Source organism: Perca fluviatilis, chromosome 12, assembly GCF_010015445.1.
Source record: "Perca fluviatilis chromosome 12, GENO_Pfluv_1.0, whole genome shotgun sequence".
Lineage (NCBI taxonomy): Eukaryota > Metazoa > Chordata > Actinopteri > Perciformes > Percidae > Perca > Perca fluviatilis.
The window spans coordinates 32808174-32950308 of record NC_053123.1 but is presented as its reverse complement, the minus strand read 5'-3'; the positions used below and the strand labels follow the sequence as shown (position 1 = coordinate 32950308).

At 42.3% G+C, this 142135-nt stretch overlaps 3 protein-coding genes across 5 annotated transcripts; 2 read left to right on the top strand and 1 right to left on the bottom strand.

Annotated features, from left to right (window-relative positions):
- Positions 1-8068: 8068 nt before the first annotated feature.
- On the bottom strand, positions 8069-8504 carry lrch1 (leucine-rich repeats and calponin homology (CH) domain containing 1; the record flags this gene model as incomplete). Its single annotated transcript, XM_039818478.1, is given in 1 exon segment — positions 8069-8504. A coding segment is annotated over 1 exon segment (223 nt), but the record flags the coding sequence as incomplete, so codon positions are not given.
- Positions 8505-20456: 11952 nt separating this feature from the next.
- On the top strand, positions 20457-70043 carry rubcnl (rubicon like autophagy enhancer). Of its 3 annotated transcripts, none has more exons than XM_039818883.1 (17): positions 20457-20561; positions 40839-40950; positions 45607-45961; positions 54317-54543; positions 55109-55206; positions 56756-57062; positions 59851-59896; positions 60001-60106; positions 61077-61213; positions 61793-61857; positions 61998-62037; positions 62992-63069; positions 63628-63748; positions 66295-66356; positions 68237-68390; positions 68729-68819; positions 69614-70043. In XM_039818883.1, exons 1-17 carry the CDS (start codon positions 20490-20492, stop codon positions 69715-69717), a joined length of 2175 nt encoding a protein of 724 aa, XP_039674817.1. In that variant the 5' UTR covers positions 20457-20489; the 3' UTR covers positions 69718-70043. The 3 variants fall into 3 exon arrangements, with proteins under 3 accessions (XP_039674817.1, XP_039674819.1, XP_039674818.1); XM_039818884.1 differs by lacking the exon at positions 20457-20561 and adding an exon at positions 34175-34381; XM_039818885.1 differs by lacking the exons at positions 68729-68819; positions 69614-70043 and having other exon boundaries at positions 68176-68384.
- A 33003-nt stretch (positions 70044-103046) lies between these two features.
- LOC120569393 (trace amine-associated receptor 1-like) lies at positions 103047-105674 on the top strand (the record flags this gene model as incomplete). Its single annotated transcript, XM_039817268.1, has 4 exons — positions 103047-103217; positions 103574-103695; positions 104990-105122; positions 105411-105674. Coding segments are annotated over exons 1-4 (690 nt in total), but the record flags the coding sequence as incomplete, so codon positions are not given.
- Between the last annotated feature and the right edge of the window lie 36461 nt (positions 105675-142135).

Below are 142135 nucleotides of genomic sequence, written 5' to 3'. Positions count from 1 at the left end.
TTTGTTGGAACCACAGTGTGTGAAAACAACACACACACACACACACACACACACACACACACACACACACACACACACACACAACACACACACACACACACACACACACACAGGTTTCAGAGCTGAATCCACCCCGCTTGTACTTTAAAGTATCAACTTTATAAAACATGCCAAAGTAATAAAAGTAATAAATGAGATAAGAACAACTTTATTGTCGGTTACATGTTGCTGCGGCTGCATGTAGACTCTGGGAAATGTTGACGTTACTTTTGTGATATTCACTGCTGTAGTGTGGAATCAACACGCACAACACATACACACACACAACACACACACAGGGTCAGTGTGTCAGACGCACCAAATGCATGCAACGTAACTTTGAAAATGCAAACAGAAATACAACGCAGTGTTTTACTTTTAGTAAAACTAGGTCTGTGTGTGTGTGTGTGTGTTGTGTGTGTGTGTGTGTGTGTGTGTGTGTGTGTATGTGTGTGTGTGTGTGTGTGTGTGTGTGTTCATCCACTATGAGTCAGCGCGGAGTCAGTCTGTTCTTTCTCATCTAATTTCATTTTCACGGGGCTGATCACAGCTCTCCGTGTGACCAGAGGCAGCATCCATCTCCGGCTACACACGCGACGGTTTGGCTTCCATCGGACCGGCACGTTGACGACCGGATGAATAAAGATGATGTCGTCGTTACTTAACGAAAAGCTTCACCTCTAACCAACGGTTAATATATATACGTCTGTTTGGTAATGAGTTCAGAACAACAGAAGTACTGAACACAGTGTTTCCTCTATGTTGATTAGAGGAAACACTGTTAAACGCTCAGTTTAACAACTAGTAGAACTATTCAGAGGTTATTGGACCATTCAGTTTAACAACAAGTAGAACTATTCAGAGGTTATTGGACCCGGTCCAGTTTAACAACAAGTAGAACTATTCAGGAGGTTATTGGGCCCGCCAGTTTAACAACAAGTAGAACTATTCAGAGGTTATTGGACCCGCCCGTTTAACAACTAGTAGAACTATTCAGAGGTTATTTGGACCCGGCCAGTTAACAACTAGTAGAACTATTCAGAGGTTATTGGACCTGTCCAGTTAACAACTATAGACTACAGAGGTTATGGCCATTACACTAGAGACTATTCAGAGGTTATGGCCGCATTTAACATAGTAGACTACAGAGGTTATGGCCCACTTTAACAACAACAACAGAAGTACTGAACACAGTGTTCCCATGTTGATAGAGGACTGTTACGCGACCTAGTAGACTATTCAGAGGTTATTGGACCCACAGTTTAACAACAAGTAGAACTATTCAGAGGTTATTGGACCCGTCCAGTTTAACAACAAGTAGAACTATTCAGAGGTTTTGGGCCCGTCCAGTTTACAGAGACTATTCAGAGGTTATTGGACCGTCAGTTAAACAGTAGACTATTCAGAGGTTATTGGACGCCCAGTTTAACAACTAGTAGAACTATTCAGAGGTTATGGACCTGTCCAGTTTAACAACAGTAGAACTATTCAGAGGTTATTGGGCCCGGCCCAGTTTAACAACTAGTAGAACTATTCAGAGGTTATTGGGCGTCCAGTTTAACAACTAGTAGAACTATTCAGAGGTTATTGGGCCCGTCCACTTTAACAACTAGTAGAACTATTCAGAGGTTATTGGACCAGTCCACTTTAACAACAAGTAGAACTATTCAGAGGTTATTGGGCCCGTCCAGTTTAACAACAAGTAGAACTATTCAGAGGTTATTGGGCCCGTCCAGTTTAACAACTAGTAGAACTATTCAGAGGTTATTGGACCAGTCCACTTTAACAACAAGTAGAACTATTCAGAGGTTTTTGGACCCGTCCAGTTTAACAATAAGTAGAACTATTCAGAGGTTATTGGACCCGTCCACTTTAACAACAAGTAGAACTATTCAGAGGTTACTGGGCCCGTCCAGTTTAACAACAAGTAGAACTATTCAGAGGTTATTGGACCAGTCCAGTTTAACAACAAGTAGAACTATTCAGAGGTTATTGGACCCGTCCAGTTTAACAACCAGTAGAACTATTCAGAGGTTATTGGACCCGTCCACTTTAACAACAAGTAGAACTATTCAGAGGTTATTGGGCCCGTCCAGTTTAACAACCAGTAGAACTATTCAGAGGTTATTGGACCCGTCCACTTTAACAACAAGTAGAACTATTCAGAGGTTATTGGGCCCGTCCAGTTTAACAACTAGTAGAACTATTCAGAGGTTATTGGACCTGTCCACTTTAACAACAAGTAGAACTATTCAGAGGTTATTGGGCCCGCCCAGTTTAACAACAAGTAGAACTATTCAGAGGATATTGACCCGGCCCAGTTTAACAACAAGTAGAACTATTCAGAAGTTATTGGACCCGCCCAGTTTACAACAAGTAGAACTATTCAGAGGTGGGCCCGCCCAGTTTAACAACAAGTAGAACTATTCAGAGGTTATTGGGCCCGTCCAGTTTAACAACAAGTAGAACTATTCAGAGTTATTGGACCCATCTAGTTTAACAACAAGTAGAACTATTCAGAGGTTATTGGGCCCGTCCAGTTTAACAACAAGTAGAACTATTCAGAGGTTATTGGGCCCGTCCACTTTAACAACAAGTAGAACTATTCAGAGGTTATTGGGCCCGTCCAGTTTAACAACTAGTAGAACTATTCAGAGGTTATTGGACCCGTCCAGTTTAACAACAAGTAGAACTATTCAGAGGTTATTGGGCCCCTCAGTTTAACAACAAGTAGAACTATTCAGAGGTTATTGGACCCGTCCAGTTTAACAACAAGTAGAACTATTCAGAGGTTATTGGGCCCGTCCAGTTTAACAACTATTAGAACTATTCAGAGGTTATTGGACCCGTCCAGTTTAACAACAAGTAGAACTATTTAGAGGTTATTGGACCCGTCCAGTTTAACAACAAGTAGAACTATTCAGAGGTTATTGGACCCGTCCAGTTTAACAACAAGTAGAACTATTTAGAGGTTATTGGACCCGTCCAGTTTAACAACAAGTAGAACTATTCAGAGGTTATTGGACCCGTCCAGTTTAACAACAAGTAGAACTATTCAGAGGTTATTGGGCCCGTCCACTTTAACAACAAGTAGAACTATTCAGAGGTTATGTCGGCCGTCCAGTTTAACAACAAGTAGAACTATTCAGAGGTTATTGGACCCGCCCAGTTTAACAACAAGTAGAACTATTCAGGAGGTTATTGGACCCGGCCCAGTTTAACAAACAAGTAGAACTATTCAGAGGTTATTGGGCCCGTCCAGTTTAACAACTGGTAGAACTATTCAGAGGTTATTGGGCCCGTCCAGTTTAACAACAAGTAGAACTATTTAGAGGTTATTGGACCCGTCCAGTTTAACAACAAGTAGAACTATTTAGAGGTTATTGGACCCGTCCAGTTTAACAACAAGTAGAACTATTCAGAGGTTATTGGACCCGTCCAGTTTAACAACAAGTAGAACTATTCAGAGGTTATTGGGCCCGTCCACTTTAACAACAAGTAGAACTATTCAGAGGTTATTGGGCCCGTCCACTTTAACAACAAGTAGAACTATTCAGAGGTTATTGGACCCGTCCAGTTTAACAACAAGTAGAACTATTCAGAGGTTATTGGACCCGTCCAGTTTAACAACAAGTAGAACTATTCAGAGGTTATTAGCCCGGCCCAGTTTAACAACTGGTAGAACTATTCAGAGGTTATTGGGCCCGTCCAGTTTAACAACAAGTAGAACTATTCAGAGGTTATTGGGCCTGTCCAGTTTAACAACAAGTAGAACTATTCAGAGGTTATTGGGCCTGTCCAGTTTAACAACAAGTAGAACTATTCAGAGGTTATTGGACCCGTCCAGTTTAACAACAAATAACCTCTGAATAGTTCTACTTGTTGTTAAACTGGACGGGTCCAATAACCTCTGAATAGTTCTACTTGTTCTTAAATTGCAATGTGAGCGGTGCATTATGTCAGCAGGATCATTTAAAAGGCAACCGCGACTAAATTTTTTGTACAGCCCTATCTCTGATACCGAGCTGGTAGTAGAGTACCTGACCGTTGTGTTTAAAGAAATGCAAACAACCCAGAGTGGGTTTTTTTTCCCCCTCCTATCCCCCAGAATGCATCTGTGGTGTAGCCAGACCCTTACCCCGCAGCGCTGTGGAGAATAGAGCCGGCAATGCGAGACCAGTTTGTATTTTATAAAAACCTAACCGCCCTCGGGGCAGCCCAATTCTGCATCGCTGCATGTTTTTAATTCAGAGAGCGGCTACGTTGATGATGTCATGCACAGCTGCAGACGAGTTCGGGCAAAAAGCTCCCGCTGCTCATTCAGACCTGAGCTGGTGAAGATGCACCCCTGGGACTGTCTGGAGATGGAAATATATGCACCTGCCAACGTGCGGAAGAAGGAAAGGCTTTCGGAGAGGAAACAGTAGGTAGATAATTTGCCGTCAGCTCCACAAGAAGCTCTGCGATCTCATAATTAGAGTAAATATCTCTAGGGCTGCTCCCTCTTAGTCGATTAGTTGACTAATCGGTCGTTTTGGTCTTAGTTAACTTAGATCTCTTTGGGTCCATTAGTAATGTTTTATGCTTTTTTCATGCTTAATAGGGGTGGGAATCACCAGAGGCCTCACGATACGATATCATCCCGATACTTATGTCACGATACGATACTATTGCGATTTTAAACATATTGCAATATTCTGCGATATATTACCTTTTTTTCCAACTTCAGATTTTTCCCAATTTAAAATGATGTCCCAAAAGGACATTCTGTTTTATCTAAAAAGATACATTTCTCTGTTTATTCATCTTACTTCAATTGTATTGCTGCAAAATGTGATTGTCAAGCAGACAGACTGACCAGCACATATGTCATAAAAGATCGATACTTGGCGTCTGTGTATCGATACAGTATTGCCACGAAAAATATCACGATACTACGCTGTATCGATTTTTTCCCCCCACCCCTAATGCTTAATGACTTATTTCCAAGAAACGTACGAGCACATCTCTGGTAAACACAAGAATTAAAGAGGTGCTTTTTGCATGACTCTTTGCGGAGAAACTCAGATTTACAGATCTGTCGATTAAATCAACTAATCGATTAGTCGGTACGATTGAATGAGTGTTATTTGACTAAGTTTCTTCAATCGAGCACAGCCCTAGATGTTTCACATTTGACTGACAATCCGAACAGTGACAGTCAATTTAGAAACACGTTCTTGTCTTAACTTAACGCTTAAAGACCAAAACATAGCGGTGTAAATTTAGCCTAAAAATAGTAAATACCAGTACTAGTACTTTGATGTGGCCTACCACATCGCCAAAAGTTCAGTGGGTAGAGCAGGCGCGCACATACTGAGGAGGTTTGTGCCTCGACGCAGAGGTCAAGGGTTCGAATCCGACCTGCATGTCTTCCCCCTCTCTCTCCTAGGGATCGACCGATATGGATTTTTTTAGCGCCGATGACCGATAACGGACTGCGGATTTTCTAGAGCCGATATTTGGAGCCCGATGCTGCTTTTTGCTCTCCTCAGTTTACATCATCAAAATGTACAACCCTGCCACGCTGGATGTGTTTTTAGAATCGGCTCTGCCATTTCTTTAAAAAGAATTACCAAAAACACAGATCAGTGTCACTTCTGCAATCATCTTACATTCATATATCACCCAAATTATGTGTGCAGTGTGCATCACATGGATGGGTTCAGCGTCTCCAGCAGCACAGAGCTGCCTGTCTGGACGCCTGTCTGTAAATAACACCGGGAAATAAACTATCGCCCAACGCAGCAGCCGGCCGATAAAAATCGGTCCATTACTACTCTCTCCCCTCTCTCGCCTAGCTGTCCTATCAATATAATATCAAATATATCAAATAAAAGGCGGAAAAGCCTAAAAAATTATCTTGAAAAATAAAAAAATCCAGTGTGTGGGGCGTTACGATTGACCAGATACCTTCGCATCATGCACGCCACTGAGCAAGGCAACACTGAGGTACGATGCGGGATGAAACAGAAACTTAACAGAAAGAGCATGTGTGTGTGTGTGTGTGTGTGTGTGTGTGTGTGTGTGTGTGTGTGTGTGTGTGTGTGTGTGTGTGTGTGTGTCTGTGTGTGTGTGTTCTGGACAAAAGTGTTCAGTGTCAACAGGTTGAATCCAAAGCCAAGTCAAACCTGATCCAGCGTTGTCTGCTTGATTATAATGTTATCATAATCCCATTTATTTTAGTCTATTTTGTAATCAAGATTATTTAACACGATTCCTCATTGACTTTTGGAAAGCGGTTGCATTTATTGAAGTTAGAAAAGCAGTCAAAACAGGTGAACAACAGTGAAAACACCTTGAACTGTGACATTTTCCTTCATACTTTCCCAATTACCCTTATAAAATATATATATTCAATTCTTCTAAACTGTGCATATTCGAGATAATGCTCGTTGCCAGTCAATATGGCTCAGTGTTGGAAATAAAGCAGCACACACTGAGTGTGTGTGTCGTCTCCGTGCCTGTTTACAACTCTAACCGGATTAAATAGGAAGTGGTGGGGAATTCCACTCAACGCTCAGATCCGACAAGAATATTCCAAGGATGACTTTCTTATCAACAACACCCTAATTCTTGGAACATTTCATATACACAAATCTAAAATGTATGAAAGTGAAACCCTCTCTGCCACGAATTTGTTTCGTAATGCTGTGAAACTCTTTAATATTAATTAAGAATATGAATTACACAAAAAAAAAAAAAACAGCTAGGGCATACATGCAGTTTAGTGTCCCAAAATTCCCCATGCAATGTCCTTAACTAATTATGAACCTGCTAAACCACCTCTGTTACCCTAAGCCTAACCCTAACCTGTCTCAAATAAGACCCTCATCATTTGGGACACACAGTTTTTGGAAAATAATTTGGGACACTAAACTGCACGTAAGCCAAAAACTAGCTTTATTTTTCTTGTATGTTTTTTTTTTTTTTTTTTAAATCTTATTTATATTATTTGGTTTTATACTTTGCACTTTACTGATCTTTTTTTTTTTCAGTCCCTCCAGAAAAACGCGATTATGCGATCGCATAATTCAACGTATAATCAGACAAAGTCCACATATTTATGTGGGGCGCATTTTTCCAAATACGCCGCACTTTGGCCGCATCAATTGCCGATTTCTGAGCAAAATATGCGGGGCTTGCATGATTTCATAATCCCCGCATTTTGGTTGCAAGTTGCAAGTTGAAAAATGGTGCGTTTACTTCACACAAGAGCAGGTTGCTATGGGAACGTTATGAAGTGACGTAATTACGCGATGTGAACATCAAGCAGGGTGTCGGGGGAAAAAAAAAAAAAAAAATCACAGTTTTTGCAAGTTCCAGCAATTTTTGAAAGTTCGCGCAATTTCATCGCATGAAATTGCATGAATATCCCGCATATTCCATCGCATTTTTTAAGAAACTGTGCCGCATAATCACAAAAAACCTCCAACAGCATTTTTCTGTTAAGAATTTTAAGCCATACTTTTTAAAATATATTTTTAAACGCCAATAATACTCAAATGAAGGAGTCACATCCAGGTTGAGCAAAAGTTGGGGATGCATTTTATCTCATTCAACATTCTAGGCCAACTCCAGCCTACGACCCTGTCAACACCGCCAGGGTCACGGGTTCGATTCCCACTGTTGCCTCAATGAGTAAAGACGCTCTTCTGATTGATTGATTGATTGATTGATTTAAAACGATTAACCGAAACGCCAGCTCACAGCTGTAAACGTAAACATTCTAAAAATGACATCATCTGACAGGAAGCTAACAAGGGGACCATGCTGTTGCCTAGCAATGGAATTCCATTGAAAAGGTATATATATAGCCTACTAGCTATGCCATTTTATTTCTATGGTCTATACATAAAGTCCAACGGTCAGTGAGGGAAACAACGCTGCTGTAACACGTTACGGAGAGTCGTTACCGGCCAGCACCGGTGTGTTATGTGTTGTGTGTGTTTTTTTTAACCCAGGGAAAGATGCCAGAAGAGCTGCGTACCTGCTTCCACCGTGTCCGCCAGGTCGTGGTTGGCGGCTGTCCGGGGAAACTCCTTCAGTTTGCGGGAGCTGAGGTTGAGTGCGCCGCTGGCCGCCGCCTCCTCCAGCGCCCGCTCCAACCCCCGGTTGGGAGGCAGGTTAGCGCCGCCGATGTGAGTCTGCGACTGGGAGGAACTGAGCTGGGAAAGAGCAGGGCGAACCGACTCCGGTCCCAACGTCGCCATAGTGTTCCCCCTCTCCGCTGTTCTCCGGGTGTGTGTGTGTGTCGGTTATATCCGAGACAGAGACAGAGAGAGAGCGTGCAGAGCTAGCTAACGTTCAGGTAAACAGCGGGACACCGACTTCTTCAGGCCTGCTGTAGCGTGCCGTGCCGTGCCGCGAGTTCAGTTTCCTCCTCGTTTGTCGCCGCCGCGTCCGCCTCCCTGTCTGCGCGGTACGTGAAGCGTCACGGATCACACAGCGGTGCGATATCCGTTCGTAACTTTCAAAATAAAACATCTTCCAGTGGGGAGCGTGCCTATGTTCCAACATTTCTGAGATTTTTTTTCAGAATTAGGCCCTATGTTCCCACAGTTCCCACATTTAATTTTTTTTTTTTTAAATTAGCCCCTATGTTCCCACATTTCTAAGAATTATTTCCAAAATTAGGCCCTATGTTCCCACATTTACTTTTTCATGAATTTGTATCAGATGTTATCCCCCTTTCTCCTAATTTGGTAGCCAATTACACCCAACCTAACCTAACCCTAAAAGTGCTTCTAAAAAATCTTGTGGGAGGATAGGGCTTAAATTGAAGGGAAATGTAGGAGCACAAGACCTAATTTTGAAAATGTCCTAGAAATGTGGGAACATATGCCCTCATTTTAAGAAAAATCTTAGAAATGTGGGACCATAGGGCTGTGGGAACATAGGGCTGTGGGACCATAGGGCTGTGGGACCATTGGGCTGTGGGAACATAGGGCTGTGGGAACATAGTGCTGTGGGAACATAGTGCTGTGGGACCATAGGGCTGTGGGAACATAGGGCTGTGGGAACATAGGGCTGTGGGAACATAGGGCTGTGGGAACATAGGGCTGTGGGACCATAGTGCTGTGGGACCATAGGGCTGTGGGAACATAGGACTGTGGGAACATAGGGCTGTGGGACCATAGTGCTGTGGGACCATAGGGCTGTGGGAACATTGAGCTGTGGGACCATAGGGCTGTGGGAACATTGAGCTGTGGGACCATAGGGCTGTGGGACCATTGGGCTGTGGGACCATAGGGCTGTGGGACCATAGGGCTGTGGGAACATAGGACTGTGGGAACATAGGACTGTGGGAACATAGGGCTGTGGGAACATAGGACTGTGGGAACATAGGGCTGTGGGACCATAGGGCTGTGGGACCATAGGGCTGTGGGACCATTGAGCTGTGGGAACATAGGGCTGTGGGACCATAGGGCTGTGGGAACATAGGGCTGTGGGAACATTGAGCTGTGGGAACATAGGGCTGTGGGACCATAGGGCTGTGGGAACATAGGGCTGTGGGACCATTGAGCTGTGGGGAAAGTACTGCGGGGACCATAGGGCTGTGGGAACATAGGGCTGTGGGAACATAGGGCTGTGGGACCATAGGGCTGTGGGAACATAGGGCTGTGGGAACATTGAGCTGTGGGAACATAGGGCTGTGGGAACATTGAGCTGTGGGACCATAGGGCTGTGGGACCATAGGGCTGTGGGACCATAGGGCTGTGGGAACATTGAGCTGTGGGAACATTGAGCTGTGGGAACATAGGGCTGTGGGACCATTGAGCTGTGGGAACATTGGAGCTGTGGGACCATAGGGCTGTGGGACCATAGGGCTGTGGGACCATTGGGCTGTGGGACCATTGGGCTGTGGGACCATAGGGCTGTGGGACCATTGGGCTGTGGGACCATTGGGCTGTGGGACCATAGGGCTGTGGGACCATAGGGCTGTGGGACCATTGGGCTGTGGGAACATTGGGCTGTGGGACCATTGGGCTGTGGGAACATAGGGCTGTGGGAACATAGGGCTGTGGGACCATAGGGCTGTGGGACCATAGTGCCAACTAAGTTGTTTAATCTTTACCATCACAAACTGAACTCTATGTGATGAACATTATAATTAAGAAACATGCTTTGTTTTGACATTTAGGTTATTTAGTAATTACAATAAAGAAGTATACAGACTTGTATATTTATGAGTATATTTACATGCAGAGTTTCACCTCTCACATGACAAAGAAAAATCTCTGAAATAGCTAGAAAGACTATAGCCATGTTAACTTGTTTTTAAGTAATAAAATTACAGGTTATCTCTCATATATGCACAATAACAAAGCTGCCATGCCGTGTAATGCACGTTATGAACACTGTGTGTATCATCTGCCGATGTTGTAATGGATTTACAGTTCAACAAAATAAACAAATATATGACAAACAGGTATGTTATACTCTTGCAACCCTCGCTGGCACCATGATGATAGAAAACTGTCTGTGAATAACAATAATAGAGCTGTAAATTCAGCTTAATAATCCTGACATTTATCAGACAAATGCTGCAGATGTGTGTGTGGATGTACAGCATGACACGTTTTTCATATTTGAGTCTTATTACAGTCAAATGTCAGACATATACTCGCAAAAATAAATACAAGTTAGAAATAAAAAAAAAATTTAAAAGAATTAATCATTTGGGATTTTTTTTCAACGCGTTAAAGTATGGCTGTTTCTAATGGTCCATTCATTCCATTAACATGACTTCTTTACATGTTTTATTTTGAAGTCAGGCCGTCTACGTTTCCGGTTTCACTCTGCATTTCTTGGACTTGACGCATAGCCCTCACTGCGGCTGCGCACTGGACCGCGTATAGCTGTGAAACAGCGACATCTGCTGCACAGAACCACCGCATGCTGCTGTTGGAAGAGAAAGTTTGACAGAAGCTTTTAACACAAATCGTGGTCCCTGTCAAGTATTAAGATCCTTTAAGTACTAATACCACACTGTAAAAACTAACCATTAACTAACCACTAACTAAAGTAACTAGTAACTAAAGCTGGAACAGATGAATGTAGCGGAGTAACTAAAGTAACTAGTAACTAAAGCTGGAACAGATGCATGTAGCAGAGTAACTAAAGTAACTAGTAACTAAATCTGTAACAGATGAATGTAGAGGAGTAACTAAAGTAACTAGTAACTAAAGCTGGAACAGATGAATGTAGAGGAGTAACTAAAGTAACTAGTAACTAAAGCTGGAACAGATGAATGTAGCGGAGTAACTAAAGTAACTAGTAACTAAAGCTGGAACAGATGAATGTAGCGGAGTAACTAAAGTAACTAGTAACTAAAGCTGGAACAGATGAATGTAGCGGAGTAACTAAAGTAACTAGTAACTAAAGCTGGAACAGATGAATGTAGCGGAGTAACTAAAGTAACTAGTAACTAAAGCTGGAACAGGTGAATGTAGCGGAGTAACTAAAGTAACTAGTAACTAAAGCTGGAACAGGTGAATGTAGCGGAGTAACTAAAGTAACTAGTAACTAAAGCTGGAACAGATGAATGTAGCGGAGTAACTAAAGTAACTAGTAACTAAAGCTGGAACAGATGAATGTAGCGGAGTAACTAAAGTAACTAGTAACAAAGCTGTAACAGATGAATGTGCGGAGTAACTAAAGTAACTAGTAACTAAAGCTGTAACAGATGAATGTAGCGGAGTAACTAAAGTAACTAGTAACTAAAGCTGTAACAGATGAATGTAGCGGAGTAACTAAAGTAACTAGTAACTAAAGCTGTAACAGTTGAATGTAGCGGAGTAACTAAAGTAACTAGTAACCAAAGCTGGAACAGATGAATGTTGCGGAGTAACTAAAGTAACTAGTAACCAAAGCTGGAACAGATGAATGTAGCGGAGTAACTAAAGTAACTAGTAACTAAAGCTGTAACAGATGAATGGTAGAGTAACTAAAGTAACTAGTAACCAAAGCTGTAAAGTAGAATGTGAAGGGAGTAACTAAAGTAACTAGTAACTAAAGCTGGAACAGATGAATGTAGCGGAGTAACTCAAAGTAACTAGTAACTAAAGCTGGAACAGATGAATGTCGGAGTAACTAAAGTAACTAGTAACTAAAGCTGGAACAGATGAATGTAGCGGAGTAACTAAAGTAACTAGTAACTCAAAGCTGGAACAGATGAATGTAATGGAGTAACTAAAGTAACTAGTAACTAAAGCTGGAACAGATGAATGTAGCGAGTAACTAAAGTAACTAGTAACTAAAGCTGGAACAGATGAATGTAGCGAGTAACTAAAGTAACTAGTAACTAAAGCTGGAACAGGTGATTGTGTAGCGAGTAACTAAAGTAACTAGTAACTAAAGCTGGAACAGATGAATGTAGCGGAGTAACTAAAGTAACTAGTAACTAAAGCTGGAACAGGTGAATGTAGCGGAGTAACTAAAGTAACTAGTAACTAAAGCTGGAACAGATGAATGTAGTGCAGTAACTAAAGTAACTAGTAACTAAAGCTGGAACAGATGAATGTAGCGGAGTAACTAAAGTAACTAGTAACTAAAGCTGGAACAGATGAATGTAGAGGAGTAACTAAAGTAACTAGTAACTAAAGCTGGAACAGATGAATGTAGCGGAGTAACTAAAGTAACTAGTAACTAAAGCTGGAACAGATGAATGTAGGGGAGTAACTAAAGTAACTAGTAACTAAAGCTGGAACAGATGAATGTAGCGGAGTAACTAAAGTAACTAGTAACTAAAGCTGGAACAGATGAATGTAGCGGAGTAACTAAAGTAACTAGTAACCAAAGCTGGAACAGGTGAATGTAGCGAGTAACTAAAGTAACTAGTAACCTAAAGCTGGAACAGATGAATGTACGGAGTAACTAAAGTAACTAGTAACTAAAGCTGGAACAGATGAATGTAGCGGAGTAACTAAAGTAACTAGTAACTAAAGCTGTAACAGATGAATGTAGCGGAGTAACTAAAGTAACTAGTAACTAAAGCTGGAACAGATGAATGTAGTGGAGTAACTAAAGTAACTAGTAACTAAAGCTGGAACAGGTGAATGTAGTGGAGTAACTAAAGTAACTAGTAACTAAAGCTGGAACAGATGAATGTAGCGGAGTAACTAAAGTAACTAGTAACTAAAGCTGGAACAGATGAATGTAGCGGAGTAACTAAAGTAACTAGTAACTAAAGCTGTAACAGATGAATGTAGCGGAGTAACTAAAGTAACTAGTAACTAAAGCTGGAACAGATGAATGTAGCGGAGTAACTAAAGTAACTAGTAACCAAAGCTGGAACAGATGAATGTAGTGGAGTAACCAAAGTAACTAGTAACTAAAGCTGGAACAGGTGAATGTAGCGGAGTAACTAAAGTAACTAGTAACTAAAGCTGGAACAGATGAATGTAGCGGAGTAACTAAAGTAACTAGTAACTAAAGCTGGAACAGGTGAATGTAGCGGAGTAACTAAAGTAACTAGTAACTAAAGCTGGAACAGATGAATGTAGCGGAGTAACTAAAGTAACTAGTAACTAAAGCTGGAACAGATGAATGTAGCGGAGTAACTAAAGTAACTAGTAACTAAAGCTGGAACAGATGAATGTAGTCGAGTAGAAGTAGAAAGTGGTATGAAAAGAAAAGACTACAAGTAAAGTACAAGTACCTCAACATTTGGTACTTAAAGTACAGTACTGGAGTAAATGTACTTAGTTACATTCCACCACTGGGGTCCCATAAAATGGCCCGAATATTTAGGGCTACATCAATCTGTTTGTAGACTCATAGCCGAAATTAAGAATATCTTTTAAGAATATAAGAATATCCAGAGAATAAGAAATAAAACTATATTATAGAAATAAGAATATCCAGACAGCTAGCTAGCCCCGCCCCCACGATGATTGTGATTGGTTTAAAGAAATGCCAATAAACCAGAGCAGGTTGTTCTCCCATCCAGGAAATGCTGAGTGGACTAGACAGACCCTCCTCCGCAGCGCTGTGGAGGACGGTGTGGCAATGCGAGACTACGTTATAGCGGTAAGAAGCTTTTTGTCGCTTGTCCCGATATATATATATATTTTTTTTTAACATTTCTTCTTTTTTTAACCAGCTTTTTGAAGCTTTTTCCATCATTTTTGTCACTTTTCCGGAGTTCTTTGTCGATTTTTCCCTGCGCTTTCGAACGTTTTTCATGTTGTTTTTTCCCGACATTTTTGTCACTTCTTTTCTTCAAATGTTATAAAACTGAATAAAACACCCACATTCGATGAAAGCAGTGAACCGATCATTAATTTGACCGGTGAATAGCGTCGTACGGAACCATCCACGTTATTATTTTTGAACAATTTGGTCAAAAGAAAACCCACATTTCTGATATTATACAGATTTTGAAAACAAATGGGTCAAATTTGACCCGAGGACACCAGGAGGGGTAACAATGTCTTTATTGATTATTGTTAACTTTCAATATAACTTCTATTATATCCCCCTCCCCGCTCCCTAAACCAACTCATTAATACATATGCATCCACTTATTAAGGGTCCAACAGTACCTTATATTCCAAAAATGAACGTTGATTTCCAGACGGACACTTGACCTTTACATTAAAAGTAAACAGAGCAGGAGCTTCTTAGGGCCAAGGTGTGTTCTCGACATCTTCCAGTGTGTAACATAACAAAAAACAAACATTTAATACATTTAAAGGAGCTGTAGGTAGGACTGGGAAGATCCAGGACATCAACAACTTCTCAGTCCCTCCCCTCCTTTCCGCTAAACTCCCAACACAGTCTCCTACTAACATCTGTTATACATTTTTTCGGTGATATATACACTTCTTTACTTTCTTATTTAACAGTTAACAGTAGATGAGAAGTGTGGCGTTGTAATTCCTTTCAGTTAAAGTGTGGCTTCACAGCTTCGCCTGTTGATTGAGGAAGAACAGAAAGTAAAGTCAACCATTTCCCAGAGTCTACATGCAGCTGCCGCAACAGACAAAGTTGTTCTTATCTCATTTATTACTTTATTACATTGGCATGTTTAATAAAGTTGATACAAGCGGGGTGGATTCAGCTCTGAAAGCAGAGAGAGGATCTGCTTTGTGTTGACGGTGTGTGTGTGTGTGTGTGTGTGTGTGTGTGTGTGTGTGTGTGTGTGTGTGTGTGTGTGTGTGTGTGTGTGTGTGTGTGTGTGTGTGTGTGTGTGTGTGTGTGTCTGTGTTTGTGATAAAGCTTGACTGGGGAGCGGGAGTGCTGAGTCAACCGATTACATAACAAGCTTGAATCAGCAAATTCACACTGTGTGTGTGTGTGTGTGTGTGTGTGTGTGTGTGTGTGTGTGTGTGTGTGTGTGTGTGTGTGTGTGTATGTGTGTGTGTGTGTGAATGTGTGTGTGGGTGGACACAGGATTGTATTTGTAGACTTATGAGGCCCTTTATTGATTTATTTATTCTAAAAGTAACCCAAAACAATATCTTAACACTTAAACAGCCTGTTGAAAATGCCAAAACTGGACACAATTTTCCCCAAAAAATGTTTTAAATTTTCTCAAAAGGTCTTTTTCATTTCATTTTCCAAAAATATCCTTACTTTCTAAAAATGTCCTCACTTTCAATTTTTTTTTCCTTTAATTTACAATTTTTTTTTTCTAATTTTCAAAAATGTCCTAATTTTCACAAATTCAAATAATTCTCAAAAATAAATCCCAAATCTCCAAATAAAAACCTTCCTGAGAATTACCTGTTAATGAGGATGAGTGGAGGTTATTATTATATTATATTTTTTATTATGGGCATTTCTGCCTTTATTAGAGAGGAAAGTTGAGATATGAAAGGGGAGAGAGAGGGAGAGGAAGACATGTAGGAAAACCGTCACAGGTCGGACTTGAACCTTGAACCCTAAACCTCTGCATATGCTCTACCAACTCAGCTAACCGGCCACAGTGGAGGTTATTTTCCAGCGATATTTGATTGATTTAATCTTCAAATGAAACAATAGGAAAACAAATGGACTACAAAATCGTCTTCTTTCAACTATGAACTCATTAATGCATATGCATCCACTTATTAAGGGTCCAACAGTACCTTATATTCCAAAAATGAACGTTGATTTCCAGACGGACACTTGACCTTTACATTAAAAGCAAACAGAGCAGGAGCTTCTTAGGGCCAAGGTGTGTTCTCGACATCTTCCAGTGTGTAACATAACAAAAAACAAACATTTAATACATTTAAAGGTGCTGTAGGTAGGATTGGGAAGATCCAGGACATCAACAACTTCTCAGTCCCTCCCCTCCTTTCCGCTAAAGCCCAAAACAGTCTCCTAAGCCCCTCCCCCCACAAGGGAGAATGAATGCGTGTGCATGAGCAGTGATTGACACACAGTTAGACACTCCCCCTGGCCCTGATTGGTGCATCTGAACAGTTAGACACCTCCCCTGGCCCTGATTGGTGCATCTAAACAGTTAGACACCTCCCCTGGCCCTCATTGGTGCATCTGAACAGTTAGACACCTCCCCTGGCCCTGATTGGTGCATCTAAACAGTTAGACACTGCCCCCTGGCCCTGATTGGTGCATCTAAACAGTTAGACACCTCCACCTGGCCCTGATTGGTGCATCTGAACAGTTAGACACCTCCACCTGGCCCTGATTGGTGCATCTGAACAGTTAGACACCTCCCCTGGCCCTGATTGGTGCATCTGAACAGTTAGTTACTGCCCCCTGGACCTGATTGGTGCATCTAGTGGTAGTTTTATGACTTAAGACTTACCTACTGCACCTTTAACCCTTGTGTCGTCTCCCCGTTAACCATGAACTTGTTGTCTTTCGGGCTCATGATTGAAATTGAACTTTTTTGGGGCGCTTTTCTCGACATTTTTGGCCCTTTTTTCAATGCTTTTTACGCTTTTTAAGTGTCACTTTTTTTTAAAGTTTTTTTTAAATTCATGGTCAATAAACCTTAATTTATACCAAATTTTTTTTAAGTTAAAAAAAAGCAGAAATTGGGGTGACCTCTAGCTCACCCAGTGAAAGCGTGCGCCCTCTCTCCCTATGAGGCCTTTGCAGCGGCCCGGGTTCGAATCCGACCTGCTGCCCTTTGCTGCGTGTCATCCCCCATCTCTCTCTCCCACCTTTCCTGTCTCTCACTCTGAAATGAAGGGAAAAAAAGCCCCAACATTTAACAAAAAAAAACAAATAAATAAGCAGAAATTATGAATTATTTTGACTATTAGGTAAGACCAGAGGATGTGGAGTGGATCACAGACACGGTTTTGAAACCATTTAAATTTTTTTTTGTAAATGCTATGAAATTGAATAAAACACCCAAAATTGAATGTAAATAATCATAATTTTTTTTTTTAAATGTTGTATGGGTTCTATACAACATACAGCCATGTTATTTTTGGGCAATTTGGTTCAAAGAAACCCATATTTCTGATATTAAAAACCTTGAAAACGGGTCAAATTTGACAACACAAGGGTTAATTAAACGGAGATGACTTATAGTTCTTTCGTTTAGCAGATGTTTCCAATGGAAGGCAGTAATGAGTCAGGTATCCTGTCGGTGTTTCCTCTCCGACTGATTGAGCGTGAGCTGCTTCTACGTCTTTCCCTCCTGTAAACACGAGGACACCCTGCGATACTTTGACTTCCTCTTTCTTCTCCAGCTGCTGACGTGACAGCCGGCGTGCAGTCTTTATGGACACATTCATATCTCTGCTGCTGCTGCTGCTGCTGCTGCTACACTGAGGAAGATGCACCATTATAACATCATGTCTATGAAATACACACCACGTCACTGTTCTCCATTTTAATCTCTTTTATTTCTTTTTTTACACTCATTCATAATTTCTAGTATGTTTCTTGTATTGTCTGTATGTGTGTGAGTATCTGTGTATGTCTCTATGTCTCTGTATGTGTGTGAGTATGTGTGTATGTCTCTGTGACTTGCTGCTTCAACAGAGTCATTTCCCAGTTTGGGATTAATAAAATCTGCCTGCCTGTCTGTCTCTCTGTCTGCCTGCCTGCCTGCCTTTCTTTCTGTCTGTCTGTCTGTCTGTCTGTCTGTCTGTCTGTCTGTCTCTCTGCCTGCCTGCCTGCCTGCCTGCCTTTCTGTCTGTCTCTCTGTCTCTCTGCCTGCCTTTCTGTCTCTCTGTCTGTCTGCCTGCCTGCCTTTCTGTCTGTCTCTCTGTCTCTCTGCCTGCCGGCCTTTCTGTCTCTCTGTCTGCCTGCCTGCCTGCCTGCCTGCCTTTCTGTCTGTCTGTCTCTCTGCCTGCCTGCCTGCCTGCCTGCCTGCCTGCCTGCCTTTCTGTCTGTCTCTCTGTCTGCCTGCCTGCCTGCCTGCCTTTCTGTCTGTCTGTCTCTCTGTCTGCCTGCCTGCCTTTCTGTCTGTCTCTCTGTCTGTCTGTCTGCCTGCCTTTCTGACTGTCTCTCTGTCTGTCTGCCTGCCTGCTTGCTTGCCTGCCTGCCTGCCTGTCTGTCTGCCTGCCTGCCTGCCTGCCTGCCTGCCTGCCTGCCTTTCTGTCTGTCTCTCTGTCTCTCTGCCTGCCTGCCTTTCTGTCTCTCTGTCTGACTGCCTGCCTGCCTGCCTGCCTGCCTGCCTGCCTGCCTGCCTGCCTGCCTGTCTGCCTTTCTGTCTGTCTCTCTGTCTGCCTGCCTGCCTGCCTGCCTGCCTTTCTGTCTGTCTGTCTCTCTGTCTGCCTGCCTGCCTTTCTGTCTGTCTCTCTGTCTGTCTGCCTGCCTTTCTGACTGTCTCTCTGTCTGTCTGCCTGCCTGCCTGCTTGCTTGCCTGCCTGCCTGTCTGCCTGCCTGCCTGCCTGCCTGCCTGCCTTTCTGTCTGTCTCTCTGTCTCTCTGCCTGCCTGCCTTTCTGTCTCTCTGTCTGCCTGCCTGCCTGCCTGCCTGCCTGCCTGCCTGCCTGCCTTTCTGTCTGTCTCTCTGTCTCTCTGCCTGCCTGCCTTTCTGTCTCTCTGTCTGACTGCCTGCCTCCCTGCCTGCTTGCCTGCCTGCCTGCCTGCCTTTCTTTCTGTCTCTCTGTCTGCCTGCCTGCCTGCCTGCCTGCCTGCCTTTCTGTCTGTCTCTCTGCCTGCCTGCCTGCCTTTCTGTCTGTCTCTCTGTCTGCCTGCCTGTCTGTCTGTCTCTCTGTCTGCCTGCCTGCCTGTCTGTCTGTCTACCATCCATCCATTTACTCTGAGTCTTCAATCAGCACTGGTGCACCACAGGGATGTGTCCTCTCCCCCCTGCTCTTCTCCCTCTACACAAATGACTGCACCTCCAAACCCCCCGGTCACCTCACAATATCCAACAGCCCAGTGGGGCTCCATCATGTCCCAGGACCTGAAGTGGGAGTCCAACACCAACGCCCTCTTTAAAAAGACTCAGCGGAGGATGTACTTCCCAGGGCAGCTGCGGAAACAAGGCCTACCACAAGAGCTGCTGGCCATCTTGTGTGCGTGCGTGCGTGTGTGCGTGTGTGCGTGCGTGTGTGCGTGTGTGCGTGTGTGTGCGTGTCAAATTCCTTGTGCATGTAGGTATACTTGGCCAATAAAACTGATTCTGATTACGTACATGTGTGTCTGTGTTTGTCTGTGCATGTGTGTGTGTGTGTGTGTGCGTGCGTGCGTGTGTGTGTCTGTGCGCGCGGTAAGGCGTGTGTCGTATGCGGGTATGCGCATGTGTGTGTGCGGCGTGTAGGTGTGGCGTAAATTCCTTGTGCATGTAGGTATACTTGGCCCCATAAAACTGATTCTGATTCTGATGCGTACATGTTGCTGTGTGTCTGTGTGTGTCTGTGTGTTTGTGTGTGTGTGTGTGTGTGTGTGTGTGTGTGTGTGTGTGTGTGTGTGTGTGTGTGTGTGTGCGTCAAATTCCTTGTGCATGTAGGTATACTTGGCCAATAAAACTGATTCTGATTCTGATTACGTACATGTGTGTCTGTGTGTGTCTGTGCATGTCTGTGCATGTGTGTGTGTCCTTGCGTGTCTGTGTGTGTGTGTGTGCTTGTGTGTGTGTGTGTGTGTGTGTGGTGCGTGTGCGTGTGTGTGTGTGCGTGTGTGTGTGTGCGTCAAATTCATTGCGCATGTAGGTATACTTGGCCAATAAAACTGATTCTGATTACGTACAAAGCACTTCTGCAAAAGTCACTTTTCCCTACAGGAAGTAATATTTTAAGAGTTACATTACAGATTTCAAACATAAAAGCATGCTGCAGAATTAACAAACTGCCTGTCATCAAAAATGCCAATGTTCCTCATTTCCACTTAGAACATTTATTATACTTTACCATGTCGTGCAGTGTATACCGAGACCTTCCTGGCCTCTGTTTTTTTTTTTAACAACACTGCTGCTCAACCACAGAAAGTACACTCTTAAATACAGGAAGTGTTGATAACCACCCGCCTCTCTTCCTTTCTCTGCTGGATGAAGGGCTCATTTCAGTCCCCTTTCGGCCTCCGACGGGTAGCAGCTTCAGTTCAGCCGTTCCCTAAAATGGTGAGTTGCTCGCTTTGTTGTTTGTGGGTTTTCGAAGACGCTGTGACTCGTTTGCGTTCTGGTCTGGCGTTGCTCGGTTCCTCCGGTCCGATGAACTTTTGCTTTTTCAGTGAAATATAGGAAACACCTTGGTGGCGCTTGGAGACGTTATCGCTCACAATCAGAGTCTACTTCTGCACTCACGCAAGTAGTAAAGAGTGAGTCAGCCTCTTGAAATCAGACTAATACGTTCATATTAACGTTACAACAATTTCACTTTTTTTTTTAAAACACTCCTATGAAACTAAATACTACAAAAAACAACTCCTCAGCCTTTAAAACTCTTCAGTATTTTTTCCAGTTTGTATTTGGACATTTTAATTCATTGTGCTGTTTGGTGTTACTACATGCTTTTCCCAGATTTCTGTATCAGCGTTAACATTAATATTAGTGCTGTCAAACGATTAAAATATTTAATCGCGATTAATCGCATTAATGTCATAGTTAACTCACAATTAATCGCACGTTTTTATCTATTCTAAATGCCCCTTGATTTCTTTTTGTCCCATTATTTTTTCTCATTTTAATGCTCTTATCAACATGGAGAAGTGGATCGGCTTGCTTTGTGTTTTTGTCGCCTGGCTTTGACGAGGGGGGGGGAATTGCCATCAGCTGTGTTCTCGGCCATCAGCTGTGTGGTTGGCCATCAGCTGTGTGGTTGGCCATTAGCTGTGTGGTTGGCCATTAGCTGTGTGGTTGGCCATTAGCTGTGTGGTTGGCCATTAGCTGTGTGGTTGGCCATTAGCTGTGTGGTTGGCCATTAGCTGTGTGGTTGGCCATTAGCTGTGTGGTTGGCCATTAGCTGTGTGGTTGGCCATTAGCTGTGTGGTTGGCCATTAGCTGTGTGGTTGGCCATTAGCTGTGTGGTTGGCCATCAGCTGTGTGGTTGGCCATTAGCTGTGTGGTTCGGCCATCAGCTGTGTGGTTGGCCATTAGCTGTGTGGTTGGCCATTAGCTGTGTGGTTGGCCATCAGCTGTGTGGTTAGCCATCAGCTGTGTGGTTGGCCATCAGCTGTGTGGTTGGCCATCAGCTGTGTGGTTGGCCATCAGCTGTGTGGTTAGCCATCAGCTGTGTGGTTGGCCATCAGCTGTGTTCTCGGCCATCAGCTGTGTGGTTGGCCATCAGCTGTGCGCTCGGCCATCAGCTGTGCGCTCGGCCATCAGCTGTGAGCTCGGCCATTAGCTGTGCGCTCGGCCATCAGCTGTGAGCTCGGCCATTAGCTGTGAGCTCGGCCATTAGCTGTGAGCTCGGCCATTAGCTGTGAGCTCGGCCATTAGCTGTGAGCTCGGCCATCAGGTGGTATTTCAGACTGGACGTGCTGTGATGATCGCTCAGTTCACAACCACCAAACACACACATCACTTTGGTCTCGTCAATGGAACCATTTGGCAACTTTTTAAAAGTAACGTTAGCCTGCTAATACTTTTGGCGGGTTAAAAAAAAAAAAAATAACCTTTTTTTTTTTTTCTTTTTATTAAAAGGTTTGAAAAAAATTTTTTTTTTTTTTATTAACTGTAAAAAAAAAAAAAATACTAGTTGTTGCAACAGCATGTGCAAAAAACTACAAAAGTTTGCTAGGCCAAAAAGATCGTTCATCTCTCGCTAAAAAAATTGACGCCGTTAAAATGGGTTTGCGTCAACGCCATTAATAACGCGTTTAACTGACAGCGCTAGTTATTATTATATAGTTTTTTCTGTCTTCTCTCACAATCTGAGACCCTTTATTCTAAAATTCATGTATGACAATTTTTAAGGGATATTTTGTTGCTGTTTCTAAGGGGCGGAGCGGAGGAATCTTTTAGGGTTTTAAGATAACTTCAACTACTGTATGTGTCATTCCCAACTTCAAAAATGTCGAAAAAAAAGAAAAAAGTCAGAACTTCTTTAAGCTCCCAAAACACTCCGTGGCCGAGAAAAGTGGTTGGAGCGCAAATTATGCAAATGGAAATGTAGAAAAACAAAGATACAACTCACGATCTATGGACAATTTCTGTTAAAACATACAGTCATACAACTGTTACAGATGTTTTTTCCGATTGCTAAACGACAATGGGAACAACTGGAGTCATGTGCAAAACTCAAACTACAGTCTGCACTACCAACAGTCACCTGAGCTAAACAGTTCACATCACCTGCAAAACTCATTCACAGCAACACAACTCTTAACACACATCTCAAAACAGGCTCAGTGCAGCCAGACACTATGCACAAGCCTCACTGAGATAACACACACACACACACACACACACACACACAGACACACACACACACACACACAGACACACAGAACACGCTGAGGGTAAAAACACTAGCGTCAAACACCAATACACAAATTACAAACTTTCTCATCTTTACAGTTTGAACAGTTTCAGTGACTTGACACTACTCAACAGTTCCTTTAAGGAAAAGATATAGATTTTATAATATACCAATTTTTACGTGAGGTAAACAAGAAGGAATGAAAATCAGCAGTTTGCTTCAATATAGTATTTTGTCTCTAGTAATGTATGGAATTACTGGGGAAAAAGACTAAAGGTACATAACAGTACCAAAGAATAGTGTGACTAATCCTGCCTCTCTCCAGCATCATGTGGCAAGTTCTCTTCATCACATTGGATGTCTTCATCATCTCTAAATACTAATGAATGTGGTGTTTCTATTGCTTTTGCTAAAATTGCAATCAGCAGTGTTTGATAGGCACCAGACTGAAATCTTTTCTGTTATGAATGTGTGGTTAACAGTTGTGACAGCAGTGTGTTAGCATCTGAACAAAGTGCTGTAGATCTACAGTGTTGTGCACGTTGTGGTTAAAGTCATGGGATAAGTGTGTAGAGTTTTGAGTGTGTTCAAGCAATGAAAAAGAGTTTGGTCCACACGAACTGCTGTGCAGACTGTGGTTAGAGTTCTGCACATGTGGCTTCAGTTGTGCCCACTGTCGTTTAGCAATCGGAAAAAAACACTGTAGTACACAGATCTTCCTCGGGGTGTACCCTGCCTATGTTATGGAACTTCAAAATGAGTAACATCAGACATCTGTCTCTCTTCAGGTGGCAGGAGTGAAAATGAGTCGTCTTTTGTCTCTGGTTTTAGAACGATGAAGACAGTTGGAGAAAAATTAGACACGCACACACACACACACACACACACACACACACACACACACACACACACACACACACACACACACACACACACACACACACACACACACACACACACACACACACACACACACACACACACACACACACACACACACACACACACACAGGATGTCGCCTCTCCTTTCCTTAGCAGCTATCATGTTTCCCAACAATGATGTAGGCCTTTTATTATCAAATGGCTTGAGAAGCATGGCCCTGGTTCTCCTAGTGTCTGTGTGTGTGTATGTGTGTATGTTGATAATGTATGTGGTATGTGTCAATGATGATGATGATATCAATAATCGATGATATTGATATTCAATGATGATGATGATGATGATAATGATAATAATCTGATGATGATGATGTGTAATATGTGATTATGTGTGTGTTATGTGTGTTTGTGTGTGTGATGGTGATATGTGTGATGATGATGATGATTGTATGTGTGATGTGTGTATTGATGATGATGATGATGATGATGATGTCATTGGTATTGGTGTCTGTGTGTCTATGTGATGATGATATGTATGTGTCTGTGTGTGTTGTTGATAGATTGATGGTAAATGTTGTTGATGATGATGATGTCTGATATTTTGATGATGTGTTGTTGTCTGTCTGTGGTGATATTGATGATGGTGATATTTGTGTGTATGATATTGATATGTGTTATGTGTGTGTGTTGATGATGATGATATTTGTATGTGATGATGATTTGATGATGATATTTGGTATTAGTGTGTGTGATGATGATGATGTGATGATGATGATGTGTGTGTGGTATTGATATGTGATATTGATGATGATGTTGATGATGATGATATTTGGTTTGTGTGTGTGATGATGATGTGATGATATTGTCTGTGATATTTGTGTTTATTGATGTGTGATATGTGATGTGTGTGATGGTGTGTATGTGTGTATGTGTATGTATTTATCTGTGTGTAATGTGTGTGTCTGCGTGTATATGGCGTGTCTGTTGTGTGTATGTGTATATGTGTATGTTTATGTGTCTGTGTGTGTGTGTGTGGTGTGTGTCTGTGTCTTTGTGTGTTTTGTGTCTGTGTGTGGTATGTGTCTGTCTGTCTGTGTCTGTGTCTGTGTCTGTGTGTGTTTGTGTGGCTGTGTGTCTGTGTGTGTGTGTGCGGTGTCTGTGTGTGTGTGTGTATCTGTGTGTGTATGTGTCTGTCTGCGTGGGTGTGTGTGTGTCTGTCTGTGTGTGTGTGTCTGTGTGTGTGTGTGTGTCTGTGTGTGTATGTGTGTGTCTGTCTGTCTGTCTGTGTGTGTGTGTGTGTCTGTGTGTGTATGTGTGTGTCTGTCTGTCTGTCTGTGTGTATGTGTCTGTCTGCGTGGGTGTGTGTGTGTCTGTGTGTGTCTGTCTGTCTGTCTGTGTCTGTGTGTGTGTGTGTGTGTGTATGTGTGTGTGTGTGTGTGTGTGTCTGTGTGTGTATATGTGTGTGTGTGTGTGTCTGTGTGTGTATGTGTGTGTCTGTCTGTCTGTCTGTGTGTGTGTGTGTGTGTGTGTGTGTGTGTGTCTGTGTGTGTATGTGTCTGTCTGTCTGTCTGTCTGTGTGTGCGTGCATCCAGAGTGAGTCTGTCTGTTCTCCCAGGTTTGTCTGGCTCCGCCCCTGATTGAGAGGACGTAGAGGGCGAAGGTCCAGTGAACGATAATAAAAGGATTACATCAAATATTGGCAAAGGATTAGCTGGATGACAAAGGAAAAGGCAGTCAGGCAGTGACGAGTTGGGGGAGGTCCATGTTTTGGGTTTTTATTGATTTGTGTAGCTAATCTCACTGTAATCCATCCAATAGTTGATCTGTTGATTGATTTCCTCTGCTGTTATTTTTGTCAGATTGTTTGAAGGTTGGTTGAGCCTTCATCTCTACTGTTGAACTAGTCTACGCTAGGCTAGTTAACGCTTTTTTACAAACCTATTGTGACACTTTTTTGGGGATTTTTTAAGTGCCCAAATTACGAAGAAAAATCACTTTTTCTGGTGATTTGGGGAGTTATTTTGTGTCTCTGGTGCTTCCACACACATACAGACTTTGATAAAGTCCATCCATGGTGTTCTGAGTGAGATCTGGTGTCTGAATGTGTCCTGCCTTCAGTCTCCTGGTGAGCTGGTCAACATCTGCACGGCTTTCTAGCGTGCTAGCGCTAGCGTGCTAGCTCGTTCTCAATAGCAAAGCACCGCTAGAACACACACTAGTTCACCATAACCTACCAGAAGAACTACTTCCATGTGCTCCCTGGTTTAGAAGAAGTCTCCCAGCTGATCCTGATCCTTGGAACTGACTGAAGTCGGAGAAACAGCCTTTCTTTTACTGTCTCTGGAGCTAGCTGACATGAGCTACGATCTGAGCTACTGAGCATGTGCGAGTGCGATCAAAGATAGTACAGAAGAAGAAAAGAGGTCTCACTCTGTAGCTAAAACAGAGAGCTGAACACAGGGTGAAAAGAGGAGCTGCAGCAATGTGCAGTACAACAAAAACATGGTGTTTTTTAAACCATTAAACCATGTAAACCTATTCTGGTACAACCTTAAAATACAATTATGAACCTGAAAATGAGCAGAATATGGACGCTTTAAAGTTGAGAATGACACATAGCTGAAGTTATCTTAAAGGAAAATTCCGGGGCAAAAGCTAGCTTTCAGCGCTAGTATTCGGGGCACAGGGAAAGTAAAAATAAATCTCTATTTTGTACCACTAAAAAGGCTCAAAATATCACCAAACTTCAACAGTAGCATAATGAGGGTCCCTACATGTTAACTGAAGCATTGAGAACTTTGTAAGTGTGCAGACAGTTTATTACAGTTTTTTTCGATCGCTAAACGACAGTGGGCACAACTGGAGTCACATGTGCAAAACTCTAACTACAGTCTGCACTACCTACAGTCACCTGAGCTAAACAGTTCACATCACCTGCACAACTCATTCAAAGCAACACAACTCTTAACACACGTCTCAAACAGTATGCACAGGTAACACACACACACACACACACACACACACACACACACACACACACACACACACACTGTAACTCAGAACACACTGAGGGTAAAAACACTAGCATCAAACACCAATACAGAAATTACAAACTTTCTCATCTTTACAGTTTGAACGATTAGAGTGACTTGACACTACTCAACAGTTTATTTAAGGAACAAATATAGATTGTATAGCATACCAATTTTTACATAAGGTAAACAAGAAGGAATGAAAATCAGCAGTTTTCTTCAATAAAGTATTTTGTCTCTAGTAATTTATGGAATTACTGGGGGGAAAAAACTAAAGGTACATAACAGTAACAAAGAATAGTGTGACTAATCCTGCCTCTCTCCAGCATCATGTGGCAAGTTCATCACATTGGATGTCTTCATCATCTCTAAATACAAATGAATGTGGTGTTTCTATTGCTTTCACCTCCATTACTTTCTGAAAAACAGTAAGAACACAGTGTTACTATTGTAAAGATATAGTGTTTTTCACTTTTTTTTATAGCTGTGTACATAACCTCAGACATCTTACCTGGACATGTTGGTATCTTTGCTCTTTTACCCGTTTCAGTACAGTGTATGATTGTTTCATTCTTATTTGGTGTTTGTATACAAAAAAGACTTTCTGAGCTTTCTCTGTATAAATACCATATATGTTCACTAATTAGTCTAAAACAAGACACCTGCTTAGGCTTTCAGCTAAAATTGCAATCAGCAGTGTTTGATAGGCACCAGACTGAAATCTATTCTGTTTTGAATGTGTGGTTAACAGTTTTGACAGCAGTGTGTTAGCATTTGAACAAAGTGCTGTAGATCTACAGTGTTGTGCACGTTGTGGTTAAAGTCATGGGATAAGTGTGTAGAGTTTTGAAAACTGTGTTCAAGCAATGAAAAACGAACTAGACTTTGGTCCACATGAACTGCTGCTGTGCAGACTGGAGTTAGAGTTTTGCACATGTGACTCCAGTTGTGCCCACTGTCGTTTAGCAATCGAAACAAACTGTAAAAAGATAGTTTAGAAAGACCGTTACATATATATATATACATGTATATATATATACAGGCAGCCGCTCTCTTGGGAGCTACTAACCAAATTGTCAAAAAAAAGAACGTGGATGGTTCCCTGCAACGCTCTTTACAAGTAAATAAATGATCAATTCACTACTTTCATTGAATTTGGGCGTTTTATTCAATTTTATAGCATTTGAAAACCAATTGGTAAAGGAACGTTGAAAAAAGCATCAAAAAATGTCGAAAAAGGTTACAAAAACAATGTTAAAAAGTGACAAAAATTTTGGGAAAAGCGGACCAAAACGTTGAAAAGTAAGTTTTTGTTAGAAATTTCGACCCAGATAAACAAAAAGTTGCATGGTCGACGGGAAGACAACACAAGGGTTAAAGGTCCCATTGCATGAAAATGTCACTTTATGAGTTTTTTTAACATTAATATGCGTTCCCCCAGCCTGCCTATGGCCCACCAGTGGCTAGAAATGGTGATAGGTGTAAACCGAGCCCTGGGTATCCTGCTCTGCCTTTGAGAAAATGAAAGCTCAGATGGACCAATCAGGAATCTTCTCCTTATGAGGTCATAAGGAGCAAGGTTACCTCCCCTTTCTCTGCTTTGCCCGCCCAGAGAATTTGGCCCCCCCATGAGAGAGAGAGACATCATGGCTTTCAAGCGAGCAAAGTGGCAGTTGGTCAAGGCGCACACCCCCACCATCCACCTTGCCCCCCTGTCTCCTCCTCAATAGCTACAGACACAGAAATGGCACATCCTAAAGAAAGCTCATTGTGGGACTGGCTCTAGTGGCACCAAGGCTGAATTTCGGGAAAGAGACTTCAGATACAGTATTAGGGGACCACTAAGGTCTATATAAAAGAGACTTCAGATACAGTATTAGGGGACCACTAAGGTCTATATAAAAGAGACTTCAGATACAGTATTAGAGGACCACTAAGGTCTATATAAAAGAGACTTCAGATACAGTATTAGGGGACCACTAAGGTCTATATAAAAGAGACTTCAGATACAGTATTAGAGGACCACTAAGGTCTATATAAAAGAGACTTCAGATACAGTATTAGGGGACCACTAAGGTCTATATAAAAGAGACTTCAGATACAGTATTAGGGGACCACTAAGGTCTATATAAAAGAGACTTCAGATACAGTATTAGAGGACCACTAAGGTCTATATAAAAGAGACTTCAGATACAGTATTAGGGGACCACTAAGGTCTATATAAAGAGACTCCAGATCCAGTATTAGGGGACCACTAAGGTCTATATAAAGAGACTCCAGATCCAGTATTAGGGGACCACTAAGGTCTATATAAAGAGACTTCAGATACAGTATTAGGGGACCACTAAGGTCTATATAAAAGAGACTTCAGATACAGTATTAGGGGACCACTAAGGTCTATATAAAGAGACTCCAGATACAGTATTAGGGGACCACTAAGGTCTATATAAAGAGACTCCAGATACAGTATTAGGGGACCACTAAGGTCTATATAAAAGAGACTTCAGATACAGTATTAGGGGACCACTAAGGTCTATATAAAGAGACTCAGATACAGTATTGGGGACCACTAAGGTCTATATAAAAGAGACTTCAGATACAGTATTAGGGGACCACTAAGGTCTATATAAAAGAGACTTCAGATACAGTATTAGGGGGCCACTAAGGCCTATATAAAAGAGACTTCAGATACAGTATTAGGGGACCACTAAGGTCTATATAAAAGAGACTTCAGATACAGTATTAGGGGACCACTAAGGTCTATATAAAAGAGACTTCAGATACAGTATTAGGGGACCACTAAGGTCTATATAAAAGAGACTTCAGATACAGTATTAGGGGACCACTAAGGTCTATATAAAAGAGACTTCAGATACAGTATTAGGGGACCACTAAGGTCTATATAAAAGAGACTCCAGATACAGTATTAGGGGACCACTAAGGTCTATATAAAAGAGACTCCAGATACAGTATTAGGGGACCACTAAGGTCTATATAAAAGAGACTTCAGATACAGTATTAGGGGACCACTAAGGTCTATATAAAGAGACTCCAGATACAGTATTAGGGGACCACTAAGGTCTATATAAAAGAGACTTCAGATACAGTATTAGGGGACCAGTAAGGTCTATATAAAAGAGACTTCAGATACAGTATTAGGGACCACTAAGGCCTATATAAAAGAGACTTCAGATACAGTATTAGGGACCACTAAGGTCTATATAAAAGAGACTTCAGATACAGTATTAGGGGACCACTAAGGTCTATATAAAAGAGACTTCAGATACAGTATTAGGGACCACTAAGGTCTATATAAAAGAGACTTCAGATACAGTATTAAGGGACCACTAAGGTCTATATAAAAGAGACTTCAGATACAGTATTAGGGACCACTAAGGTCTATATAAAAGAGACTTCAGATACAGTATTAGGGGACCACTAAGGTCTATATAAAAGAGACTTCAGATCCAGTATTAGGGACCACTAAGGTCTATATAAAAGCATCCAAAGAGCACCATGTCATGGGACCTTTAATATAAACGTATTAGTCTCATTTCAAGAGACTGACTCACTCTAAACTTCCTGTGTGAGTGCAGAAGTAGACTCTGATTGTGAGCGATAACGTCTCCAAGCACCAAGGTGTTCCTCAGAACACCGCAGAGTCCCCCCTCCTCCGCAGAGCTGCGGAGGAAGGTCTGGCAAAAGCGAGACTATACTGTTTAACTGACCCAGAGTGGTTGGAACTCTACTTTATGATGTGAAACCAGCTGATGTTTGGGATACTGCGAGTGCACCGTTAAGGGAAATACCAGAGCCAGAACTGGTGCACGCTGGAGTACACACGGACAGGATGCTTGTCGTCTGTTAATGTTTTCCCCTCACACTTCTGTGAGCTGAGATAAGCTCTCCTAGAGTTCAGACTTCTTCTCACAATATCCAACAGGACAGCTCTACGGTGAGTGTTTTAGAAGAAGTTTGACCGTGACATTTTAAAGAGCGCAGCCTGAAATCAGCAGGCAGCTGTCAGCTGTTCCAGGGTTGAGGTTAAAAAACCAAAAAGCAGAAGTTTCCAATCGGGGGCCCCGTCGGCTCTGGAACAACCTGTCGGGTGTCACACCAGTGGTGTAATCTAATATATTGTAGTGGGTATACTGTACTGTATATACATATATATATATATATATATACACAGTACAGGCCAAAAGTTTGGACACACCTTCTCATTCAATGTGTTTCCTTTTTATTGTCATGACTATTTACATTGTAGATTCTCACTGAAGGCATCAAAACTATGAATGAACACATATGGAATTATGTACTTAACAAAAAGTGTGAAATAACTGAAAACATGTCTTATATTTTAGATTCTTCAAAGTAGCCACCCTTTGCTTTTTTGATAACTCTGCAAACCCTTGGTGTTCTCTCAATGAGCTTCATGAGGTAGTCACCTGAAATTGGTTTTACCTTCACAGGTGTGCTTTGTCAGGGTTAATTAGTGAATTATTTACCTTATTAATAAAAGAAGCAAAGGGTGGCTACTTTAAAGAATCTAAAATATAAGACATGTTTTCAGTTATTTCACACTTTTTGTTAAGTACATAATTCCATATGTGTTCATTCATAGTTTTGATGCCTTCAGTGAGAAATCTAAATGTAAATAGCATAAAAAAGAACACATTGAATGAGAAGGTGTGTCCAAACTTTTGGCCTGTACTGTATATATATATATATATATATATATATATATATATATATAGCCAGAATCTACCTTTCATATCATAGTGGGGGGTCTGGGTGTCCTCCCCAGGGAAGTTTTGAGCATCAACGACTTCATTTCCTGTATCTGATACACTTTTATGCACCAATTTATGGTGTAGATACCTTTATTTAGGGTACGTGAAGAAGAGAAACACAGATGACAATACAAAATATATCCAAAATATAATGGAAAGTATGTCGTTGTATGTCTTTGGGCATTTTTAAGAGGGTATATGGAAATCCTGGAGCTTTCTTAGCGGGTATACCGCGTGAACCAGTGTTTTTCAACCTTTTTTGAGCCACGGCACAAATTTTTTTTTTTTTAATGTATCCATCGCTGTTGCAGGCTTGCAAAATTAGGAATCCCACTATGGCCACACCAAGACGCGCCCTACAAAGCAGCTCGATTGGTCGGGGTTAGGCATTTCACCTCGAGTGGTTAAGGTTAGGGTTATGGGATTGGTCAGGGGATAGGACCTGAACATGTAAGCATGGACGCCTGGCCAGTAGTAGTAGTAGTAAACGACAAAGGCGAAAGAGCGACAAAAGGCGCAAAAAGCGATAAGGCAGCGAAAAAGGTGACAAAAGCGATAAAAGCAAAGCGAAAAAGCGTCAAAAGGCGCGAAAGGTGACAAAAACGAGCGAAAGAGGCGATAAAAGGCAGCAAAAGGCAGCGAAAAAGGCGATAAAAAGGCAGCGAAAAAAGGCAACAAAAAAGGCGATAAAAAGGCAGCGAAAAAGGCGATGAGGCAGCGAAAAAAGGCAACAAAAGGGCGATAAAAAGCAAGCGAAAAAAGGCGATAAAAAGCAAGCGAAAAAGGCGACAAAAGGCAGCGAGAACTCAACTCAACTCAACTCAACTTTATTTATAAAGCACTTTCACAACCACAAGTGGAACCAAAGTGCTGTACATAACGTATAAAAACATAAAAGCCAAAACAATACAAACAAAACAAACAACTTACAAAGCATTATCAAATGCTAAGGAAAACAAGTGAGTTTTAAGAGCACTCTGAAAAACCCCCAGAGAAGGACAGGTTTTACAGACAGAGGAAGGTCATTCCAGAGCCTAGGAGCTGCAACAGAGAAAGCCCGATCACCTTAACACTTTAACGCGTTCGTGGAACTACAAGAAGTGACTGATCATTTGATCGGAGAGATCTGCTGGATTGACATTGGCTGATTAATTCCTTAACATACTCAGGGGCTAAACCATGCAGGGACTTAAAAACATACAAAAGCGCTTTGTAATGGATTCTGTATCGTATGGGTAACCAATGTAGTTTCATTAAAACCGGAGTAATGTGTTCTCTCTTCTTAGTACCAGTTAAAAGTCTGGCAGCTGAGTTCTGAACGAGCTGCAAACGGGACAGAGAAGCCTGACTCACACCCAGATACAACACATTACAGTAATCCAAACGTGATGACACAAGGCAGCGAGAAAGGTGACAAAAAACGAGCGAAAAGGGCGATAAAAAGGCAGCGAAAAAAGGCAACAAAAAGGGCGATAAAAAGGCAGCGAAAAAGGCGATAAGGCAGAGAAAAAGGTGACAAAAAGACGATAAAAAGCGAGCGAAAAAGGCAGCGAGAAAGGTGACAAAAAACGAGCGAAAAGGGCGATAAAAGGCAGGCGAAAAGGCAAGCGAAAAAGGCGAAGCGAAAAGGCGAGCGAAAGGCGAAGCGAAAGGCAATAAAAAGGCGAAGCGAAAAGGCGATAAAGGCGGCGAAGTGACGAGAAAAAAGCGAAAAAGGCGACAAAAAGACAACAAAAGGCAGCGAAAAAGGCGATAAGGCAGCGAAAAAGGTGACAAAAAGGCGATAAAAAGCGAGTGAAAAAGGCGACAAAAGGCAGCGAGAAAGGTGACAAAAAACGAGCGAAAAGGGCGATAAAAAGGCAGCGAAAAAAGGCAGCGAAAAAGGCGATAAAAAAGGCATTGAAAAAGGCAACAAAAAAGGCAGCGAAAAAGGCGATAAGGCAGCGAAAAAGGCAACAAAAAGGGCGATAAAAAGCGAGCGAAAAAGACGACAAAAAGACGACAAAAGGCAGCGAAAAAGGCGATAAGGCAGCGAAAAAGGTGACAAAAAGGCGATAAAAAGCGAGCGAAAAAGGCGACAAAAGGCAGCGAGAAAGGCAACAAAAAACGAGCGAAAAGGGCGATAAAAAGGCAGCGAAAAAGGCAGCGAAAAAGGCAGCGAAAAAGGGCGATAAAAAGCGAGCGAAAAAGGTGACAAAAAGCAGCAAAAAAAGTGACATAAATGTGGCTAGCGGCTCTCTAAATTAACATTATCAAACTTGGTTTGTTGTTTAGTCCCCAAAAACCCCTCTGTTTATGTCCAGTATACCAGGATGTACATGAGATATTCTGGTTTGGGCGTGTCAGTTTAAACAGAGATTAGTTCTTCTACTGGAGATAAAAACACACTTGGTGCACAGAGATCACTTTTGGCTCAAAAACTTAAAGCTTAAAAACCAAAACGTAGCGATGTAAATGTAGCCCGTTGTCCATAGCTACTCCCCGTCTGATCTGGGTTTGTGGCGCTCAGTGTAGATGAGGCCAGTTATCTCGAGACTTTGGACTTTGGACTTTTTAAAGAGCCTTTATACTGTTTTCTGATGCTGATCGGATGCTATGAACGTGCAGCGCGGACTGATTACACTTCCTGCACACGTCTACAAACTGAAAAAAGGACGACAAGCGAGTTTTGGAAGTTATTATCGGAACTGATCGACCGCCTGAAGATATCGTTTAGTTTGGGAATTTGTGTCGCTGCTCTTCTGTGCACACGGGCAGTGGTGTAATGTAACTAAAGTACATTTACTCCAGTACTGTACTTTCAGTCCAGATGTTGAGGTACTTTGTACTTTACTTGAGTCTTTTTCTTTTCATGTCACTTTCTACTTCTACTCCGCTACATTCATCTGTTCCAGCTTTAGTTACTAGTTACTTTAGTTACTAGTTACTTTAGTTACTAGTTACTTTAGTTACTCCGCTACATTCATCTGTTCCAGCTTTAGTTACTAGTTACTTTAGTTACTCCGCTACATTCATCTGTTCCAGCTTTAGTTACTAGTTACTTTAGTTACTCCGCTACATTCATCTGTTCCAGCTTTAGTTACTAGTTACTTTAGTTACTCCGCTACATTCATCTGTTCCAGCTTTAGTTACTAGTTACTTTAGTTACTCCGCTACATTCATCTGTTCCAGCTTTAGTTACTAGTTACTTTAGTTACTCCGCTACATTCATCTGTTCCAGCTTTAGTTACTAGTTACTTTAGTTACTCCGCTACATTCATCTGTTACAGCTTTAGTTACTAGTTACTTTAGTTACTCCGCTACATTCATCTGTTACAGCTTTAGTTACTAGTTACTTTAGTTACTAGTTACTTTAGTTACTCCGCTACATTCATCTGTTCCAGCTTTAGTTACTAGTTACTTTAGTTACTCCGCTACATTCATCTGTTCCAGCTTTAGTTACTAGTAACTTTGTTACTTTCCGCTACATTCATCTGTTCCAGCTTTAGTTACTAGTTACTTTAGTTACTCCGCTACATTCATCTGTTACAGCTTTAGTTACTAGTTACTTTAGTTACTCCGCTACATTCATCTGTTACAGCTTTAGTTACTAGTTACTTTAGTTACTAGTTACTTTAGTTACTCCGCTACATTCATCTGTTCCAGCTTTAGTTACTAGTTACTTTAGTTACTCCGCTACATTCATCTGTTCCAGCTTTAGTTACTAGTTACTTTAGTTACTCCGCTACATTCATCTGTTACAGCTTTAGTTACTAGTTACTTTAGTTACTCCGCTACATTCATCTGTTACAGCTTTAGTTACTAGTTACTTTAGTTACTCCTCTACATTCATCTGTTCCAGGTTTAGTTACTAGTTACTTTAGTTACTCCGCTACATTCATCTGTTCCAGCATTAGTTACTAGTTACTTTAGTTACTCCGCTACATTCATCTGTTCCAGCTTTAGTTACTAGTTACTTTAGTTACTCCGCTACATTCATCTGTTCCAGCTTTAGTTACTAGTTACTTTAGTTACTCCGCTACATTCATCTGTTCCAGCTTTAGTTAATAGTTACTTTAGTTACTAGTTACTTTAGTTACTCCGCTACATTCATCTGTTACAGCTTTAGTTACTAGTTACTTTAGTTACTAGTTACTTTAGTTACTCCGCTACATTCATCTGTTCCAGCTTTAGTTACTAGTTACTTTAGTTACTAGTTACTTTAGTTACTCCGCTACATTCATCTGTTCCAGCTTTAGTTACTAGTTACTTTAGTTACTCCGCTACATTCATCTGTTCCAGCTTTAGTTACTAGTTACTTTAGTTACTCCGCTACATTCATCTGTTACAGCTTTAGTTACTAGTTACTTTAGTTACTCCTCTACATTCATCTGTTCCAGCTTTAGTTACTAGTTACTTTAGTTACTCCGCTACATTCATCTGTTCCAGCTTTAGTTACTGGTTACTTTAGTTACTCCGCTACATTCATCTGTTCCAGCTTTAGTTACTAGTTACTTTAGTTACTCCACTACATTCATCTGTTACAGCTTTAGTTACTTTAGTTACTCCGCTACATTCATCTGTTCCAGCTTTAGTTACTAGTTACTTTAGTTACTCCGCTACATTCATCTGTTACAGCTTTAGTTACTAGTTACTTTAGTTACTCCGCTACATTCATCTGTTACAGCTTTAGTTACTAGTTACTTTAGTTACTCCGCTACATTCATCTGTTCCAGCTTTAGTTACTAGTAACTTTAGTTACTCCGCTACATTCATCTGTTACAGCTTTAGTTACTAGTTACTTTAGTTACTCCGCTACATTCATCTGTTACAGCTTTAGTTACTAGTTACTTTAGTTACTCCTCTACATTCATCTGTTCCAGGTTTAGTTACTAGTTACTTTAGTTACTCCGCTACATTCATCTGTTCCAGCATTAGTTACTAGTTACTTTAGTTACTCCGCTACATTCATCTGTTCCAGCTTTAGTTACTAGTTACTTTAGTTACTCGCTACATTCATCTGTTCCAGCTTTAGTTACTAGTTACTTTATTTTCTCCGCTACATTCATCTGTTCCAGCTTTAGTTAATAGTTACTTTAGTTACTAGTTACTTTAGTTACTCCCTTACATTCATCTGTTACAGCTTTAGTTACTAGTTACTTTAGTTACTAGTTACTTTAGATTACTCGCTACATTCATCTGTTCCAGCTTTAGTTACTAGTTACTTTAGTTACTAGTTACTTTAGTTACTCATTACATTCATCTGTTCCAGCTTTAGTTACTAGTTACTTTGGATTGCATCGTTCATTCCATCTCCTTCATTCAATTCCACTCAATTCCTATTCCACTCTTCCATTCCCATCTATTTCCCTTCTCAATTCCATTCCTCCTCATTCCATTCCACTTCGTTATTCCATCCCATTCCATCTATTCCTCCATTCCATTCCCTTTCAGTTCACTCTTCGTTATCCATTCCATTCCTTTTCTTTCTCCCTTCCATTCCATCTATTCCTTTTCTTCCTTTCTCCTTCATTCATCTATTCCGTTGATTCTCCTCCATTCCTCTCTTCCTTTCGTTCTTACTCCTTCCCATTATTTTCGTTGGTCCAAATTATCCATTCATTTTTCCTTTCATTACTCCTTCCTTCCATCTATTCCATCTTCCGTTATGTTCGTTACTCCATTCCATTCCCTTTGGATTCTGTTCCTCCATTCATTCATCTATTTCTTCTAGTTCCTCCTTCATTCCTCTGGATTCCTTTCAGATTCGTTCGTTGCATTGTTGGGGGCTCCTTCCATTCATCTGTTCCATTTCGTTCATTCCATCTCTTTCCTTTGGGTTGTGTCTCCACTCCTTCCATTCATTTTTTGGATTCCTCCTTCGTTGGTCCTTCCATTCATTTTCCTAGTTGGTTCTTCCGTTCGGGGAGTCCATCATTTCCGGGCTTGGATTCTCCTTCCCTGTCATGTGGAGATTCATTCCTTTCATCTATTCCGTGGGTCCTTCTCCATTCATTCCAGCTGCTTCGTTGGTCCTCCATTCATCCATTCCCCTGTCGTTCCATTCCGTTCTGTTCTGGATTCCTGGTCCTCCATTCTTTTCCTTTTCTTTCGTCTTCATCGTTTCCAGTTCCGTTCCTTCCGGTGCCTCCTTCCATTCTGTTCGTTGTTCCTCCGCTTGGTTGTGTTATCCATTCCTTCGTTCTCCTTCTTTTGGGTCCTCCGTTATCCATTCCCTGTTCCATTTGGATTTGGTCCTCCATTCCTGTTGTGGATTCTCCATTCACATTTTGGTCCTCCATTCCATTTGGGTCCTGCGTTCTTTTGGTTCTGGGTTCGGTCCATTCTGTTGGCCTTCCTCCGTTCCATCTGTTCCGGGTTCGGTCCCTCTTCCATTCATCCTTCCGTGATTCTCCTTCCATTCATCCGTTCCTGTGGATTCTGGGTCCTCCTTCCGTTCATCATTCCAGCTATTCATCTTTTCCGGTCCATACGTTCATCAGTTCCTTGCTCGCTCCTTCCATCCGTTGTCCGTCCATTCATCTGTCTGTTTGGTTCCTCGTCCATTCCTTTCCTGGATTCTGGTCCTTCCATTTATGGATTCTCCTTCATCCTGTTCCATTTGGATCCCTCCTTAGTCCATTATTCCTTCGTTTGTTCTGGTCCCTCCACCATTATTTTGGTTTCTCCTTCCATCCCTGGGATTCCATTGTGTGGCGGACTGGTTCTCCTTCTCTTCTTGTTCTCCTTCCATTCATCCATTTCCTTTGCGTTGGTTACTCCACTTCCATCTATTCCTTTCGTGCGTTCGTTATCCATTCCATCTATTTCCGTTATCCATTCCATCTATTCCACTTTCAGATCAGGTTCCATTCATCTATTTCCTTCGTTAGATTTTCCCCATTCCCTTCATATTCCTCGGTTTGTTTTCAGTTCGTCCACACTTTCCTGGGATTGTCTCCATTCATTCTGATTCCGGTCCTCCATCCTGTGGTCCTTCTTCATCTATTTTGGTTCGGTCCATTTGTCCACTTTGCTTCTCCTTCCTTCCTCCATTTTTGCGTCCCATTCACTTCCTTCAGTTGGATCCGGTTTGATCCTTCCATTCTTCGTTCCTCCATTCCGTGCACTGTCCATCCGTTCCTCATTCCTCCTGGTCCTGGTCCTTCCACTCCTTCCTCCACTATTTGGATTCTGGTCCCCCACCATCCTTGTTTCCACTACTCCATCTGTTCCGCTGGTTCCTGGTGGTCCTCCACCTTCCTTCGACACTCCAAGACATCCCTCCCCCTTCCCATTCTCCCCATTTCCCGTTCGTTCCACTTCCATCTGCTTCCTACCACCATCCACATCGGCCCCCACCTCCTGGCCTACATGGTCCCCGTTACCCACTCCCTTCTTATTCATCATTCCGCGTTGGATGGGTCCTCCATCATTCCTTGTGTTGTCCACTGGATTACTCCCACTCCTGACTCCTTCCCACTGTTAGCTTTGGATACTAGCCACCACTCATCGCCATTCCTCCATCTTCCCTTTTCTCTTTCCCTCCCCCTTCCACTCTATCCCCTCTGTTGGTTATTTCGATCCCACTACCTCCTCCCCCCATGTTATTAGTTTCCACACTAATAATCTTACCTCTTTCCTTATCCCTGTCCATCACTATTCCTTTGGTTAGGCTTTGGTTACTCCTCCCTCATCCCCTCCTATTCTTTTAGTTGCTTCCCCTACCACTTTTAGTTGTTACTTCATCTCCCTCCATTTTTAGTTCGTTCGTTGCTCCATCCATCATCTTTTCTTCTTTTAGTTATGGATTTTTCACTTTGTCACTGTTGCCTTTTGGATTATCCTACTCATCATCCATTTGGATTTACTAGTTGGGCTTAGTTTCACACTGCATTGTCCTCCTTCCTGTTCCTTTGGACTTTCGTTCCCCACATCTGTTCCTTTGGATTACTTGTTCTTGGAGTTCTGGTCCTTCTCCATCCTCCATGACTAGTTATCTTCATTCGTTTCCTACATTGATTCACGCTCATTATTGGATACTATCTTTGGTTCTCCCTCCTGTTGATTCCTCTACCTGTTACTGTCCATCTTTGGTCCGTTATCCGCACATTCCATCCGATGTGATTCCCAACTTTGTTCTAGTTCATTTGTTGCTTTAGCTCCATTTCATCTGTTACAGCTTTAGTTACTAGTTACTTTAGTTACTAGTTACTTTACTTACTAGTTACTTTACTTACTCCGCTACGTTCATCTGTTCCAGCTTTAGTTACTAGTTACTTTAGTGACTCCGCTACATTCATCTGTTACAGCTTTAGTTACTAGTTACTTTAGTTACTCCGCTACATTCATCTGTTCCAGCTTTAGTTACTAGTTACTTTAGTTACTCCTCTACATTCACCTGTTCCAGCTTTAGTTACTAGTTACTTTAGTTACTCCGCCATATCTATCTGTTACAGCTTTAGTTACTAGTTACTTTAGTTACTCCGCTACATTCATCTGTTCCAGCTTTAGATACTAGTTACTTTAGTTACTCCGCCACATTCATCTGTTACAGCTTTAGTTACTAGTTACTTTAGTTACTCCGCTACATTCACCTGTTCCAGCTTTAGTTACTAATTACTTTAGTTACTCCGCTACATTCATCTGTTCCAGCTTTAGTTACTAGTTACTTTAGTTACTCCGCTACATTCATCTGTTCCAGCTTTAGTTACTAGTTACTTTAGTTACTAGTTACTTTAGTTACTCCGCTACATTCATCTGTTCCAGCTTTAGTTACTAGTTACTTTAGTTACTCCGCTACATTCACCTGTTCCAGCTTTAGTTACTAGTTACTTTAGTTACCTGCCACCTACATTCCTGTTCCAGCTTTAGTTACTAGTTACTTTAGTTACTCCGCTACATTCATCTGTTACAGCTTTAGTTACTAGTTACTTTAGTTACTCCTCTACATTCATCTGTTCCAGCTTTAGTTACTAGTTACTTTAGTTACTAGTTACTTTAGTTACTAGTTACATGTAGTTTATAAAATATGATGTTTGATTCTAAAGTAAACTAGCCGACAATATAACGGACTCCAAGTCACACTGAGATGTCCACTTTCTACAACAGGAGGATTCTTCTTTACTTTTAATACTTTAACTACATTTCCCTGATGATTCTTACAGACTTTTACTGAAGTAACATTTACAATGCAGGACTTTTACTCGTTTACTTGTAACAGAGTATGTTTCCAGTGTACTATTAGTACTGCGACTGAAGTGAAGGATCTGAATACTTTCTTCCACCCCTGCAGATGGGAAGCTGCGAGGGCCTGTCCTCCTCTCTGCACAGACCCAGATACGTCAGCTGGTGCGTGGACTCGGCAGAGTCCCCCACACCTGAAGCTACGCCTCTGACAGCAGCGGGTAATACCTCTAAACTCCCATTTTGTAAAAGGGAAGATTTCCATGCCTTTTTAAAAAAAATCATAAAGCAGGCAGAGGTTATATATAAATATTGTGAAAGTATTAAAATGCAGAGACATGCACACAGCCTGTATTTAGAAACATAATGTGATTCACAAATAAATGTAAAGGTATCCATGGCATGAAAATGTCACTTTATGAGGTTTTTTTTAACATTAATATTTTGTCAAAAAAAAACAGGAACGTGGATGGTTCCCTGCAACGCTCTTTACAAGTAAAATAAATGATCAGTTCACTACTTTCATTGAATTTGGGCGTTTTATTCAATTTTATAGCATTTGAAAACCAATTGGTAAAAGAACGTTGATAAAAAGCTTAGAAAACGCCAGGAAAAAAAGTTTTAAAAAAGCATCAAAAACGTCGAAAAAGGTTAAAAAAAACAATGTAAAAAGTTACAAAAATGTCGGGAAAAGCGACAAATGTAGAAAAAGATGACCAAGACGGTGAAAACTAAGTTTTTGTTAGAAATTTCGACCCAGAAAAACAAAAAGTTGCATGGTCGACAGGAAGACAACACAAGGGTTAAAGGTCCCATGGCATGAAAATGTCATTTTATGAGGTTTTTTAACATTAATATGCGTTCCCCCAGCCTGCCTATGGTCCCCCAGTGGCTAGAAATGGTGATAGGTGTAAACCGAGCCCTGGGTATCCTGCTCTGCCTTTGAGAAAATGAAAGCTCAGATGGACCAATCAGGAATCTTCTCCTTATGAGGTCATAAGGGGCAAGGTTACCTCCTTTTCTCTGCTTTGCCCGCCTCAGAGAATTTGGCCCACCCATGAGAGAGAGCATAGACATCCGGGTTTCTCAGACGCAGCAAAGTGGCAGTTGGTCAAGGCCACACCCCCACCCTCCACCTCCCCACATCTCTCCTCCTAAATAGCATTTAAAGCTACAGACAGTGTTATGGGAGGCTAGAGGAAAATGCAGACCCAAAATGCAGAGGGCGGAAAACTGAGGATAGTTTTGATGTGAAGATTTATTTCCAACACAAAAATCCAGGGAATAAACCAACAGGAATCCAAAATAGTGAAAACACAAGAAACAACAGAAGGAGTAAAAACTGAGGTAGTCTAAAATGCACAAAGGAAAAGCACAAAGGAATACAGACAAATACAAACTCACTTCACATGGCTCGGGAGAGGCGAGTTCAGCTAAAAGAGAGCAGAGTCAGCAATATGACATCAACAGAGGACTTTCCTAAGAAGGAGGTCCTAAGACTCAAAAGTATCCAATGGCATTCTTAAGCAGCATGTCCTGAAAACGGTTTATTGGAGGATTTCTTTTGGGAGAAAGTCTCTTTTGGCAGATATAAGGCGACACCAGACAAAGGAGATCTTCAGTAAGCTATCCGGGACTTACTCAGGTTTTACATCTGATTCTGACTCTTGTGGATTTTGGGGATTTTTGTCATACTTTGAAGAGAAACGAGAAAAGTATTTGAAAAAGGGCAGTTGGTGTTAGCCTTGGCCTCGGATCCATAATTTAATACAACAGGGGGCCTCCAAATTATTGTAAGAATTAAAAAGTCTTGACATGAATCCAACATATTTGGGGCAAATATACTGTAAATCCCTACTGCTTACTGGTCTGTAGGTAAGGTAGTCACTAAGGGCCATCCACACACACAGTTCATCCTAATGATTCACTGGGCCACATGTACAGTACAGGCCAAAAGTTTGGAGACACCTTCTCATTCAATGTGTTTCCTTTTTATTTTCACGACTATTTACATTGTAGATTCTCACTGAAGGCATCAAAACTATGAATGAACACATATGGAATTATGTACTTAACAAAAAAGTGTGAAATAACTGAAAACATGTCTTATATTTTAGATTCTTCAAAGTAGCCACCCTTTGCTTTTTTATTAATAAGGGAAATAATTCCACTAATGAACCCTGACAAAGCACACCTGTGAAGGTAAAACCATTTCAGGTGACTACCTCATGAAGCTCATTGAGAGAACACCAAGGGTTTGCAGAGTTATCAAAAAAAAGCAAAGGGTGGCTACTTTGAAGAATCTAAAATTTAAGACATGTTTTCAGTTATTTCACACGTTTTTGTTAAGTACATAATTCCACATGTGTTCATTCATAGTTTTGATGCCTTCAGTGAGAATCTACAATGTCAATAGTCATGAAAATAAAGAAACACATTGAATGAGAAGGTGTGTCCAAACTTTTGGCCTGTACTGTATGTGTAACAAACATGATTTATAAAAATCATGCCAACAATCATTAGGCTATTGTGATACCTCATTATTCTGTGCCAAAAAAGTATGTATAAAGGCTTCAGGCCGCCCTATAACATAAGATATAAGATATACTTTATTGTCCCCGAAGGGAAATTTGTTTTGGACTCTGTCCGTTCAGCAGCTTTACTAAGACAACACGAAATACAGAAAATAAGCATTTCTCAACACATAGCTACTCTCACGCAACACAAAACATGCTCTAATATACATTAGACAGGTACCTAGATAGTAAGCACATTAACTTCTCCTTTCAGTGGCAGTTTTTAATTGAACAAAATGACACAATGCGCTGACATCATGCACAACCCCAATAGCCTAAGTATTGCACAAATGACACATTTCCACATAACCTATGCAGTACACAATGCCATATTGAACAATCCAACAGCCCGTGTATTGCAACACTAACATATTACTACACGTTACTACACGTTATTGTCTGTCCTTCCAGTTTTTTTGTGATTGTTGCGGGGCAAAAATCCTTGATTACGCGGCACGTTTTCTTAAAAAATGCGATGGGATATGCTATATATGATATTTATGCAGTTTTATGCGATGAAATTGCGGGAACTTGCAAAAACTTTTGATGAAAAAGAGAATAAAAAGTGACATTTTTTCAACTTTCTGCTAAGATATATTATGGGACTTTTTTTGCAACGAAAATGCAGGAGTTATGAAATGGCAATTTATGCGGCGAAAGTGCAGCGTATTTGATAAAATGCGCCCCCCCGCATAAATATGCGGACTTTGGCTGATTATGCGTTGAATTATGCGATCGCATAATCACGTTTTTCTGGAGGGACTGCATTGTAGGCCCGGTTTAATATGCAACTTCATTTTATAGAGTATATGTAGTAGATTTCACAGCATTTGAAAAAAATATTGATAGAAGTTAAAAAAAGGTTAAAAAAAAAAAAGCAGAAAGAAATCGACAAAGACATCGGAAAAAAGTGACAAAATCGTTGGGGAAAAAGCCACAAAAGTGTCGAAAAAGATGACCAAAATGTTGAAAAAAAAGAATTTGCATGGTCGACGGGAAGGGTTAACCGTTACAGTTTTTCACGATCGCTATGACAATTTTTTTTCAATACTTTTAACAACTCTCCTAAACTCTTAAGGCACCAACACACCTACAACACACATTTGCAAAACAGTTAATTTCATGCTCCAAATCACACTTTGTAAACTAAACTCCAACATACAAATATATCCCCTGCATTTTATACATGCATTTATTGAGAAACAGCTGATTGAGGTTATGCAAATAGATCGATCACAGCTGATTCCCTTCTAGGAAACACACTCAGGTGTTGAGGTTCTTTCAATCGCATGATCATATGGTAGTACATACAGTTAGAGAGGACCTATTTAAAGTGCCCATATTATGAAAAAATCCCTTTTTCTGGGATTTGGGGTGTTCTTTTGTGTCTCTGGTGCTTCCACACACATACAAACTTTGAAAAAAATCCATCCATGCTGTTCTGAGTGAGATAGGGTTTCTGAATGTGTCCTGCCTTCAGTCTCCTGGTGAGCTGTTCAAAATCGGCTCGGACTGTGACGTCACAGTCCGAAATGAGCTGGCTAACCACAACCGTTAGCTCGTTAGCATGCTAACCGTTAGCATTAGCATGCTAACGCTAACGCTAACGCTAATGCTAACGCTAGCATGCTACGTCGTTCTCAATAGCAAAGCACTGCTACAACACACACTAGTTCACCATAATCTACAAAAGAACTACTTCCATGTGCTCCCTGGTTTAGAAGTCTCCCAGCTAATCCTGCCTTGTAACTGACCAAAGTTGGAGAAACAGCCTTTCTTTTACTGTCTCTAGAGTTAGCTAGCTGACATGATCTACATCTGAACTACTGAGCATGTGCGAGTGCAATCAAAGATAGTACAGAAGAAGAAAAGAGGTCTCACTCTGTAGCTAAAACAGAAACCAGGTGAAAAGAGGATCTGCAGCAGTGAGAGAGAGCTGTGCAGTACAACAACAATATGGTGTTTTTTGAAAATTAAACCATGTAAACCTATTCTGGTACAACCTTAAAATACAGTTATGAACCTGAAAATTAGCATAATATGGGCACTTTAAGCAATATACTGTACATGAACACAGAAAGAGTATATAGAGTATATGTAGTAGAGGGTCCCTGCTCCGTCTCTATTTCAGTGAAAGGGTCCTTGGCTTAAAACATGCTGAAGACCCCTGCCTTAAACTTTAACAACAGCATGCTTACTGTAAATGAACCGTAGTTTACTGGCGAAAGAAGATGCCAGTATATTACGGTAAATTTACGGTGAAAAGATTTACAGTGTGTGTTTTCTTGCTCTCCGCTCCAGAGGAATCTTCACGCCGAGACCATCAGCCAGCTGGTTCAGGACCGGTCCCGCGTCTCCTTGAGTCCCCACCAGATACCAGCGGAGGAGAACCAAGCGTGACCCTTCCCCATCGACGCTCACAGAGGACACGTCCGCGCTCCCGGCGCTCCCGGATCAAGCCTCGCCGCGGCTCTGCTCTGCACGACGACGTTCACAAAGCCTCCAAAAGTCACGCTGAGGGTGATGGCGAGGACTCGTGTCTTCTGCATCCAGAGAGCAGAAGCTTCCTGCTTCCCAGAAGCAGTCCGGTCATCTCCAGACGCCACAGGCCCGTTTCCTGGCACGACCTGCGCACCGACACCACTGACCCACCAAGGTAACTATAATAATAATAATAATAATAATAATAAATTGAATTTATATAGCGCTTTTCATGGACTCAAACTATACACTTGAGCTGTGTTTGAAACCCTTTACACTTTTTAGAAACGAAAACTCCGTTCCATTCAGTTTTCGCGGTGACTTCTGCTTCTTCTTCTCCTCCGGGAAAACCTTACGCGTTGCTTAGTGGGTAAACGGAGTAAAATGTAGGGCACGTCGTATCATTGACATATATATTAATGGACCAATAGACCCCGTTGCTCTGGACGGAGACCAGTGAAGGATATTAGAAGCACTTTTCCGGTGATCTCTTGCTTTACTGAGCAGCCTCCAACTGACAGAGACAACGTAAATGTGACGTGAGCAACCTGTCTGAAAGTGTGAAGTCTTCTGGTAGCTGTGCCGAGAGAAATCTCAATCATTCCCAATCTTACAGAGACGGAGAGCGTAGGTATATGTAAGGAGATAACATGGGCACAGGCTAATTACTGATCACTAACATGCTAGTTAACATTAGTCATTAAACCTAAACAGCTAACGTAAGTCGAAACTGCCTGTGAGCTTCTCCTGTACTATACGGTAATTCCTCTACTGTGCGACAGTAAGTCTCGTGGTTATGACACAATTGTTAGCGTATTTTTACAAAAACGCCTGCTACGGAGCCATAACGTGAGGTACAAGGTAATGGAGCCTTTTATACATTGTCGTGTTTCTTTAGAAATAAACAACGGACAAATAGAGTCTTTAAACGCTTCAGATGTAAAGTTATTCGCAGTCAAGTGACGTAAAAAAAAAATGGCGGTCAGTGGAATGCTAACAAGAGGTGATACCTTTGTAGCAACAAAATGGCGCCATCGGAGGTTCGCGTTCAGAAGCGAAGCTTACCCCCTTGCGTCGTATGTACGGTCAAATTAGCTGGGCATTGTGGGTATTTTGTAGGGGACTACAGTATATAGTGTGTCGGTACATGATCTGTTCTGCCTGCAAGATCCGTTCGTGCATGCGCTGTTGTACGAGGAGTCACGACACTGCGCGATCTGTTTCCACGCTTCCGGTCGACAGCCAAGCTAACGTTAGTTTAGCTAACAGCTAATTCGGCTAACCGCTAGCTGAGACAGCATGTAATAACTTTAAAAGACCCTCAAAATAAAACTTGAAAATAAACGTTAACATATATAACAGCTGTTACGTCAGCTCTACTTTACTTGTGCTCATTTAAAATACAATCACTCAACACTTGTCTTTATTGTTATTACTGTAAAGTCTTAATGTAGCCGTATAGCCTGCTTCTCCCATTAAGTTTAACTTAATGTTATTTTAGACTGAATCTAGCTGTCAGCTAGCGGTTAGCCGAATTAGCTGTTAGCTAAACTAACGTTAGCTTCCCGGTGGAGGCTAGCCATAGGCTAGCGTGGAACAGATCGTGCAGGTCGTATCCTCGGTAACACAGGATTATCTTGCGCATGTGCAGAACGGATCGTGCAGGCAGAACGGATCGGGTACCGACAGGGGGAATGAAATTAACCGTGGAGAGTTGGAACACCTCTACAAAATGGCGAACCCACTATATAGTGCACTATTTCCGTGATCGGGAACGGTTTCCAACACAGCTCATGTCACCACACCAAAAATCTAGTAGTCGATACCGATACTACCACAAGTACACCACCAAAATTTGACCCGTTTTCAAAAAGTTTCTATATCAAAAAATATGGGTTTCTTTTAAACAAACTGTCAAAAAAATAACGTGCATGGTTCCCTAAAACACTCTTCGCAAGTACAATAAAGGATCAGTTCACTACTTTCATTGAATTTGGGAGTTTTATTAGATTTCACAGCATTTGAAAAAATACACCTACAACACACAATTTGCAAAACAATTAATTTCATGCTCCAAATCACACTTTGTAAACTAAACTCCAACATACAAATATATCCCCTGCATTTTATGCATGCATTTATTGAGAAACAGCTGATTGAGGTTATGCAAATAGATCGATCACAGCTGATTCCCTTCTAGGAAACACACTCAGGTGTTGAGGTTCTTTCAATCGCATGATCATATGGTAGTACATACAGTTAGAGAGGACCTATTTAAACAATATGCTGTAGATGAACACAGAAAATAAGAACAATGCTTTTTTTCATAAACCGTACATTCTATAAAGCTACTCTGAGATGGGTCATTCAATTTTTTGTATTGAATCTCGGCAGAAAAAGAAACAAATCGGTGGCCGGGTTGGATCAGTGGGTAGAGCAGGCGCACATATACTTGGAGGTTTATGCCTCAATGCAGAGGTCCAGGGTTCAAATCTGACTTACAGTATGACGATTTCCTGCATGTTGTCCCCCTCTCTCAACGAGCTGTCCTGTCAAATAAAAGGTGGAAAAGCCCAAAAAATAATCTTTAAAAAAAAAAGTACTAAAAACAAAACAAAAATGTAAAGGTTTCAACAGAAACTGCAGTGCAAAACACAATCTATGATCAATACAATCACTTCTGTCTGTTGTTATAAGGGCAGAGCTGACACATAAAATAATGCAGTTACTGTAATTCCATGGGATGTTAGCGTTTTGTATGACATTGTTCTATGATTGACTAAATGTTCCTGTTGGGAGAGAACATGTGTTAGTGTTTTGGAAGAATTATTTGATTTTGAGACATGTTTGCATTGTTTTGGTAGACATTGTGTATTGTGTTAGTGAATTATTGTATTTTGAAAATCGGTGTTGGGAGTTTAGTCTGATTTAGAGCATGAAATGAACTGTTTTGGCTAATTGTGGTGTTGTAGGTGTTGTTGGGCGTTAAGAGTTTAGGAGAGTTGTTAAAAATATTGGAAAAAAAAATTGTCAAGCGTGTGTGAAAAACTGTAAAACTATGTCCACCCAAAAAAACAACAAAAAAACAAAACAGTGAGCTGATGTGTCAGAGGTTATTTAAAATATACCATCAATTGTTCCACTGACAGTAATGGACCAGAACCACATAAATACTTAATTTAACACTTTTAAATTTAAAAAGGTAATAAACAAAAGGCCGACAATGTCAGTCTGTGCTTCGCACACAATTTCCAAGTCCATGTGACATAGTCTGTTCAATAAGCAGGTCACGAGAGGGCGGACGATTCTGTCGTGGGTAGCCTCCCCCTTATACCAATTGCGCGTTGCGATACCCACACTGGAGGCACTGGGGAGAAATAAGGACAGCTCTTAGTCAAGCATAACACACAAGGACAGTTCTTTTCCACAGCTCGAGAGGGGTAGCTAGAGGACTTTCCTTTACTCCTCTGTAACGCGGCGTTGAATCCATCATTCAGGTGGCTGCATCCCTCCTGCTGCCCGGCCTCTGTCAACGTCCTCGATCTGCACTCCCACTCGTTCGTTTGCACTTCCTTCCGTTACGTCCGGCTGTCGATGCTCCAGCCCGTAGCCTATGCTCATCTCATCTCATCTCAGTCTGTTTCTGCTACGTGTTCCTGCCTCCTCGTCCGTGTTCCTTCCACTTGTGGGCATGCTGCGCTGTCCTGTCCCCCCCCTCAGTGGTGGGGGGTGGCGCGGACTATCCCTCGCTGTCTGACCGTCTTCCCCTTCTTCCTGGTTTCTGTTCCGCTGTCGATCACACGTCTCACTGCATCACATCCTTCTGCGCGACCATAGAGCGTCAGCACAGATCCCAGCCGGTTTCTATCCTATCTGCCACCAGTCCCACGCCACCTGCGGCCAACATTTTACCACTCCTGCCCTTGCTGCTCGCTTCCTCCCTCTTTCACTGCTCTCCCCGCGTCTTCTCCGTTGTCTCTTTTCACTGCCCCCGGGTCTCTGCCACACCTGTCTGCCATCAGTTCATCATCAGTTTTTCCGCACCTGTCTTTACTCAGCCCATCAGTCCAGGCCGTTGCGGCGCAAAGTCAAAGGGAGGGGCGCCGGTCTCGCCATAGTGGTATGTGTACATAAATATACATCAACCCCACCATAACAAACAGTTCACATTCATAATGAGCCGAGCATGCAGCGCAGTAGATTATAAAAACAGGGAGCGCGCCAACAGGATTAAATTAAACATTCAAACACTAAAATCCTTAAAAACCACACATGCAATTACTTAAAAAACCACACCGGCAAGGCAATTCACATGCAACAATAAAATCAATGGTACACAGGGGTTATTATATATTAAGATTCTTCACCTTTGGCATTTACTAAACCCAACAAAACAAAATGTAAAGGTTTCAACAGAAACTGCAGTGCAAAACACAATCTATGATCAATACAATCACTTCTGTCTGTTGTTATAAGGGCAGAGCTGACACATAAAATAATGCAGTTACTGTAATTCCATGGGATGTTAGCGTTTTGTATGACATTGTTCTATGATTGACTAAATGTTCCTGTTGGGAGAGAACATGTGTTAGTGTTTTGGAAGAATTATTTGATTTTGAGACATGTTTGCATTGTTTTGGTAGACATTGTGTATTGTGTTAGTGAATTATTGTATTTTGAAAATCGGTGTTGGGAGTTTAGTCTGATTTAGAGCATGAAATGAACTGTTTTGCCAATCGTGTGTTGTAGGTGTGTTGGTGCGTTAAGAGTTTAGGAGAGTTGTTAAAAGTATTGAAAAAAATTGTCATAGCGATCGTGAAAAACTGTAACGTTAACCCTTGTGTTGTCTTCCCGTCGACCATGCAATTTGTTTTTGTTTTTTCAACATTTTGGTCATCTTTTTCGAAAGTTGTTAAAAGTATTGAAAGAATTGTCATAGCGATTGGAAAAAACTGTAGTTTCTTTTGCTGCAGAAATTCAATACAAAAAAATGAATGACCCATCTCAGAGTAGCTTTATAGAATGTACGGTTTATGAAAAAAAAGGAGACTCCTCTTCCTCTCCCTCGTGAAGGCATTGTTCTTATTTTCTGTGTTCATGTACAGTATATTGTTTAAATAGATCCTCTCTAACTGTATGTACTACCATATGACCATGCGATTGAAAGAACCTCAACACCTGAGTGTGTTTCCTAGAAGGGAATCAGCTGTGATTGATCTATTTGCATAACCTCAATCAGCTGTTTCTCAATAAATGCATGTATAAAATACAGGGGATATATTTGTGTTTAAACATACAATATGATCAGCTGTTCGCTTTGACTTTAGCCTATAAGTTAGGTTTAGAACATGATGTTATCTGTTCTGACATACAGTGTGGAAGCATTTGTAAATTTGGCAGTAAAGATCCATTGTTTTGGTCTTGGTGGAGCTTGTTTGTAAAAGAAGTTCAAGCATTTTAAATGTGTGTTAACTGTATTCATTTTGTGTCAGAGCAACAAGAAATGTGTTAAAGTGCCCATATTATGAAAAAATCACTTTTTCTGGATTTGGGGTGTTCTTTTGTGTCTCTGGTGCTTCCACACACATACAAACTTTGAAAAAGTCCATCCATGGTGTTCTGAGTGAGATACGGTTTCTGAATGTGTCCTGCCTTCAGTCTCCTGGTGAGCTGTTCAAAATCGGCTCGGACTGTGACGTCACAGTCCCAAAATGAGCGGACAACAACACGTTAGCTCGTTAGCATGCTAACCGTTAGCATTAGCATGCTAACGCTAATGCTAACGCTTAGCATGCTACGTCGTTCTCAATAGCAAAGCACTGCTACAACACACACAAGTTCACCATAATCTCCCAAAAGAACTACTTCCATGTAGCCCTCATTTTAGAAGAAGTCTCCCAGCTAATCCTGCCTTGTAACTGACCAAAGTTGGAGAAACAGCCTTTCTTTTACTGTCTCTAGAGCTAGCTAGCTGACATGCTCTACATCTGAGCTACTGAGCGAATGCGGCGGTGCAATCAAAGATAGTACAGAAGAAGAAGATGAAAAGAGGTCTCACTCTGTAGCTAAAACAGAAACCAGGTGAAAAGAGGATCTGCAGCAGTGAGAGAGCGGGGCAGTACAACAACAATATGGTGTTTTTGAAAATTAAACCATGTAAACCTATTCCGGTACAACCTTAAAATACAGTTATGAACCTGAAAATGAGCATAATATGGGCGCTTTAATTGTAATAGCCTACACAGACGGATGTTGTGCTAACGGTGTTAAGAGTTTAGGAAAGTTGTTAAAAGTATTGAAAAAATTGTCATAGCAATCTTAAAAAACGGTAATGTAAACTCTCTACAAGGTCCATTTAGTTCCTGTTCTGGAGCTTTCAGTTGCATCACATTTGTAATTTACTTTAACCCCCAATTACAAATCAGTTTGTTAAACTTCAGGTTGCCATTGGAATAATATTCATACATTATATTATATTTCCAGTTTAAGTTACTTTGTGTGGGGGTTGTATGTGGTCATAGCATCTTTTAAAAGCTTAGAAAAATATAAAGCTTGGCCTGTGAGGACTGATACGCACCGCTCTGACATCACCACTGGATGGCGCCACAGTACTGGATTTACAAACACAGTTTGGCTTCAACTGCTGAAACTCAGAGTGAAAATGGACTACGGACACATTTAAAACACAAAGGATGATCTCTCTGCTGTTAAAGTGTAGTAAAGTGTAGTGTAAAGTGTCCATCAGGGGTGTCAAACTCATTTTCCCAGAGGGCCACACTGGAAAAAGAGAATCACACTGAGGGCCAGACATGGAGAGGTTATTGACGTGTTTTTGATACCGCATGTCACTTTTTTAAAACATTTTGGTAGCTTTTTACCTAATTTTTGTTGTTTTTGTTGCAACTTTTTTGTGGCTTTCTCGGACATTTGTCACCTTTTTGTAAATTTGTTGCTTTTTCCGACATTTTTGTACTTTTTTTGTCTAATTTTCGTTGACATGAAGCCCTACAAAATTCAAAAGAGTTCCTTAGCCATCATACAATTTAGCAAATCAAGCAAAACAATGATATATATATATTTTTTAACAACAACAACCTGTTTCACAGCCTGAATATGAAAACTCTCTCTCTGCTTCTGGGAGAATTTCTGATTCTCAGATTCGGCAAATCTAACATATTCTGCTTTGAATGTCATATAATTGCAGTTAAAAAAACACTTTCCTGTGTTTTTGGTTTGGCACACAACTAGGTGGGCCAAAATTGATTGTGAACCCAAATTGAGTTTGACACATGTGGCCTAGAGTATAACTGTCCTCTTCAGAATCAGAATCAGCTTTATCGGCCAGGTTTGCGCAAACAAATAAGGAATTTGACTCCGGTTAATCTTCGCTCTCAAAGTACGACACTCACTTAACATATAAAGACTAAACACAAAGGACAGTGAGAAAAATAAATAAAATGACTGAATCAGTAGAATTTCGAAATTTACAAAAAGTATACAATAACAATTGAAGAGAGGGAAGGAATATTACAATATCAGTATGGTCTGAGATTTAAGATTTGAATATAAATACAGTGCAAGGCAGTTCAGTGCAATGGTGTAATATTAATAACAATTATGTAATTGTAAAATTGAAAATATACATGAGGCAGATGAGCAGTGAACAGTGGTGATTGGCTTTGTTCAGTGTGAGGGTGGGGGGCTATTTCTGAGTGTTCAACAGAGCGACTGCTTGGGGAAAGAAGCTGTCTCTGTGTCGGCTGGTTTTGGAGAACAGCGCCCTGTATCGCCTACCAGAGGGAAGGAGGGTAAACAGTTTGTGACCAGGATGTGAGGGCTCTGCAGAGATTTTTGCTGCCCTTTTCCTGACCCTGGACCGGTACAGGTCCTGGATGGAGGGAAGGTCAGCTCCAATGATCCTCTCTGCAGCCCTAATTGTCCGTTGCAGTCTGGCCCTGTCCCGTTTGGTTGGCTGACCCAAACCGGACAGTGGTGGAGGTGCAGATGGCAGACTGGATGACGGCTGAGTAGAAAGTGGTCAGCAGCTCCTTAGGCAGATTGAACTTCCTTAGCTATCGCAGGAAGCAGAAAGTCCACTGTCATCTCCATGGTCTTCTTGGCATTTAACTCCAGGTGGTTCTGACTGCACCATTGGACCAGCTTGTTTCCTCATGTTGCATATTAGGGTGTTTCCAAATTCACAGTTTAGTGTACATGACTTTCAGTCTTTGACACCTGATTTCCTGAAAGTTTTGTGGTAGTCTCCAGGCTGCGAGGAAACAGGAATTGAAAGAGAAAATTATAAAAGTCAGTAGTTATTGTGGCTGTTTTATTGTTATGCAGCGAAATATATAAAAAAAGGAAATTACAAGCAGGTTTTCTTAGATCAACAGCTGCTACTGCTGCTTTCAGTTCACACAAACACATTCTGGCCCAAAGGTTTAGAGAACTGGAGTGTGTGAGGTTGTAGGTTTATTCCCCTGACAGATAGGACAAAAATCTGACTAAAGTGAAACATAACTTCTTATAGCTCCGGCTCAGAGTCCCCTGCCTCTGGTTCGCTGTCTCTGGACCAGTGTGGGCGCCTGGCAGACACCAGCGGGGAGGATGTGGGACCCAAAGCCAACTTCTGTCACCAGCCGTCCCCTCGGGAGGACGAGAAGCCGCACTGTGTCTCCGCCTCAACAGATCCCAACCGTCTCCAGCTTCCCTTCAGTGGACAGCCGGGGCAAGGCTCTGATGCCCCCCACTCATCAGGTAGATGAAATCATTACAGGTGTATCTTTAGTGGCTGTGTACTGTGTGTTTCCCAGAGACCTCTGTGTTTACCCAGAAACCCTCCTCTCCCCAACTCCCTGCTCCCTACTAACAGGAAACAATGCCTACTGAAAAATAATTATAATCGATGGGAAAAGATTCTAAGGTTCGGCAAAAACCCAACCCCGTCAAAAAGCCCAATATTCAGCCGAATCCAAAGCCGAATCCTGGATTCGGTGCATCCCTACTGCAAACATGAATCCATTAGCTGTCAACTACTAAATTAATTGCCAACTATTTGGATAGGTTTACCTAAGGGTTAGCCTTGAGTCATTTTATTATGGGAAAAAAGTACTTGTGATTTCAGCTTGTTAATGTGAATATGTTCTCATTTCTTCACTTCTCTGTGACAGTAACATGTAACTGTGACATTTTATAGACCAAACACCTTCCATTAATTGAGAAATTTTTTTTTTTGCATGCATGTCTGTGTCTGTGTCTGTGTGTGTGTCTGTGTGTCTGTCTGTGTGTTGGTGCGTCTGTTTGTGTGCGTGTGCTTTGCCAGGCCTCTCCACCTCAACCCAACCCAGCAAAGAAAGAGGGAGCAGTGATATCTCCAAATTCTCTGCAGACATCTTTAAGAGCAGTTGTGAGCTGGAAAAGGTACAGTTACAGTTTTTATTACTTTATTTATTTATTTTTGATTAGGACAATGCACATTAATCAACATTTCTGTAAATGCGCCAGTGTTAACCAGGCGGCCAATTTTCAACTGTAGGGAAATGAAACGCCACAACGGGGAAATGAAACGCCACAATAACGGGACAGTTGTGGTTAGGAAGAGAATAACGAGGAAAGGAACTACACCACACGCGGGACGCAATCCCCGGTCTCTGTGGTGAAAGTCCCGTGTTGTTTGACCCATCCTCCACCCCCCCCAGACCAACCTCCCTGCACGGACTTTCGTCTTATCGACACTACTCGCTACCGTCATCGTTCTGTGATCACGAAATATGCTTCCCATTGAAATACATTGCTTTAAAATTTGTAATCGCCACACCTAAAAAACGACATGTACGTGTCCTGTCCACGACTCAATAGATTCAATAACGTAATTATATAACGAACTGCCATGAGACCGGGCTGCACAGTAACATAGCTCAAGCACGGCGTTCGTCATGCGGCTGGTCGTGACTGTTTTCCCAAGATGGCGCCTGCCTGTATACGTGTACAATACTGTCTTCATAAACTATCTTTTTAATAAACTGTCTGTACACTTACAAAGTTCTCAATGCCTCGGTTTACATGTAGGGACCCTCATTATGCTAGCGTGGAAGTGTGGTGATATTTTGAGCCTTGTTAGTGGTGTAGAAATAGCGATTTATTTTTACTTTCCTTGTGCCCCGACGACTAGCGTTATAAGCTAATTAGCGGTTTGTGCTAAAACTGGTCACATTCGATTAGCATGAAAACATATCCCAGAGAAGGGTCGACTCGGTACACATTTGTTATTAACCCCTAGGTTCATTTTGCGCCGGATTTGTCCTTTAAGGCCCAGATATACTTACTTTTAACGTGTTCGCGTACGTAAGATGGCTGCCGTGCGTATCCTGCGTTCCGTTAGAGCGTAGGTTGTGCTCGTCTTCAGAAATGAACGCTACACGTCTGCAAGATGCAGTTCAAGGCCGTAAGCATGAAGTGAACATTGCAAATCTACAGAGATGCCTGTAGTATGTTTATCATATATAAATATTGGGGTGGGGGGGATGTGTAAAAGTACACAAGGATGTATGTAAACAATGCAGGTTGCGCTGCTGCTTCTCTGCTTGTTAAAAAGCTCTCATATCTGGGCACACACATGATTCAAACATGCTAGCTCCGTCCGCGGGTTTAGCGAAATTTAGCGAAATTTAGCGTCCAGCAACCAGTTTATCTACGGATCGAGTCAAAATGAGCATTCTGATTAATAGTGGACGGGTTGTTGGTGAAATAACGTAAAATTAATGAGAAAATAATGACTGTGAACAGAGCAGAGAGCAGAACAGAGCTGCTGTTGCTCCTGTGCGCTTTTACTCAGTGTTATCATTAGATGCGTTGCACGTCTCACAGAAAACAACGTACGCAGAGTGCGTACAGTATTACTGCTGCCGGCACCACTGACTCCGGATAACCCAGTGTCCGTATGTTGATATTATAATGGCTGTGCTTGCAGGAGAATGCTCATTTTGTCGTGGTGGACATGGTGCTGGAGGTGCTGGAAGCGGTGAAGTGGAGTCTGAGCGGTGAGGGGTGGACACACTGCGACATGTGCAGAGACAGACACAGGAGCGCGGCAGAGGACGAACAAAGGCACGTGCAGATCTGCAGTGCAGGCGATCCTACACAAGACAACACCGAGACATCACACGGAAACACACACTACTCCTGTGCGCACACACACCAACGCACGCAGGATGAAGAGGAAGCTGAACATCTGCCAAAGACTTTCTCTGTCCTCTCCAATGACAGCGGGTTTGAAGGTAAAATGATTTACACTGCACATTTAGAAATAACAGAATATAGAAGATTATAACCGAGAGATTTTTAAAACATTTTCTTATCATTACTTTTTAATTAGTCTTGCATTGCTAGACCTTCTTCACAGCGCTGCGGAAGAAGGTCTGGCTAGTCCACACCAGCATTCCTGGATGGGAGAGAAACATGCTCTGGTTTATTGGCATTTCTTTAAACCAATCAGAATCGTCTGATTGGTCGGCGCTATGCCTCGGACACAATGACAGTGCCGCTGCAAAATAGTCTCAGGAAGGAACTAGTTTTGGTGGAACGTGTGTACGTTCAGAAGTAGTTTTAGTCGTGCAACAGAAACCTCAGATTGGACAGATAGTCTAGCTAGCTGTCTGGATTTACCCTGCAGAGATCTGAGGAGCAGTTAACCACAGTCCTCACAAATCAGCCGGAGGTTAGAACCCCGACACAGAGACACAGGAAGGTGATGGACATCTGGCCGAAAAGAGGGTCATGTGGCGGAAATGTCCGGCGGCACCTGAACAAACCCGGAGGTGGAGCGATGTCGATATAGACTAATTTTATAATAGTATCGTATTTTTTATTTCTTACTTTGCTATGGAATTTTCAGAGACTTTCCTCCCCCCGAAAACACTCCCATAGGTAATTTGTTCAAGCAGCAATTACAGCTCATCTTTGTGTTCATAGTTACGGCGCCCTCTGGTGGCAGCAGTAGTTATGACGCAAAGCAGGAAGTAAGGTGAGGAAATATAAGAGCGCCATTTGCAAACAGCAATTTATTAACCGGTATTTTTAAACCTTACGAAACAAATGGAACTACATCACGTTCTGTGTCACGTGGGACCGTTTCACAACATAAATGACGTGTTTAAAACCGCAACCGTTCTCTGGTTTAGACATGTGCTTTTTACAGCGAGAGTAGACACTAAGGGCGCTTTTCCATTACATGGTACCTGCTCGACTCGCCTCGACTCTACTCGCCTTTTTTGGTTTTCCATTACGAAAAAAAGTACCTGGTACCTGCTAACAGGTACTTTTTTTAGTACCACCTCAGTCGAGGTTCCAAGCGAGCCGAGGCGAGCCGAGAAGGTGACGTGAAAACCCTGCAGGCTGTTGACTGGTCGGAAAGAATCGTCACTGATCACTGCATTGCTAGCGAGAGACGGCATTTTTAAATAGTTTAGCCAGCGGTGTTTTTTTGCTGCCGGAGGCTCCACGCAGAGCTTTCTCCGTAGCATACAAGTGGCCTGATGGTTATACTGGTGCGCTGGTGTGTGATGTGTGATGTGTGTGTGTGTGTGTGGGGAGCTGGTGAGCGAGGGAGAAGTGAGAGAGTGACGGCGATTATCTCCGCAGCGAGTATCGACTCTAGAGTCATATATATGTGAGAGAAACTAAGCGGTAGCGACTCTAGAGTCATATATATGTGAGAGAAACTAAGCAGTAGCGACTCTAGAGTCATATATATGTGAGAGAAACTAAGCGGTATCGACTCTAGAGTCTATATATGTGAGAGAAACTAAGCGAGTATCGACTCTAGAGTCATATATATGTGAGAGAAACAAAGTGTCTCCCCTGTTCTTTCTGACCACGGTGGGAGATCTGGAGCAGTAAACATTAACTATCTCTTTGATATCATGTTGTTTACGGAGACGGAGAACCAGGAAATGAGTCGGGGAAAAGCAACGCTACTAAGCCACGCCCACGGCAGTCGCTATGACGACCAGCCACGCTGAGGCGGTACTAAAATCTGCAATGGAAAACGGACGCACAGCGCGTCGAGGCGAGTAGAGTCGAGGCGAGTCGAGCAGGTACCATGTAATGGAAAAACGCCATAAGCGACGTCCGGTTTCATATTTGTCAGTCAACTTTTCAAAATACATTCGGGAATACACTCAAAACATTCGGGGCTGAAGCCCCGGCATAATCAGCGGACGCCGCGTCTGTGTCAGTGGTGAGGCCGCGCTTTTGATGCGCAGAGGTGTTCGATGCGGGGCTGCACTGCAGAGAGAAATAAACGCAAGTCGTCCTCCACCCTGCAGCCTTGATCTGTATTTGTTTTTAATCAGGGTCAGTGCGGAAAAAAACCCACACTCACACAAGTAGGTGGAGGTGAAGGGGATTAGGACTTTCATAACCTTAGTGGAGATCTGGGGGAACTCGCTCTCCGCAGACAACCAGAAACGCGTGATCGGCACTTCTCCCAGTCTCTGTCACACTGCGGCAAAGGTGCAGCAAAAACGTAGGGAATAAACTCAGGATCATATTCCCTACATTTTTGCTGGGTCCTGTCTCCTCCCTTAACGCTGACTTCTGTTGACTTGGGACAAGGAATCGATGCATTTTAAAGCTAATACACGCACGCACAATTACCGATATCAATAGAGCTGCATACAGAGTTATCTTTTCTTCGTGTGTCGCTCCTCCCCTGTGGCTCTTTGGCGCCCCCCAGGGGAAAACCGCTGTATTAGACGGTAAGAATGAACGACCGACATCATAGTACAGTTTGGAGGACTTGATGCATTTTACTGCTTATGTATTGTATCCATTGTATCCTTATGTGCATAAAGCAGGTGGATAGAAAAGTAGCTATGGTCGCATTTTCGCCAGTTGTGGAAAGTAACTAAGTATTGTACTTTAGTACTTTACTTGAGTAGTTCCATTCTCTCCTATTTAATTCTTTAAAATTCACAATGTTTATTTGATAACTTTAGTTACTTGTTACTTTGCAGATATGTAATCTTCTTAAACATGCCTGAATATTCTGTGTTTTCTTTTCAGACTACGTAGTCGACAGGACATTGACACTGACACATTTTGTCACAAAGTAAGAAAAACACACGAATGACGACGATGATGAGCGTGTGTCGGTCCAAATCTACACCTTTAGTTCAGATTTTGTGCGTCAATGTGTGGTTTCTCATGATTCAGTGCAGAGTGGCTGGCCCAGCAGCTGGTGCTGGACTTCAGGAGGAGCTGGCTTCCCTCCCATGAGCCTCGGCGTGGAAGGAAAAGCCTCCGCAGCTCCCTGCAGGAGGTGAGAACACATCACAGAGACCAGACGTCACCTGTGGACACTCGTGCTTTATAACTGTTTTAATCCAGACACCGCGTTCCTATGGACAGCCTTGTATGATACCCTACGAAATGATGACGACAGCTGGCTAGTCACATGATGGTCTCATAATGTTAATTTTAGTAGTCTGAACAGTTTACATTAGCTGACAATGTGACTGTGTGCCAGGTACAGAGCACCGTGAGGTGACAGTCATTTCAGAGGCTGTTACAATTAATTTCATCTGACAAAATAAGTGTCATGCTGGTTAGGTGTTAGGGGTTCGGATTTAGGGTTAGGGGTTGGGTTTAGGGGTTAGGTTTAGGGGTTAGGGGTTAGGGGGTTAGGGTGAAAACAGGTCAGTTTAGACTCCTAAATAACTAGTTGAGATTAGAACATAATTGTGCTCGTTTCCTGGGTGAAAGTCTTATGAGTTCTCCTTAACTTTTTGCGGGATATGAACTCAGCTCCCCAGCTTGAAAGCCCTGTGTGTTACGAGCCAAACATCCCCCCGGCCTCCTCCCTAGGTGGATCTTCCCGCTCTTATACAGCAGCAGTCAATGTGTAGCTGACAATAATAAATACGTTGGACACATACCAATTGCAGCGCTTTACTTTACATAGCCATATTTACGAATGCTTCACAAAAGCAGCTAGACATGTCCATGAAAGCGCATACCTCTGAAACGTCTTGTCAGCCTTTGCTCATACTAAATATGTTATAGTTAGTAGTTATAAATGGTAACTGCAGGCGTGACCTTACAGTAAGCATGCTAAGAATAACGTGTGGGATCAGCATGGGAGTGAAAAATGAAAAACATTTCTTTGTATATGAACTATTTTGTATTCCTCGAGGTTAGGGCTGGGTACCGAACTTTTTGGGCACCAACCAAATTGACTTCTTTTGTATCAAGAAAAATGCCTCGTCATTTAATACTAAATGTCTTGCCAGCTGCCAGGAACTGGAGGTGTGGTGGTGAGCAGCGGAAGCATGGCAGAGGAGATCAGACTGAGGACCAGGATGAGAGGATCCCTGAGCTGGGCCCCGCCACGCTTCCAGATCATCTTCACTGCTCAGCCGACACACAGGTCCTCACCTCGTCTAGGGTTGGGCATCGTTTGGATTTTAACAATTCGGATTCCAATCTCAATTCTTCCTTCCAATTCCAGTTCATTGCGATTCTTGATTTTGATTATTTGAGGGTTAGAGTTGAATTGAGTCACGTGCTTATTTCACAGATAAGAAGAACATTTTATTTTGATTGAATGGTGATTTAGTTTAACCAGGCCTTTTCAAGGTAAATTAAAGCCACATTTTTAGAGTGCTGTTTTCTGTGCTCCATGGCTGCGACACAACAAGGGTCTGGAAGGACGTGGGCGGCTACGGAAACCAAAACTTGCGGGTGGTAAATTTGGAACAATGATGATCGGATTAAAGAACCAAATTTTCCAAACAATTCCATTAAAAAAACGATTTCATTGAAATCGTTTAAAAACTTACGATTCCAATTAAATTGTTTTTGGAACTTTATTTGGAACTGGTTGGAACCGGTTCTCGATGCCCAAACCTAACTACATCGGACGATACTCAATACAAATACAAAAAAATAAATAAAAGAGAATAGATACAGTATATGGATGTTCAAAGTTGACTGTTTCCTCCTCCAGACGCAGTGAGGTTGTGGCTCTGCAGCACTTCCTGTGTGCAGGCTGTGGGACAGCGGTGGAGCCCAGTGAGTATCGAACTGGAAACATTTTTAAATTGTGTGATAGGGTGGCACTGTACAGTTTGAAGCAAAGATTAGGGTGCTATAAAAAGCCTGTCTGAGTTCTGCCTCTCTCTCTCTCTTTCTCTCTCTCTCTCTGCCACCAGGGTACATCAAGAAACTGCGGTATTGTGAATATCTCGGCAGGTACGTTGAATAATCTGATAGTATCATACAGTAAATTAGGAATACTAATGTATGGTAGGGCTCTACTCGACTCAACTAACTTTTTTTTGGTCAAAAAAAAAGTCTCACTCCTAGGGTGTCACACCCCTTGGTCAGGGCCCTTTAGCTTCTCAGTGAGATGCCGGGGGCATTCAACTCATTCAAAATGTAGTCCCATCCGTAACGATATTTGATGCTCTGGGTAACACTTTTGGCGTCATTTTTCAACACGCTTGGTCGGGACCCTTGGCATCACTTTTTGACGCTGTGGGTCGGGATGGATTTGGTGTCTCTTTTCCACTCGCAGCGTTAAACCGTTTTGTTAGGGTTAGGGATGGATTGTGGGTGGGTTTACAAAATGTACGTTTAAAGGTGCTGTAGGTAGGACTGTGAAGATCCAGGACTTAGCCAAAATGTTTTAACATCAACAACTTCTCAGTCCCTCCCCCCTTTCCGATAAAGCCCAAAACGTTCTCCTAAGCCCCTCCCCCCAACAAGGGAGAATGAATGCGTGCGCATGAGCAGTGATTGACACACAGTTAGACCCCCCCCCCCCAGCCCCGAACAGGGGCTACAGGCTGTAGGTGATGCTAGAGGAGACAGATTTTGTTTTTTTAAATGACCTGCTTCATGTAGTTCTACTGGAACATAGGGTCAGTTTCAGCAAATATGACAGAAAGGTGGTTTTATAAGGCTTACCTAGTGCACCTTTAAGTGACACATTAGTCAAGAACGTAACACAAACCCAACAAAAAACATCGAAAATATCATCAAAAAAGTTTCTTTAATTTTGAACAGATGAAAAAGGTAGTTCATGGACGAGAAGACAACACGAGGGTTACGTGTATTCTCGTTTAGCGTGCAGTGCTTTTGGTCTTTAAGCAAAATCATTAAGCTGAATCCAATGATTGTAATAATTTGTGATTCATCTGTCAGGTATTTCTGCGACTGCTGCCACGGTGGCTCTGAGGCTGTGATTCCAGGTCGACTTCTGTCCTCCTGGGACTTTGGCAGGTAGTAATCTAACAACATTATGGATATGAATATTAGTCAAACATGAAGTTAAAATGCATTGGTGGAATGTAGCTAAATACATTTACTCAAGTACTGTCCCTAATTTCAAATGTTGAGGTACTTGTACTTTACTTGAGTCATTTCTTTTCATGCCACTTTCTACTTCTACTCCGCTACATTTCAGAGAGAAATATTGTACTTTTTACTCCAATACATTCATCTGACAGCTTTAGTTACTAGTTACTTTAAACATTAAGATTTCTGCACACAAAACACATGTAGTTTATAAAATCTGAGGTTTTATTATAAATGAACAAGCCAACAATATAACGGCCTACAAGTCCAGCTGACATGATTAGACCATTAAACACACAACTGTTTGGATCCTAAATAAAGGATCTGACAGAAGACCTGAGAGCAAGTAACAATGCCATTAATACTAATTTACAAGACAAATGTTAATAATAAAAGCATGCTTATTTATATAACATGATTCAATAATAATGGAGTTTCATTTATCTCTTCATTAAATCTCTCATAATTATATGAATATTGCAGATACCCTGTGAGTGATTTCTCCAAACAGCTGCTGGAGTCCGTGTGGCAGCAACCGCTGTTTGACCTGACCTGCGTCGGTAAGACTCTCTACAGCCGAGTGAAGGAGCTCGAAAAGTTCAGGGTGAGTTAACCCTTGTGTTGTCCTCGGGTCAATTTGACCCATTTAAAAAAATTTGCGCTATTGCTAATACACATTTCTTGAAACCCTCACCCATTTTCTCCAAAGTGTAAACACAAAACCAAATTCTCAAACTATATTCACTAAACACCTGACTCTGCTGGCTGCCAAAATCAAACAATGCTTTCAGATTATCAGGTCGATAACTTAACACTACAGAACACAGTGTCCAGGGCATGTAATTAAAGAAAAAAAACTTTATTTAATAACAATAATAATAACAATAATAATAATAATAATAATAATAATAATAATAATAATAATAATAATACATTTTATTTGGCGGACACCTTTCTAGATACACAGGGACATCTTACATGTTTAAGAGGGTATAAAAGGAGGAAATACAATAGAATACATTTAGCTCCATAGAAATACATTTAACAAAATAGCATCTGAAAAGTGCTAAGAAACGTCAGAAAAGCAGTAAAAAAAAGTGTGTCAGGAGGGTTTCTATGGCGATGCAGTGCTATGAATTCTTAAAGATTAAAAGCTTTACTAAAAAGGTAGGTCTTTAAAAAAAAATTTTAATTAATTGACTGTGTCTGCCTGTCGAATGTGGGAGGGGAGGGCATTCCAGAGACTTGGTGCAGAACAGGTGAAGGCCCTGGCCCCCATGGTGGAGAGGCAGAATGTGGGGGTGACAAGGAGGCCAGTCAAGGAAGAGTGGAGGGAGCGAGCAGGGACATAGCCTGGTAGGAGGTCAGTAATGTAGCTGGGTGCAAGATTATGGAGTACTTTGTAGGTGACGAGGAGGTTCTTAAATTCAATACGGTAGTGCACAGGGAGCCAGTGTAGATTGATAAGGATAGGTGAGATATGTTCAGATGATCTGGTACCAGTGAGGATTCTAGCAGCAGAATTCTGAATGAGTTGGAGTCTGAGGGCATGAATTAGGGTTTCAGTGCTGGATTGTGACAGTGAGGGTCTGAGCCTGCAGATGTTGCGGAGGTGAAAAAACGAAGTCCGGGTAATTGCTTTAATCTGGGATTCGAATGAAAGGGAACTGTCCAGAATGACACCAAAGCTTTTGACTTGAGTTGGCAGAGGGACCAAGATCTCATCTATGGTAATGTTGATGTCATGCTGTTTTGAAAGAGTGGATTTGGAACCAATGAGCACGACTTCTGTCTTATTGCCATTAAGTTTCAGAAAGTTTGTTTTCATCCAGTTTTGAATGTCTTGAAGAAAGTTGCTGAGTGAGGTGGGAGGAAGGGGAGATAGTTTTGTGGAGAGGTAGAGATGAGTGTCGTCAGCATAGCAGTGGAAGTGTATTTTGTGGTGTCTCATGATCTTGCCCAGGGGAAGGAGGTATATAACGAAGAGGAGAGGACCAAGCACTGACCCCAGGGGGACACCCTGTGGTGCAGTCGCACAAGCTGATTTATAGTGTTTGAGGTGAACAAACTGTTGACCTTGAGGTAAGAACAAAACCACCTGTGCACCACCTGTGATACCAATGCTGGCCAGACATTCAATGAGGAGGGGATGTGAGATGGTGTCAAAGGCAGCACTCAGGTTGAGTAAGATGAGGATGGACAGTAGGCAGGAGTCAGCTGCACAGAGTAGGTCGTTGGTGATTTTTCACCAATGCTGTTTCAGTGCTGCGTTTATCACGGAAACCAGACTGGAAATGCTCATACAGGTCATTGTATTTGAGATGTTGATGTAGGTGATTTGCCACGACCCGCTCCAGTATCTTGGAGACAAATGGAAGGTTGGAGATGGGACGGAAGTTGTTCAAATCATCAGGATCAGCATTGGGCTTTTTGAGGATGGGAGTGACAGTCTATCAGTCTGATAGTTCATGCAGTAAACACATTTTGCAATGAAAACAAAATGTATATCACAACTTGTACAGTGAACATCTTGTACACTGCAAGTAGTGTGAGTACTACAATATTGAATGTCTGTATTTTAGGCACTTGTAGAACAATACAGTAGTCAAACTGCAAAAGGCCGAAGATGAAAGAAAATGAAATGAAAAGCGCATGACAGTACACTAAAAAATATTGTGAAACCGCAATATCAAAGTTAATGCCTCAGCATCACATCTGTGCACTCGGATCTAGATTACATTTTCTGCAATTGGGTTGATCACCTCAGTAGAAACATGTTTGCAATTTTGGGTCGTTTAATATTACAATATATTATTATCTAATGTCACAAGAGACATTTTACAGGTTTTACTGCAATATTTTGAGTATATTGATACTGATACTGATAATACTTCTGTACGTTTACTAAAGCACTGCAGACATTTGAATGCTGGACTTTAACTTGTAATGCTTTCATATTGTTGTACTTTTATTTAAGAGAGTAATTCTTCCATCTCTGGCAAAAAGTCAGTAAAATGTTCTTGAATCACTTCAAAGCAGGTCCAACACAGAGAACACAACAGCACCATTAACTTTATTCGGTAATTTTATTGACTGTCCTCTCCTTAACTTCCTTCCTTCCTTCCTTCCTCCTGTTCCTCTCTTCTTCAGGAGGTGCAGGATCAGCTGATCGGCATCAAGAAGCTGCTGACAGCCTGCAGATTATCTGGAAGGTACACAGAACATTTATGTTTATATATCTTCCACAACCTTTGGATGAAATATAATGTTGTAGTACTGTACTTGTTTAGAGATTGTGAACTACAGTAACATGGCCACTGAGTGTAGGATTTAAAAACAGTTCAACTTTGGCGCCATCCAGTGGCAGCATCAAAAAAAGATCCTGGGCACAGAGAGATGCATGCCTCTGTTTCACAAAAACACACAAACATGCTATGTTTTTAAACTTATTCTAGTTAGAATGTAATAAAAGCATTTTACCTTTTTTTTGTCTAAAGAGGATTGGATTTTTTATTGATGCTCACTGGATTTGTTAATGTCCTCCTATACCAAAGAGCACCATGTTATTTTCACAAAGACAATAAGTTCCAACAATCTCTCCAGTTCTTCGTGTTTTACACAAAACATTTTGTACTTTTACTAAACTGTAGTATTTCTACCCGTACTTAAGTGAAGTATGAGTACTTCCTTCTCCACTGACAACCAGACCTCTTAAAAAAAGAGAGGAACTTTTCTAAAACAGGGAGCAGCCTGCCTCTGCAGGTGTCTGTCTCTGTCACTTGATCAGTGAAGCTACGACGGAGGATTAGGGACACATCAAGGGGAAAAAAATTAAGGGGGAAGATTTTTTATTTATTTTGCATGTCGAGAATAAAGTCGAAATGTTGAGAATTAAGTCGAAATGGCGAGAATGAAGTCAACATGACGAGAATTAAGTTGAAATACTTTTTCGAGAATAAAGTCGAAACGTCGAGAATAAAGTCAACATGACGAGATATGTTTATAGGTGCTGTACATTTGAAAATACCATTTCGAGAATAGAGTCGACATGTCGAGAAAAAAGTTGATATTTCAAGAATCAAGTCGGACTTTTGAGAATAAACCAAACTAATAGTCTTCTACAAAATGCCTTGTGAAGGCCGATATGAACTTGTGAAATTATACTTCAGAATCTGTTTTAATAACAAGGAAATTCTTTCTCTTTTAGCGCATAAACACAGTATCATGTATCGTAAGTATTAGGACTTTGAAGAGATTGTGCCGAAAATTGCGTCTGCTCAGAAGGAGAAAGCACACAAAATTGGAAGAGGTGGTCGTATTCCTGCAAACTGAAATAACTTGTATGGACAGATGCATTATGGGTACTGATGGTTACACCTACGCACAATACAGAGAGGAGATGTTGCATCACAGGACACAACAAGACAATTGATCAAAGTGTTTGATCCTGAAGGAGTGGAGCTCCTGTGAGCACTCCAAGTATGTAACCCATATCTATGATGTTGCCTACATGGCTCTAATGTGATTAAGTGATAAAGGAGTTGAATTTATTCTCGTCATTTCAACTTTATTCTCGAAATGCAAAATTAATAAAAAAATCGTAATTGTTTCCCCTTGATGTGGCCCTAATGCTCCGTCATATTGAAGCAGTGCATGCTTTCCTAACAATTTTTCTTCTCCAAATGATATATTTTAAAGAGTCCAATAGTGTTTTGCCAACAAGTCTTCCAAACCATGCGACCACATCAATTGATTGTTCCTATCCTCTTGTACGACCCACGGGAGCGTTTCATAAATTAGCGCCCCTAGTGGTGGCATCCTCATATCTAAAATGGAGAATGTAACGGTCCCGGTTTTAAACACAAGTCATAACTACTACGGCCACTAATGGGCGATCACCACTATAAACGTCGTAATTGCTGCTGGAACTAAAAAAACTTGGGAAAGTTTGCCGTGGGAGGTCTGTGTTGATCTGTTGTGAAGGACTCAGACAGCCTCTTCAACACAAACTAAATATTCACGTTCAACCAGAAGCCCATGGACAAGATATGTGCCATCACGAGGAAGGAGTTTCAGTGTGTTTGTGTCTCAGGGTGATGGCGGAGTTTGAACAGCTTCCTGCTCACCTGACGGAGCAGCCACACCTCTTTTCCATGGAGGACCTGTTGAGGGTGAAGAAGGGTCAGTTTATGGCCCAGGCCAGAGCGCTGCTACACTCTGCCATCGACCATGTTGAAAACTGTGAGGTCAGCACGGAAATCTACAAAAAACATCCAGTATATTTCTATTATAGTATTTTATTTTTGTTCCTTAATCTTAATGATTTATAGAGTATATATCTGCTATATATCTGATATCTAGTTAGTTTGTGTTATTGTGTGACTTTGGTGTTTTTATGAGGATGATATCGGATTCACTATATACATAAATGCATTATGTATGTCACGGCCTTCTGTAGCAAATAGAGATTCTCAGGTGTGAAAGATCACATACTTGTTTGTTGTTTGAGAGGCTGTTGTCCGTGCCCTCACTGTGGAATCAAACCTCTCTGATCTGAACCATCCTTCTGACTTTTTTCACACAGTTGTGTCTGGCCAGAGGTTTTATCTGTGAGTTCTGCAGGGAAAGAGACATCATCTTTCCTTTTCAGAGTGACACGTGTAAGCGCTGTCCAGGTAAGCACTGACACATGGTTGTTACTTTTAAAGTAAAGGACAGGGTTACCCCCTAGAAAGGTTGTTTAGCACGGTGAATAGTCATGTTTTTTTTCCAATGAGGGTCCAGCTGGGGACAGTAACAGACTGATTGCAGCGTTAATGAACAGCCCGATAGTTTCTGTGATAACGAGACATAGACAGATTCGCGAAATTGAGAATTTAAAAACGCTATAAAACAGATTCCATAGGGCCCTATATTAAGTCAGTGCTAAAAGCTAACTGGAGATTGCGGTTAGGGGTTAGGGTTAGAATCTAACTGGGGTTTCAGGGTTAGGGTTAGAATTTAACTGGGGGTTTATTAACTGGGGTTTCAGGGTTAGGGTTAGAATTTAACTGGGGGTTTATTAACTGGGGGTTTAGGGTTAGGGTTAGAATTTAACTGGGGGTTTATTAACTGGGGTTTCAGGGTTAGGGTTAGAATTTAACTGGGGGTTTATTAACTGGGGGTTTAGGGTTAGGGTTAGAATCTAACTGGGGTTTCAGGGTTAGGGTTAGAATTTAACTGGGGGTTTATTAACTGGGGGTTTAGGGTTAGGGTTAGAATCTAACTGGAGACTCGAAAGTATGACTACGTCTAAGTTTCCAATCAAGCCAGTCCTGCGTTTGTTTATCACATCCACCCCCCCAATCCACTCCTTAGGCAAAAATCTGGCACTCTAACACTACATCTTACTTCCTGCCTTGCAAGCAGGTACATCATTATTGTAGTTATGAAATTATCAACTGTATTAATTTTGCTTGTTGTTTTACAGTGTGCAGGGCCTGCTTTCACAAACGTTGCTTTGTGGAAAAGAAGTGTCCCAAATGTGCACGGATCCAATCACGGAAAAAATGTCAAGATGGATTTGTGAAGTGACATCTGAACGGCTGCAGCTATGATTCATCTGCATTACTTTTTATCTCTGTTTCACATAAAGCACTGATGCATTTCTGTGACCATCCCCTTTTCAAAATCAGGGAATACAAACTCATGTGTTCAAATATTTCATGTTTCCTGTGGAAATTAAAGAGTGAATTCTTTCTTCAAGCTACAACAGACTTATGTGCAAAACCCTTTCAAATTGTCTTTTGTCATTTCCATGTTTTTTTTGTATGCTGTTTGTATGGTGTTTTTTGTATGGCAGCCATTCTCCCTAACTTTGATACCTCAACAATTCACAAAGACTTCGAAACCAAAGCAGGCTTCTGTCTCTCAGTTTCAGATAATTGTGTCCTTCACTTCTGGCGACTTTTAAAGAATGAAAATAACAAATGAATAAGTACACTGCAACATTTTAGGTTAAATTATAGAATAATTTGCCCGTCTGGCTTGAGGATTTCTCTCTCTTAGTACTTTTCATATTTCTCTCTGTCTGAGGAGGACTCAGCTCTCTTTCGAGTCACATGCATGCCACAAAAAAACATTTGGTGTAGCTGTATTGTCTGGATAGAAAAGTAGACGTTAAGAGTTGTAGGGCTTAAACTTGCTGTGCAGTGACAGAAACCGGTTGAGATGACAAAAAGGAAAAAAAGTATGAAAATTTGTCATAAATTGGGAGAAATACAGGGGAGTTGTGACCCTGGGAGGAAACAGGGAGAGGGCAACCAGGTGCCAAATGGAGGTGAACTTTGCCATTGGCGGGTAAAACTCCAACCCGGTCTCACGGCAGTTCGTGTAAATGTCCACGTTATTCTTAATCTATTGATACGTGTTCACGGAGACGTTTTTCTCGTTTTTTACGTGTAACTGTCACGTTATTTTTACGTGTAACTGTCACGTTATTTTCTCGGGAAAGGACGGCGGGGGCCGAAAAAGGTCGCTCCATAAGCCGGGGCGCCGCGAGCGGCCCACGGGCGGCGGCCCGCTGGGGACGCCCCACAAACGGGATGGCGGAGGTTGGGTTTAGGAAAAACTTACGGGGAAAGGGCGCTCTTAAAAACCCCGGGGAAGGGCGCCTTAAACGCCGGGGGGAAACGCCACAGTAACACGCGGGACAAAACGCCACACGCAGGGACGCCATCCCAGGGAAACAAAGCGCCGCAAACGGGGCGCGATCCCCCCTCGCCCGGGTGAAAGTTCTGTGTTGTTTGACCCATCCACCACCCCGACCAACCTCCCTATGCGGATTTTCGGCTTTTTATATTACTCCCTACAATTTCGTTCTGTGGCCACGAAATATGCTTCCCATTGAAAATAATTACTTCACATTTTAGTGTTGTCCGCCACGTAAAAAACGACAAAAACGTCTCCGTGAACACGTATCAATAGATTCAAATAACGTCACATTTACACGAACTTCCATGAGACCGGGCTGAAAACTCTCAATCTGCCATGTTGGCTGGTAGCCAATGAGAATTGAGTGACTCAGTTGTTTTTTGCCACTTACTGTTGTTCTTTTCACATTTCAACCAAGTCTGTGATTTCCTAGAACTGAGCTAAAAAATGTGGCGGCACATCACTGGGGTGAAGAGGCCGGCTAAAACATTCAACTGACAAAAAGATGAGGATCATTCATAGAAAAGTAAAAGAAGAAATTTTCAATAACAAGTGGAGAGTTGGCGACAATGGCGAGCTTCGTGGCTTATTTACGACAGGACTTAATCGTAATAACTTGACAACACTTAAATGTGTATTCTTAACAAATTCAAGAACAATGCTGGTGCTTCCTTTGAGCCAAACATTGTCTGGTAAAAAGCCTGTGTGGCTGGTGGCCAAAAAAGTTAACTTCAGGCCCTGCTTACAACCATATGGTACTAAAATGAAAAACTGCATTCAAACAAAGTAGTCTTCAGCAAGTTTAAAGAGGCAAAGTTAATGTGAATGCTACTGTATGATGTCTTAATTAGCAGAGCTAAAACTGAAGTGCCAAACTCATCTCCCAATAGATCAGTGTTTGATGGGCTAAATGACCATTTACTTTGTTGTGTATAGTGGGCATCGTCAGACACACAAACAGTTCCCAACAGGTCCCGTGAGATTTGATTTGCCTCTCTATGAACAATGTTTTGCAGCCCATTAGTGGCTCCTAAAGGTGGTGTGCTGAACCCCTCTGGACAGGAAGTTTGTTCACACCTGCATGGGTTAGTCAGGTGATGACATCTCGACCAATGAGGTGTCACTGCCAGCAGAGGTGTGAAGACAAACAAGCATCAGCATGAACTCATTAACATATGATGTAATCATTACTGAACAGGACTGTTTTTTCAGTTGATATTGTGTCTGAGAATGCAATAATTTAATCAAGTGGAATTTTTTTGATTTCTTTTAAATAAAAAGGGGATTCAATTAGCATGTGTAATGTGAGAGGGGTTGCTGCCAGTCACAAATCCACAGAGAATTATCTCCTGACTCACGTGTTCAATTGCAAATATTTCATGTTTCCTGTGGAAATTAAAGAGTGAATTCTTTCTTCAAGCTACAACAGACTTATGTGCAAAACCCTTTCAAATTGTCTTTTGTCTTTTCCATGTTTTTTTTGTATGCTGTTTGTATGGTGTTTCTTAGAGTCACACTGATGGACTGCAGCCATTCTCCCTAACTTTGATACCTCAACAATTCACAAAGACTTCGAAACCAAAGCAGGCTTCTGTCTCTCGGTTTCAGATACTTGTTTCCTGCACTTCTGGTAGCTTTTAAAGAATGAAAATAAATTAATAAGTACACTGCAACATTTTAGGTTAAATTATAGAATAATTTGCCCCTATGGCTTGTTTATTGTTGTCTGGATAGAAACGTAGACGTTAACAGTTGTAGGGTTTAAACTTGCTGTGCAGTGACAGAAACAGGTTGAGATGACCAAAAAAAACGGTGAGATAATTTGTCATAAATTGGGAGAAATACAGGGGAGTTGTGACCCTGGGAGGAAACAGGGAGAGGGCAACCAGGTGCCAAATGGAGGTGAACTTTGCCATTGGCGGGTAAAACTCTCAATCTGCCACCGTTGGCTGGTAGCCAATGAGAATTGAGTTACTCAGTTGTTTTTGCCACTTACTGTTGTTCTTTTCACATTTCAACCAAGTCTGTGATTTCCTAGAACTGAGCTAAAAATGTGCGGGCACATCACTGGGGTGAAGAGGCCGGCTAAAACAGAATGTACGGAAGGGGCCATAGCAATTGAGCAAAGAATTACATAAGGACACAAAGTATAAGACCCAAATTCCGTGTAAGAAAGCAGGTTGGGGGTGGTGGTTTGGGTCAAACAAACACAGGACCGTGTCCTGTTTGAAAATAAAAGTAGTGGGGCCCGTTTTTCTTGCCAACAACAGGGCGTTAATTCATGTAATGCTCCTATGGGTCGTATTAGAGGGTAGGGATAAAACAACTATATTGTCATATGGTTTGAAAGACTTGTTGGACCCTTTATTATCCTACTGGTTCTACTACTGGATGTTTTGATCCTGCAGGGTGGGTGGTTAACGTTAGGGCTGAACGATTAATTGCATTTGCGATAATATCGCGATATGTTAAAATGCGATTTCTAATGTCGCAAAGGCTGCGATTTGGTCTCCGATTTGAAGACTTCGGGCGAAAAAATCAGTCTGCACTACGCAGAGAAAGCATCAACTTAGCACGCTTAACGCTACACTGTACCTTGAGCTGATCTCTGTCATTCAAACTATTCTGAGTTGAAGTTTAAAACTTTTACAGCCATTTTAATAAAATGAAGGGTTTTGTTTGGGCTCGAGTCCATACATGCAGTTAATGGATACAGGCACGCAGAACTGAAGGCTCGGTTGGCAACGAGATAGCTCTGATTAGCGGTTAGCTCCGGTTAGCGGTTAGCTCCGTTATAAAGATATAAAGATATGGGTGGAGGAGCTGCCACTGAGAGGGGTAACAATCAGACTGATAAATGACGGTTTGGGGAGCTTTCACAGCAGCGTGGCCGCGGCGGTGTTTCAACGGTTTTATTAGTACAGTTAATCCCACGGCAAGACCACAGCAACTAACGTAACGATAGCCTCTCTGAGCAAGTGCAGTGTTGACGGTGTCGGCACGCAACTTCACGAGGGGAGGGCGGAGCGCCCTCCTCTGTGCACTGTAAAAAAATATGTGTGTGTATGTATATATATATATATATATATATGTATGTGTGTATATATATATATATATATATATATATATATATATATATATGTATATGTATGTATGTATGTGTTTTTACTTATTTAACTGTCTAGTGTGTAATTGTGTGTTGTTCATACTATACAATGATTTATTGTTTGTCTTTGTTGAATAATACAGAAGACAAAGAGCTTAAAAAATAATCGAATATCGAATCGAATCGCAATATTTGGGGAAAAAATCGCAATTAGATTATTTTCAAAAAATCGTTCAGCCCTAGTTAACGTCCAATGGTGTTATTTTTTTAGTGCTTAACGACAAGACTGCGCCAGCCAAATTCAATCAGACTGTAATGGAGATGATAGATGTGAGGTGGGAAGGACCGAGGCTTGCTAATTGCTGGACTATGCTCGCAGGCCGAGAATCAGAATAGTCAGCAGGAAATCAACCAGGTGGCTAGCGGGCAACTTGCTTGACTCCAAAGAGGTGCTAGAGGGCCCATGGAAGCACTGGAGATCTGGGAGCAAATTTTGGAAGATTCAGAGGAGACTGGAACATGCTAAAGAGAGCCAGGTTGTGGAGCAGAGCTTTCATACAAACTCACGTGTTCAATTGCAAATATTTCATGTTTCCTGTGGAAATTAAAGAGTGAATTCTTTCTTCAAGCTACAACAGACTTATGTGCAAAACCCTTTCAAATTGTCTTTTGTCTTTTCCATGTTTTTTTTGTATGCTGTTTGTATGGTGTTTCTTAGAGTCACACTGATGGACTGCAGCCATTCTCCCTAACTTTGATACCTCAACAATTCACAAAGACTTCGAAACCAAAGCAGGCTTCTGTCTCTCGGTTTCAAATACTTGTTTCCTGCACTTCTGGTAGCTTTTAAAGAATGAAAATAAATTAATAAGTACACTGCAACATTTTAGGTTAAATTATAGAATAATTTGCCCCTATGGCTTGTTTATTGTTGTCTGGATAGAAAAGTAGACGTTAAGAGTTGTAGGGTTTAAACTTGCTGTGCAGTGACAGAAACAGGTTGAGATGACCAAAAAAAAAAAACGGTGTGATAATTTGACATAAATTGGGGAAAAACAGGTGAGTTGTGACCCTGGGAGGAAACAGGGAGAGGGCAACCAGGTGCCAAATGGAGGTGAACTTTGCCATTGGCGGGTAAAACTCTCAATCTGCCACGTTGGCTGGTAGCCAATGAGAATTGAGTGACTCAGTTGTTTTTTGCCACTTACTGTTGTTCTTTTCACATTTCAACCAAGTCTGTGATTTCCTAGAACTGAGCTAAAAAATGTGGCGGCACATCACTGGGGTGAAGAGGCCGGCTAAAACAATCAACTGACAAAAAGATGAGGATCATTCATAGAAAAGTAAAAGAAGACATTTTTAATAACAAGTGGAGAGTTGGCGACAATGGCGAGCCCGTGGCTTATTACGACAGGACTTAATCGTAATAACTTGACAACACTTAAATGTGTATTCTTAACAAATTCAAGAACAATGCTGGTGCTTCCTTTGAGCCAAACATTATCTGGTAAAAGCCTGTGTGGCTGGTGGCCATAAAAGTTAACTTCAGGCCCTGCTTATAACCTTATGGTACTAAAAGGAAAAACTTTCAAACAATGTAGTCTTCAGCAAGTTTAAAGAGGCAAAGTTCATGTGAATGCTACTGTATGGTATCTTAATTAGCAGAGCTAAAACTGAAGTGCCAAACTCATCTCCCAATAGATCAGTGTTTGATGGGCTAAATGACCTTTTACTTTGTTGTGTATAGTGGGCATCCGACACACAAACAGTTCCCAACAGGTCCCGTGGAGATTTGATTTGCCTCTCTATGAACAATGTTTTGCAGCCCATTAGTGGCTCCTAAAGGTGGTGTGCTGAACCCCTCTGGACAGGAAGTTTGTTCACACCTGCATGGGTTAGTCAGGTGATGACATCTCGACCAATGAGGTGTCACTGCCAGCAGAGGTGTGAAGACAAACAAGCATCAGCATGAACTCATTAACATATGATGTAATCATTACTGAACAGGACTGTTTTTTCAGTTGATATTGTGTCTGAGAATGCAATAATTTAATCAAGTGGAATTTTTTTGATTTCTTTTAAATAAAAAGGGATTCAATTAGCATGTGTAATGTGAGAGGTGTTGCTGCCAGTCACAAATCCACAGAGAATTATCTCCTGACTCGCGGTTCAATTGCAAATATTTCATGTTTCCTGTGGAAATTAAAGAGTGAATTCTTTCTTCAAGCTACAACAGACTTATGTGCAAAACCCTTTCAAATTGTCTTTTGTCTTTTCCATGTTTTTTGTATGCTGTTTGTATGGTGTTTCTTAGAGTCACACTGATGGACTGCAGCCATTCTCCCTAACTTTGATACCTCAACAATTCACAAAGACTTCGAAACCAAAGCAGGCTTCTGTCTCTCGGTTTCAGATACTTGTTTCCTGCACTTCTGGTAGCTTTTAAAGAATGAAAATAAATGAATAAGTACACTGCAACATTTTAGGTTAAATTATAGAATAATTTGCCCCTATGGCTTGTTTATTGTTGTCTGGGATAGAAACGTAGACGTAACAGTTGTAGGGTTTAAACTTGCTGTGCAGTGACAGAAACAGGTTGAGATGACCAAAAGGAAAAAACGGTGAGATAATTTGTCATAAATTGGGAGAAATACAGGGGAGTTGTGACCCTGGGAGGAAACAGGAGAGGGCAACCAGGTGCCAAATGGAGGTGAACTTTGCCATTGGCGGGTAAAACTCTCAATCTGCCACGTTGGCTGGTAGCCAAAGAGAATGAGTTACTCAGTTGTTTTTTGCCACTTACTGTTGTTCTTCTCACATTTCAACCAAGTCTGTGATTTCTTAGAACTGAGCTAAAAATGTGGCGCACATCACTGGGGTGAAGAGGCGGCTAAAACAGAATGTACGGAAGGGGCCATAGCAATTGAGCAAAGAATTACATAAGGACACAAAGTATAAGAGCCAAATTCGTGTAAGAAAGCAGGTTGGGGTGGTGGTTGGTCAAACAAACACAGGACCGCGGTCCTGTTTGAAAATAAAAGTAGTGGGGCCGTATTTTCTTGCCAACAACAGGGCGTTAATTCATGTAATGCTCCTATGGGTCGTATTAGAGGGTAGGGATAAAACAACTATATTGTCATATGGTTTGAAAGACTTGTTGGACCCTTTATTATCCTACTGGTTCTACTACTGGATGTTTTGATCCTGCAGGGTGGGTGGTTAACGTTAGGGCTGAACGATTAATTGCATTTGCGATAATATCGCGATATGTTAAAATGCGATTTCCTAATCGCAAAGGCTGCGATTTGGTCTCGATTTGATGACTCGCGAGAGCAAATCAGTCTGCACTACGCAGAGAAAGCATCAACTTAGCACGCTAACGCTACACTGTACCTTGAGCTGATCTCTGTCATTCAAACTATTCTGAGTTGAAGTTTAAAACTTTTACGCCATTTTAATAAAATGAAGGGTTTTGTTTGGGCTCGAGTCCATACATGCAGTTAATGGATACAGGCACGCAGAACTGAAGGCTCGGTTGGCAACGAGATAGCTCTGATTAGCGGTTAGCTCCGGTTAGCGGTTAGCTCCGTTATAAAGATATAAAGATATGGGTGGAGGAGCTGCCACTGAGAGGGGTAACAATCAGACTGATAAATGACGGTTTGGGGAGCTTTCACAGCAGCGTGGCCGCGGTGTTTCAACGGTTTTATTAGTACAGTTAATCCCACGGCAAGACCACAGCAACTAACGTAACGATAGCCTCTCTGAGCAAGTGCAGTGTTGACGGTGTCGGCACGCAACTTCACGAGGGGGAGGGGCTGGAGGCAGCTCCTCTCTGTGCACTGTAAAAAAATATGTGTGTATGTATATATATATATATATATATATGTATGTGTGTATATATATATATATATATATATATATATATATATATATATATATGTATATGTATGTATGTATGTGTTTTTACTTATTTAACTGTCTAGTGTGTAATTGTGTGTTGTTCATACTATACAATGATTTATTGTTTGTCTTTGTTGAATAATACAGAAGACAAAGAGCTTAAAAAATAATCGATATCGAATCGCAACGCAATATTTGGGGAAAAAATCGCAATTAGATTATTTTCAAAAATCGTTCAGCCCTAGTTAACGTCCAATGGTGTTATTTTTTTAGTGCTTAACGACAAGACTGCGCCAGCCAAATTCAATCAGACTGTAATGGAGATGATAGATGTGAGGTGGGAAGGACCGAGGCTTGCTAATTGCTGGACTATGCTCGCAGGCCGAGAATCAGAATAGTCAGCAGGAAATCAACCAGGTGGCTAGCGGGCAACTTGCTTGACTCCAAAGAGGTGCTAGAGGGCCCATGGAAGCACTGGAGATCTGGGAGCAAATTTTGGAAGATTCAGAGGAGACTGGAACATGCTAAAGAGAGCCAGGTTGTGGAGCAGAGCTTTCATACAAACTCACGTGTTCAATTGCAAATATTTCATGTTTCCTGTGGAAATTAAAGAGTGAATTCTTTCTTCAAGCTACAACAGACTTATGTGCAAAACCCTTTCAAATTGTCTTTTGTCTTTTCCATGTTTTTTTTGTATGCTGTTTGTATGGGGTTTCTTAGAGTCACACTGATGGACTGCAGCCATTCTCCTAACTTTGATACCTCAACAATTCACAAAGACTTCGAAACCAAAGCAGGCTTCTGTCTCTCGGTTTCAAATACTTGTTTCCCTGCACTTCTGGTAGCTTTTAAAGAATGAAAATAAATTAATAAGTACACTGCAACATTTTAGGTTAAATTATAGAATAATTTGCCCCTATGGCTTGTTTATTGTTGTCTGGATAGAAAAGTAGACGTTAAGAGTTGTAGGGTTTAAACTTGCTGTGCAGTGACAGAAACAGGTTGAGATGACCAAAAGGAAAAACGGTGTTAATTTAATTTGACATAAATTGGGAGAAAAACAGGTGAGTTGTGACCCTGGGAGGAAACAGGGGAGGGCAACCAGGTGCCAAATGGAGGTGAACTTTGCCATTGGGCGGTAAAACTCTTCAACTGCCACGTTGGTTAGCCAATGAGAATTGAGTGACTCAGTTGTTTTTGCCACTTACTGTTGTTCTTTTCACATTTCAACCAAGTCTGTGATTTCCTAGAACTGAGCTAAAAATGTGGCGGCACATCACTGGGGTGAAGAGGCCGGCTAAAACAATCAACTGACAAAAAGATGAGGATCATTCATAGAAAAGTAAAAGAAGACATTTTTAATAACAAGTGGAGAGTTGGCGACAATGGCGAAGCTCGGGGCTTATTTATTAACAGGACTTAATCGTAATAACTTGACAACACTTAAATGTGTATTCTTAACAAATTCAAGAACAATGCTGGTGCTTCCTTTGAGCCAAACATTATCTGGTAAAAAGCCTGTGTGGCTGGTGGCGCACAAAAGTTAACTTCAGGCCCTGCTTACAACCTTATGGTACTAAAAGGAAAAACTTTCAAACAATGTAGTCTTCAGCAAGTTTAAAGAGGCAAAGTTCATGTGAATGCTACTGTATGGTATCTTAATTAGCAGAGCTAAAACTGAAGTGCCAAACTCATCTCCCAATAGATCAGTGTTTGATGGGCTAAATGACCTTTTACTTTGTTGTGTATAGTGGGCATCGTCAGACACACAAACAGTTCCCAACAGGTCCCGTGAGATTTGATTTGCCTCTCTATGAACAATGTTTTGCAGCCCATTAGTGGCTCCTAAAGGTGGTGTGCTGAACCCCTCTGGACAGGAAGTTTGTTCACACCTGCATGGGTTAGTCAGGTGATGACATCTCGACCAATGAGGTGTCACTGCCAGCAGAGGTGTGAAGACAAACAAGCATCAGCATGAACTCATTAACATATGATGTAATCATTACTGAACAGGACTGTTTTTTCAGTTGATATTGTGTCTGAGAATGCAATAATTTAATCAAGTGGAATTTTTTTGATTTCTTTTAAATAAAAAGGGATTCAATTAGCATGTGTAATGTGAGAGGTGTTGCTGCCAGTCACAAATCCACAGAGAATTATCTCCTGACTCACGTGTTCAATTGCAAATATTTCATGTTTCCTGTGGAAATTAAAGAGTGAATTCTTTCTTCAAGCTACAACAGACTTATGTGCAAAACCCTTTCAAATTGTCTTTTGTCTTTTCCATGTTTTTTTTGTATGCTGTTTGTATGGTGTTTCTTAGAGTCACACTGATGGACTGCAGCCATTCTCCCTAACTTTGATACCTCAACAATTCACAAAGACTTCGAAACCAAAGCAGGCTTCTGTCTCTCGGTTTCAGATACTTGTTTCCTGCACTTCTGGTAGCTTTTAAAGAATGAAAATAAATTAATAAGTACACTGCAACATTTTAGGTTAAATTATAGAATAATTTGCCCCTATGGCTTGTTTATTGTTGTCTGGATAGAAACGTAGACGTTAACAGTTGTAGGGTTTAAACTTGCTGTGCAGTGACAGAAACAGGTTGAGATGACCAAAAGGAAAAAACGGTGAGATAATTTGTCATAAATTGGGAGAAATACAGGGGAGTTGTGACCCTGGGAGGAAACAGGGAGAGGGCAACCAGGTGCCAAATGGAGGTGAACTTTGCCATTGGCGGGTAAAACTCTCAATCTGCCACGTTGGCTGGTAGCCAATGAGAATTGAGTTACTCAGTTGTTTTTTGCCACTTACTGTTGTTCTTTTCACATTTCAACCAAGTCTGTGATTTCCTAGAACTGAGCTAAAAAATGTGGCGGCACATCACTGGGGTGAAGAGGCCGGCTAAAACAGAATGTACGGAAGGGGCCATAGCAATTGAGCAAAGAATTACATAAGGACACAAAGTATAAGAGCGCCAAATTCCGTGTAAGAAAGCAGGTTGGGGTGGTGGTTGGGTCAAACAAACACAGGACCGTGTCCTGTTTGAAAATAAAAGTAGTGGGGCCGTATTTTCTTACAACAGGGCGTTAATTCCGATCGTTAAGTGCTCCTATGGGTCGTATTAGAGGGTAGGGATAAAACAACTATATTGTCATATGGTTTGAAAGACTTGTTGGACCCTTTATTATCCTACTGGTTCTACTACTGGATGTTTTGATCCTGCAGGGTGGGTGGTTAACGTTAGGGCTGAACGATTAATTGCATTTGCGATTAATATCGCGATATGTTAAAATGCGATTTCCCTAATCGCAAAGGCTGCGATTTGGTCTCGATTTGAAGACCTTCGAGCAAATCAGTCTGCACTACGCAGAGAAAGCATCAATAGCACGCACACCGCTACACTGTACCTTGAGCTGATCTCTGTCATTCAAACTATTCTGAGTTGAAGTTTAAAACTTTTACAGCCATTTTAATAAAATGAAGGGTTTTGTTTGGGCTCGAGTCCATACATGCAGTTAATGGATACAGGCACGCATGAAATGAAGGCTCGGTTGGCCCGAGATAGCTCTGATTAGCGGTTAGCCCGGTTAGCGGTTAGCTCCGTTATAAAGATATAAAGATATGGGTGGAGGAGCTGCCACTGAGAGGGGTAACAATCAGACTGATAAATGACGGTTTGGGAGCTTTCACAGCAGCGTGGCCGCGGTGTTTCAACGGTTTTATTAGTACAGTTAATCCCACGGCAAGACCACAGCAACTAACACTAACGATAGCCTCTCTGAGCAAGTGCAGTGTTGGCGGTGTCGGTACGCAACTTCACGAGGGGAGGGGCTGGAGGCCGCTCCTCTCTGTGCACTGTAAAAAAATATATGTGTGTATGTATATATATATATATATATATATGTATGTGTGTATATATATATATATATATATATATATATATATATATATATATGTATATGTATGTATGTATGTGTTTTACTTATTTAACTGTCTAGTGTGTAATTGTGTGTTGTTCATACTATACAATGATTTATTGTTTGTCTTTGTTGAATAATACAGAAGACAAAGAGCTTAAAAAAATAATCGAATATCGAATCGCAATCGCAATATTTGGGGAAAAAATCGCAATTAGATTATTTTCAAAAATCGTTCAGCCCTAGTTAACGTCCAATGGTGTTATTTTTTTAGTGCTTAACGACAAGACTGCGCCAGCCAAATTCAATCAGACTGTAATGGAGATGATAGATGTAGGTGGGAAGGACCGAGGCTTGCTAATTGCTGGACTATGCTCGCAGGCCGAGAATCAGAATAGTCAGCAGGAAATCAACCAGGTGGCTAGCTGGGCAACTTGTTTGACTCCAAAGAGGTGCTAGAGGGCCCATGGAAGCACTGGAGATCTGGGAGCAAATTTTGGAAGATTCAGAGGAGACTGGAACATGCTAAAGAGAGCCAGGTTGTGGAGCAGAGCTTTCATACAAACTCACGTGTTCAATTGCAAATATTTCATGTTTCCTGTGGAAATTAAAGAGTGAATTCTTTCTTCAAGCTACAACAGACTTATGTGCAAAACCCTTTCAAATTGTCTTTTGTCTTTTCCATGTTTTTTTTGTATGCTGTTTGTATGGTGTTTCTTAGAGTCACACTGATGGACTGCAGCCATTCTCCCTAACTTTGATACCTCAACAATTCACAAAGACTTCGAAACCAAAGCAGGCTTCTGTCTCTCGGTTTCAAATACTTGTTTCCTGCACTTCTGGTAGCTTTTAAAGAATGAAAATAAATTAATAAGTACACTGCAACATTTTAGGTTAAATTATAGAATAATTTGCCCCTATGGCTTGTTTATTGTTGTCTGGATAGAAAAGTAGACGTTAAGAGTTGTAGGGTTTAAACTTGCTGTGCAGTGACAGAAACAGGTTGAGATGACCAAAAGGAAAAAACGGTGTGATAATTTGACATAAATTGGGAGAAAAACAGGTGAGTTGTGACCCTGGGAGGAAACAGGGAGAGGGCAACCAGGTGCCAAATGGAGGTGAACTTTGCCATTGGCGGGTAAAACTCTCAATCTGCCACGTTGGCTGGTAGCCAATGAGAATTGAGTGACTCAGTTGTTTTTTGCCACTTACTGTTGTTCTTTTCACATTTCAACCAAGTCTGTGATTTCCTAGAACTGAGCTAAAAAATGTGGCGGCACATCACTGGGGTGAAGAGGCCGGCTAAAACAATCAACTGACAAAAAGATGAGGATCATTCATAGAAAAGTAAAAGAAGACATTTTTAATAACAAGTGGAGAGTTGGCGACAATGGCGAGCTTCGTGGCTTATTTACGACAGGACTTAATCGTAATAACTTGACAACACTTAAATGTGTATTCTTAACAAATTCAAGAACAATGCTGGTGCTTCCTTTGAGCCAAACATTATCTGGTAAAAAGCCTGTGTGGCTGGTGGCCATAAAAGTTAACTTCAGGCCCTGCTTACAACCTTATGGTACTAAAAGGAAAAACTTTCAAACAATGTAGTCTTCAGCAAGTTTAAAGAGGCAAAGTTCATGTGAATGCTACTGTATGGTATCTTAATTAGCAGAGCTAAAACTGAAGTGCCAAACTCATCTCCCAATAGATCAGTGTTTGATGGGCTAAATGACCTTTTACTTTGTTGTGTATAGTGGGCATCGTCAGACACACAAACAGTTCCCAACAGGTCCCGTGAGATTTGATTTGCCTCTCTATGAACAATGTTTTGCAGCCCATTAGTGGCTCCTAAAGGTGGTGTGCTGAACCCCTCTGGACAGGAAGTTTGTTCACACCTGCATGGGTTAGTCAGGTGATGACATCTCGACCAATGAGGTGTCACTGCCAGCAGAGGTGTGAAGACAAACAAGCATCAGCATGAACTCATTAACATATGATGTAATCATTACTGAACAGGACTGTTTTAACAGTTGATATTGTGTCTGAGAATGCAATAATTTAATCAAGTGGAATTTTTTTGATTTCTTTTAAATAAAAAGGGGATTCAATTAGCATGTGTAATGTGAGAGGGGTTGCTGCCAGTCACAAATCCACAGAGAATTATCTCCTGACTCACGTGTTCAATTGCAAATATTTCATGTTTCCTGTGGAAATTAAAGAGTGAATTCTTTCTTCAAGCTACAACAGACTTATGTGCAAAACCCTTTCAAATTGTCTTTTGTCTTTTCCATGTTTTTTTTGTATGCTGTTTGTATGGTGTTTCTTAGAGTCACACTGATGGACTGCAGCCATTCTCCCTAACTTTGATACCTCAACAATTCACAAAGACTTCGAAACCAAAGCAGGCTTCTGTCTCTCGGTTTCAGATACTTGTTTCCTGCACTTCTGGTAGCTTTTAAAGAATGAAAATAAATTAATAAGTACACTGCAACATTTTAGGTTAAATTATAGAATAATTTGCCCCTATGGCTTGTTTATTGTTGTCTGGATAGAAACGTAGACGTTAACAGTTGTAGGGTTTAAACTTGCTGTGCAGTGACAGAAACAGGTTGAGATGACCAAAAGGAAAAAACGGTGAGATAATTTGTCATAAATTGGGAGAAATACAGGGGAGTTGTGACCCTGGGAGGAAACAGGGAGAGGGCAACCAGGTGCCAAATGGAGGTGAACTTTGCCATTGGCGGGTAAAACTCTCAATCTGCCACGTTGGCTGGTAGCCAATGAGAATTGAGTTACTCAGTTGTTTTTTGCCACTTACTGTTGTTCTTTTCACATTTCAACCAAGTCTGTGATTTCCTAGAACTGAGCTAAAAAATGTGGCGGCACATCACTGGGGTGAAGAGGCCGGCTAAAACAGAATGTACGGAAGGGGCCATAGCAATTGAGCAAAGAATTACATAAGGACACAAAGTATAAGAGCGCCAAATTCCGTGTAAGAAAGCAGGTTGGGGTGGTGGTTGGGTCAAACAAACACAGGACCGTGTCCTGTTTGAAAATAAAAGTAGTGGGGCCGTATTTTCTTGCCAACAACAGGGCGTTAATTCATGTAATGCTCCTATGGGTCGTATTAGAGGGTAGGGATAAAACAACTATATTGTCATATGGTTTGAAAGACTTGTTGGACCCTTTATTATCCTACTGGTTCTACTACTGGATGTTTTGATCCTGCAGGGTGGGTGGTTAACGTTAGGGCTGAACGATTAATTGCATTTGCGATAATATCGCGATATGTTAAAATGCGATTTCCTAATCGCAAAGGCTGCGATTTGGTCTCGATTTGATGACTCGCGAGAGCAAATCAGTCTGCACTACGCAGAGAAAGCATCAACTTAGCACGCTAACGCTACACTGTACCTTGAGCTGATCTCTGTCATTCAAACTATTCTGAGTTGAAGTTTAAAACTTTTACAGCCATTTTAATAAAATGAAGGGTTTTGTTTGGGCTCGAGTCCATACATGCAGTTAATGGATACAGGCACGCAGAACTGAAGGCTCGGTTGGCAACGAGATAGCTCTGATTAGCGGTTAGCTCCGGTTAGCGGTTAGCTCCGTTATAAAGATATAAAGATATGGGTGGAGGAGCTGCCACTGAGAGGGGTAACAATCAGACTGATAAATGACGGTTTGGGGAGCTTTCACAGCAGCGTGGCCGCGGTGTTTCAACGGTTTTATTAGTACAGTTAATCCCACGGCAAGACCACAGCAACTAACGTAACGATAGCCTCTCTGAGCAAGTGCAGTGTTGACGGTGTCGGCACGCAACTTCACGAGGGGGAGGGGCTGGAGGCAGCTCCTCTCTGTGCACTGTAAAAAAATATGTGTGTGTATGTATATATATATATATATATATATATATATGTATATATATATATATATATATATATATATATATATATATATATATATATGTATATGTATGTATGTATGTGTTTTTACTTATTTAACTGTCTAGTGTGTAATTGTGTGTTGTTCATACTATACAATGATTTATTGTTTGTCTTTGTTGAATAATACAGAAGACAAAGAGCTTAAAAAAATAATCGAATATCGAATCGCAATCGCAATATTTGGGGAAAAAATCGCAATTAGATTATTTTCAAAAATCGTTCAGCCCTAGTTAACGTCCAATGGTGTTATTTTTTTAGTGCTTAACGACAAGACTGCGCCAGCCAAATTCAATCAGACTGTAATGGAGATGATAGATGTGAGGTGGGAAGGACCGAGGCTTGCTAATTGCTGGACTATGCTCGCAGGCCGAGAATCAGAATAGTCAGCAGGAAATCAACCAGGTGGCTAGCGGGCAACTTGCTTGACTCCAAAGAGGTGCTAGAGGGCCCATGGAAGCACTGGAGATCTGGGAGCAAATTTTGGAAGATTCAGAGGAGACTGGAACATGCTAAAGAGAGCCAGGTTGTGGAGCAGAGCTTTCATACAAACTCACGTGTTCAATTGCAAATATTTCATGTTTCCTGTGGAAATTAAAGAGTGAATTCTTTCTTCAAGCTACAACAGACTTATGTGCAAAACCCTTTCAAATTGTCTTTTGTCTTTTCCATGTTTTTTTTGTATGCTGTTTGTATGGTGTTTCTTAGAGTCACACTGATGGACTGCAGCCATTCTCCCTAACTTTGATACCTCAACAATTCACAAAGACTCTTGAAACCAAAGCAGGCTTCTGTTCTCGGTTTCAGATACTTGTTTCCTGCACTTCTGGTAGCTTTTAAAGAATGAAAATAAATTAATAAGTACACTGCAACATTTTAGGTTAAATTATAGAATAATTTGCCCCTATGGCTTGTTTATTGTTGTCTGGATAGAAAAGTAGACGTTAAGAGTTGTAGGGTTTAAACTTGCTGTGCAGTGGCAGAAACAGGTTGAGATGACCAAAAGGAAAAAACGGTGTGATAATTTGACATAAATTGGGAGAAAAACAGGTGAGTTGTGACCCTGGGAGGAAACAGGAGAGGGGCAACCAGGTGCCAAATGGAGGTGAACTTTGCCATTGGCGGGTAAAACTCTCAATCTGCCACGTTGGCTGGTAGCCAATGAGAATTGAGTGACTCAGTTGTTTTTGCCACTTACTGTTGTTCTTTTCACATTTCAACCAAGTCTGTGATTTCCTAGAACTGAGCTAAAAAATGTGGCGGCACATCACGGGGGGGGGAAAGGGGGGGTAAAACAATCAACTGACAAAAAGATGAGGATCATTCATAGAAAAGTAAAAGAAGACATTTTTAATAACAAGTGGAGAGTTGGCGACAATGGCGAACTCGTGGCTTATTTACGACAGGACTTAATCGTAATAACTTGACAACACTTAAATGTGTATTCTTAACAAATTCAAGAACAATGCTGGTGCTTCCTTTGAGCCAAACATTGTCTGGTAAAAAGCCTGTGTGGCTGGTGGCCATAAAAGTTAACTTCAGGCCCTGCTTACAACCTTATGGTACTAAAAGGAAAAACTTTCAAACAATGTAGTCTTCAGCAAGTTTAAAGAGGCAAAGTTCATGTGAATGCTACTGTATGGTATCTTAATTAGCAGAGCTAAAACTGAAGTGCCAAACTCATCTCCCAATAGATCAGTGTTTGATGGGCTAAATGACCTTTTACTTTGTTGTGTATAGTGGGCATCGTCAGACACACAAACAGTTCCCAACAGGTCCCGTGAGATTTGATTTGCCTCTCTATGAACAATGTTTTGCAGCCCATTAGTGGCTCCTAAAGGTGGTGTGCTGAACCCCTCTGGACAGGAAGTTTGTTCACACCTGCATGGGTTAGTCACATGATGACATCTCGACCAATGAGGTGTCACTGCCAGCAGAGGTGTGAAGACAAACAAGCATCAGTATGAACTCATTAACATATGATGTAATCATTACTGAACAGGACTGTTTTTTCAGTTGATATTGTGTCTGAGAATGCAATAATTTAATCAAGTGGAATTTTTTAGATTTCTTTTAAATAAAAAGGGATTCAATTACCATGTGTAATGTGAGAGGTGTTGCTGTCAGTCACAAATCTACAGAGAATTATCTCCTGACTCTGCAGCTCCTCTCAGCTCTACAGACTGTTTTACTGTTTTGTACAACTGTTTTTAACTCACTGGTATTTTGGTTTTAAGGCCCAAACCTTTACTGTTTTTGTTCACTCTCACAGCTCTTATAATAATAATCATAATAATAATTCTATACATTTATAATAATTTCACAAATATGCCTTATGATGCCAGACGCTCACCTCTCATCAGAGTCCATTTCAGGACTCTAAAACCCACTGTACCAAAGAGTTTGGTGTAGCTCAGCAGCAAATAGACAGTTAGAGACCAGCTGGTGAATAAAGTGGAGGATTTGGCAGGTGAAGAGGGTTTTAGTGCTGCCGGAGTGCACCAGACTGTACTGAAGGGACCATAGCAATTGAGCAAAGCATTACATAAGGACACAAAGTATAATGGTGCGTTCTTTTTGTCTTGTAATCGCGACTAGTAGCTCGAGCGTGACGTCACATCCGTGTCGAAAAACGAATAAGCGGGTTGTTGCATTCTTTTTGTCACACAATACTACGAGTCGGAGAAAAGATGGATTTTTGTAACATTTTTAGTAACATTTAGGATTCTATTCACCCAGTTATTGACATATTACACACATATATTTCACAGTTTGATACATGAAAATTACGTTTTGATTAACGTTAACGTTAGGCTACTGCTCTGCTTTCTGCTCAAGACTCGGCTTAAAGCCATTGTTGTCATATAGCAACCGAGCGTCTCTAGCCAATTTCAGCTGCAGAAGCTACAAAATAACTAATTAGGCGGTATTTATGCCTATAGGTAGCAGTATACAGCGCTATGTGTACGACTTCTTCATTTGGTTACAACAAAGACAAAAGTGCTTAAAATTGTAGATAACCACAATGTTTACTACGTGTGATGTACGACGTAGCCATCTTTGAAAGTGAGCTCGGGGTCCTCTGAGTTCAGACGACTTGACGAGTCGTAAATACGACCTCGGGGGCGTTCTTTTTGCAACTTCCGGGTCGTAACTCAGGAAAACAACTCGTAAAACGACTTCGGTGGACAAAAAGAACGCACCATAAGAGCGCCAAATTCGGTGTAAGAAAGCAGAGGGGTATTGCACAAAACCAGGATAAGGGATTAAGCCGGGATATTCAGGTTATCCTGGATGAATTTAGCTTTAACTTGGTTGCACAAAAGCAGGTTGAATTAAACCCAGCCAAGTAACCATGGCGATTTATCCTTTGCAGCTAGCCTGGTCCAGAGCAGGCTAACAGCCAGGCTAAGATTAATCCTGGAGTCTGATGTGTTAAATCAGCTGACGCTCTGATCCGAAATAAACGTGTTTAACAGTTATTCCGTTGTCTTCTGAATGTGTTCTGCTTTATTTTTATTAACATGCGTTACTTGTCACTATTGCTGTCACGAGTTTGATTTAAATCCTACTACTGCAGTTGTTGAGATGGTAATGGTAAAAAGTGGGACGATACGGAGGAAATGGGGTTCCTCCGCTGCTGTCCGTCGTGAAGCTGCCCCCCCCGGTGTAACACGGGAGGCGGGGGGGGAGGGGATACTCCCACACCGTGCAGCGCACTCTAAAAGCGGACTTTAGCATCAATAACGACGACAATGGCACCTGATCAAATGTCCTTCTTAATCATTTTATTTTGGTGCTGTCACTTGTCATCTTGGAGCTTGGGAGTGAGAAAAACAAAAAACATGAATAATAACAGGCTAAATTGTTTTACAGATATGCTTACAGTGTGTATTGAAGTCACTTCTTTTTCTAGTTTTTGTCCAGTCATGCTTGTTCTGTTTGAACATTAATTGTAGAAAGATATTTAGAATTAGACATAGCTTATGGAGATCTGTGCATATGGTTGTAAAACATATTCTCGCATTATGAATAAGCTTTGAAATTAAGCCTAGTCCTTATAAATTTCCCAGGAACAAGAATTATTGTTTTTTTATTTATATAGTGCTTTACAGGCTACTCAAAGACACTTTACACTAAAACCAGCACATTTAGCGCATAAAAACACATACCAACACATAAAACAAGCATATTAAAGCAATTAAAACGTGGAGTGACTAAGTAGATTTTTTTTTTTAATCCATACGTATTCAGTCGGTCCGTTATTGTCTGTCGGGCTTTTTTTCCGTTTGATAACAGCCGTATTTCCCTTTTTGCATATTATATGTTTCACCTCCTCGTAAATTTCCATTAGAAGCGGCTGCTCAGCAGGTGAAACATATGCTGCACACGTCTTTTCCATTTCTGCATCAGTAAATCTGTGATCGATATCGTGGTCTATTTAAGAAATCCGTGAACGTGCACTTATCCCAGCTATGTACACCTGGCTTGACATACAGTGCCTTATGGTGAGTATTCGCCCCTTGAACGTTTCGACCTTTTGCCACATTTCAGGCCTCAAACATAAAGATATAAAACTGTAATTGTTTGTGAAGAATCAACAACAAGTGGGTCCCAATTATGAAGTGGAATGAAATTCATTGGCTATTTCAAACTTTTTAACAAATAAAAACTGAAAAAGTGGGCGCGAAAATTATTCAGCCCCTTCCTACTTTCAGTGCAGCAAACTCTCCAGAAGTTCAGTGAGGATCTCTGAATGATCCAATGTTGACCTAAATGACTAATGATGATAAATAGAATCCAGCTGTGTGTAATCAAGTCTCCGTATAAATGCACCTGCTCTGTGATAGTCTCAGAGGTCCGTGTAAAGCGCAGAGAGCATCATGAAGAACCAGGAACACACCAGGCAGGTCCGAGATATATGTTGTGCAGAAGTTTAAAGCGGATTTGGATACAAAAAGATTTCCCAAGCTTTAAACATCCCAAGGAGCACTGTGCAAGCGATAATATTGAAATGGAAGGAGTATCAGACCGCTACAAATCTACGAAGACCCGGCCGTCCCTCTAAACTTTCAGCTCATACAATGAGAAGACTGATCAGAGATGCAGCCAAGAGGCCCATGATCACTCTGGATGAACTGCAGAGATCTACAGCTGAGGTGGGAGACTCTGTCCATAGGACAACAATCAGTCGTATACTGCACAAATCTGGCCTTTATGGAAGAGTGGCAAGAAGAAAGCCATTTCTTAAAGATATCCATAAAAGTGTCGTTTAAAGTTTGCCAAAAGCCACCTGGGAGACACACCAAACATGTGGAAGAAGGTGCTGTGGTCAGATGAAACCAAAATCGAACTTTGTGGCAACAATGCAAAACGTTACATGTTGTTGCGTAAACAACACAGCTCATCACCCTGAACACACTATCCCCACTGTCAAACATGGTGGTGGCAGCATCATGGTTTGGGTCTGCTTTTCTTCAGCAGGGACAGGGAAGATGGATAAAATTGATGGGAAGATGGATGGAGCCAAATACAGGACCATTCTGGAAGAAAACCTGATGGAGTCTGCAAAAGACCTGAGACTGGGACGGAGATTTGTCTTCCAACAAGACAATGATCCAAAACATAAAGCAGAATCTACAATGGAATGGTTCACAAATAAACATATCCAGGTGTTAGAATGGCCAAGTCAAAGTCCAGACCTGAATCCAATCGAGAATCTGTGGAAAGAACTGAAAACTGCTGTTCACAAACGCTCTCCATCCAACCTCACTGAGCTCGAGCTGTTTTGCAAGGAGGAATGGGCAAAAATGTCAGTCTCTCGATGTGCAAAACTGATAGAGACATACCCCAAGCAACTTACAGCTGTAATCGCAGCAAAAGGTGGCGCCGCAAAGTATTAACTTAAGGGGGCTGAATAATTTTGCACGCCCAATATTTCAGTTTTTATTTGTTTAAAAGGTTTGAAATATCCAATAAATTTCGTTCCACTTCATGATTGTGTCCCAACTTGTTGTTGATTCTTCACAAAAAATTACAGTTTTATATCTTTATGTTTGAGGCCTGAAATGTGGCAAAAGGTCAAAAAGTTCAAGGGGCCGAATACTTTCGCAAGGCACTGTAGCTTCACCTACTTATCCTGGCTCGGCAAACGTGCAACCGATTAAGCTGCGATGAGTGGATCACACTAAGGCAAGCTGCGCTTTTTCATTTATCCTGGATTTCTTTATTCTACTTTTGTGCAATAGGCCCCAGGTTGGGGTGGTGGTTGGGTCTAACAAACACAGGACTTTCAGCCAGGAGACCAGGGACCGTGTCCTGTTTGAAAATAAAAGTAGTGGGGCCGTATTTTCTTGCCAACAATAGGGCGTTAATTCATGTAATGCTCCTATGGGTTGTATTAGAGGGTAGGAATAAAACAGTTATATTGTCATATGGTTTGGAAGAGTTGTTGGACCCTTTATTATCCTACTGGTTCTACTACTGCATCTTTTGGTCCTGCAGGGTGGGTGGTATTTTTTTAGTGCTTAACGACAAGACTGCGCCAGCCAAATTCAATCAGACTGCAATGGAGATGATAGATGTGAGGTGGGAAGGACAGAGGGTTGCTGATTGCTGGACTATGCTCGCAGGCCGAGAATCAGAATAGTCAGCAGGAAATCAAGCAGGGGGCTAGCGGGCAACCTGCTTGACTCCAAAGAGGTGCTAGAGGGCCCCTGGAAGCGCTGGAGATCTGGGAGCAAATTTTGGAAGATTCAGAGGAGACTGCCCAGCCAGCAATGACATGTGGGGCCCAGTTGAGGGCTTCATGGGCAGCAAATGTGGGCCCCATTATGGGCTTGCACCCGGGATCCACATTGGGGCAAGCCGTGGAAGCCCAGACATACTAAAAGTGGGACCTGTAAGGGTACTGCATGGGTCTTAATTGGGCACTTCATGTCAGACCCATTTGGGACCCACCTGCCCAAATGGGTCTAAAGTGGGCTTGCACCTGGGATCCAACCATGGCTACCCAGATGGGCTTTAAATGGGCTCTGTAAGGGTCTTATGTGGGTCCTAACTGGCTAATTCATGACAGACCCATTTGGGCCCCACCTGCCTAAAGGGCGTTTAAAATGGGCTTGCACCCAGGATCCACACGGGGGCCAGCCGTGGATGCAGAGATGGGTTTTAAGTGGGACCTGTAAGGGTCTTATGTGGGTCCTAACTGGGTAATTCATGTCAGACCCATTTGGGCCCCACCTGCCTAAAGGGCGTTTAAAATGGGCTTGCACCCGGGATCAACACGGGGTCCAGCCGTGGATGCCCAGATGGGTTTTAAGTGGGACCTGTAAGGGTCTTATGTGGGTCTTAACTGGGTAATTCATGTCAGACCCATTTGGGCCACACCTGACTAAAGGGGTTTAAAGTGGGTTTGCACCCAGGATCCAGCCGTGGATGCCCAGATGGGCTTTAAAAGGGACCTATAAGGGTCTTATGTGGGTCATTCATGTCAGACCCATTTGGGCCCCACCTGCCTAAAGGGCATGTAAAATGGGCTTGCACCCGGGATCCACAAGGGACCAGCAGTGGATGCCCAGATGGGTTTTAAGTGGGACCTGTAAGGGTCTTATGTGGGTCTTAACTGGGTAATTCATGTCAGACCCATTTGGGCCACACCTGACTAAAGGGGTTTAAAGTGGGTTTGCACCCAGGATCCAGCCGTGGATGCCCAGATGGGCTTTAAAAGGGACCTATAAGGGTCTTATGTGGGTCATTCATGTCAGACCCATTTGGGCCCCACCTGCCTAAAGGGCATGTAAAATGGGCTTGCACCCGGGATCCACAAGGGACCAGCAGTGGATGCCCAGATGGGTTTTAAGTGGGACCTGTAAGGGTCTTATGTGGGTCTTAACTGGGTAATTCATGTCAGACCCATTTGGGCCACACCTGACTAAAGGGGTTTAAAGTGGGCTTGCACCAGGATTCAACCGTGAATGCCCCTATGGGCTTAAAGTGGGCTCTGTAAGGATCTTATGTGGGTCCTAACTGGGCAATTCATGCAAGGCCTATCTAAGCCCAACCATGCCAAATGGTTTAAGGACGCAATCTAAGAAAAACAAAGAATGTTTTATAAGTCCAAGATAAATAAAAGACACTTGACGCTTTGAACTGCAAGAAATATATTGTTAAATTGAACAACAAAAATGATCTTTAAAAAACAATTTAAATGTCACAACATACCGGTAAACAAATCAAAAATATATTTTTAAAAAATCTCTGAAAAAAAACACCTCTCCAAAAAATACAAAATACACTCATGGCGTCTGTGTAGTGGACGCTCCTTTTTCTCTTTGGGCTCTTGCAGCCCTCTCCCCTCCACGATCACGTGCGCCGGTAAACCACTTCAACAGCGCCATTTCCACTTCTTTGCGGTTCACATTTTGAGTCATTGCATTACTCTTCAGTGCACCTAAAAACAAAGGAGCATAAGTCAATTTAGCAAGGTTCTTTTTTGCTCCAACAAGTGCATGTTCTGCTCTTTCAATGGGTTGTCTCAGTCCGTTTTTTAGCGCTAACAGTCACGGAGATATTCAAGCAGTTTAGCACTGTGATGGCCACAGCCGTGGCTACGCAGCCATCTTAAAGGCGGTAACCTCATACACTCACATTTATCTTAGTTCATGCTGTTTTCCTTAAGATTGGTTTCTATATCTTTTCAGACACTATATATTTTGTTGTAAACATTTATTTAGTTTTAAATAATTACAGGGCACTGGATTTGGTTTACATATATACTGTTAACAATTCTCTAAAAGACGCGTTCGTTCTGATTTCTGGAGGAGAAAGGAGTGGCTGGTGGTCGAATTGAAAGTCAAGCAAGAGGTTTAATAAAACATGAAAATGACAATCAAAACACAATAAATCATAAGACACGAAACACTGCCAGCAGCAGACTGCAAACATGATTCCCCTTGCGGGGACACAGATTGCAGCCATGCGACATGACAAAACAATACACTGTAAACAGCGGACTCCAACCTGCTTCCCTTGCGGGTCACAGATTGAAGTCCCGAATCTTACTCAGTATCAGAATTGAAACTGAATGGAAACTGTCCCAGGTTAAAGACACACCTCTGATTTCAGGTTTACTCCAGGTCACAGACAAAGGTCGTTTCACATGGTAGTGCCGATTCGGTTCAAGTTTACATTTCCTTTGTTCTAATCACGTCTGGCCCTAGCAGGGAGTGGCTCCCCAAAAGCAGAAACAATAGTTACCTTTCCTGTGGGGACAATGAGTCTTCTTCATATGCTAAATGTCAGACATGACCTGATTAATTCTTTAGAAGCTAGGTTTTGGGTGAGGCAGTCAAATGCTGATTAGTGTAGTTATTTGATTAGATCTAGCAAGTACATTGTGTTTAAACTTTTTAACTTCAACAATACTTTATTAGTTTTGGATTGGTTTTCTAATATAACTGTTTTCTTTGAGCTTACCAGTGTTGCAGATTCCACACCCTGGAGTGAGGCATGCAGGCTGCAGGGACAAAGGGGTGGCATCTGGAACTACAGCAGCTTTATAGGGGTGGTGGCTAAATTGGACTCTACCACTACTTGTTATGTCAGGGGGGAGTTAGCTTTATTTGTCCTCAAGATATTTGAGTTTTGATTTGTATTGTCTTTAGTACATTTATTCAGTTAATGTTAAGATTACATTTCTTTTGGAGTAAGTGTTTAGTTGTTTTCTTTTGTTATTTGTAATTTACATATTAGTGTTATTGTTAGTCTCCCCCTGGGTGTCAAACCTGGTCTGATCACCCAGTATATAAGTCCCCTTTGCTTCTTGTATAGGAGGTCAGTTGTATTTTTGAGTTTGTTATGTTCAGAGCTTAAGTTCAGTTTGTTTGTTTGTTTGTTTGTTTGTTTGACCTCTTTTAAGGGCCCAAACTTTATCTTTATTTGTTGTCAGAATTTTTTGTGGGTAAAATAAAAACCCCTTTTTTGAAATCTCCTTGCGACTCCTCATGCCTAACTGCTTGGTCCCTGACAAGCACCATGGATTTCATTTTCTAGTTAGTGCTCACCTTTCTTTGAAAAGAAGTCAGTTACCAATTGTTTCCCCTCCATTCTGTTTTCTCTCCTCCTCCTGTCTTTCCTTTCTTTTTGGTAGCATGATTTGGCTTTCTTTGAGAAAAGACATTTCTACAGCAGAAGTTTGCTCAACTGAACTAGCAAACGTAATGCATGCAGGTGGACTAAACCATTTGGCACATTAGCAAGAGGTGGGTAACACCTTTTGTATACAAAATAGTCAGTCAATCAACCAAGTTATTCTGCCAATACACTAACTACATTTCATCTGATATGCATTATGAAATGTTATTAGGAAATAAAAATATCCAGGTAAAATAAAATATATTCCAGACTTTTCAAGGGCCCTCTCTCCCCTTGGGCCCTGGTAATCAGTATTGGTTTTACCCCCGGTCCGATGCCCCTGGTGTCTGTGCTGCTGCTCGTCTTTATCCAGAGAGAGCGAACACTAAACGACGCACAGGTCTGCTTCAGAGCTCCGTGTATCGTGATATATTAATTATTGTCCAACCTCTCCCGCTGTTTTTCCTTTTGGTTAGATTCAACATCAGATTAAACAGCACAAACCAAAAATACAGACCACTGTACAATCTGCAGTGTTATTTTTATGGCAAAATAATATTTCAACTTACCTCAATTTGTGAATGTCTGATAGAAGTTCTCCTTGAAGTCACAGCTAGCAGCAGTGCTTTCCGAATGGACTGCTAACGTTTTGAGCGCGAAACAAGGCCTTTGCATACAGGCCCCTTATAGATGTCCTAAGAACTGCCTGACCAAATAACAATTAAATACAGTAAAATTCGTAAATTGAGAGAATTAACAAACGTTAACTGCTCCGCTGGCTTCATTATGAATGAGCCTAATTAGGTGTTGTGTGCATAACAGGCGGAAAGAGTACTGAAAATCTGTACTCAAGTACAAGTACTGTTACATTGCTAAAATATTACTCTGTTACAAGTAAAAGTACTGTTGTTAGAGAAATACTCAAGTAAAAGTACAATTTGTAAAAGAAACAACAACAAAAAACCTACTCAGAGTATTAGTTACTTTTAACCACCGTCACTTCTCCAGACTAGGGCTGGATGTGTGTTTTCCTTTACCAAAAGTTAAAATGCCAACAATCTATTAATCATTAATAATTGATTGAATGCTACTCCTTGGTCCAAGGACATCTAACAACACAGAAGTGGAAGACAGATTGATGATGAGGCCTCCTGCAAGTCCTTTTCTAACAAATATTGAATTACAATTTCCTAAGAGGTAATAAATGCATCATATTCATGTCCATAAAGGTACTAGCTGTCTGTGAGCTATTTGGGCTCATCTTCAAAAATGAAGTACCGTAAAACTTCGAATAAGATCCCGGAATTTTATTTGATCAAATAGACCACTGGGACAGGCATCTATGGGATGTGGATAACCGTATGGGGTTATTTGTAGGGATGCTTGACATTGATTTTGTACCGATATCCGATATACCAATATTGTCCAATGCTTAATTTCCGATACCGATATTAGCCGATACAGATAACGAAACATATGATCGTTCATAGGCTTACTGCCCACTGTTCCATGACTCCCTTGATACTGGGGATTTGAATGTTTTGAAGGACTAGCCAGCAACCGGTAGGCTAACTGGGGTGCGGTGCTTACTACCCCTTCGAAAGAAGATGCCAACTGAACATTTCTTTGACTGAGGTAAACTGAAAACAAATAGCAACACAAGAACAAAAATTCAACTCATTCCACTCATTGGGGCTTAGATCTGCCCTGCTCAAGAATTTATTTACTCTACAAACCCTGTGTGTATGCTGGTTGGCCAACAACCTACACCCAAATTTTGTCTGCATTCGCTTTGAGAGGAAACAAGCTTCCCAATAAGGTATAAAATGACATACTTTAGTCATTTTAAACCATTTCAAAAACCGATACCGATATTTACCGATATTGAATTTTAAAGCCAGTATCGGCCGATAATATCGAGCATAGTTATTTGTCCAAGGGACAGGCGTGTGGGACTGGGCTATTATTTGAAGTGTTACGGTAGGCCTGCAACCTTTCTGAGATTCCACTAATCAGCATAATTCAACACAGCGTAAACTTTGACCTATTTTGATGTTTTTTACATTTTTGGGAAGTTACATTTTTCATTTTCTGCACGACTAACAAAAATGACTGATTGATTGTTTTGGCGAAAGATCTACATGTATGCAATGTTTGTTCTTTGGTGACTAGCGTGACTTGAAATGTATTGAGTTACAATTACTAAATCTCAACATGCTTGATTAGCCTAAATGTAGAGTTACTACAAGTTACTAAAAATTGTACAGTAAGTAATTACATAACTCAATAGGCCTACATAGTTACTTTGCGCTTCTGCCATGCAGGACCCATATATGTGTTCCCAGTTCAAACCCATGGCCACTTTGCCCATAAACATGCCATGCAGGACCCATATATGCGTTCCCAGTTCAAACCCATGGCCACTTTGCCCATAAACATTCTATGCAGGACCCATATATGCGTTCCCAGATCAAACCCATGCCCACTTGGCCCATAAATATGCTATGCAGGACCCATATATGTGTTCTCAGTTCAAACCCATGCCCAATTGGCCCATGCCTGTCCCTTATGGGGCCCATGTAATCAGCTCATATGGGCTTCCTATGTGGGACTCATACTACAAAACCTACATGGGACCCGCTGATTTCACCCAGCCAAAGCCCATGCCCACACAGTAACCATGGAACCCGTACTTAACCCATCTGGGCCCCACATGTCATTGCTGGCTGGGTGGAACAGGCTAAAGAGAGCCAGGTTCTGGAGCAGAGCTTTTCATACATTCACTGCAACATTTTAGGTTAAATTATAGAATAATTTGCCCCTCTGGCTTGTTTATTGTTGTCTGGATAGAAAAGTAGACGTTAAGAGTTATAGGGTTCAAACTTGCTGTGCAGTGACAGAAACAGGTTGAGATGACCAAAAGGAAAAAACAGTGTGATAATTTGTCATAAATTGGGAGAAATACAGGGGAGTTGTGACCCTGGGAGGAAACATGGAGAGGGCAACCAGGTGCCAAATGGAGGTGAGTTTTGCCATTGGCAACTTACTGTTTTCACTTATGTACATTTCAACCAAATCTGTTATTTCCTAGAACTGAGCTAAAAAATGTATCAGCCCATCAACCGAGGGGCTAAAAACAACAATAATAAAACTGTCACAGATTTCGAGTTTAGGGGGGGGGGGGGCGTGTTTTTTCTTTCGTCGATATCCGACGGTGAGGGATTAACATGAATGTCTATATGACGGACCCCCTCGTCAAGGGTACACTTCTTTCGTTGAAAAACATGCGTCATACATTTGACGAGTAGGGAGTGAGACTGTGTTGGTGTGGTGTCTTAATGAGCAGAGCTAAAACTGAAGTGCCAAACTCATCTCCCAATAGATCAGTGTTTGATGGGCTAAATGACCATTTACTTTGTTGTGTATAGTGGGCATCGTCAGACACACAAACAGTCAGGTCCTGTGAGATTTAATTTGTCTCTTTATGAACAATGTTTTGCAGCCCATTAGTGACTCATAAAGGCGGTGTGCTGAACCCCTCTGGACAGGAATGTGTTCACACCTGCATGGGTTAGTAAGATGATAAAATGTCGACCAATGAGGTGTCACTGCCAGCAGAGGTGTGAAGACAAACAAGCATCAGCATGAACCCATCAACATATGTACCCTGCAACTGCCTCCAGAGTCCTCTGGGATAACATATCACGGAAAGAATCCTTCTTCAGTCAGACGGCTTCCCTGACCAACGGTGTCCCCACGGTGTTCGTGGGTTACCGCCCCTTGAGGCACCTAAGACCCTAAGACCACAGCTCCTCGCTGCAGCTTCAGCAATGGAAACTTTGAACATTGTCCACTCGGGTTCAATGCCCCCAGCCTCCACAGGGATGCACGAAAAGCTCCGCCGGAGGTGTGAGTTGAAAGTCTGTCGGACAGGGGCCTCCTCCAGACATTCCCAATTTACCCGCACTACCTGTTTGGGCTTACCAGGTCTGTCCAGAGTCTTCCCCCACCCCCTGACCCAACTCACCACCAGATGGTGATCGGTTGACAGCTCTGCCCCTCTCTTCACCCGAGTGTCCAAAACATACGGCCTCAGATCAGATGAAACGATTATAAAATCGATCATTGACCTTCGGCCTAGGGTGCTCTGGTACCAAGTACACTTATGAGCATCCCTATGTTCGAACATGGTGTTCGTTATAGACAATCCATGACTAGCACAGAAGTCCAACAACAAACAACCACTCTGGTTTAGATCAGGGAGGCCGTTCCTCCCAATCACGCCTCTCCATGTGTCTCCATCATTGCACACGTGTGCGTTGAAGTCCCCCAGCAGAACTATGGAGTCCCCCGCTGGAGCCCCATGCAGGACTCCACTCAAGGTCTCCAAGAAGGCCAAATACTCCGAACTCCTGTTTGGTGCATATGCACAAACAACAGTCAGAGTTTTCCCCCCCACAACCCGCAGGCGTAGGGAGGCGACCCTCTCGTCCACCGGGGTAAACTCCAACGTAGCGGCGCTCAGCCGGGGGCTTGTGAGTTAGTTCCCCCACAGAGAGGTGACGTTCCACTTCCCCAGAGCCAGCGTCTGCTGCCCGGGTCTGGTCCGTCAACGCCCCTGACCTTCACTGCCACCCGTGTGGAAGCGCACCCGACCCCAGCGGTTCCTCCCACAGGTGGTGGGCCCATGGGATGGAGAGGGAGTTGCCATGTTGCTTCTTCGAGCTGTGCCCGGCCGGGCTCTGTGGCAAACCCGGCCACCAGACGCTCGCTGACGAGCCCTCCATCTGGGCCTGGCTCCAGATGGGGGCCCCGGGCTTCCTCCAGGCAGGGTCACTCTATCTCTTCCTCGGTCACTCACAGGGTTTTATGAACCATTCTTTGTCTGGCCCCTCACCTGAGACCACTTTGCCTTGGGAGACCCTACCAGGAGCACAAAGCTCCAGACAACACAGCCCTCAGGTTCACAGAGACACACAAACCTCTCCACCACGATAAGGTGATGGTTCCCGGAGAGATTACACACCCGGTTCCTCTTAAAAATGGAAGGGAATCTGTTGTGTCCTCAAAATGTAAGAGAAGCTCACTCGTTTCTAGTTGCAAATTAACCCTGCCTCTTCAATTTCATTCTTTGTCACCCAAAACTATGATCTGGGATCTCCAGAGTGCAGGAATTTTCCATTTCATTGGGGAACAGAAGAATGACAGAAAGGCAGAACACCAGAGGATTGAGAAGTAAAATTACTATTGAAAGGTTTGTAACACCCATCTGTATCTTCTGCTGTGCTGCATCTCTGGAATCTGAGAAACTTAAAGTGGATATTGTCTGCTTAATTTACAATATTTTGAACACCAGCAAACAATGCATAATCTCAGGACTACCGACCTCCCCGTTTTGGTGATATAAAAGATCTCTTCTTTTATCCGTGAACATGTTATGTGTCTATTTGTGACCCTCTGCATTACACCAACATAATCACCGGGAGAAGAGTTAAACTCTGCGATTGGCTGTATTGGCTCTGTTCATTTCCTCATTTCCTACAGCATTCAATGTGTATTAACCAGAGAGGTAAAAATCCTGCAATGGAAATTCAAACGTCTGCTATTATTTTGGTGAAAGTAACTCAAAAGTAACGCAAAAGTAGTGTAAAGCATTACAATTCTGAGACAGTAATATTGTAATATCACTAATTACTCTCAAATGACAAAAACTAGTAATCTATAATTTACTAAATTTTAGAAGTAACTTGCCCAACACTGGCTGCCAGTAGATCTGCACAGATCTCTGTGGCATGTAAATATAATTGACTTAGCATCAGTCACGTATCCCATTGGTTTGTGGACTTATAAAGCTAGGAGTTTGCATCTTGATATTTTGGAGCCAGAAATGACCATATTGGGACAAGAGGGCGGAATTGGGAAGAATGACGCAGCTTAGCCACCATCGTGTATGGGTTCAATGGCGCTGCACTAAGCAAAATGCTAGAGACGGAACGTCGCAGATTTTTTACCGATTGATGCGAGTCATTCAGCAGACTTTTGCCGGCGGGTAAACATGGACCTCCGTGCCGATTGGTGGTATTGCTATGGAAAAAGTACGCAGGGCAAAACTGGTAAGCGCAAATGAAGCTCAGCGCAAATTCTTTCAGGAAGACGTCATTACCCCAGTCACTACTCCATTCTTAAATCAAATCAGCTGTTCAAGAAGTGACGTGTCAGTTAAACCAATCAAACTCGACCACGAGATTCAAGGGCCAATCACAGCCTTACAACTCTGCTTTAAATCTGTTCTCTCCTTGTGCTGTCAGCTGTCGTTTCAGGCAAAGCGCTCGTCCCTCCTCCTCCCCTGCCTCCTCCGGTAGTTGTGTTTCTCCCGGCTGACCGCTCCGTTGCCTCTTCGGTCCAGTCTCTGGTCTCTTCACCGCCGCCACCAGTGTCTGGACTCCATCGGGGGTTATGTTCCTATTCCCTACCCCTTTAAGAAGATTAATTCGATGGAGTCCAATCTCCAAAAGACTTTGTACATTCAATATCATACAGTTGTACAATAAATATTTTTGCATATCTGCAAACGAAGTCTCTCCTGATTGAAATAACGTTTAACCATGTGTCCAGCTAATTTAAATAGCTCACATTACTCTATTGTGTGAACAGTAATCTTCATTTAACATTGTAAGTGGCATTTTCGTTTCGGGGATGCAAATGTTTCACCAAAACAAGTTGCTTCCCGAGACTATCCAGAGCTCCAGCCTCCATCGCCGAATCCAGAGCTTAGCGCCTCCCGAAACAATTGTGATGGTTTAAAGGAATGCAAACAACCCAGAGTGTTTTTTTCTCTTATCCCAGAATGTATCAGTGGTGTAGGCAGACTCCACAGGTCTGTAGTGAGAGCTGACAATGTGAGACTACTGTTTTAGTAACTTTACAAGGACTGTACAAGACATTAATAGGACAACGGAAAGGAAACAAGGGTAAAGAATAACAATGGAGAGATTGGATAGAGAGACAGTGGGAGAAGCAGGGTTACAGAGGAAGTGATGAAGATGATGGTGGGATGTGCAGAGTGAGGGAGGAGGGGCATCAGCGTCAAACAGGGACTGAGAGAGAGGGGGATGAAGAGAATGTGAGAGAGATAAATCAGTTACATGACTCAGGTTTGTTCAGAAAGCTGCCAGAGCTGCAGCTATCTGCAGATCTCTGCAGATGGAGGTTGAGGACAGAGACGAGCTCTGCTTTCCACAGTTCCCAAACACCTCCTGCTGGAAGCCCTCGCCTCCTTGGCCCCCAACAGTTACCATTATGCTGTACTCCATGTCTCTGATCACTGTGGTTCTCAACCTGCTAATCATCATCTCTATCTCCCACTTCAGGAAGGTATTAACTTCTTTGCTTCTCTCTACAGGATTTGTAATTTAAAAATGTGAACAGCTGCTGTATATTTAGAAGAATTGTCTTTGAGCTAGTTCTGAATAATGTTGCTCTAAATGTCTGACTATGATGCCAGAGACTGTTGTTCATGTCCACTCTCTTACCAATATTAAGCATTGTTTCTGTCCACTGTGACCTCAACCAAGTCATTTTAACTGTCTACACTTAAACATATGGTAACTAGTGATGTGGTGGATCGGGAAGTATTCAAAATCATGTGGATTTTAAATTTTTTAATTTTTAATACTATTTCTGGGTTGTTTTGTTATTCTTGTTGTACTTTTCTCTTTCCCTCCAGGAAGCTCCACACACACACCAACATCCTCCTCCTCTCTCTGGCTGTCACAGACTTTGTAGTGGGCCTCATGCTGATGCCTGTAGAAGTTCTCAGAAAAACATCTTGCTGGTTTCTTGGTGACTATGTGTGTTCTACGCATACCCGTCGCTATGGGCGGGCCATAGGGGGCCGGGCCCGCCCCCAAAAATGCTTGTGCCCCCCCCACTTGAGGCACAGATCTCTTAAAAAAATTACTTTAATTTTATATTATCATAGTTGCTAATTTTGTGTTGCATTAATGTTGCATTCTTTATCATTAAAACATTATAAATACAAATAAACAATGGTGTGATTTTTGTTTGATTGATGGGAATCTACACTGCAACAGCCTATCACGGCCTTACTAAAAGAAAGTTAGGCTCGACGCGTGACGTAGCCTACGTCAGTGTAGCTGCTCAACAGTTACCGCACATTTTTGAAAGCTGGATGAGTTTTTGCCCGGCTTACTCGCTTCAGTTCGTGATGGTAAGTGGTTGAAAAGCCCACCAACATTCTCCTCTGCCAAACTGGATGCACCGGCGCCGCTCCTGATGTTGTCGTTGGAGAAGGAGCCCCTGGACGACAGTCTGAGCCTGATGCTAGTAGCTCCGTGGAGCCCGACCCTGGGCCTGGCAGGACCTGCAGGTCAAGTGCAACTGCGACTGGGGCAGCATTTGGGCCACAACTAACTGTTGAATCAGGGGTGTGACGGACAAACCCAAACAGGTTGTGTTGAGGAAATATCCAGTTAAAAAAACGTAGCTGTAGCTGGCATTTGAACAGAGACTGGCTTGCGTAGGCTACTCGGTGGAAAAGGACTCCGCATTTTGTTATGCCTGCAGGAAATTCACATCTGTATCATCGGACGCGACCTTCTTCATTAAGGGGTTTAAGATTTACAGACAAGGGCTTAAATAAGCATGCAGCTTCAAATGACAGGAGGGACTGGAGAGAGGACAGGCTGCCTCCACTCAAAGTACCGGTAGGTTCAAAGTCTCTGTGCGTGTGTGTGTGTGTGTGTGTGTGTGTGTGTGTGTGTGTGTGTGTGTGTGTGTGTGTGTGCGCGTGCGTGCGTGCGTGTGTCTCTCATGGCACATGCATAGCAATGCATATCCTTCTGTTGACTGCTTTAAAATGCAATGTTTGAGAGATGCTTCTGGTGTTACATCTAATATGTTGTATAGTCAAGTGTTTTATGGATATTCATAACATTTCTTCTATGTAATGTGTTGTAGGCTATATAGGTTACCTGGTCATATTGCTGTTGGTTATGTTTAACGTGATGATTACGTGCGAATAGTATAACAAGAGTATATGATTATTATACATATACGTACTGTACGCCAATAATAATTGTGCCCCCCCATGTATTTCATGTGCCCCCCTTAAGACTGAGGTCTAGCGACGGGTCTGGTTCTACGTATACTATTGTTGCAACCATCATTACCTCAGCCTCAATAGGTACCATAGTGCTCATATCAGTTGACCGTTATGTGGCTATTTGTGACCCTCTGCACTACACCACTAAAGTCACTGTGAGAAGAGTTCAATTCTGTGTTTATCTGTGTTGGCTCTGTTCTTTTTCCTACAGCTTATTATATTTAAATGGTCTCCCGACTCAACCAGGTAACTATAAATCTTGCTACGGAGCATGTGTGTTTTACATTGACAATAACTTAACAACTGTTGAGCTTGTAGTGACCTTTTTTCTTCCAGTTACTGCCATCATAGCTCTGTATCTGAGAATATTTGCCGTGGCTGTGTCTCAGGCTCGTGCTATGCGCTCTCACATTACAGCTGTCACACTCCAGCATTCAGGGACTCCAAAGGCAAAGAAATCAGAGCTGAAAGCAGCCAGGAAGCTTGGTGTTCTTGTACTTGGTTTTCTAATGTGTTTTGCCCCGTATTACGGTGTCATTATTGCAGGTCCCCAATTGATTATTGAATCATCTGCAACCTTTGCAGTCCATCTGTATTATTCTAACTCTTGTCTAAATCCTGTGATCTATGCCTTTTTTTACCCCTGGTTTAGAAAAGCAGTTAAACAGATTGTAACTCTTCAGATACTGCAGCCTGGCTCCTCTGAGACCAACATGCTGTAGAGAGGCGGTGGAGGGACTGAGATCAGACTCGGTCTAGGGATAAATGAATGAATATGTTATTAATGTTCAGTGACTGAATTATCAAATACAGAAAGTGACGATATACTTCCCTGTGTTTAAGTCTAAATTGTGTATGATCAACAATTGAAAGACCTGTGCTTCAGCTTTATCTTGTTTATTTTGTCTCTCTGATGCTGCTGCATTTAAAGAAAGAATAATAAGCACCATATACTGTTTCTAGGTAATCACCCAGTTTAATGCAAGCTTTAAAGTCACACATGTATGACACTTATGAAGAGTCCTTTTTTCCCAGGGAACCTTTTTTTCATTGTGATAGGAAATATTTTAACCCTACACAATAACAAAATATGCTCCTAAACAGCAGCACTTTCATGTATATGTATGTATTCAGTATAGAAAAACATCAGCTGTTGTTTTTCTGATAAAACAGCCAGTACATCAACATCTTCCCTTTCAGCTTAGGAACAAAAGTTTGTTTTAATCGTTTCATTTAAGTGCCATTCATATTTGATTCCTGTATTAAATGTCTTGTCTCTTTGACACAAGTTTTTAAGCACTATGAAGTCTTTTTAGGCAAGAAGTTAAACAACAGATTATGTGAAAAGACAGGATTTTCTACAGTTCATCAAATAATTGCTGCTGCATTTCCAGGGAAACATGTACAGTGTGATCATAGGACAGAAGAAATTAAAGTTTTACAAACTATGTGGAATCTGATGGGTTGCAATTTAAATCAGATTTGATGTCATTCATTCTATTTTACATAGCATGGTTCATAATGTAATGTCATGTCTTTTTATTGATTTTTTTACACTAAGTGATGTGATTTGGACTGGTCCACAAAAATGACAAGAGACAATAATGGCCTGGTAAAAACTCTATTAAAATAATAAATAAACTAACAGTCAAAGCTAACAAAAGGGTGGGTGTGCCAAAATCTCACTAAGTGAGAACTGTTTCTGAGGTGTGAAGCTGCGTTTAGTCTGTGAAAAAACACAGCCCTCTCATTCATTTAAATGGGCCACTCTGTTAAAGCAACAGCGCTTCCTTTAAAAATTAACAACAAAAAAACAACAGTGGTACAAGCTTTGCTGGCACCTAATGGGACATCATCCAGAAAGGTTGTGTCTGGGGTTAAGGTCAGGAATGGAGGGATTAATTAGGACCAGAGGGAGAAACTAGGGATAGGGTTAAGCATGAAGAGATGATGAAAAAGTATTTTGATTGGCAGAGGTGAACATAGGATCCTGTTATACCTACGAGGTGACTGTTAATATAACTTTTAGGCATGTGTTGACCAGCAGCTAAGGATTCAGATATGATCGAGTATTCTTTGCCTGGACACTAAACAAAACAAATAATATAATAAATTACATACACACATACTAACTTATTATATGTGTGTATGTAGAGCATGTGTGTGACAAGGACAGATACTTGCACAAACTGAGTCAGTTAATAAACTGGTCATGACGTAACTCTGTAGGTTCACTTTTCAACAGAAGAAAATAAGGCACTAGAATTGTTGATCTTCCTGCTGATGATGTTTGGGTTAAAGGCTTGTCAAGACTTATTTATTTCTGTATTAATAATATGAAGCATCTTTTTAAAGATGTCATAATGTGGATGTGGTGGTAGTGGCCTCAATGTAGACGGATCATTTTGCATTATTATTTTCAAAAAGCACTGTAGGATCAAATTAGGGCATATTATTAACAAGCAACACAGGTGCCACTGAAATAAAGGATATTTTCCCATTCTTGAACTAATTCTTGTCCTGAAGAATTCATACTACAAAGTGCTCAGCAAGATGTGTGTCTGTGGCAACTAGAACATTTGGCAAGACCAATGTCCAAGTCAAGTCTGAGTGCAATTACCAACGAGTCCAAGAGAAATCTGAAGCAGTAGGAAAATGTCTGGAGTCCAGACTCTAGTCCAGCCTCGGACTACGGAATTGCAAAGTGTGTGATGGATGAGTTAGTGGCAAACGTTCACCCACATCCCAAGAGATACGTCTTAAATTGGTGTTCTCATGTTTCAGTTAGATAAGAGATTTCTGTTTACTTTTACTACGTTAAAGGAGGGATGAAAACATTTTAACTGCTGAAGATTTAATTTCTCAACAACCCTTGCCACTAGAGGTCTCCGTTTGCCACTAATTGGTTTAGGTGAAGGCCTGTTTTCTCTGTCAGTTCCCTATCAACACACACATTTGGGGCCCATATGGGTTGAATATGGGCTGGTGAGTGGGACCCATCTGGGAAGCTCAGTTAATTTTGTCCGGGTGTTCCATGATGGCCCCATGTGGGCAAGCCACTGAAAGAAATATTAATTGCCCCCGAGCACACAAGGTGCATATAATCCAACACAAAACTGGGAACTAAACCTATACCCAGATCATTTAGGGGGGAGGCTGACAGTTGGTGCAGTTGATAGCCTTGCAAGATATTTCAGGATAAACCACCTTCCCATTCATGTACTGTCCTTTTTGGGTGCACCTCTCACACCCATAATAGCCCATATGGCCTTTGCATCATTTAACCCTTGTGTGGTCCTTCGGGTCCCAGTGACCCGAAGGACAACACAAGGATGATGTACTTCCCTTTACTTTGTTGAGAATTGCTCTCTAAACCCTGTTTCTTGTAAAGTACATAAGTAAAGTTTATTTCTAGAACACATTTAAACAGTTTAAGCTGACCAAAATGCTGTACAAACAAGAACTAAGGTGCTGTATTAACCCTTGTTTAGAGAGCAATTCTCAACAAAGTAAACGGAAGTACATAACCCTTGTGTTGTCCTTCGGGTCACTGGGACCCGAAGGACAACACAAGGGTTAAGAAAGGCACGAGCAGGTGCATCACAAATAAAAGCATTGGGTAATGCTACCCTGAAATGTACACCATTGTACACAATACCACTCTGAGAAACGGCTTTCATATTCTTGCACATTTGCGGGTTTGGACGCACCTGAGTACACTCCAATTACAAACACACTACACCCTGGAATTTCCTTAATCCTACCCAGAATAGGCCACAGACTCATACTGGAGCTACGAAATAAGGGCAATCCATCGATGTTAATTCGAAGTGTGAGAGTATCAGTCACAGGACCCCCCCAGCCATATTCGTCACATTGCAAGATCTGTCAGTGGACATAAGAGTTCTGGCATCCATTGGTATATCAAGGCCCTTCCTCCTTAGGATTTTAAGAAGTGCAGACAACGCTGTTTGTGGTATGTTGAATTCTGCAGCCCACTCTGTAAGCCCACATGAGTCATCATCTTTATAATATTCCAAGTCAGAACATTCATCTCAATGCAAATCACAGTCACTATGACAACCAGGCCTATCACCTGGCACCCAGTTTTCAGAATCCAAATCATCAAATGAGGAAATGTTGAAATCATAAAAAGAAATGAGGAATTTTTATCTTCTAAATTATTTGATGAATTCTCAAAAGTTCTGATCACAAGCATCGTAGAAAGTGTCCGTGGAATCTTAGCTTTCAGTATGCTCTAACAAATCATCCAGTGGGGATTCTTTTTCAGCATCACGTGCCAACAAATCATCAATCATAGACTCCTTTTCAAGGAGATGCAAATGTTCCTCCACTTTCACTGATATTTTGCTCCTTTTAGTTCTTTCTGAACACTGCATTAATTCAAACAAAGCATTTTAGTTTTTAGCTATGATTACAGGGGATCGGGAATGACAAAGTCTAGAGTACAATTGCAAAAAATATAGTTTGTTGAAGCTGGTATTAATGTGGCTGATTTTACCAACTGTTCTAGTAGCCTTCAATGTGATCAGTACACTTTTTGAAAGACTAGTGCAGTGCCCGTTAAAAATGTGCCTGTTTGGAATGGGCCAATTGCTTGGCCTGTGCTATTGCTGAATCAAAACCAAATTGTAGGCTACCCCAAAAATACTGACGGAAGGACCCCAAACCACTTCATATGCAACTCCACTGTATAGCCTACTACTGACTTACTGTATTTACCTGACAGAGAACGCTGCAGATTCAGAATGTAATCACAAAATAACACAAAATGCGCAGTATTCAGACATTAGCATCATGGACTCATGGCAGTGCAGTGCAATACCAACCCGGCTAGTAATGAGAGCTAATCAGCACATATCTGCGTTAGTCAACCACCAGAACGTGTGTGTGTGTGTGTGTGTGTGTGTGTGTGTGTGTGTGTGTGTCGGATCATTAACGAATTTAACATTCCAGCAGAGGTATTAATTTCCATACAGGTTTAGTGCCTTGACAGTTAATGGGGAAGTAGGCATTTTGGTGACGGTGATGTTATTAGTTAGCAGTATATTAAAGTAATGAAGTAAAGGTGAGTCTGATGAAAACTGATGTTGTCTGTCTGCCCGGTTCAGCGCTGAGATTTTCTCGCATTGCACAGCACTGTGAAGGAATAATCTCTGAGATTGCTTTATATTCTGCCTCTGGTTAGAAGTGGTAAATGTAGGCTACAGCTCACAGAAACTTAATACTATATAGTGTCTGGCTTTTGTTTGATATTTAGTGTTGGCAAATGGCTTTTTGTTGAGTTTCCTCTTAGCCGAAAAATACACATGGAAAAGCATAGCGGCTTTATTTCGCCAGCCTTATTCCACACAACAGTCGCCATTTTCCTTTCAGCTATCTGCTCGTGCTCCAGGAAAGTGAAGAAAAGTAAGTTTGGTATATCCAGCAATCCTGTAGCTAACGTTGGAAGCAGGAAAAGAATCAAAGGCGGTAACCCCCCCCCCCCGCTGTTGTAAAGCGTTTGCCGTCTGCATGTGGCATGCAGGTTTTGTGGGTCCAAGGTGTATGTCACATTTTAGCTGCATTTTAGCTGTGTTCGGTACACAGGGGGGTAATCATCCAGTCCAGGTCACACCACTTAGTCACACAGTTTTAGTTCAGATCACTTCTCAGTACTTTCCACCACTCCGTCTCACTCAGCTCCACTCCTTTTCCTCTCTGGTTCTTTTGTTCCCAGTTCAAAAAACCCTTTCCCTCCAAAACCCCAATCACCTAATTAATCCCAGCCTCTCCGTGTTGGAAGAGGAAGTCCATATAAGGCTCGGGGGTGGAGCCAACGGGCCACAAGATACCTTCCTTTGATTACCACTCCCCTCACCTCTCCCTGCAATCTACCACCCCCCAGCTCCGACCCGGAGGGAGGTGCGGTCCAGTTCCCCAGAGCATCCCACCTGGATAGGGCATCGGCATTCCCATGGGCTGCCCTGGACCTGTGGATGACAGAGAAAGCAAAGGGCTGTGAAGACAGGAACCAGCGAGTGACCCGAGCATTACTGTCCTTATTCCATGACATCCAAACCAGTGGCGCATGGTCTGTAACAAGGGCGAAGTGCCGTCCCAGCACGTAATATTTCAGCTTCTCTAGTGCCCACTTGATTGCAAGAAATTCTTTCTCCACTGTGGAATATCTTTGTTCTCGTGGCAATAGCTTCCGGCTGATGTACAAGATAGGGTGTTCCTCACCTTCTTGCAGCTGTGATAGGAGAGCACTGACCCCAGTTTCAGATGCATCCATCTGTACCACCAGTGGTTTGGAGAAGTCCGGGGTCATGAGTATGGGTCCAGAACACAGTGCTCCCTTCAGGTCGTGAAAGGCTTTCTCAGTCTCCTCGGTCCACACCACCTGGTTGGGCTGGCACCTCTTGGTCAGATCTGTTATTGGGCCGGCTAGAGAAGCAAAGTGGGGAATGAATCTTCGATAGTAGCTGGTTAAACCCACAAACGTGCGTACCTGCTTCTTCATGAGGGGCCAGGGCCAGTCCCGAATCGCCTCCACTTTCTTCACCTGGGGTTTGACACAACCCCTCCCGATCGTGTAACCCAGGTACTCAGCCTCTCGCAGACCGAGCTGACATTTTGTGGGGTTAGCTGTGAGCCCGGCCTCCCATAAGGCCTGTAGAACTGAGCTCACCTGGTGCAGATGGACCTCCCACTCACTTCCATGGATGACGATATCGTCGAGGTAAGCCGCCGCATACTCCTGATGGGGACAGAGAACTCGGTCCATCAATCTCTGAAAGGTAGCTGGGGCCCCATGTAACCCAAAGGGCAGCTTCTTGTAGTGGAAAAGCCCGTCAGGGGTGGCAAACGCCATTTTCTCCCACGCCTCAAGAGCTAAAGGCACCTGCCAATAGCCTTTTGTGAGGTCAAGCATGCTGATAAAGCAGGCTTTCCCTAGCATCTCAATTAGTTCGTCAATTCGGGGCAGGGGGTAGGCGTCAAATTTGGAGATTTCATTAACCTTTCTAAAGTCATTACAGAAACGAGTCGTGCCATCTGGTTTCGGTACCAACACTATGGGGCTACACCACTCACTGTTGGACTCTTCTATGATATCCCCTTCCAGCATCATTTTCACCTCGGTCCTGACAGCCTCACTTCTTGCTTCCGGTATGCGGTAGGGTCTCAACTTTCTCCCGGGTTCAGTGATTATGTTGTGCTCTACCAGATCAGTGTGTCCTGGTTCACTGGAGAACACATCCCGGCTCTGGTCGACCAACTCCATTAGCTCTTGCCTCTGTGCTGAACTCAGCTGATCTCCCATTGGCACCGCTGCGGGCTTGGTCTCTGCTGTAGCCTTCTCTGGGGCAAAAGAATAGAGTACATCTCGTGCATTACATTTCTTCAACAAATTCACATGGTATATTTTAGTCAAATGTCTACGTTCCGGCTGTCTGACCTTATAGTTAACGTCACCCATCTTTTCAAGCACTTCATACAGTCCGTTCCATCTAGGGTCGTCTTCCATACAGGAATTCAAAGGGAGAGAACCCTGTGGAAGTTTGGGGCACTTCGAGAACATCAGGTAAGGTAGTAGCTGGTCCCAATTCCTTCCGTCCGCCTCCATTACCTTCTTTAGCATCTGCTTCAGTGATCGATTGAATCTCTCTACCAACCCGTCTTTGGTCTGTGGGTAATACACTGAAGTACGTAACTGGGTTATCTTCATTAGTTTGCAGAGATCCTTCATAATTCGGGACATGAATTAGGTTCCTTGGTCAGTTAACATTTCATCAGGGATTCCCACTCGGGAAAACAGCATCACTGTTACATATGCCTCTTTTGTGTCTTGATTGCTCCTCCTTCTCTACCTGTTGCACACCTGAGAGTAATCAGTGCTCAGGTAGAGGTGGGGAGGTGATAAGAAGGCAGAGAGTGGAGAGCACATGGCAGAGCACACTGGCAGCACACCAGTGAGGAGTTGTCTCCTCATCCTTCCTTTTCTCCACAAGCAGGTCTGTTATTTTCCCAACCTCCATGCACATTTAGGTGCTGGAGTTTTGTTGTTTTAGTTTATTGTTTTAGTTTGGGCTGGAGATTACCGGTAGTTAAGTTATTCGTTCCTTTTTTGTTTGTTCTAGGATTAGTTTACCCTTTTTAGTTAGTTTAGGGGAGACACGGGGGGCGGACGGCCCACTGCGGGGTTGGTCCAGCGTCTTCCCATCTTTTGTTCTTTTGGCCGAGGTCTCCAGTCCCTTTTGTTTCTTTTTGGTTTGTTACTTTTGGGAGTCTGCATTATTTAATAAAGCTTGTTGGATTACTGTTAACGTGGTGTTTGGCATCCTTCTTTTCATATATGTTGCATCCTCCATTCCCTTTGAGCCTTTGTTTGTTCCTTTTAATGGAGGCCGTAACATATTTGGGGGCTCGCCGGGATGCGTTTTTTGCGGAATGGTATTTGTAGGCTTTGTGGTGTGGTGGAGCGTTGGTTGGGTTTTGTTTTGCCCTCAGCGTGTAACTGTGCATTTTGATTTTGCGCCAGTTACTTGCGTCGGTAAACTGTATCATAGTTTTTCCTCTCTTTGTGTTAATTGGGAGCGTGGTTTGACACTGAGGAAGTTACTGCGATACTTTGTGTTTGCCGTGTTTTTCACATTGCCTACCTTTTTTTTTTGTGCCGTGTTGCTGATTCTTGCAACGTTTGGATGCCATTGATTTTGGGTGCTTTGCGCGGAGTTTTGTGTGCTGTGACATTTTCGGGCGTATATATTTTACCAAACCGTTATTCTTTCTCTGACTTGGCAGGGGAGGTTTTTTTGTTGTGCGTTTGGTCCTGACAATGGTGTTTAATGTTGATGACTTTGTAGCACAACCCAGCCTTGATAAGTTACATCCTTGTAGCAAGGGAGGATTTGGTTGTTGTTGCCGATTATTTTGGTATCGTTGTGACTAAACAGGCGAAAAGAATGTGCTAAAGTCCGAGTTGGTGGCTGCTTTGATTGTTAAAGGGGTGTTGCCTTCTGACACTGGTGTTGCCACCATGAGTTCTCCTTCAAGGAAAGATGATGCGGAGGTACATCTCCGTCTGAAGGAGGTAGAACTTGAAATGCGTCCGCGCTGCGTAAAGGAGAAGGAGCTTGATTATGAGCTGCAATCCCGTAAAATTGAGGTTGACAGACAGGTGCGTTTGAAGGAGCTTGACATGCAGGAGAGATCTTCCCCTCCTCATCCATGGTGCCACATGAATTTGATATTAATAAGTGTATTCGTTTGGTTCCTCCCTTTGGTGGGATGGATGTGGACAAGTACTTCATTTTGTTTGAGCGTGTCGCAAACACTTTAAAGTGGCCCAGGCATGTTTGGCCACTGCTTTTGCAGGGTGTGTTCACTGGCAAGGCTCAAGGGCCGTCTGTGCATCTTTGTCACGGAGTTGAGTCTAGATTATGCCAAAGTCAAAGCAGCTGTGCTGAGGGCATATGAACTGGTGCCCGAGGCATATCGCCAAAAGTTTCGCCCGGTTTAAAAAATGATAGCCAAACTTATGTTGAGTTTGGCCGTGACAAGGAAGTTATGTTTGACCGTTGGTGCCAGTCTCAGAATGTCACTGATTTTGCTGGGCTGCGTGATCTGTTATTGCTGGAAGATTTTAAGAATTGTTTGCCAGATAAGATTTCTACTTATATTAATGAACAGAAGGTACGTAAGGTCTCTGATGCCGCTGTTCTAGCTGGCGAGTACCTTCTTTATACAGAGACACCTTTGTGAAACCTCACTTGTCTTTTGATCGTGGTGTTCCTGCAGCCAAACCTTATGCTCTCCCTGTAAGGTCGAACTTTCGGGGCGAGATTAGGGCTGACCGTAGGGAAGTTGTGGACGCTAAAGACAGACCAGTCTGTTTTTATTGTAAAAAGAGTGGCCACACCATAAGTCACTGTTTTGCCTTGAATAAACGGAATGGATCTCCAAAGGCAGTAAATCTGATGAAAACAGCACTTTTGCCAGAACAACAGTTTTTGCCTATAAAACCCATTTCAGTTAAACCTGATCTCGACGTGTATGCTCCCTTTATAATGAAGGGTTTTGTATCGTTGTCAGAGGGGGACCCCAAAGTTCCTGTTACCATCCTGAGGGATAGTGCAGCCTCGCAGTCAGTCATTCTGGAAGGCGTGCTGCCATTTTCAGATAAATCTTCTGTCAATTCTGAAGCTCTGGTTCGAGGCTTTGGTATGCAGTTTTGTGGCGCGTTGCTGATGCTATTCACCTTGACACTGAGTTGGTGAATGGGCGTGTAGTGGTAGTGCGTCCTCAATTTCCTATTGAGGGGGTGTCCTTCATTTTGGGTAATGATTTGGCTGGGGGAAAAGTGTTATTGAATCCTGAAGTAACTGCTGTTCCCCTTTCTGAACACCCAGATGACCTGGAACAGAGGTTCCCAGAGGTTTTTTCAGTTTGCGCTGTCACTCGTGCGATGTCTACGAGACAGAAGCAAGGGTTGCCTGATGACGGGGGCGAGGTGGAGTTGGCGGACAGTTTCTTAGCTGACTCTGACATTCTAGCTTCTTTGTCAGCAATCTCTTCTCCCGCTCCGTCTCTATCAGTACTCACTCCTGTGGTGTCTGCTGTTTCTTCTTCTGAGATGGAGCCTAGCTCTAAAGTATGCATGTCACGGGGGCAGCTGATGGTTGAACAAAAACATGATTTGTCATTAGCTTCTTGTTTTGATACTGTTGTTCCAGCGGATGAAGTTGAGAAAATGTCCACTGGTTACTTTTTGAAGGGACGGGTGCTCATGCGTAAATGGATACCGCGACGTACGCCGCGGATGATTGGGGTGTGGTGACTCAAATTATAGTACCGAAGACTCACCGGTATGAAATTCTCAAACTTGCTCACGATAATCCGCTAGCGGGCCATTTTAGGAGTGAATAAAACATATGATCGCGTTTTGCGGTGTTTCTTCTGGCCGGGATTGAAACGTGATGTGCAACAGTACTGTAAAACATGTCATTTCTGTCGGATATCGGGCAAACCAAATCAAAGCATTCCGCCATTCCCGCTTTATCCAATTCCGGCGTCACGGAACCATTTGAACGGGTGATTGTGGACTGCGTTGGTCCCTTGCCACGTACGAAATCAGGCAATAAGTTTCTTTTGACTATTATGTGTTCAGCAACTCGGTTTCCTGAAGCCATTCCATTGCGTAATATCACGACTAAGAACGTTGTGAAAGCACTGCTGAAGTTCTTTTCTGTGTTTGGGTTGCCTAGGATAATACAAACTGACCAGGGTTCCAATTTCATGTCAAGAATTTTTGCACAAGTAATGAAGCAGCTTGACGTCACTCATTGTTGCTCTAGCGCTTTATCATCCAGAGAGTCAGGGGGCGATTGAACGATTTCATCAGACTTTGAAGTCTATGCTCCGCGCTTCTGTCTTGAGTCCAGTAATGATTGGGATGAGGGTGTCCACCTCCTCCTTTTGCTACCCGTGAGGTGGTTCAGGAGTCCTTGGGCTTTAGTCCAGCGGAGTTGGTGTTTGCACATACTGTGCGTGGCCCTCTTAAACTGCGTTGGAGGAGAAATGGGTGCGGTACGTCCTCACAAAACTTGTTTGATTTCGTCAGCAATTTTCGTTTAAGCTTCACCCGTGCTGTGAATTGGCAAAACAGAACTTGTCCGTTGCACAAACAAAAATGAAAAGGTGGTTTGATTCGGATGCTGAGAGTAGATCTTTCAGTCCAGGTGACAAGGTTTTGGTATTACTGCCCATTCCTGGTTCTGCCTTGCAGGCTCGATTCGGGCCCCCCTGCCCCTATGTAGTCCAACGTAAAGTGAGCGGCGGGACTATATAGTTGCCACTCCGGATCGTGCGTGGCAAAGTAGGCTGTGTCACATAAAAATGTTGAAGCCATATCTGGACAGGAGAGCGGACACTCAGTCCTCTGTCAGTGCGGTCAAAGCGGTTGTGGCGCTGTCCAGTGCTGAAATGATTGATGAGGCCCAGACAACTGTGGTCTTGTCCGGTGCTCGATTCCGCTGTGGCCCGACAGCTTTGACCATGTCTGATGGTGAGAATGTTGTTGGTCCATGTGTGCCGTTGTTCAGGGACGGTTGAAAAATTCTGAAATTTTGTCCAAACTTGCAGTGTGCAGTGTTTGGAAGGCGCGTGGGCGCTAATCTCACACTCAATTTGGCGCGAAATCGGCGAATTTGGAGGCTACTGTACAGTATTTGGGGAAAATTGTGGGTCGGGGTCAAGTCAAGCCGCTCTATTCAAAGGTCGAAGCAATCCTGTCCTTCCCTCCTCCTGGTTCGCGTCGTTCGCTGCGTCGGTTTTTGGGGATGGCGGGGTATTACAGAGGCTTTTGTAGCAACTTCTCCGCAGTGGCTGCCCCACTTACTGATCTGTTGAGTCCGAAAGTACGTTTTCATTGGTCTGAGAGCTGTCAGCGGGCGTTTGATTGCGTAAAGGCTTTGCTGACTCATGCCCCAGTCCTGGCTGCACCGGCATTTGACCGTCCGTTTAAGATGTCTGTGGATGCGAGTGATGCAGGTGCGGGTGCGGTCCTTCTTCAAGATGGAGACGATGGCGTGGAGCACCCAGTTTCGTATTTCTCCAAGAAATTTAACCGGCATCAACTTGTGTACTCCACTATTGAAAAGGAGGCTCTTGCGCTTATATTGGCTCTGAAACACTTGTATTTATTAATCAGATGAGTAATGCAAATCAGAGGCTCATGCGTTGGGCACTTTTCTTACAGTCTTTTAATATTCTGATCCGGCACATTAAAGGTAAAGATAATGTTTTGGCTGGCGCGTTTGGCGCTGCGATTAATTTGTAGTTATACGTGAATGAGGTCCGCGGCTCCCCCATTCACTGTTTTAGTGTGGGGATGTTACATATGCCTCTTTTGTGTCTTGATTGCTCCTCCCTCTCTACCTGTTGCACACCTGAGAGTAATCAGTGCTCAGGTAGAGTGGGGAAAGTAATAAGAAGGCAGAGAGTGGAGAGCACATGGCAGAGCACACTGGCAGCACACCAGTGAGGAGTTGTCTCCTCATCTTCCTTTTCTCCACAAGCAGGTCTGTTATTTTCCCAACCTCCATGCACATTTAGGTGCTGGAGTTTTGTTGTTTTAGTTTATTGTTTTAGTTTGGGCTGGAAGTTACCGGTAGTTAAGTTATTCGTCCTTTTTGTTTGTTCTAGGATTAGTTTACCCTTTTGTTGTTTAGGGGCGCGGGGACGCGACGCCTACTACGAGGTTGGTCCAGCGTCTTCCCATCTTTTGTTCTTTTGGCCGAGGTCTCCAGTCCCTTTTGTTTCTTTTGGTTTGTTACTTTTGGGAGTCTGCATTATTTAATAAAGCTTGTTGGATTATTGTTAACGTGGTGTTTGGCATCCTTCTTTTCATATATGTTGCATCCTCCATTCCCTTTTGAGCCTTTGTTTGTTCCTTTTAATGGAGGCCGTAACAATCACCAACTCACGTGCAATCCCCTTGGTAGCCATGGTGCGCAGGGGAATGGTACCTGGTGGAATAATCCTGAATCAGCAGGATATATTGGTGTCCTCGGTTGCTCTTGGGTAAAGGTCCCACCAGGTCCATGGCAATCCTGCTGAAAGGGACTGAAATTATAGGTAGGGGAACCAAGGGACTGCAAAAAAGTGGCTTTGGCGCCACCAGCTGACACTCCGGGCAACTGCGGCAGTAATCCTCCACTGCTCTCTTCCCCCCCGGCCAGTAGAATCGGCTTTTGATCCGGTCTAGGGTCTTCTCTACCCCTAGATGAGCCCCAAAGAAGGTGGGAGTGTGCCAACTGCAAGACATGTTGTACAAAAGGACGGGGCACCAATAACAACTCCACACATTCATCATTCTTCTTCACAACCTGATACAATAATTTCTTTATTGCAAAATGGGGATAGGTGATATGACTTACCCCCTCCATGGGTTTGCCGTCCACCACAGTAACCTGCTGGAGTGCATGGGCCAGGTTGGGTTCCTCCAATTGGGCTGCTAGAGAGGCAGGCTCTGGCTCCACCTCCTGGTCCATCGGAAACATGTCGTTCAGACTCGCCTCCCCTTCCTCCTGACTTGCTTCTCCCAATTCACCCTCCGAGGGTGGTCCTGTTGACACCTGGGGGTCCACTCCCTGAAACCCACACATCCGGGCCTTCACCTTTCAGGAGTCTGTCTCACCCCTCCGGCTTTCTCTCTTCTGGTTTCCTCATTTCTCTACATCCCCAGACATACTGACCTTTTGTGGTCTGTAGGTGAAGTAATGTGGTAGGGTAGTCTTTGGTCTCACTGTTTATGCAAGTGATGGGCACAGTGTCAGTCAGGGGTGAAGACTGGGCGAATTCAGGTCTGATCAGGGTCACCATACTCCCTGAGTCCAAAAGTGCCGTGGTGTCCTTTCCGTTGGCTCTTACTGAGGTGACCGGGGAAGGGCCACTCTCTGCAGCCCAGGACAGTACCAGGCGATGTGTCCTGGCTCACCACACTTGTAGCACTTCCTGCTGTCCAGATTCAGAAAAGGCCGTCGTCTCTGGGAGCTAGCTGTGGGGGTTCCCCCATCGTTAGCCAGACTTCCGGCGTGATCCTCTGTCCTTTTTCTCTCGTTCTTCCGTGTTTGTCCACTGCGCAGAACCTCCAAAGCTACCGGTTGTCCTTCCACTAGTTCCACTAGCTGATCTGCGCTCTGAGGGTTAGCTTGTCTTGCTAACTTTTTAGCTTCGAACGGCAGAGCACGTAGGAATTAATCTATGACTACTTTCTCAATGGGAGTGAGCGTCAGTGGCTCAGCCGTCAGCCAGCTCTTGGCCAGTCTAATCAGATCATGCATTTGTGCCCGGGGGGATGGTGTGGCATCATACATCCAATCGTGGAATCTTTGTGCCCTGCTAATTAGATTAAATCCATAACGGCGCAGGATTTCTTTCTTCAGCACGTTGTAATTTGTCGCCTGGTCAACACTCAGATCTTGATAGGTCCTTTGTGCAGAGCCTGACAGGAATGGGGCTAGCAGGCTGGCCCATTGCTCAGGTGGCCATTCCTCCTTAGCTGCTGTTCTCTCAAAGGCTTGGAGGTAAGCCTCAATGTCATCTTTTTCAGTCAGTTTTAATATAAACAGACTTGGTTTGGGACTTGAGACAGCTGGGCCAGCAGCCCTCTCAGCTTGGGCGGCTGTCAGCTGGCTGAGTTCAGCTCGCAGGAGAGCAGTCTGGTGACATTATTCCTCCATCAACTCTCGATGCATAGCTTGCTGTGCTAAGTTCGACTCCACCAACTGTTTTACCAGCGCTTCCATTGTACTCTGTGTCACGGTTAGGTATTGAGTCTGGTCGGCTTGCCCGCATTCTCCACCATATGTGGCAAGCCCAGGGGTGTGGGTGTCCACGTCACTAGTTCAATAAGACAAGCCGGCACCAGGAGTACAGTTGAAAACAGTTGAAAAGTTTATTAAGGATAACGAGGGGAATTTCCACACTACTTCACCGTCCACAATCCTTTCACGTCGTCTTTTATCCACAGGTAATCCACAAACGGGTCCTCATCCAGAACAGTTCGGTACACGGGGGTAATCAGCCAGTCCAGGTCACACCACTTAGTCACACAGTTTTAGTTCATATCACTTCTCAGTACTTTCCACCACTCTGTCTCACTCAGCTCCACTCCTTTTCCTCTCTGGTTCTTTTGTTCCCTGTTCAAAAAACCCTTTCCCTCCAAAACCCCAATCACCTAATTAATCCCAGCCTCTCCATGTTGGAAGAGGAAGTCCATATAAGGCTCGGGGGTGGAGCCAACGGGCTGCAAGATACCTTCCTTCGATTACCACTCCCCTCATCTCTCCCTGCAATCTACCACAACATCTTGATATTTTGTAGCCAGAAGTGACCATGTTTGCAGAATAGGGCGTAGACTGGGGAGAATGATGCCGCTTTGCCACCATCGTGTATGGTTTCTATTGGGATGCACTAAAAAAAAAAACGCTAGAGAGGGAACGTCAGTGATTTTTAACCAGTTAATATGAGTCATCAAGCAGACTTTTGCCGGCGGGTCTCTGGGCCGATTGGTGGGATAGCTATAAAAAAAGTACACACTGAGATACTCTGGTAAGAGCCAATAATGATCAACCATGTGTCCATCTAATTCAAATAGCTCATGATATTGTATTGTGTGAACACTTAACTTCATTTAATATTGTATGTAGGGTTTTCTTTTGCAGGATGGAAATGTTTAACCGATAGTTAGTAAAATGTTCCTTCCTGATAGTATTTTGCAGAGCCACCGTCAAGTCCAAAGCATTTTTTTCTCCTATCCTAGATGCATCTGTGGTGTAGCCAGACCTTACTCCACAGGGCTGTGGAGATTGAGCTGGCAATGCAAGACTACTGTTTTAGTAATTTTACATGGAATGTGTAGGACATTAATAGGACAAAGGAAAGGAAACAAGGGTAGAGAGTTAAAAAGGAGAGATTGGATAGAAAGACTATGAGAAAGTCAGGGTTGCAGAGAAAGCGATGAAGATGATGGTGGGATGTGCAGAGTGAGGGAGGAGGGGCATCAGAGTCAAACAGGGACTGAGAGAGAGGAGGGGATGAAGAGAATGTGAGAGAGATAAATCAGTTACATGACTCAGGTTTGTTGAGAAAGCTGCCAGAGCTGCAGCTATCTGCAGATCTCTGCAGATGGAGGTTGAGGACAGAGCCGAGCTCTGCCATCCACAGTTCCCAAACACCTCCTGCTGGAAGCCCTTGTCTCCTTGGCCCCAAACAGTTACCATTATGTTCTACTCCATCTCTCTGATCACTGTGACTCTCAACCTGTTCATCATCATCTCAATCTCCCACTTCAGGCAGATATTAACTTCTCAGCTTCTCTCTACAGGAATTGTAACTTAAAAATGTGAACAGCTGCTGTACATTTAGAAGAACTGTCTTTGAGTTAGTACTGAATAATGTTGCTCCAAATGTCTGACTTTGATGTTTTTCGTGTCTACTCTGTTGCCAATTCTAAACATTGCTTTCTATCCACAGTGATCTCAACCAAGTCATTTTAACTATTAGATGTGGTGGATCAGAAAATATTCAAACTCCTATGCATTTTTATTTATTATTTTGAATACTGGTTTGGTTTGTTCTGTCATTGCTTGTTTAATGGTGCTTTTCTCTTTCCCTCCAGGCAGCTCCACACACCCACCAACATCCTCCTCCTCTCTCTGGCTGTCTCAGACCTTCTAGTGGGCCTCCTGCTGATGCCTGTAGAAGTTCTCAGAAAAACATCCTGCTGGTTTCTTGGTGAATTTGTGTGTTCTTCGTATTCTCTTATTTCAACTAACATACCCTCCTCATCAATAGGTGACATAGTGCTCATATCAGTTGACCGTTATGTGGCTATTTGTGACCCTCTGCATTACACCACTAAAGTCACCGGGAGAAGAGTTAAACTCTGTGTTTGTCTGTGTTGGCTCTGTTCTGTTTCCTACAGCCTTCTTTATTTAAAGGATCTCCCGACTCAATCAGAGAGGAATAAATCCTGCTACGGAGCCTGTGTGTTTTTCTATGATCCTGTCTCAGTGACTTTTGATCTTGTTTTGACCTTTATTGTTCCAGTTACTGTCATTGTAGCTCTGTATCTGAGAGTATTTGCTGTGGCTGTGTCTCAGGCTCGTGCCATGCGCTCTCACATTACAGCTGTCACACTCCAGCATTCAGTGACTCCAAAGGCAAAGAAATCAGAGCTGAAAGCAGCCAGGAATCTTGGTGTTCTTGTACTTGTGTTTCTAATATGTTTCTGCCCATATTACGGTTTTGCTATTGCAGGTGATACATTTCTCACCACTTCATTTGCATCCTTTATTGTCCCATTGTATTATTCTAACTCTTGTCTAAACCCTGTGATCTATGCCTTGTTTTACCCCTGGTTTAGAAAATCAGTTAAACTCATTGTAACTCTTCAGATACTGCAGCCTGGCTCCTCTGAGACCAACATGCTGTAGAGAGGCGGTGGAGGACTGAGATCAGACTCGGTCTAAGGAGAAATGAATGAATATGTTCCTGCAGTTCATGACTGAAATATCAAATACAGAAAGTGAAGATATGCTTTCCTGTCTTTAAGTCGATATTGTGTATGAACAACAATTGGAAGACCTCTAGTTCAGCTTTATCTTGTTGTGTATTTTGTCTCTCTGATGCTGCTGCATTTAAAGAAAGAGTCATTAGCACCATATACTGTTTCTAGGTCATCACCCAGTTTAATGCAAGCTTTAAATTGACACATGTATGACACTTATGCAGTATTTTTTCAGAGGGAAACTTTTTTCTTTCAGATAGAAAACATTTCAACACAACACAACAAAAGAGCTACTAAAGCTTTGTATTTATGTATATCTTATATGGTGAAAGCATCATCCTGTTATTTGTGTCCATTTTGTTGCAAACAGAAAGTACAGGCCTGCTGGGCTCCTGTTTCACAGAGAAAAAAGATGATGAAGAAAGATGCCCCTGAACAGCCCCACTAATATAGAAAAACATCAGCTGTGAACTGTAATTGTGTTTCACATAAAACTGTCAGTACAAAAAGATCATGTTCCCTTTACAACATTGTTTTAATCATTTCAGTTTAGTGTCATTCATATGTGATCCCTGATATAACATTTCTTGTCTCTGACAGAATTATTTAAAGTCCTATGAAGTCCTGTTGCGAGAAGTAAAAAAAATAGATTATTTGAAAAGACAGGTTTATCTACAGTTCATCAGATCATTGCAGTCACATTTCCAGAGAAACATGTAATCATAGGACAGATAAAGTTAAAGTTACACAAATTATGTAAAGTGCAATGGGTTGCAATTTTAAATCAGTTTCATTACAAAGAGATTAGAATTATTGTCATTTATTTAATTTTACATAGCATACTGATTTGTTGTGAAGTGACATATGATAATAAACAGACATATTCACAATGTAATATTGTGTCTTTTTATTGATTGTTCACACTGATGTGAAATGACAAGAGACAATAATGAAATGTTGAAAACTCCAGAACAAAAACTAAACTAGGTGTCTTATTAGCCTTCATACTTCTAGACATCTGAGTGTGATTGTTGCATTCAAACCTGCCCAAACGAACCGCACCAAGGGGGAAAACCAACCCTAGTGTGATTCAACCAAACTAAATGATGCAGGTGTTAAAGCCTGTGTCCATTATTTGGTGGTCCACTTTTCGGTCCACTTGGATGACACATGCCTGCAAAAACACCCTTAGTATAGCAGCCTGTGCCATGCAACAATTATTGTTCAGTGTAGAGCTACATTATCTGCACACTTAAACTGACAAGGCACACCTGTGAAGGTAAAACCATTTCAGGTGACTACCTCATGAAGCTCATTGAGAGAACACCAAGGGTTTGCAGAGTTATCAAAAAAAGCAAAGGGTGGCTACTTTGAAGAATCTAAAATACAAGACATGTTTTCAGTTATTTCACACTTTTTTGTAAGTACATAATTCCATATGTGTTCATTCATAGTTTTGATGCCTTCAGTGAGAATCTACAATGTAAATAGTCATGAAAATAAAGAAACACATTGAATGAGAAGGTGTGTCCAAACTTTTGGCCTGTACTGTATATCTAGCAAGTACAGTGTAACAACACTGTAGGATCAATGAGGCTATAGACAGGTGTCACAGGTGTCCCTAAAAAATACAAATGTTCCCATTTTTGAAACATATCACTTGTCTTGAAGAATCCACAGTACAAAGTGCTCAGTGACATTGTGTCTGTGGACGAAATCAAAAAAAACGCTGCTCGGCCACTTATTATCATCAAGGGATTTATTGGAAATTTCCTCGGGTATGTAAGGTATATCAAACGTGGCCAACCGCACTCATCCCAGAGCTGAGAAATATAGTACACCCAAAAGTAAGTGAAAGAGCAAGACACCCCAATGGGGTTATTCACTGAAAAAACAGCTACCATGGAAACAATATTTTTTTTGCACTTCATCAAAGGACCAAAAATATAGTCTATTTAGCAAAATTGTGATGAGATGTGGGTACACTAACATACACCACAAGGATGAGAGCACAATAGTAGGATAAGACATAATGATGACATAATCTTTAATAATTGTGAAAGGATCAAACTGACGATCCAGCTAAAAGAGGTGAAGAAAATAGCAAACACTTATAAGATAGTTCAGTAAAATAGGTCAAACTATGCTAAGCCAAATGAATCTATGGACTAGTGTGCAGAAAGAGTTTTTAAGCAGGAATAGGTGTAACATTATGAATCCATGGTCTATAATCATAACCATACAAACTGTTAATTATTTCAATCTTCTAAATTAAAATATCTTTGATTTTGTGTCTCCAATCAATGCCAGAGTACACAGTGGCATGTTAACCTAGGACACAAACTAATGAGCTGATCATTTCAGACAGGTGTGTTGATGATCTGAAACATCTAAAACATGGTTGGAAGGTTTCCAAAGAACAATGGCTGATCATGTAGAAGATGTGACATTGTGACATTTGAACTCTCAATCTTCAGGTCCAAAGGTAAATGCTGATCTCAGTGAGCTGTTGTCCAAGTGATGAGTCCTCTAGATATTTGGCTATATTTTATTGAGTCAGCCTGAGTTGACTCAATAACATGACTTTCCTTAACTGGAACTGGACTGATTGTTAATCAGAATCAGGTGTATTAATGCAGACACGCATTTAAAACATGCAGGGCAGTTGTCCACAGCTGTTCTTTTACTTAAGATATCAGAGTACTTCTTCCATCACTGGCAAAAAGTCAGTAAAATGTTCTTGAATCACTTCAAAGCAGGTCCAACACAGAGAACACAACAGCACCATTAACTTTATGCTATTATTTCTATTGACTGTCCTCTCCTTAACTTCCTTCCTTCCTTCCTTCCTTCCTTCCTTCCTTCCTTCCTTCCTTCCTTCCTTCCTTCCTTCCTTCCTCCTGTTCCTTTCTCCTTCAGGAGCTGCAGGATCAGCTGATAGGCATCAAGAAGCTGCTGACAGCCTGCAGATTATCTGGAAGGTACACAGAACATTTATGTTTATATATATTACACAACCTTTGGTTTAAATATTATATTTTAGTATTGTACTTGTTTAGAGGCCACTGAGTGTAGGATTTAAAAACAGTTCAACTTTGGCGCCATCCAGTGGCAGCATCGAAAAAAGATCCTGGGCACAGAGGGATGCATGCCTCTGTTTCACAAACACACAAAACATCCAATGTTTTTCAGTAACTTTATTCTGTTATTTCTATTGAATGTCCTCTCCTTAAGAGTGACTGAGATCAGACTTGGTCTAAGGATTAAAGGAATGAAAATGTTCCTGCTGTTCAGTGAGTGAGTTATCAAATAGAGAAAGTGACGATATGCTTTCCTGTCTTCAAGTCTAAATTGTGTATGAACAACAATTGAAAGAGCTGTTCTTCAGCTTTATCTTGTTGTGTATTTTGTCTCTCTGATGCGGCTGCATTTAAAGAAAGAGTCATGAGCACCATATACAGTTTTTTTAGATAATCACCCAGTTTAATAGCCTCGTGAGACCGTCCTGATCTGGCGAGCTCCAGTTTTCCACTTGCAGATCAGTCTGGCATCTTGAGATAGAGAAAATTTGGAGCCGCTCGCCAAACGACCGACCATTCAGTGTTGGTTTTGAGGCGGGTTTAAGTGGTGATACACAGATGGTTTATCCAATCAGCTACCAGTATTTTCATACAGCGGTAGCCCTAATTCTGTTAGCCGCTTGCTAATGCTTTTTTCTCTTGGATCCTTATTTTGGAATATGGACCGGTAACCTGAAGTGGTGCCTTTTATTCGTAAATTCCCGTTACACAAACGGCAAATATCCTTTACCGACATGTTGCTTGCTTGCTGAGCTAATGAACTATGCTTTGCCTGCAGCAGCAGGGGCTTGTGGTTGTATTTTCATACGCTTCGTTGATCTGATTGGTTGATTTGGCCCGTCTATCACCACCATACTCCCAAAAGTTCTCCAACGGTAAGTTCCCAGATGGATATGCTGAGCAAATGCGAAGCAATCCATCTGGCGGATTCAGGTTACCAGTTTAATGCAAGCTTTAAATTTGACACTTATGAAGAGCCATTTTTTCCCAGGGAACCTTTTTTTCTTCGTGATAGTAAATATTTTAACCCTACACAACGACAAAATATGCTCCTAAACAACACCACTTTCATGTATATGTACAACAGTTGAACTATGGCGCCATCCAGTGGCAGCATAAAAAAAAGATCCTGGGCACAGAAGATGCATGCCTCTGTTTCACAAACACACAAAACATGCAATGTTTTTAAACTTATTATAGTTAGGGACCGTTCGGTATTTATGGAATGGACCACCGGAGGAAAATAGGGCAGGGTCATGTGTTTTTATTCTTTGTTGATGGGATGGTCATCCATTTATTTTTTTTTGTCTACAGGGGAGGGTCTCCCAACTTTTGTAATCATGAGAAGAGCAAAATGTCAAAGTGGCTTGTTTGGTGCATATTTATCCATGTACAGTAGGTACGGAAAGTATTCAGACCCCTTTAAATTTTTCACTCTTTGTTTCATTGCAGCCATTTGCTAAAATCAAACACAGTGCCCTCCATAATCCTTAAATGGAAGAAGTTTGGGACGACCAGAACTCTTCCTAGACGTGGCCGTCCAGCCAAACTGAGCAATCGTGGGAGAAGAGCCTTGGTGAGAGAGGTAAAGAAGAACCCAAAGATCACTGTGGCTGAGCTCCAGAGATGCAGTAGGGAGATGGGAGAAAGTTCCACAAAGTCAACTATCACTGCAGCCCTCCACCAGTCGGGGCTTTATGGCAGAGTGGCCCGATGGAAGCCTCTCCTTAGTGCAAGACCTATGAAAGCCCGCATAGAGTTTGCCAAAAAACACATGAAGGACTCCCAGACTATGAGAAATAAGATTCTCTGGTCTGATGAGACCAAGATTGAACTTTTTGGCGTTAATTCTAAGCGGTATGTGTGGAGAAAACCAGGCACTGCTCATCACCTGCCCAATACAATCCCAACAGTGAAACATGGTGGTGGCAGCATCATGCTATGGGGGTGTTTTTCAGCTGCAGGGACAGGACGACTGGTTGCAATTGAAGGAAAGATGAATGCGGCCAAGAACAGAGATATCCTGGAAGAAAATCTCATCCAGAGTGCTCAGGATCTCAGACTGGGCCAAAGGTTCACCTTCCAACAAGACAATGACCCTAAGCACACAGCTAAAATAACAAAGGAGTGGCTTCGGAACAACTCTGTGACCATTCTTGACTGGCCCAGCCAGAGCCCTGACCTAAACCCAATTGAGCATCTCTGGAGAGACCTGAAAATGGCTGTTCACCAACGTTCACCATCCAACCTGACGGAACTGGAGAGGATCTGCAAGGAAGAATGGCAGAGGATCCCCAAATCCAGGTGTGAAAAACTTGTTGCATCATTCCCAAGAAGACTCATGGCTGTACTAGCTCAAAAGGGTGCTTCTACTCAATACTGAGCAAAGGGTATGAATACTTATGACCATGTGATATTTCAGTTTTTCTTTTTTAATAAATTAGCAAAAATTTCTACATTTCTGTTTTTTTTTCTGTCAAGATGGGGTGCTGAGTGTACATTAATGAGAAATAAAATGAACTTTTTTGATTTTAGCAAATGGCTGCAATGAAACAAAGAGTGAAAAATTTAAAGGGGTCTGAATACTTTCCGTACCCACTGTAGCTCCATGTAGCTCTCTGTCTCGGCCCCTATCGCTAGCAGATGGGTCCCTCCCTGTTTAGTCAGCCAGACCTGTAGCTTACAGACCGTGGGATTTCCCAAACTGAATAAATCCTGCTCGCACATATAAACACAAAAATGCTTTGCTAGCTCAATCGTGTTGTAACTGTTGTATGCTGAAAAAATAATTTTATTAATTAGCATGATTGCCATACTGTTTAGTTCAAAAACATCCAAAACATTGACGAAATCATAGCTGACCAGACGCAAGCTTTTATTTTGAAATGCCGAAACTCGCGCCATGGATAGCACCAGCCGTCAGCCGGGAAGGCATGAGACGGGAGGTATATCCTTTCGGTCCGGGTGATTATTTGTGAAATTGTGCAAACGACAGTGTTTTCAAGGGATTTGAGAAGGAAAGAGTGGTAGTATGCAAGCTCCCAAATTGATGCTTGTCTGAGAAATGGAGTTTTGGATAATGTTCAGCTTTGGCAGCTTTACCTATGCTAAAATATACTGTAGCGACCGGCTGCCAATCACCTACGTATGACCCCCTGCAAGCAGAGGCTGGCAGCCTGGTGAGAGGGGGGCGGTTCCCGTGGGGTATATAGCCAACGGGTAGAGGAAGTTCGGCCTCTTTTGGAGTTCCGGCCAAGTCTCGGCCCACTCTGTGTGTTCTAATGCCTGTAGCTCTTGTTGGTAGCTAATAAATGAGTTAACTAGACTCTGACCCGTGTACGAATCATTACAATACAATGACTGCGGAAGCCTAGTGACAAGTCCATAGCAACCAGTGTTGAATTACCCAGTGTGCTTTGCTGAATGGTATTAATGTTTTATTGTTTTATTTCAAGTGAATACTAATTTCCTAAAGGAGTAACTTAGTATTTGAAGTAATGCAGTAATGCAGGAAGTGTGCATTTAGTTTTCATGCTTATTGTGTTTCCACAACAATGTTAGTGAGTAAATCTACTGAAATGGCCCCCACACCACAACAACGTTAGTGGGTAAATCTACTGAAATGGCCCCCACACCACAACAATGTTAGTGAGTAAATCTATTGAAATGGCCACCACACCATAACAGAGGAGTGGGATTCGTCAGATGAGAATGCAGCCGTTTAGCAACCCATATCATGGCGGTAAAAAAACAATGGAAATCCATATAGCTTTGCCAAGTGCAAATTAGTACAATACATTGTTGGTGAAGGTCATCTATTTTCTCCCAATTGTGTACACCAATGTGTTGCTGATGAAGGGAGGGTCAGGTCTATTTTGACTAAAGGTCCCAAAACTCCTGCAGTGGCCCCTTAAATAAATAACGAGCAGTCCCTTAGAATGTAATAAAGGCATTTTACCTTTTTTTTCTAAAGAGGAGTGCATTGGATTTTTTCTTGATGCTCACTGGATTTGTTAATGTCCTCCTACCAAAGAGCACCGTCTTATTTTCACAAAAACACCAAGTTCCAACAAGCTCTCCAGTTCTTTGTGTTTTACACAAAACATTTTGTACCTTTACTTGTAGCAGAGGATTTATACACTGTGGTATTTCTACCCATACTTAAGAAAAGTACTTCCGTTCTCCACTGACAACCAGACCTCTTAAAAAAGAGAGGAACTTTTCTAAGACAGGGAGTAGCCTGCCTCTGCAGGTGTCTGTCTTTGTCACTTGATCACTGAAGCAGTGCATGCTTTCCTAACAATTTCTTTCTCCAAATGATATATTTTATAGAGTCCAATAGTGTTTTGCCAACAAGTCCTCCAATCCATACGACCATATTAGTTGTTGGTTCCTACCCTCTAGTACAACCCCTGGGATCATCCATCCATCTTTGTCCGCTTATCCGGTGTCAGGTCACGGGGGGAGCAGCTCCAGCAGGGGACCCCAAAGCATTCCCAGGCAAGGTTGGACCTGCACCTAGTCCTGGGTCTTCCCCGAGGCCTCCTCCCAGCTGGGCGTGCCTGGAACACCTCCCTAGGGAGGCGCCCAGGGGGCATCCTTACCAGAAGCCCGAATCACCTCAACTGGCTCCTTTTGAGGCGAAGGATTCTCAGATTTAGAGGTGCTGATGCTCATCCCAGCCGCTTCACACTCAGCTGTGAACCGATCCAGTGAGTACTGAAGGTCACAGGCCGATGATGCCATCAGGACCACATCATCTGCAAAGAGCAGCGATGAGATCCCTAGCCCACCGAACTGCAACCCCTCCCCATCCCGACTATGCCCTTATATCCTGTCCATAAATATTACAAACAGGATTGGTGACAAAGCGCAGCCCTGGCGGAGGCCAACCCTCACCTGAAACGAGTCCGACTTACTGCCGAGAACCCGGACACAGCTCTCTCTTTGGTTGTAAAGAGATTGGATGGCCCTGAGTAGAGACCCCCTCACCCCATACTCCAGCAGAACCTCCCACAGTATCTCCCGGGGGACCCGGTCATACGCCTTCTCCAAATCCATGAAACATACGTAGACCGGATGGGCATACTCCCAGGCTCCCTCCAGGATCCTTGTGAGAGTGAAGATCTGGTCCATTGTTCCACGACTAGGACGGAATCCACATTGTTCCTCTTCAATCTGAGGTTCGAACCCTCCTTTCCAGCACCTTGGAGTAGACTTTACCAGGGAGGCTGAGAAGTGTGATTCCCCTGTAATTGGCACACACCCTCTGGTTCCCCTTTTTGAAAAGGGGAACCACCACCCCGGTCTGCCACTCCTTTGGCACTGTCCCAGACTTCCACGCAATGTTGAAGAGGCGTGTCAACCAAGACAGCCCCTCCACACCCAGAGCCTTGAGCATTTCCGGACGGATCTCATCAATCCCAGGGGCTTTGCCACTGTGGAGTTGTTTGACTACATCAGTGACTTCTGCCTGGGAAATAACATAGAGGGCGTATTAGTCGCATTCAGGAGTTCCTCAAAGTGCACCCTATTACCTCCTCAGTTGAGGTCAACAGTGTCCCATCATTACTGTACATAGCATGGATGGTTACCCGCTTCCCCCTCCTGAGGTGGCGAACGGTTTTCCAGAAGCACCTTGGTGCCGACCGAAAGTCCTTCTCCATGTCTTCTCCAAACTTCTCCCACACTCGCTGCTTTGCCTCTTTCATGGCAGAGGCTGCAGCCCTTCGGTACCCTGCAACTGTCTCCGGAATCTTCTGGGAAAACATATCCCGGACAGACTCCTTCAGTCGGACGGCTTCCCTGACCACCACAGCTCCTCGCCGCAGCTTCAGCAATGGAAACTTTGAACATTGTCCACTTGGGTTCAATGCCCCCAGCCTCCACAGGGATGCACGAAAAGGTCCGCCGGTGGTGTGAGTTGAAAGTCTGTCGGACAGGGGCCTCCTCCAGACGTTCCCAATTTACCCGCACTACCTGTTTGGGCTTACCAGGTCTGTCCAGAGTCTTCCCCCACCCCCTGACCCAACTCACCACCAGATGGTGATCGGTTGACAGCTCCACCCCTCTCTTCACCCAAGTGTCCAAAACATACGGCCTCAGATCAGATGAAACGATTATAAAAGCCTAGGGTGCTCTGGTACCAAGTACACTTATGAGCATACCTATGTTCGAACGTGGTGTTCGTTATAGACAATCCATGGCTAGCACAGAAGTCCAACAACAAACAACCACTCTGGTTTAGATCAGGGAGACTGTTCCTCCCAATCATGCCTCTCCATGTGTCTCCATCATTGCCCACGTGCGCGTTGAAGTCCCCCAGCAGAACTATGGAGTCCCCCACTGGAGCCCCATGCAGGATTCCACTCAAGGTCTCCAAGAAGGCCGAATACTCCGAACTCTTGTTTGGTGCATATGCATAAACAACAGTCAGAGTTTCCTCCCCCCCCCACAACCCGCAGGCGTAGGGAGGCAACCCTCTCGTCCACCGGGGTAAACTCCAACGTAGCGGCGCTCGGCCGGGGGCTTGTGAGTATCCCCACACCCGCCTGGCGCCTCACACCCTGGGCAACTCCGGAGAAGAAAAGAGTCCAACCCCTATCCAGGAGTATGGTTCCAGAACCGAGACGTAGAGGTAAGCCCCACCAGATCTATCCAGTAGCGCTCCACCTCCCGCACCAGTTCTAGCTCCTTCCCCCACAGAGAGTTGACATTCCCCGTCCCCAGAGCCAGCGTCTGCTGCCTGGGTCTGGTCCGTCGAGGCCCCTGACCTTCACTGCCACCCTTGTGGCAGCGCACCCGACCCCAGCGGTTCCTCCCACAGGTGTTGGGACCATGGGATGGAAAGATAGGTGCCACGTAGCTTTTTTGGGCTGTGCCCAGCAGGGCTCCGTGGCAAACCCGGTCACCAGACGCTTGAGGCCCTCCATCTGGGCCTGGCTCCAGACGGGGGCCCTGGGCTTCCTCCCAGCAGGGTCACTCTATCTCTTCCTCGGTCACTCATAGGGTTTTTGAACCATTCTTTGTCTGGCCCCTCACCTGAGACCACTTTGCCTTGGAAACCCCTGGAGACCCTACCAGGAGCACAACGCTCCAGACAACACAGCCCTCAGGTTCATAGGGACACACAAACCTCTCCACCACGATAAGGTGAAGGTTCCCGGAGAGCGTTTCCCGTGGGAGCGTTTCGTAAATTAGCAGCCCTATTGGTGGCAGGAAATACGTTCTTATATCTAAAATGGTGAATGTAACGGTGCTGGTTTCAAACACAACAAGTCATAACTATTGCGGGCACTAATGGGCACCACCACTATAAATGTAAATATTAGTAGTAATTGCTGCTTGAACTAAAAAACTCTCGGAAAGTTATTCGGGGGAGGACAGTCTCTGTTTAGTCTGTGTTGATCTGTTGTGAAGGACTCAGACAGCCTCTCCAACACACACTAAATATTCACGTTCAACCAGAAGCCCACGCACAAGATATGTGCCATCACGAGGAAAGAGTTTCAGTGTGTTTGTGTCTCAGGGTGATGGCGGAGTTTGAACAACTTCCTGCTCACCTGATGGAGAAGCCACACCTCTTTTCCATGGAGGACCTGTTCAGGGTGAAGAAGGGTCAGTTTATGGCCCAGGCCAGAGCGCTGCTACACTCTGCTAGCGACCATGTTGAAAACTGTGATGTCAGCACGGAAATCTACAAAATACATACAGTATATTTCTATTATTTATTATTATTATTATTTATTATAGTTCCTTAATCTTCATGATATATAGAGTATATATCTGCTTCCATGGGTTAGTTAGTTTGTGTTATTGTGTGACTTTGGTGTTTTTATGAGCATGAGATCGGATTCACTATATACATAAATGCATTATGTATTTCACGGCCTTCTGCAGCAAATAGAGATTCTCAGGTGTGAAAGATCACATATTTGTTTGTTATTTGAGAGGCTGTTGTCCGTGCACTAACTGTGCAATCAAACCTGTCTGATCTGAACCATCCTTCTGACTTTTTTCACACAGTTGTGTCTGGCCAGAGGTTTTATCTGTGAGTTCTGCAGGGAAAGAGACATCATCTTTCCTTTTCAAAGTGACACATGTAAACGCTGTCCAGGTAAGCACTGACACATGCTTGTTACTTTTAAAGTAAAGGACAGGGTTCCCCCCTAAAAAAGGTTGTTTAGCACGGTGGCTAGTGTTGTTTTTTTCCAATGAGGGTCCAGCTGGGGACAGTTACAGACTGATTGCAGCGTTAATGAAAAGCCCAATAGTTTCTGTGATAAAGAGACATAGATGGATTCACGAAATTGAGAATTTAAAAACGCTATAAAACAGCTTCCATAGGGCCCTATATTAAGTCAGTGCTAAAAGTTAACTGGAGATTAAGGTTAGGGGTTAAGGTTAGGATCTAACTGGGGGTTTAGGGTTAGGGGTCAGGTTCTTTTCAAGAAGATGAAGACGCACCATGGAGGCCCATGGATGTAGAAATCATCTTAAGCACAAACCAGAACACATCCACACAACCCGCCCCCACAGGGAGACCCAGGACCACAAACAATTGGCCTACAATCTCTCAGTTGTATTTAAACTTTAGTGAGATAGAAAAAAGTGCTTCAAATTTGGCCCAAAGACCCTTGGTTAGAGCTATAGAGATGGAGGAAGGCGTACCACGGAGACCACGTGGGTTTGGCCCAAAAGTGGAAGGAAAGGTGTACCACGGAGACCATGTGGGATTATCCTAGAAGTGGATGTGAAGGCGTACCACGGAGGCCACGTGGGATTAGCCTAGAAATGGAGATGGAGGCATACCACGGAGGCCACGTGAGATTAGCCAGAAAAAGTCATAATACAATTTAAGATAGGCCAAAAGGTCTTTGGGTAGGGTTATGTTGAAAACCAATTGGCTATGGTGAGGCTAAAAAGCACTTGGCTAGGGATAGGTTACAAAACACCTGGCTATGGTTAGGCTAAAAAGCACTTGGTCATGGATAGGTTAAAAAACCTTGGGTTATGGTTAGGCTAAAAAGCACTTGGTCAGGGTTAGGTTAAAAAACCTTGGGTTAGGCTAAAAAGCACTTGGTTAAGTGGGGGTTTAGGGTTAGGTGTCAGGGTTAGAATCTAACTGAGGGTTTAGGGTTAGGGTTTAGGGTAAGAATCTAACTTGAGATCAGGGTTAGGGTTAGAATCTAACTGGGAGTATAGGGTTAGGATCAGAGTCTAACTAGAGATTCTAAAGTATGACTACGTCTAAGTTTCCAACTAAGCCCACCCAATGTAAAAGTAGTTTAAAAACATCTTAAAAACCATAAACAATTCCCAGTGACTTAGGCCTGGTGGGTTACCAGGCTTGCAACACGCTGAAGGAGATATGTAAAATATAGGACTGATAGAGGCAAAAGGGTGGCAAAATGGAGGAGAATTGGCGGGTAAAACTCTCAATCTGCCACGTTGGCTGGTAGCCAATGAGAATTGAGTGACTCAGTTGTTTTTTTGCCACTTACTGTTGTTCTTTTCACATTTCAACCAAGTCTGTCATTTCCTTGAATTGACCTAAAAAAATGTGGCGGCACATCACTGGGGTGAAGAGGCCGGCTAAAACAATCAACCGACAAAAATATGAGGATTATTAAAAGAAAAGTAAAAGATGTTTTCAATACCAAGTGGACAGTTGGTTACAATGGCGAGGTTTGTGGTTGATTTATGACAGGACTTAATCGTAATAACTTGACACTTAAATGTGTATTCTTCACAAGTTCAAGAACAATGCTGGTGCTTCCTTTGAGCCAAAACATTGTCTGGTAAAAAGCCTGTGTGGCTGGTGGCCAAAATTTAACTTCAGACCCTGCTTGCAACCATATGGTACTAAAATTAAAAACTGCATTCAAACAATGTAGTCTTCAGCAAGTTTAAAGAAGCAAAGTTCATGTGAATGTTACAGTATGGTGTCTTAATGAGCAGAGGTAAAACTGAAGCGCCAAACTCATCACCCAACAGATCAGTGTTTGATGGGCTAAATGACCATTTACTTTGTTGTGTATAGTGGGCATCGTCAGACACACAAACAGTTCCCAACAGGTCCCGTGAGATTTAATTTGCCTCTCTATGAACAATGTTTTGCAGCCCATTAGTGGCTCCTAAAGGCGGTGTGCTGAACCCCTCTAGACAGGAAGTTTGTTCACACCTACATGGGTTAGTCAGATGGTGACATCTTGGCCAATGAGGTGTCCCTGCAATCAGAGGTGTGAAGATAAACAATCAGCATCAACCAATCAACATGTGATGTAATCATTACTGAACAGTTTTTACAGTTGATATTGTGTCTGACAAAAAAATTTAATTTCACTCAGAATTTGTTAGATAAAAAAAAGGATTAATTTACCATGTGTAATGTGAAAGGGGTTGCTGCCAGATTACACCAAAATGTACGGAAGTGGCCAATTGAGCAAAGCATTAAATAAGGACATAAAGTATAAGAGCGCCAAATTCTGTGTAAGAAAGCAGGTTGGGGTGGTGGATGGGTCAAACAAACACAGGACTTTCAGCCAGGGGACTGGGGACTGTGTCCTGTTTGAAAATAAAAGTAGTGGGGCATATTTTCTTGCCAACAATAGGGCGTTAATTCATGTAATGCTCCTATGGGTCGTATTAGAGGGTAGGAATAAAACGACTATATTGTCATATGGGTTGGAAAACTTGTTGGACCCTTTATTATCCTACTGGATCTACTTCTGCATCTTCTGGTCCTGCAGGGTGTTTTTATTTTTTATTTTTTTAGTACCTAACGACAAGAGTGCGCCAGCCAAATTGAATCAGACTGCCATTGAGAGGATAGATGGGAGGTGGGAAGGACAGAGGCTTCCTGACTGTTAGGCTATGCTCGCAGGCCGAGAATCAGAATAGTTATAAGTCGGCAGGAAATGGAGCAGAGGTTGAAAGATGCAAAGGAGACTGGAACAGGCTCAGGAGAGCCAGGTTCTGGAGCAGAGCTTTCATACAACCTGCACTTAAAGAATGACACTTCTTGGCCAAACTCTGGCACCGCGTTCAGGAAGCACCATGCAGGTTGATGTATTTACTGTTGGGAAAAGTGTGAGGGTATGTGGTGGCATGTCTGGAAAATTCCTTAGAAGTGCATGGGCCTGGGGGAAGTGAGGGGCTGATGGAACAGAATAAAAACTACTGAGGCAGCCGTCGAGACACTGAGATGGCCCGGCAAGTTCAAACTAGACAGGTCGTTCTCATCAACCATTCTTACATATAGCTACGAAAAGTAAAGCACGGTAATTCATAAGTTTTTCACGTGTTATATTCCTGTCAGCACTACATAGACTGATGCAGTATAAGACTGGGAATATCCATGTAAGGAGGAGGTCTGTGTGGATGTTTGAGTCCCAAAACACAGCAGAGTTCATATCCTGTAAGAAGTTAAGGAAAAAACAAAAGACTTTCAACCAGGAAATAAGTGTTTGTGTCCCGAGTAATACTTAAGAGGACTACTGTTTAACCCAAACCACAATCTTTTTTTAAAGTCTTACCTAGTCATTTTGGTGTCTAAACTTAACTGCTGTCTCCTCATGATGGTCACTTTTTGTCATCTATACTTAACTGTAACGGCTGCTTTCACGTCCGTTCACGGTGACCGGTTCCCAACTCAACTCAGCTCAACTGTCACATGACTGGTTGGCGGTTAGCAGTCGACGACTTCCGTATTTACGGTAGATGCCATACCAATTGCATTCATGTGAATGCTTTCATCAGATTACACACCCGGTTCCTCTTAAAAATGGAAGGTAGAGTGTAATCTGTTGTGTCCTCAAATGTAAGAGAAGCTCACTCGTTTCTAGTTGCAAATTAACCCCACCTCTTCAATTTCATGCTTTGTCACTCAAAACTGCTCTCGTCTTTTATCCAAGTACATGTTATGTGGCCATTTGTGACCCTCTGCATTACACCAACATAATCACCGGGAGAAAAGTTAAACTCTGCGTTTGTCTGTGTTGGCTCTGTTCATTTCCTACAGCATTCTCTTTGTAAAAGATCTCCCAAGTTAACCAGGTTGTAAAGTAATGCAAAAGTAACGTAAAAGTAGTGTAAAGCATTACAATTCAGAGACAGTAATATTGTAACATCACTAATTACTCTCAAATGACAGAAACTAGTAATCTATAATTTATTACATTTTAGAAGTAACTTGCCCAATACTGGCTGCCAGTAGATCTGCACAGGACGCTGATTGGCTGGGCCTCGTGTATTGTGTAATTGTGTATGGTTTCAATGGCGCTGCACTAAGCTAAACGCTAGAGAGGGAACATCGCAGATTTTTTACCGATTGATGCGAGTCATTCAGCAGACTTTTGCCGGCGGGTAAAAATGGACCTCTGTGCCGATTGGTGGTATTGCTATGGAAAAATGTATGCAGGGCGATACTCTGGTAAGCACAACTAACATTTAACCATGTGTCCAGCTAATTTAAATAGCTCACATTACTGTATTGTGTGAACAGTAATCTTCATTTAAAGTGATGGTTCTGAGTAATTTCACCCTAGGGTCCTTTGCACCATGACTTCGAGGATGCAAATGTTTCACCAAAACAAGTTGCTTCCCGAGACTTTTACAGAGCCTCCCTCACTGCTTCCAGAACTTAGTGCCTCCCGTAACAATTGTGATTGGTTGAAAGAAATGCAAACAACCCAGAGCGTTTTTTTTCTTACCCAAGAATGTATCTGTGGTGTAGCCAGACCTTACTCCACAGGGCTGTAAAGATTGAGCTGGCAATGCAAGACTACTGTTTTAGTAACTTGACAAATAATGTGTAGGACATTAATAGGACAAAGGAAATGAAACAAAGGTAAAAAATAAGATTAGACAGACAGTGGGAGAAGCAGGGTTACAGAGAGAGCGATGAAGATGATGGTGGGATGTGCAGCGCGAGGGAGGAGGAGCATCAGAGTCGAACAGGGACTGAAAAAGAGGAGGGGATGAAGAGAATGTGAGAGAGATAATTCAGTTACATGACTCAGGTTTGTTCAGAAAGCTGCCAGAGCTGCAGCTATCTGCAGATCTCTGCAGATGGAGGTTGAGGACAGAGCCGAGCTCTGCTTTCCTCAGTTCCCAAACACCTCCTGCAGGAAGCCCTCGCCTCCTTGGCCCCCAACAGTTACCATTATGCTGTACTTCATCTCTCTGCTCACTGTGGCTCTCAACCTGGTCATCATCATCTCTATCTCCCACTTCAGGCAGATATTAACTTCTTTGCTTCTTAGTACTGAATAATGTTGCTCCAAATGTCTAACTTTGATACCAGAGACTGTTGTTCATGTCCACTCTCTTGCCAATACTAAGCATTGTTTCTGTCCACTGTGACCTCAACCAAGTCATTTTAACTGTCTACACTTAAATATGTTAACTACTGATGTGGTGGAACGGAAAATATACAAACTCATATGCATCTTTATTTTTTATTTTGATAACGTGTTTTGGGTTGTTATGTCACTCTTGTTGGTTAAATGGTGCTTTTCTCTTTCCCTCCAGGCAGCTCCACACACCCACCAACATCCTCCTCCTCTCTCTGGCTGTCTCTGACCTTCTAGTGGGTCTCGTGCTGATGCCTCTAGAAGTTCTCCGAAAAACATCCTGCTGGTTTCTTGGTGACTTTGTGTGTGCTACGTATACTCTTCTTTCAGTCATCATTACATCTGCCTCAATAGGTGACATAGTTCTCATATCAGTTGACCGTTATGTGGCTATATGTGACCCTCTGCACTACACCACCAAAGTCACCGGGAGGAGAGTTACACTCTGTGTTTATTTGTGTTGGTTCTATTCTGTTTCCTACAGCCTTCTCTTTTTAAAAGATCTCCCGACTCAACCAGGGAAGTATAAATCTTGCTATGGAGCATGTGTGTTTTTCATTGACAATATCTCAGTGACTTTTGATCTTGTTTTGACCTTTTTTCTTCCAGTTACTGTCATCGTAGCTCTGTATCTGAGAATATTTGCTGTGGCTGTGTCTCAGGCTCGTGCCATGCGCTCTCACATTACAGCTGTCACACTCCAGCATTCAGTGACTCCAAAGGCAAAGAAATCAGAGCTGAAAGCAGCCAGGAATCTTGGTGTTCTTGTACTTTTGTTTCTAATGTGTTTCTGCCCATATTACTGTTTCTTTATTGCAGGAGACAACTTGCTCAGTGCCTTATCTGCATCCTTTGTAATCTATCTGTTCTATTCTAACTCTTGTCTAAACCCTGTGATCTATGCCTTGTTTTACCCCTGGTTTAGAAAATCAGTTAAATACATTGTCACTCTTCAGATACTGCAGCCTGGCTCCTCTGAGATCAACATGATGTAGAGAGTCTGTGGAGGGACTGAGATCAGACTCAGTCTAAGGATTAAAGTAATGAATATGTTCCTAATGTTCAGTTCAGTTCAGTTATTGTATACAGAACGTGCAAATATGCTTTCCTGTCTAAAAGTCTAAATTGTTCATGAGCAACAATCTAAAGGCCTGTGCTTCAGCTTTATCTTGTTGTGTATTTTTCCTTTCTGATGCTGCTGCATTTAAAGAAACAGTCATAAGCACCATATACTGTTATTTAAGTAATCACATAATTACACATGTATGACACGTATAAACCTTTCTTTTATTTGTGATAGGAAACATTTCAACCCAACACAACAAAAGAGCTACTAAACCTTTGTATTCATGTCACTATGTTTGGTCATAGCATCATCCATGTAATTTGTGTCCATTAACTAGCAAACAGAAAGTACAGGCCTGCTGGGCTCCTGTTTCATTGAGACAGAAAGATGCTGCTGAACAGCCACACTTTCCCGTCAAGTATAGAAAAACATCAGCTGTGAACTGTAATTGTGTTTCACATAACGCTGTCAGTACAAAAAGATCTTTTCCCCTTTACAAAGTTGTTTTAATCATTTCAGTTTAGTGTCATTCATATGTGATCCCTGTATAACATTTCTTGTCTTTATGACTATGAAGTAAAAAAAAATAATAATTTGAAAAGACAGGATTATCTACAGTTCATCAGATCATTGCAGTCACATTTCTAGAGAAACATGTAATGATAGGACAGACAAAGTTAAAGTTACACAAATTATGTAAAGTGTAATGGGTTGCAATTGTAAATCAGTTTTATTACAAAGAGATCAGAATTATTGTCATTTATTTAATTTTACATAGCATACTGATTTTATTGTGAAGTGACATATGATAATAAACAGACATATTCACGATGTAATATTGTCTACCTGCTCTCACTAACGCTTTTTATTCCATTGTTGTGTATATCTGTGTATTGCACCTTCGGTGTAAATAGTCTATTTACATTGTCTTCACTGTCTTTGTTGTATAAACATGTTATGTTTATTGTTTTTGTCATGTACTTAACTCTGTTATGTCATAATTGTAGAGGACTACAGATGGAAAGTAGCATAATGCTAAATCTTTTTAATGTAACTGCACATTGTCCTGCTAAATAAACTAAACTAAACTAAACAAGAGACAATAATGACTATATATAATAAGTGTGTTTTATTAGCCTTCATACTCCTGGGCATCTGAGTGTGATTGTTGCATTCAAACCTGCCCAAACGAACCGCACCAAGGGGGAAAACCAACCCTAGTGTGATTCAACCAAACTAAATGAGACAGGTGTTAAAGCCTGAGCCCGTTTTTTGGTGGTCCACTTTTCGGTCCACTTGGATGACAGATGCCTGCAAAAACACCCTTAGTATAGCAGCCTGTGCCATGCAACAATTATTGTTCAGTGTAGAGCTACATCATCTGCACACTTAAACTGACACAGTTATTCATGAAATGCTCTGCTGACTTGCCAGAAGATGGAGCTGTTGACTTGTATTTTGCAGGATAGTAATGGAGTACAGCAGTTGAGATGACAAGGTGATAGTGGTGTAGTCAAGTCAAACTTTGCCAAGTCCAAGACCAGGACTAGTCAAGACAGAGTCTAAATGAGAGACAGAAAAATAGAAT

Coding starts and splice junctions, on each gene's coding strand:
- rubcnl (XM_039818883.1), top strand. CDS start 20,490: ATGAAGGGCTCATTTCAGTCCCCTTTCGGCCTCCGACGGGTAGCAGCT. Junction 61,214..61,792: donor ACTGCTCAGCCGACACACAG/GTCCTCACCTCG, acceptor TTCCTCCTCCAG/ACGCAGTGAGGTTGTGGCTC. Junction 61,858..61,997: donor TGGGACAGCGGTGGAGCCCA/GTGAGTATCGAA, acceptor CTCTGCCACCAG/GGTACATCAAGAAACTGCGG.